Consider the following 121,370-nt stretch of genomic DNA (forward strand, 5'->3'; position numbering starts at 1 on the left):
AGCATCCCCAAAGAATGATGTTTCCACTTCCATGCTTCACGGTTGGGATGGTGTTCTTGGGGTTGTACTCATCCGTCTTCTTCCTCCAAACACGGCGAGTGGAGTTTAGACCAAAAAGCTCTATTTTTGTCTCATCAGACCACATGACCTTCTCTCATTCCTCCTCTGGATCATCCAGATGGTCATTGGCAAACTTCAGACGGGCCTGGACATGCGCTGGCTTGACCAGTGGGACCTCGCGTGCGCTGCAGGATTTTAATCCATGACGGCGTAGTGTGTTACAATGGTGTTCTTTGAGCCTGTGGTCCCAGCTCTCTTTAGGTCATTGACCAGGTTCTGCCATGTATTTCTGGGCTGATCCCTCACCTTCCTCATGATCATTGATGCCCCACGAGGTGAGATCTTGCATGGAGCCCCAGACCGAGGGTGATTGACCGTCATCTTGAACTTCTTCCATTTTCGAATAATTGCGCCAAAAGTTGTTGCCTTCTCACCAAGCTGCTTGCCTATTGTCCTGTAGCCCATCCCAGCCTTGTGCAGGTCTACAATTTTATCCCTGATGTCCTTACACAGCTCTCTGGTGTTGGCCATTGTGGAGAGGTTGGAGTCTGTTTGATTGAGTGTGTGGACAGGTGTCTTTTATACAGGTAACGAGTTCAAACAGGTGCAGTTAATACAGGTAATGAGTGGAGAACAGGAGGGCTTCTTAAAGAAAAACTAACAGGTCTGTGAGAGCTGGAATTCTTACTGGTTGGTAGGTGATCAAATACTTATGTCATGCAATAAAATGCAAATTAATTACTTAAAAATCATACAATGTGATTTTCTGGATTTTTGTTTTAGATTCCGTCTCTCACAGTTGAAGTGTACCTATGATAAAAATGACAGACCTCTACACGCTTTGTAAGTAGGAAAACCTGCAGAATCGGCATGGAATCAAATACTTGTTCTCCCCACTGTATGTGTGAGAGACATATTCCAGTGGAGTGTGTGAGAGAGGTTGTCCAGTGGAGTGTGTGAGAGAGAATGTCCAGTGGAGTGTGTGTGTATATATGTGTGAGAGAGGTTGTCCAGTGGAGTGTGTGTGTATATATATATGTGTGAGAGAGGTTGTCCAGTGGAGTGTGTGTGTATATATGTGAGAGAGAGATGGCCAGTGGAGTGAGTGTATATATGTGTGAGAGAGAGATGGCCAGTGGAGTGTGTGTATATACAGTGCCTTGCGAAAGTATTCGGCCCCCTTGAACTTTGCGACCTTTTGCCACATTTCAGGCTTCAAACATAAAGATATAAAACTGTATTTTTTTGTGAAGAATCAACAACAAGTGGGACACAATCATGATGTGGAACGACATTTATTGGATATTTCAAACTTTTTTAACAAATCAAAAACTGAAAAATTGGGCATGCAAAATTATTCAGCCCCTTTACTTTCAGTGCAGCAAACTCTCTCCAGAAGTTCAGTGAGGATCTCTGAATGATCCAATGTTGACCTAAATGACTAATGATGATAAATACAATCCACCTGTGTGTAATCAAGTCTCCGTATAAATGCACCTGCACTGTGATAGTCCCAGAGGTCCGTTAAAAGCGCAGAGAGCATCATGAAGAACAAGGAACACACCAGGCAGGTCCGAGATACTGTTGTGAAGAAGTTTAAAGCCGGATTTGGAAACAAAAAGATTTCCCAAGCTTTAAACATCCCAAGGAGCACTGTGCAAGCGATAATATTGAAATGGAAGGAGTATCAGACCACTGCAAATCTACCAAGACCTGGCCGTCCCTCTAAACTTTCAGCTCATACAAGGAGAAGACTGATCAGAGATGCAGCCAAGAGGCCCATGATCACTCTGGATGAACTGCAGAGATCTACAGCTGAGGTGGGAGACTCTGTCCATAGGACAACAATCAGTCGTATATTGCACAAATCTGGCCTTTATGGAAGAGTGGCAAGAAGAAAGCCATTTCTTAAAGATATCCATAAAAAGTGTCGTTTAAAGTTTGCCACAAGCCACCTGGGAGACACACCAAACATGTGGAAGAAGGTGCTCTGGTCAGATGAAACCAAAATTGAACTTTTTGGCAACAATGCAAAACGTTATGTTGGGCGTAAAAGCAACACAGCTGAACACACCATCCCCACTGTCAAACATGGTGGTGGCAGCATCATGGTTTGGGCCTGCTTTTCTTCAGCAGGGACAGGGAAGATGGTTAAAATTGATGGGAAGATGGATGGAGCCAAATACAGGACCATTCTGGAAGAAAACCTGATGGAGTCTGCAAAAGACCTGAGACTGGGACGGAGATTTGTCTTCCAACAAGACAATGATCCAAAACATAAAGCAAAATCTACAATGGAATGGTTCAAAAATAAACATATCCAGGTGTTAGAATGGGCAAGTCAAAGTCCAGACCTGAATCCAATCGAGAATCTGTGGAAAGAACTGAAAACTGCTGTTCACAAATGCTATCCATCCAACCTCACTGAGCTCGAGCTGTTTTGCAAGGAGGAATGGGAAACAATGTCAGTCTCTCGATGTGCAAAACTGATAGAGACATACCCCAAGCGACTTACAGCTGTAATCGCAGCAAAAGGTGGCGCTACAAAGTATTAACTTAAGGGGGCTGAATAATTTTGCACGCCCAATTTTTCAGTTTTTGATTCGTTAAAAAAGTTTTAAATATCCAATAAATGTTGTTCCACTTCATGATTGTGTCCCACTTGTTGTCGATTCTTCACAAAAAAATACAGTTTTATATCTTTATGTTTGAAGCCTGAAATCGCAAAGTTCAAGGGGGCCGAATACTTTCGCAAGGCACTGTATGTGTGAGAGAGATGGCCAGTGGAGTGTGTGTATATACAGTGCCTTGCAAAAGTATTCGGCCCCCTTGAACTTTGCGACCTTTTGCCACATTTCAGGCTTCAAACATAAAGATATAAAACTGTATTTTTTTGTGAAGAATCAACAACAAGTGGGACACAATCATGAAGTGGAACGACATTTATTGGATATTTAAAACTTTTTTAACATCAAAAACTGAAAAATTGGGCGTGCAAAATTATTAAGCCCCCTTAAGTTAATACTTTGTAGCGCCACCTTTTGCTGCGATTACAGCTGTAAGTCGCTTGGGGTATGTCTATCAGTTCTGCACATCGAGAGACTGACATTTTTTCCCATTCCTCCTTGCAAAACAGCTCGAGCTCAGTGAAGTTGGATGGAGAGCATTTGTGAACAGCAGTTTTCAGTTCTTTCCACAGATTCTCGATTGGATTCAGGTCTGGACTTTGACTTGGCCATTCTAACACCTGGATATGTTTATTTTTGAACCATTCCATTGTAGATTTTGCTTTATGTTTCGGATCATTGTCTTGTTGGAAGACAAATCTCCGTCCCAGTCTTAGGTCTTTTGCAGACTCCATCAGGTTTTCTTCCAGAATGGTCCTGTATATGGCTCCATCCATCTTCCCATCAATTTGAACCATCTTCCCTGTCCATGCTGAAGAAAAGCAGGCCCAAACCATGATTATTATCAGTATTAACTTAAGGGGGCTGAATAATTTTGCACGCCCAATTTGTCAGTTTTTGATTTGTTAAAAAAGTTTGAAATATCCAATAAATGTCGTTCCACTTCATGATTGTGTCCCACTTGTTGATTCTTCACAAAAAAATAGTTTTATATCTTTGTTTGAAGCCTGAAATGTGGCAAAAGGTCGCAAAGTTCAAGGGGGCCGAATACTTTCGCAAGGCACTGTATATATGTGTGAGAGAGATGGTCAGTGGAGTGTGTGAGAGTTTGTCCAGTGGAGTGTGTGTGTGAGAGAGAGAGGTGAGGGGAGGTGGTCCAGGCTGCTGACACTGACTGCCCTCTTTCTCAGGAGACTGACTCACTATCTGACAGCCTGGATTAACATTCTGCTATGGTCATCATCATTTCAGCACAGAGTTAACACTAAACAGTACCGTGTGAGAACTGGAGTGTAATGATTAGTCTAAAATGTTTTGCAAATATAACTAGAGTTTCTATTGGACAAATTCAGGTAGGTCCCTCTCTGTTTCGTGTGCTTCCTAGTGAATACACCCCTGAGAACTAATGTGTCAACATGAGTAATTAGCTTAATATGTCATTAACATTGTTGTACACAGGACAGTTATAACTAGTGGTGTAAGGGACTGTAGTTGATCCGTGATCCGTACGGGTCACCCTCCACGGTTCGGCACACATGTGAACCGCAGATCAATTGCAAAGTTTAACCATCACAATGTGAAACACTTTTACTGCCGCTTATACTTTTTAAAGTAATACTTCCCTAAATCTTGATGCAGAGTTGCAGTGAAAAGATAAAGACAAGACAGATGCTGTATTTTACTCTAAAGCCTGAAGGTTTATTATTATTTTTTATTTTTTTAAAGCAGTTGTGTGTTCTGTTCACGTGAACGGGGCATGTTGAATCAATCCTGGATGCTCGCGTTGCAAAAACCTAAGAAGAAAAAAGAGCAGTGAGAGCCATGGTTGGTGGAGGAGCTGAAGAACTGGAAAAGCCTCCCGCTTCATTAAGTCTCATGCATGGGAATATTTTGGCTTCGCTGTCAAATATGATGACAGAAGAAGGGTGGTGGACAATACCATTACGGTGTGTAGGCATTGTGCCACAAGAAAGCCGTATGATCATGGAAATACATGGAGCATGGCCATACATTTAAAGCGTCATCACCCTGGTGTGTCTGTGACGGAAGCCAACTCAGCCAAGAGACAACAACCACTCACCGCGGTATTTAAGCAGCCCTTTGCTGACTAAAGCCATCACCAAATCTATTGGGACATGTATTACCACAGACATGAGGCCATACTCTGTTGTGGAAAACAAAGGTTTCAAAAATATGGTGAAAGTGCTTGAGCCACGCTACGAAATCCCCTCGCGCACCCACTTCAGTATGAAGATCGTGCAAGATCTTTATGAACAGGAAAATATCAAAATTGTCGACGAATTATCCAAGGCATCCTCTGTTAGCCTCACCACAGACGGGAGGACCTCCAGGGTAACGGAAAGCTACGTGACTGCTCACTACACCACAGAGGAGTGGACCTCCAGGGCAACGGAAAGCTACGTGACCGTGACTGCTCACTACACCACAGAGGAGTGGACCTCCAGGGTAACGGAAAGCTACGTGACTGCTCACTACACCACAGAGGAGTGGACCTCCAGGGTAACGGAAAGCTACGTGACTGCTCACTACACCACAGAGGAGTGGACCTCCAGGGTAACGGAAAGCTACGTGACTGCTCACTACACCACAGAGGAGTGGACCTCCAGGGTAACGGAAAGCTACGTGACTGCTCACTACACCACAGAGGAGTGGACCTCCAGGGCAACGGAAAGCTACGTGACTGTTCACTACACCACAGATGAGTGGACCTACAGGGTAACGGAAAGCTACGTGACTGTTCACTACACCACAGAGGAGTGAACCTCCAGGGTAACGGAAAGCTACGTGACTGACTGCTCACTACACCACAAAGGAGTGGACCTCCAGGGCAACGGAAAGCTACGTGACTGCTCACTACACCACAGAGGAGTGGACCTCCAGGGTAACAGAAAGCTATGTGACTGCTCACTACACCACAGAGGAGTGGACCTCCAGGGTAACGGAAAGCTACGTGACTGACTGCTCACTACACCACAGGGGAGTGGACCTCCAGGGCAACGGAAAGCTACGTGACTGCTCACTACACCACAGAGGAGTGGACCTCCAGGGTAACGGAAAGCTACGTGACTGACTGCTCACTACACCACAGGGGAGTGGACCTCCAGGGCAACGGAAAGCTACGTGACTGCTCACTACACCACAGAGGAGTGGACCTCCAGGGCAACGGAAAGCTACGTGACCGTGACTGCTCACTACACCACAGAGGAGTGGACCTCTAGGGTAACAGAAAGCTATGTGACTGACTGCTCACTACACCACAGAGGAGTGGACCTCCAGGGTAACGGAAAGCTACGTGACTGACTGCTCACTACACCACAGAGGAGTGGACCTCCAGGGTAACGGAAAGCTACGTGACCGTGACTGCTCACTACACCACAGAGGAGTGGACCTCCAGGGTAACGGAAAGCTACGTGACTGACGGCTCACTACACCACAGAGGAGTGGACCTCCAGGGCAACGGAAAGCTACGTGACCGTGACTGCTCACTACACCACAGAGGAGTGGACCTCCAGGGCAACGCAAAGCTACGTGACTGACTGCTCACTACACCACAGGGGAGTGGACCTCCAGGGCAACGGAAAGCTACGTGACTGCTCACTACACCACAGAGGAGTGGACCTCCAGGGCAACGGAAAGCTACGTGACCGTGACTGCTCACTACACCACAGAGGAGTGGACCTCTAGGGTAACAGAAAGCTATGTGACTGACTGCTCACTACACCACAGAGGAGTGGACCTCCAGGGTAACGGAAAGCTACGTGACTGACTGCTCACTACACCACAGAGGAGTGGACCTCCAGGGTAACGGAAAGCTACGTGACCGTGACTGCTCACTACACCACAGAGGAGTGGACCTCCAGGGTAACGGAAAGCTACGTGACTGACGGCTCACTACACCACAGAGGAGTGGACCTCCAGGGCAACGGAAAGCTACGTGACCGTGACTGCTCACTACACCACAGAGGAGTGGACCTCCAGGGCAACGCAAAGCTACGTGACCGTGACTGCTCACTACACCACAGAGGAGTGGACCTCCAGGGTAACGGAAAGCTACGTGACTGACGGCTCACTACACCACAGAGGAGTGGACCTCCAGGGTAACGGAAAGCTACGTGACCGTGACTGCTCACTACACCACAGAGGAGTGGACCTCCAGGGTAACGGAAAGCTACGTGACTGACTGCTCACTACACCACAGAGGAGTGGACCTCCAGGGTAACGGAAAGCTACGTGACCGTGACTGTTCACTACACCACAGAGGAGTGGACCTCCAGTGTAACGGAAAGCTACGTGACCGTGACTGCTCACTACACCACAGAGGAGTGGACCTCCAGGGTAACGGAAAGCTACGTGACTGACGGCTCACTACACCACAGAGGAGTGGACCTCCAGGGTAACGGAAAGCTACGTGACCGTGACTGCTCACTACACCACAGAGGAGTGGACCTCCAGGCTAACGGAAAGCTACGTGACCGTGACTGCTCACTACACCACAGAGGAGTGGACCTCCAGGGTAACGGAAAGCTACGTGACCGTGACTGCTCACTACACCACAGAGGAGTGGACCTCCAGGGTAACGGAAAGCTACGTGACCGTGACTGCTCACTACACCACAGAGGAGTGGACCTCCAGGGTAACGGAAAGCTACGTGACCGTGACTGCTCACTACACCACAGAGGAGTGGACCTCCAGGGTAACGGAAAGCTACGTGACTGCTCACTACACCAGAGGAGTGGGAGATGCAAAGTCCGGTGCTACAGACACCCCCCCTCTACGAGTCACACAGGCACAAATCTGGCGCAGGTACTTCTAGGAGCAGTAGCAGAGTGGAAGCTAGAGAGGCTCAATAGCAATATCCCAACCACCACAGATAGTGCCAGAACCAAGTAAATGCAGTGATAGAAGCTGGACTGGGGCCACAGATAGCTTGCTTTGCACATGTGATCAATTTAGCATCCCAAAGGGGAATCTCAGTGAACCAGATGGACCGCCTCCTTGGGAGGATCAGGGAGGTGGTTTCCTTTTTCCACCGAAGAACAACAGCCGCTCATGTGCTTAAGACCAAGCAGGAAATGCTACAGCTACTGACCCACGAGCTCGTACACCATGTCACAACAAGATAGCTCTCCAACATGTCATAAGTGGAATTCCATTTTGAGCAGCAGCCATTACTAGAGATGTCAAGGCTGCCATTAGAGAATTTGAAGTTATAAGCTCAGGTCTGCTTTCTTTCTTTCTTTATTTTGATGATGTGGACACAGGCTATTTTTTTTTCATTCACTATTGTTCAAAGGAAGGAGGTATCATGTCTCATATTGCACTTTAATTTAACAATTGAGTATTGAATATTTTATTTTAAGATTTTATTTTATTTGTGTTATTTAAGTAATAAATGGAAAGCAAAGTTATTTGTCTGTTATTTTTTTGCTGATCTGAAAAATCATCCGCTCTGCAACCCAAAACCGTGAGTTTTGTGATCTGTTGCACCACTAGTTATAACATTGCAAAAAAACTCTCAATTAACATTGTTGCCAGCAATTACAATCCATGAATGTGTGATAAGGACATTGAATGTGGAAAGAAAGAAAAAACACAATAAGTACATGTTTTTCCTTATTATATCCTCTTTAATATATCTTAAAAAATGGATATACAATCTGAGAAAAAAAAAGGAGGATTTAAACTGAGGAACAGACAGACCCTCCCGAGCCCCACAGAGAATTAGGCTAGCTGGACCAGTAAAATAAGGAGTGTGGGGCTAGGAACCAGAGCATGCTAAAAACAAGTCACATGAACCCCTGTCCATTTGAACACACACACACACTTCTAACATACCTACTGTAAAATACACCACCTCCTGGCCACATACATTTTGCCTCATGCAAACATGTGAATACAATTTTTTAATACAGTGATGACACTGAATCTAACGTTCCAATATGCACACATACAGGCACAAAGCCAGCCCAGGCAAAGCGAAGCAACAAACCCACACACTCAAAGATCTACATATCTCTCAGACACACACACACACACACACACACACACACACACACACACACACACACACACACACACACAGGGGGACATTCAGACACATGAGGACATGCATACAGAGGAGACCCCACTCACTTGCCTCAAAACAGAGGACTCTCATACACAACCTAGCAGAGAAGAGAGCCCTCGTATTCCCTCTACCTCCATGGGGGCAGAGGAGAATGCATGAGGGTGGTGGGGCCTAAGAGAGTGGAAGGAGAAACGTCAGGATGGAGGGATGGAGCAAGACAGACAGACTATCAGAGGCACAGTGCCCTCTACGCTTGGCTTCCCCAGAGGTCAGGGGAGCTGAGATAAGGTCAAGGTTCAGGTGTGGTGGTAGAACTTGTACTGTGGTACAGCTGGAGTCTTTTCCTAGGAGCTTGATCTGGACAGTGTTACAGTGTGTCTGGGGCACCGGTAAATTGTGTTCCCCCTGTGGATGAGTGAACAGAACAGACAGAAAGTGGGAGTGTCTGAAGTGGTACCCTATTCCCTATGTAGTGCACTACTTCTGACCAGGGCCTATAGGGCTCTTGTTAAAAGTAGGGCAATATAAAGGGGTGCCATTTCAGACGTACGCTGAGTAAAGTGGACAACAGAATGGGGACTGACTGGGTCGGTGGCACTTGTCATTCACATGCTGTCTGATGAGGTGGGTGTGGGCGGGGGAGTGCAGGCCTTGAATGAGTGACATAACAGAGATGTTGTTTTTCCAGCTGTGTGTGTTTCTGTGTGGCTGGGTGGGTGTGCATGCACAACCAAGTGCTGTGTGTTGTGAGTAACTAGTTGAGTGCGTTTGCTTTTCAATGTGTGTGAAGGGATTGTGTGTGTGTGCATTTTCTTTGCAACCAGACATGGCAGGCACTAGAACTGAGAAACACTAACAGAATCTTTCTCTTTGATTCGTCAATTCCTAAATAACAGCTAAGTGGATTGGTTAAATCCCGGGTCCTCACTGCCACATGCGCTCACTATTATTGGCTCAGACACACAGAGAGGCCCCGTCATTGGACAATCCCTGCGGTGACGCAGCATGATTACTCTAGGCCACTCAGGGCAATTAAAGCATAATCCCTCAAACTTTTAAAAAACAATTTTTCTTGTAAATCTTTTTTTTTCTTTCAGCGTCATTGTATTGCAGTCAGGGCGTGTCAGCAATGTGCAGCGGTTGGTTGGTTGACGAGACGTTAGGGGGCGGGGTTCAGCTGCGCAGTCGAAGAAAGGGGGGGTTGCAGGCAGCCGGCGCAGCTGACGCAGTCATCATCTGGCATAGTGCTTGATGTAATCTTGAACCTTATTACGGAAATCCTCCTAGAACAAGACACACAAACAACATCAGTGAGCTTTTCTGGATCTACTGTATATCCTTGTTTAATTTTTACAAACATCTTACCTCCAACTGCTCTGAAAATCTTTAGGCCAATATACAGTGTGTTCATCAGTTTAAATGACTGAGCGAGACATTCAATAACAATGCAGTAAGCTGCATCAGGGGTTGATGGCAGTGATACAGTGGGATGAAAACATTACCAACAAACCCTGCGCACTTCCTGTCAAGCAAAACATGATACGACCACTGAGGGCACGGCTACAACAAGAGCTATGAAAACATTACCCGCAGAGCGTCTGTCCAGCCAGGGAATACGGTCCCCATTGCCAGACTGTGGAGATGGAGGTAGATATGGAGGGCCATGCTGCACTGCTAAAGCTCTGGCTCCGGGTAAACAGCCTCCAACAACAAGATGCCTGAGAGGAACCCAGGAGGGCTCAGGATTCCTCAATTAGCTCTGCTGGCCTGTTGTTCTGTACCCAGTACCAGGCTGTAAATAACCCCAGTCTACAGGGAGTCTGGAGGAACACAGTGAACAACCCATCTTTGCCTGTCTGTGACAACCTCGGTTTCCCCAGCCGGTGTATACACAGTATCTGGGCCTAATTGATCCTGCTGAATGGAATGGAACACTATAGTGCAGTACCTCCACTACAGAACTGGGGAGTTAAAGCCTGGGCCAGAGAGAGTGTGTGTGTGTGTGTGTGTGTGTGTGTCAGAGAGAGAGAGTGTGTGTACTCTGTGCGTAGAGTTTAAATTAAATAAAGTCAAATTAATTCCCAAAAGCCTGTCTGGGGACAGTTAGATGATTGAGAGGAGAAATGGGGCCAGGTTGGCATGGCAGCGTACGTAGCGGCACAGGTGGTAGGAGCAGCTCAAGGCGATTGATATCCTTGGCTCTGTTTGTCTCTCCTGGGTCAGCTTGCCCCCTGCCCTTTTCCTTTTCCAGGGCCAGCTTTATTAAACCACACCAGCTCAGGTCATGCACAGCACAGCACAATTCTGAGAGCAACAACAAACGCATCCAACAAAAGCCTATTTTCTTCTCTTCTCATTAGTGGTCCAGGATTTGGGTTCGATTGGGAATTGATGAGGGTAGAAGGGGGCGGAGTCCACTAAAAGACTACACAGCCCTGGTATCAGGAGCCAAGGCAAGTGAAAGAAGCAACTGTAAACTCTCCTCCAATCTGCACAGGGACATCAACGCATTATTTACCCATCAAGCTCCAGTTTCACAGATGCACGTTTCCCAAGATAGGATTAATTCCTTTGAGAATAAGCTCAGAATGAGGCTTGGTCAGGGCTGGAAAAGGCCAGAAGAGTCTCAGACAACAACAACAATGTCAACCATGCCAACAACAACTTATGGAGATAAGCGCGAGACATAATGCTTTTAAATGGTGACGACTTAAGGACAATGTGTGTGGCCGACTTACAATTGACATTTTAGTCATTTAGCAGACGATTTTATCCAGAGAGACTTACAATTAGTACAATACTTAGTTCCTAGCATGCCATCTAAAAGAGCCTGTGCCTGCTACTCAATAGCTTACTTTACCCTCAGGGAAAAACAATTAGCTCTACAGATCTCGCTCTCTGTCTGACATTGCATGAAAGCTTGTATGTAAATGGGGATGAATATCACAATCAGACGGCTGGTTAGTAACCTGCTTTTTGAGTCATAATCCATCCTACTGGGTCTCTACAGTCCAGAGGGCAGATGAAAGCCAGAGGGCAGATGACCTGGGGGGTAGATTATGACGTTGATCTTCTGTGAAACTCCAAGGACGTGGGGAGGACAGAGACAGACACTGATATGAAGGAGGAAAGCAGTGCGGAAACCAACCAAACAAAGCCTGTAGTTGAAGCAGACACTGACTGACGGACTAGCGTTAGCGGCCATCCATTAGTGAACTGAACCATGTAACCTTTCCTACTGAATTAGCTCACATCCTCCCAGCAGGCAGGTACACCAGTGTTCAAAACACCTCTTCTGTTCAAAACACCTCTTCAAGAGGTAAATGAATTAATGCAAATGGCTGTACTTCGCCTTGGGTGGAATGTGCTCCAGCTTTACAGTCAGGCTATAGCAACAGAGCAAAGAAAACATCACTACGTTAAAGAGCCCTCAGCACAGCTAGGCAGACAGAACAGACTTAGAACGAACAGTTAGAACAGGGAGCCCGGAACACTCCAAGCTGAGACCTTGGGGATTCAACTGCTGCACCCCCCCCCCCACACACACTTTACATAACTCTGCAGCCTTGCTAAATATTTTGGCAGCGAGCTGAGCGCAGCACAGAGCTTGAAATAGCCCCCCCTACGTAGGTCTGCGTATTAATCTGCCCCATTATAACAATCTGAAGGCTTTGTGGTCGTGTGGGCCTTGCCTTTCTTCCCTGGCTAAAAGCGTTTTGAAATACCTCTGTATGCAGAATGTTACAAAGAAACAGATATTTGGGGGGAGACTTATATTAGGTTATACTACGACATAACACGACATAACACAACATAACAATGGAGATGAATGATGACATTCAGAACAGTTCTTTGACAAACAAGACAATGTCCTCAAACTAATTCAAAAGTAAAAATGCAGATATACTCAACCTAGTCTTGCATATTTATAAACCATTTCCCTCAGGGAATAGGTCAAAACTACATACTGTCCCTCCCCTGCTACAGCGAATACAGGAAAAGAGACAAGTTGAATTTCCTGTCAGATTGCATCAATGTCACTGTTTTGACTCCCAGGGACATGTCTATTACACACGACTGGCAGAGATGACATGCACTCTGAAACCCTCAGTCACTCTTTGGTTTGGCCATTCAGACGTTTTCAGAAACCAAACTGACCAATCAATGGCCTTCAGTAACCCTGTGACATGATTTGTAACACCCAACAAGGTTACTTCAGAACACAGGGCTGCATGGCTCCTCTCCTCCATGACCTTTACATTTACATAGTCATTTAGCAGACACTCTTATCCAGAGTGACTTACAGTTAGTGCATTCATCTAAAGATTGCTAGGTGGGGCAACCACAATGCTCAGTCATAGTAAGCAAATGTTTTCCTTTAAAGTAGCGATCGGCAAAGTCAAGTGCGGGTGTTCGTTCACAAAAGGCTGTTGGATTATTTCAGATACTTGACCTTTTTGTACATGTCATCCAGAGATGTTCGCCACTGCACTGTTGTGGGACAGTTTGGAGCATCTGTAGTCACCTCAAACACTCACCCCTCCAGCTCAAAAAGTCTGATTGCCCAAATTGGATGTGATCTGGCCAGATGGGAACAGACCGCTCAACACAGCATTAATGTGAGTCTACTGTGTGCTAGACCAGCTGCACACACCACCACTGCTACAGGTAGGGTAGGAGCAGCAGTCAAGCTATGTAAAAGGCAATCACATCACCTGAACACCAACTCAGCAGATGCCGTCAGGGTAGACCGCAGGGGTGGGAGGGCGGAAGGGGTGGAGTGGTAGAAAACGAGACCTCCTGATGGCACTCATCTCGCACTCTATCACTTCGAATCCCCCTCTTCCTCTTTCCTCCCCATCAGGACTAGGGGTAGAACATTTCAGAGCCCTCGAGCTCACCTGGTAACGTGATCAGTTTGTACCGATTCAGGTCAGATCACGTCAGGTAGAACTAGCTCTGAAGGTGGCCCACAGCCAGCAAGGTGTTACAAATACTAGATAGTCTAACAGAAGATCACACAGAGGCCAAATGAGCTAATGATTTCAAAGAATTATTGACAGAAAGTTGACAAAACTACAACATTTCCATACCGTCAAAGTTTTCACTTCACAAAACTGACACGGTCTATACTAAGCGCTAAAGATCACCGTGGTTCAACCATCCAGAACCAGACCCAGTCACGTGTATGCTGGGTTGTTTTCACTTGCAAACAAACAGCCAGTTGATTGGCTATTGATCCAGTGTGAGACAGATTGTTAGCACAGTAAAGATACTGGTCCTGGGGTGGTTGGAGAGCCATAGATCTGCATTAGGATGCAGTCAGAAGACCACAGGGTCCCTCAAGAGAGAATTATGCAAGGCCTTCGTTAAGCCATCGGACTGGGGATCATCAATGGTGCAGTATGGCTGACCATGCTAGAATACCTGAGTGACTAATCATATCAGTCAAAACGTGGCTGTTAGTTTGCTGTGGCCAACCTTAAATCTACCATTTTCTGTGGCATTGCAATAGTTAATGTGACATCCAAAAGTATTTGGACAGTGACACATTTGTTGTTGTTTTGGCTCTGTACTCCAGCAATTTGGATTTAAAATGATACAATGACTAGGTTGTAGTAGAGATGATCAGCTTTAATTTGAGGGTATTGTCATCTACATCAGGATCAAAATACAGTACTTTTGTACGTAGTCCCCCCCATGTTATGGAAATAAAAGTATTCGGACAAATTCAGGTATACAGGGTATTCGGGAAGTATTTAGACCCCTTGACTTTTTCCACGTTGTTACAATACAGCCTTATTCTAAAATGGATTAAATCTTTTTTTTTTCATCAGCAATCTACACACAATACCCCACATTGTTGCAAATGTATAAAAAAATAAAATAATCACATTTAGATAAGTATTCAGACCCTTTACTCAGTACTTTGTTAAAGCGATTACAGCATTGAGTATTCTTGGGTATGACGCTACAAGCTTGGCACACCTGTATTGGGGACTTTCTCCCATTCTTCTCTGCAGATCCTCTTAAGCTCTGTCAAGTTGGATGGGGAGCGTCGCTGCAAAGCTATTTTCAGATCTCTCCAGAGATGTTCAATCGGGTTCAAGTTCAGGCTGGGCCACTTGAGGACATTCAAAGACTTAGGGTCTGTGTGTTTAGGGTCGTTGTCCTGTTGGAAGTTTAACCTTCGCCCCAGTCTGAGGTACTGAGCGCTCTGGAGCAGGTTTCCATCAAGGATCTCTCTGTACTTTGCTCTGTTCATCTTTCCTTCGATCATCACTCGATCTCCCAGTCCCTGCCACTGAAAAACATCCCCTCAGCATGATGCTGCCACCACCATGCTTCACCGTGTGGATGGTGCCAGGTTTTCTCCAGACGTGACACTTGGCATTCAGGTAAACGAGTTCAATCTTGGATTCATCAGACCAGAGAATCTTGTTTCTCATGGTCAGAGTTCTTTAGGTGCCTTTTGGAAAACTCCAAGCGGGCTGTCATGTGCCTTTTACTAAGGAGTGGCTTCCATCTGGCCACTCTACCATAAAGACCTGATTGGTTGTCCTTCTGGAAGGTTCTCCCATCTCCACAGAGGAACTCTGGAGCTCTGTCAATGTGACCATCGGGTTCTTGGTCACCTCCCTGACCAAGGCCCTTCTCCACCGATTGCTCAGTTAGGCCAGGTGGCCAGCTCTAGGAAGAGTCTTGGTGGTTCCAAACTTCTTCCATTTAAGAATGATGGAGGCCAATGTGCTCTGGGGACCTTCAATGCTGCAGAAATGTTTTGGTACCCTTCCCCTGATCTGTGCCTCGACACAATCGGAGCTCGGAGCTCTATGGACAATTCCTTCGACCTCATGGCTTGGTTTTTGCTCTGACATGCACTGTCAACCGTGGGACCACTAGGCAGGGTATCCTAGTGGTTCGAGCGTTGGACTAGTAACCGGATGGTTGCAAGTTCAAATCCGAGCTGACAAGGTACAAATCTGTTGTTCTGCCCCTGAACAGGCAGTTAATAACCCACTATTCCTAGGCCATCATTGAAAATAAGAATTTGTTCTTAACTGACTTGCCTAGTTAAATAAAGGTAAAATAAAATAAAAATATAGAAAAGGTGTGTGCCTTTCCAAATCATGTCCAATCAATTGAATTTACCACAGGTGGACTCTAATCAAGTTGTAGAAACATCAAGGATGATCAATGGAAACAGGATGCACTTGAGCTCAATTTTGAATCTCATAGCAAAGGGTCTGAATACTTATTTTTAATATATTTGCAAAAATATCAAAAAAATTGTTTTTGCTTTGTCATTAAGGGGCATTGTGTGTAGATTGATGAAAATCAATTTTAGAATAAGGTTGTAACGTAACAAAATGTGGAAAAAGTCAAGGGGTTCGAATAGTTTCCGAATGCACTGTATGTGTATTAAAGTCATCAAAAGTTTAGTATTTGGTCCGATATACCTAACACACAATGACTACATCAAGCTTGTGACTCTACAAGACTTGGAATCATTTGCAGTTTGTTTTGGTTGCATTTCAGATTATGTTGTGCCCAATTGAAATTAATGGAAAGTATTTACTGTTCCATTTTGGAGACACTTATTGAAAAAAGAAAACGTGTTTTAATCTGAACACTTCTACATTCATGTGGATGGTACCATTATTATGGATAATCCTGAATGAATCGTGAATAATGAGTGAGAAAGCTAGAGGCAGAAAGATCATACCCCCAAGACATGGTAACCTTTTACAATAACAGGGGAGGTCAGCATTTTTGTGGGGGTATGATATTTATGCCTTTCCCACTCATCATGCATTCATGATTATCCGTAATGTTCAGAAACATGTTATTTCCTTATTTACAATAAAAGTGACTAAAATAACACACTACATTATTTACCATTGGGCACAACATAATCTGAAACACCTAAAATGGGGGGACTATGTACAAAAAGTGCTGTAATTTCTAAACCGTTATGGATGAAAATACCCTCAAATTAAAGCTGACAGACTGCACTTTAACCTCATTTGGTATCATTTCAAATCAAAGGGGCTGGAGTACAGAGCCAAAACAACAAAATGTGCCATTGTCCAAATACATTTGGACCTCGCAATGACATGTACCACAATGACATGACAAAGTATAAGTCCAATATGCTTTTGTGTTGCTGACAAAGACATAAGATAAGGTCAAGAAAGTCATCATGCCTGGCTAATCATCGGCCTCTTTAGTTTTAAGGTCAACAGTCAAATGGCAGCCCCGTGTGGGTTCAGTCTGTTTCGTTCTGGTATGTTCCATCTTCCACAGCACTACTGTATGCCCCCCCCCCCCCAATGCTCTCTGACAACGCAGTCAGAGAGCATTGAGCACTGGGGGAGTTCCACTTTAAGCCTACTCTCTCTACGGTTGTTGCTGAACCAACAATAAAGCTGGAAAAAGGGCTGTTTCTCAGTAGGAGGTCAGATCCATTTGACTGGGTGCCTGTTGTTTTTCCTACTGTGGGATGGGGATTCTGCAACACCACTGCTGCAACATGACTCCGTTACTATTAAAAGCCCTAGTTTCCTCTCAGAGAGAGGGAGAGAGAGAGTTTGAGGCCAAGCTTCCTGTGACGGGACAGTCAGCTGGGAGACCGCTGCATCAGTATGGTGATTACATGGTCATTTAGCATCAGTATGCTATGTGGCGGACGTGTGAGCCGTGGTTTCCCAGTACCCTATGACACACATCTCACAGTTCCCTCCGCACAAAGACTTGATGTTCAGTCGGCATGCCACAAAGCTACAGAGTCAGGGGAGACCAAGAAATTGGACACTCCTCACGAATGCCACGGCCCTCACGTCGAGAACCACAAACTGTGAACGTCACACTCGGCAGGGGCTTGCGAGAGGCAGCTGGGACAACTACTGTGCATATCTGTGTTAGTGTGAGGGAGTATGTAGAGTACATGAACCCCTGCTCCTTTGCTTTAAGTTCCTTGGCGTCCACATCACTAAGAATTTAACATGGTCCACACACCCGCATAATCGTGAGGAGGGCATGACAGCGCCTCTTCCCCCTCAGGAGGCTGAACATATTTGTCATGGTCCCTTGGCTCTTCAAAAAGTTCTGCAGCTGCACCATCTCGACTGGCTGCATCACCGCTTGGTATGGCAAATGTACCGTCCTTGACCTCCGTGCTAGAGGGTGGTGCATACAGCCCATTACACCATTGGGGCCAAACTCACTGCCATTATGCTGCAATAGTTTGTGTCGGGGGTCTAGGGTCAGTCTTATGTCTGGAGTATTTCTCCGGTCTTATCTGGTGTCCTGTGTGAATTTAAGTATGCTCCCTCTAATTCTCTCTCTCTCTCTCTCTCTCTCTCTCTCTCTCTCCTCCCGGAGAACCTGAGCCCTGGGACCATGCCTCAGGACTACCTGGCCTGATGACTCTGCTGTCCCCAGACCACCTGCTCACGCTGCTGCTCCAGTTTCAACTGTTCTGCCTGCGGCTATGGGACCCTGACCTGGTCACCGGACGTGCTACCTTTCGACCTGCTGTTTTCGACTCTCTCTCTCTACCGCACCTGCTGTCTCTAACGCTGAATGCTCGGCTAAGAAAAGCCAACTGACATTTACTTTTATTTGTAATAATGACAATTACAACAATACTGAATGAACACTTATTTTAACTTAATATAATACATCAATAAAATCAGCCTCAATTTAGCCTCAAGTAAATAATGAAACATTTTCAATTTGGTTTAAATAATGCAAAAACAAAGTGTTGGAGAAGAAAGTAAAAGTGCAATCTGTGCTATGTAAGAAAGCTAACGTTTCAGTTCCTTGCTCAGAACATATGAAAGCTGGTGGTTTTCAATATTCCCAGGTAAGAAGTTTTAGGTTGTAGTTATTATAGAAATTATAGGACTATTTCCCTCTATACCATTTGTATTTCATTAACATTTGACTATTGGATGTTCTTATAGGCACTTTAGTATTGCCAGTGTAACAGTATAGCTTCCGTCCCTCTCCTCACTCCTCCCTGGGCTCGAAACAGCAACACAACGACAACAGCCACCATCGAAGCAGCGTTACCCATGCAGAGCAAGGGGAACAACTACTAGAAGGCTCAGAGTGAGTGACGTTTGAAACGCTATTAGCACGCTAACTAGCTAGCCATTTCACTTCGGTTACACAAGCCTCATCTCGAGAGTTGATAGGCTTGAAGTCATAAACAGTGCAATGCTTGACGCACAACGAAGAGCTGCTGGCAAAACGCGCCTGTTTCTGCCTACCACCGCTCAGTCAGATATATATGCTGCTGCTACTCTGTTCTTTATTTTTAATGTTATTATTATCCATCCTTGATGCATAGTCACTTTACACTTTATTAAATTAATATATATATATATATATATATATATATATATATATATATATATATATATATATATATATATATATATATATATATATATATATATATATATATATATATATATATATTAATTATATATATATCTCGAAATGGCCAGAAAAAAAGAACTTTCATCTGAAACTCATCAGTCAGTTCTTGTTCTGGGAAATGAAGGCTATTCCATGCGAGAAATTGCCAAGAAACTGAAGATCTCGTACAACGATGTGTACTACTACCTTCACAGAACAGTGTAAACTGGCTCTAACCAGAATAGAAAGAGGACTAGGAGGCCCCGGTGCACAACCGGTGCACAAGTACACTAGAGTGTCTAGTTTGTGATACAGACGCCTCACAAGTCCGCAGCTGACAGCTCCATTAAATAGTACCCGTAAAACACCATTCTCAACGTCAACAGTGAAGAGGCGACTCCGGGATGCTGGCCTTCTAGGCAGAGTTCCTCTGTCCAGTGTCTGTGTTCTTTAGCCCATCTTAATCTGTTCCTTTTATTGGCCAGTCTGAGATATGGCTTTTTCTTTGCAACTCTGCCTAGAAGGCCAGCATCCCGGAGTCGCCTCTTCACTGTTGACATTGACTGGTGTTTTGCTGGTACTATTTAATGTCAAAGTGGAAATATGTTTTTAGAGATTTTTACAAATTAAAAATGAAACTCAAATATCTTGAATCAATAAGTATTTCAACCCCTTTGTTATGGGAAGTAAAAAGTTCAGGAGTAGACATTTGCTTAACAAGTAGCATAATAAGTTGCATGGACTATGTGCAATAATAGCGTTCATCATGATTTTTGAATGACTACCTTTTCTGTACCCCACACATACAATTATCTGTAAGGTCGAGAAGTGAATTTCAAACAGATTCAACCACAAAGAGCAAGGATGTTTTCCAATGCCTCGCAAAGGGCAACATTTAAAAAAATAAAAAGGTAGATATTGAATATCCCTTTGGACATGGTGAAGTTATTAATTACACTTTGGATGGTGTATCAATCACCCAGTCACTACAAATATAGACATCCTTCCTAACTCAGTGGCTGGAGGGGAAGGAAACCTCTCAGGAATTTAAAAAATTTCCAGAGTTTAATGGCTGTGATAGGAGAAAACTGAGGATGAATCCACAAAAGAAGGAAGCTTGTACAGAGTAAAAATATTCCACAACATGCATCCTGTTTGCAATAAGGAACTAAAGTAATACTGCAAAAAATGTGTCGAAGCAAGTACATTTTTGGGGCAAATCCAATACAACACATTACTGAGTAGCACTCTCTATATTTTCAAGCATAGTGGTGGCTGAATCATGTTATGGTTTATGCTTGTAATCATTAAGGACTGGGGAGTTACAGGAGAAAACATAAACCTTTCAGCAGGACAATAACCTAAAACACATGGCCAAATATACACTGGAATTGTTTACCAATAGTGGCCTAGTTACTGTTTTGAGTTAAATCGGCTTGAAAATCTATGGCAAGATAGATATCTAACAATGCTCAACAACCAACTTGACAAGAATAATGCTAAAATATTTCACAATTCAGGAGTGCAAAGCTCTTAGGGACTTACCCAGAAAGACTGTCATCACTGCCAAAGGTGATTCTAACATGTATTAACTCAGGGGTGTGAATATTTATGTAAATGACCTATTTCTGTCATTATGGCGTATTGTGTGTAGATGGGTGAGATTTTTTATTTATTTTGAATACATTTTTAAATCAGGCTGTAATACTGAAAGCACTGTAGGTACAGTGACACTATCAAGGAGAACCTGTTACAGTAGTGTATTAATGGCAACTTAACTAAAGGTGGTCTGACACAGTGCTTCCTAAACTGTGGGTTATACAATCAGGCCCCTATTGATTTTATTAAAATGTTGAGCATAAGAACACAGCATTTGCCATGTCAAAATGCGTACAATTCCCGGAAATTAACGTAAAGACATCAACATTTTCTCTCAGCTCCACAGCAAAGTGTATAGAATTATATTTTTTACTTATTATTTGGTCTGTTGTTTTTTCACCGCTCAACCATCATGGTTGGTCTCGACTCAAAAAGCAGCTCAATTGTTGGGTCACGAAGCAAAAACGTTTGGGAACCATTGTTCTAACACAAGAGGACTTCTTTCTCCCTTCCTTTTATTTTAACTCACCTTTGCAACAAAAAAAAACAGCCCAGAGTGTAGTTAAAAGGCAGTGACATGTTTCCCTGAGTGTTTGGAAGCCCACTGTGTCCACTACTCTCTCTGTAATTGGTCGGAAAGGCTCCTATGAACAACAACCTTAAGGCGTCTGCATACTAGGTTTGGTTTGCTCTTAGCAGAACTTGGCAAGGCAAAGTGAACGTCTGTGCCTCTCATAGTAACAAAAATACCCTTTGTTTGGAAAAAGAAATAAAGGTCCCTCGAAACGCCATAGCCAGTACACACTTCGTCAAAATTATAAATCTGTAATTATTATAAGGAAGAGGGAAAGGAGAAAAAGAAGGGAAAGGAGAAGAAGAAGGGAAAGGAGAAGAAGAAGGGAAAGGAGGAGAAGGAAAAGAAGAAAGGAGGAAAAGGAGGAGAAAGAGGAGGAGAAAGAAGGAGAAGGAGAAAAGAAAAAGAAAGAAAAGGAAAAAAAGAAAAAGGAAGACAAAAAAGCAGAATGAAAAGGAGGACGGAAGGAAGAAGACTGAAGGAGGAGAGATTACTAGAAGTTTTCCCTTTTACCTGTGGATTAATTGTCGGAGTAAAGTTCTACAAAGATAAAGGAAAAAAAGACCTTGTGCATTTCAGGTAAAATAACAACCCAATGTTTATATCCCAGTACAAATTAGCTAGGAACAGCAAGCTAGCTAAATGTCCATGAATGTTTAATGTGTTTCGACTTGTCCCCAAATGAATATAGTTGGTTCACAGTTCGCTTTGATATTTCAACCTACGTGTCCTGATCGCGTCTGTTGTAGACGGACAAAATCAACAATGCGTGCGTGACCGGTGAAATCAGCATGTTAGAAGGAACACGGCTCAGGACTGAAGAGACCAGAGGAATCCATCCATTGAAATCAATAGTTCCTGTAGGTCTTGTCTCGTCTCCGCTCCAACATTAGTTTGGCATATTCCTTCCTTCACTTACTTTCTCTGGCCTCTTTTCCTCTGTTTTATGTTCCGCTAGCCCAGTCTGGGTTTTTGGACGAGGCTTGGGGTGTTGGTGTGTGAAACCAACTAGAGTGACCTTATTAGACTCCACTCGACACAGGCAGAGAGTGTGTGCTGAAGACTGTGCAGATATCGACCCGCTGCGAGTGGCAAACAGTAATGAGGCATCAGGCATGATCTTAAATGTAAACCATAGCCCTGCTGTTGACATACTAAGCTGCTCATGCTCTCTGAAGTTTAGCATACACTGTCTGTCTGGGGACTGGGGAGTACTGCAAGCCCCAGCCGAGCACCACTTGGGAGGGAGTGTGAGAGGTCCCAGAGAGGTCTGTCTCCTGCCGGGCATGGATAGCCCAGGCAGAATGAGACATGGCGTGAATCACAAATGGCACCCAATTCTCTATATAGGGCACTACTTAGACACACAGTGAGACAGACTACACAGTACCCAATGGTTGTGAACGAAGTGGTCATTAGTGAGTTCTACAGAATAGCCCCGCATTCCACTTCTAGAGCTTTCAGACCTTCTAAACACGTCCTACTTACTGCTGCCCATGTAAGGTCATGGACAGGACATAGGGAAGATGACCTCCCTCCAGGTGGGCTGGTTGGTGTCATTACCTTATCGCGCAGATGATGCTCGGCCGCGTCGATGTTCAATGGGTCATCGAAGTTCAGTAGATCCTGAATGAAATGAAAGAGAAAATGAGCTTGAGTCAGCAAAAGTTTACTAAAAACAGTTTCAGATCAACTAAAACCCGCTAACCCAGATGAAAACAACAAACGTAACAGTATCAAACAACATTTGCCTGACTAACAGCCACTGGCAGTATGCAATGTCACCCTGGATTTAAGTTAAAAGACAAAGTAGTGTAATTAGCCGGTTGCCGTAGAGACGGCGTGCGTGGCGGGCGAGGCGCGGTGTGTTATTAAGGAGATAAAATGGCGGCTAGGCCTGTGTGTAGAGCGCCTCACTTCCTGATTAAGAGCTAAGCCTCAGGGCATGACTGAGCATCAGGCTGCATCATCATTGTGGGAAGCAGCCAGGAGAGGAGCGAAAGATATGCTATCAACCCAATCAACCAAGCAACAACAGTCGCTTACAGGAACACTTAACACGCTCATTCTCCTTACCTACCTGCTTTCTCCTCAATGTTCACAGAAAATGCTTGGGGAATTGCTCATAAAAACGGGTTTGTATGGTTTTATAAATAAAATAGATAGGCTTTACAGTAACAACTCAGTCTATACCTGTTGTCATAAGCATAGAAACACATTTTAACATACAATGCATTTGGAAAGTATTCAGACCCCTAGACTTTTTTTACATTGTTACGTTACAGCCTTATTCTAAAATGGATGAAATTGTTTCCCCCCCCCCCCTCAATCTACACACAATAGCACATAATAACAAAAACAGTTTAGAATTTTGTGCAAAAAAATAAAATAAAACTGAAATATCACATTTACATAAGTATTCAGACCCTTTACTTAGTACTTTGTTGAACCACCTTTGGCAGTGATTACAGCCTCGACTCTTCTTGGGTATGACGCTACAAGCTTGGCACAGCTGTATTTGGGGGGGTTTCTCGCATTCTTCTCTGTAGATCCTCTCAAGCTCTGTCAGGTTGGATGGGGAGCAATGCTGTACAACTATTTTCAGGTCTCTCCAGTGATGTGCGATCAGGCTCTAACTGGGCCACTCAAGGACATTGAGACTTGTCCCGAAGCCACTCCTGCGTTGTCTTGGCAGTGTGCTTAGGGTCGTTGTCCTGCTGGAAGGTGAACCTTCGCTCCAGTCTGAGGTCCTAAGCACTCTGGAGCAGGTTTTCATCATCTCTCTGTACTTTGCTCCTTTCATATTTCCCCTCAAAGTTTTTCTGCCGCTGAAAAACATCCCCGCAGTATGATGCTGCCACCACCATGCTTCACCGTAGGGATTTCAACCAGACGTGACGCTTGGCATTCAGAATAAAGAGTTCAATCTTGGTTTCATCAGACCAGAGAATCTTGGGGCAGCAAATAGCCTAGTGGTTAGAGCGTTGGGCCAGTAACCGAAAGATAGCTAGATCGAATCCCGCGCTGAAAAGGTAAAAATATGTATTTCTGCCCCTGAAAAAGGCAGTTATTAACCCACTCTTCCTAGGCCATCATTGTAAATAATAATTTGTTCTTAAATGACTTGTCTAGTTAAAGAAACGTTAAATAAATAGGTGCCTTTTGGCAAACTCCAAGCAGGCTGTCATGTACTGAAGAGTGGCTTCCGTCTGTCCACCATAGCATAAAGTGCTGCAGAGATGGTTATCATTCTGGAAGGTTCTCCCATCTTCACAAAGGAACTCTAGAGCTCTGTCAGAGTGACCTCCCTGACCAAGGCCCTTCTCCTCCGATTGCTCAGTTTGGCTGGGCGGCCAGCTCTAGGAAGAGTTTTGGTGGTTCCATACTTCTTCCATTTAAGAATTATGGAGGCCACTGTGTTCTTGGGGACCTTCAATGCTGCAGAAATATTTTGGTACCCTTTCCCAGATCTGTGCCTCGACACAATCCTGTTTCAGAGCTCTGCGGACAATTCCTTTGACCTCATTGCTTGGTTTTTGCTCTGATAACTGTGGGACAATATATTATAGACAGGTGTGTGCCTTTCCAAGTCATGTCCAATATATTGAATATACTACAGGTGGACTCCAAGTTGTAGAAACACCTCAAGGATGATCAATGGAAACAGGAGGAACTTGAGCTCAATTTCGAGTCTCATGAGCTCAATTTCAAGTCCCATAGCAAAGGGTCTGAATACTTATGTAAATAAGGTATTTGTTTTTTTATTTTAATAAATGTGCAAAAATGTCCCCCAATAAATTCCGTATTGTCATTATGGGGTATTGTGTGTATTTTTTTTATATATTTTTTTACTTAGAATAAGGCTGTAACGTAACAAAATTGGGGAAAAGTCAAGGGGTCTGAATACTTCCCGAAGGTACTGTAGATGTCAAATGGTTTTGATTTTTAAAAAAAAGGTACTTACGGTAAACAAGGAGTTCAATCCCCAGACTACATCCTGAAAGACACAGAAGCAACAGACAAAACATCAGCAGACATCCATAGATCATCATAGTTGTATGTCCCATTAAAAGTCAAACTAAAACTTGTCAGTAATAACCAGGCCAATCGGTGAACATTTTTGAGCCAACAAATTAACACAAACAAAATCGTTGAATGCCCTAATTGGATATCATCTGATTAGTTCTATTGTATCTAATGAAGATGGAACATTTTCTAATTATGCAAGTGGTTTGCCTCTGGGAACGTATTAGGCAAATATCATTGATGATTAAAACACTGAAGAACGGTATGATAGGTATTCATTAACATATATATTTTGAGGACATAAAAAAAAAAAGAGGACACTGGCTCTTTTAATTGAGCGTCTCCGTCTTTGCAAAGGGTGTGTTAATTCATGAATCATTAAACATAATGAGATGTCGACAGGCGACGTGTAAACAATGACCCTTACAAAATAGCTCTTAATGTATTAATGTATGCTAGCATCACTTAGAGGACGTCACTGTGGACATTCAACTCTATTCCCCTGCCAACTGATAATGCCATAGACTTGTGCCACATGGAGGTTTAATACGTATTGACACATTCTGGAGAATAAACAAACTGATGGGGGGGGGAAAACAACATGTTTTTGTTTTCTATTTAGTTGTCAGTTGGCTATGAGCTGAGATTTGTGAGGAAAGTAATGATCCAAAGCCCTGTCCAGTTCCAAACGTATTTGTTTGAGTAACAGGGTTAAAATGAGGACACTCCTCAGGGAATGAAAGGGTCAAATATAGTGTACTCCATAGGGAGTCATAAGGTTAAATCAAGAACACTCAGTTAAATCAAGTAGACCCCACAGGGAGTGATGTATGGGATCAATATCAAGCCAAATGTATTGTGAACACACAGCATGCATTTTGTATGTGTGTATCATGATCTGTACAAATTATTACCAATGCACAAATGTAAATCACTATCCACAAACAAACACCTTTTGATTTGTATTTGTAAATTGATATATTGCATTCCAAAAAAAGGTATACCTGCAGATATGCAGGTCATTTCCAAGGGTCTTAAGTAAAATTAATTAAAATTAAAATTAAGTAAATTAAGTAAAATGACTGCCATAAAGATTTGCTCATAGGAGAGATATTGCGGTGTACAGTTGTATTAGCTGGCCCAAATAGTTTAATTAGCTGGCGTGATTTTTACCGGATTTTTTCATTTGTGGATTGGTGCTTATTTGTACAGATCATGATACACGAATACAAAATGCATGCTGTGTGTTCAATACATTTGGCATGATATTGATGGGGTTAAACCAAAGACAGTCAATGCATTGAAGGGGAGGATGAGAATGAAAGGCTCATTAGAACAAGGAAACACTACTGTTAGTGGATACCAATCCTAACGTGGAATTTCTAATGGTAGTAACTACACATTGTTTTCTGCGAGGCATACATCTGCTTTTCAAAGGCGATGGGCCCAATTTGCTCTTATCACTTTGCCATTTCATTATAAAACAAAGGATGGTGCCATCCAAAAGCAGAAGACAATTGATTGCAAGTGAAGAAATAAAACGTACTTGGAATAAAAACAAATATTTTCCTGGGCTGTGATGCAAACTGCAGTGCTGGCAGAGGCCATGTTTGACAGTTGGTGAATTTGCATTTAAATGAAATATAGGGAATACCTTTCTCTACAGGACCTGCCCTCTATTTTAATGATCTTATACCTCCATACGGTTGATCCCCCATCTGGGATATTTTTTTCAACAAGATCCAGCTCTTGACCTTGAAACAACTACTGTGCATAATTAGCCTGATGTTTAAATGCCTTACAAATATCTGACTTGATTCTAATGCAGGACCCACAGCTTGATGTAGATCATGATAAATAACAATACACAGAAGTAGTGGCCTATGACTTGTTACCAATGCACCGTCCATCAGATAGCCTACCGTATCCGTTTAGAATGATGAATAAGAGAACCAACAACACACATTAACAAATAGGAAGACAGTCACCAGTCATTGCTCTTCCTCTGTTCCTGTTATTTCTAAGGTGAAATCCTACAGGGAAACTAACCCGCACTAACAAAGTGATAAGGATAACATAACCACTTGCATAAGCCAAAGGAGTCTATTTTCAGTGAATAGTGAGACCGTGGGAGAAATTGTGGAGGAGGAAGAACTGAGGTTATGAAAGAGAAATGAGAGCACTTTATATTGGCAGAAGTGTTGGGCATGTGAGTGGTGAATAGGATGGATAGACAAATTAGGAAAAACTATTTTTGCCAGGCAGGCTGTCACTCCAAAATGAGTCAAGTATGCTGTGTTTGTGTGTGAGATAAACAAAGCTAAATGTGTGTGTATGCCTATCTATTTGCACAGATGTGCGTCTGAGTGACTATGTTCGTGTGGACAGTCAGTGGTGTAAAGTACTTAAGTTAAACTACTTTTAAATACTACTTAAGTCGTTTTTTGAGGGTATCTATAATTAACCATTTATATTTTTGACAACTTTTACTCCACTACATTCCTAAAGAAAATAATGTACTTTTTACTCCTTACATTTTCCCTGGCACCCAAAAGTACTTGTTTAAGAACAGGAAAATGGTCTAATTCACACAATAATCAAGAGAACATCCCTGGTCATCCCTACTGCCTCTGATTTGGCAGACTCACTAAACACAAACTCTGTTTGTAAATTATGTCTTAGTGTTGAACTGTGCCCCTGGCTATCCGTAAATAAAAAAAAACAAGAAAATCGTGTTGTCTGGTTTGCTTAATATTAGACATTTAAAATTATTTATACTTTTACTTTTGATACTTAAGTACATTTAAAACCAAATACTTTTAGACTTTTACTCAAATAGTAATTTACTGGGTGACCTTCACTTGAGTCATAATCTTTTAAGGTATATTTACTTTTCCTCAAGTGTGACAATTTGATACTTTTTTTCCCCACTGTGTACAATGCCGTCAGAAAGTAATCATACCCCTTGACTTAAACATTTTGATCTGTTACAACTTGAATTGAAAATGGATTAAATAGAATGTTCTCACCCATCTACACACAATACCCCATAATGAGAAGGTGACCACATGTATTTAGAGATTTCTGAAAAACATATTGAAAATAAAATACAGAAATCTAATTTACAGTGCATTTGGAAAGTATTCAGACCCCTTGACTTTTTCCTCATTTTGTAACGTTACAGCCTTATCCTAAAATTGATTAAATAAAAAATGTTCCTCAATCTACACACGATAACCCATAATGACAAAGCAAAAAAGTTGTTTTTGACATTTTTACAAATGTACAGTTGAAGTCGGAAGTTTACATACACGTACATACAAGTACATTTAAACTCAGTTTTCACAATTCCTGACATTTAATCCAAGTAAAAATTCCCTGTCTTAGGTCAGTTAGGATCACCACTTTATTTTAAGAAATAATAGAATAATAGTAGGGAGAATGATTTATTTCAGCTTTATTTCTTTCATCACATTCCCAGTGGGTCAGAAGTTTACATACACTCAATTAATATTTGGTAGCATTGCCTTTAAATTGTTTAACTTGGGTCAAACATTTTGGGTAGCCTTCCACGAGCTTCCCACAATAAGTTGGGTGAATTTTGGCCCATTCCTCCTGACAGAGCTGGTGTAACTGAGTCAGGTTTGTAGGCCTCCTTGCTCGCACACGCCTTTTCAGTTCTGCCCACACATTTTCTATGGCTTTGTGATGGCCACTCGAATACCTTGACTTTGTTGTCCTTAAGCCATTTTGCCACAACTTTGGAAGTATGCTTGGGGTCATTGTCCATTTGGAAGACCCATTTGCAACCAATCATTAACTTCCTGACTGATGTCTTGAGATGTTGCTTCAATATATCCACAATTTTCCTACCTCACGATGTCATCTATTTTGTGAAGTACACCAGTCTCTCCTGCAGCAAATCATCCCCACAACATGATGCTGCTTCACGGTTGGGATGGTGTTCTTCGGCTTGCAAGCCTCCCCCTTTTTCTTCTAAGCATAAAGATGGTCATTATGGCCAAACAGTTCTAATTTTGTTTAATCAGACCAGAGGACATTTCTCCAAAAAGTACTATCTTTGTACCCATGTGCAGTTGCAAACCGTAATCTGGCTTTTTTAGCAGTGGCTTCTTCCTTGCTGAGCGGCGGCCTTTCAGGTTATGTTGATATAGACACGTTTGTACCGGTTTCCTCCAGTATCTTCACAAGGTCCTTTGCTGTTGTTCTGGGATTGATTTGCACTTTTCGCACCAAAGTACGTTAATCTCTAGGAGACAGACGGAGTCCTCTTCCTGAGCAGTATGATCGCTGCGTGGTCCCATGGTGTTTATACTTGTGAACTATTATTTGTACTGATGAACGTTGTACCTTCAGGCGTTTGGAAATTGCTCTCAAGGATGAACCAGATTTGTGGAGGTCTTCTGGAGGTCTACAATTGAAAGCTAGGCCTTCAAATACATCCACAGGTACACCTCCAATTGACTCAAATGATGTCAATTAGCCTATCAGAAGCTTCTAAAGCCATGACATAATTTTCTGGAATGTGATTTTCTGGATTTTTGTTTTAGATTCCGTCTCTCACAGTTGAAGTGTACCTATGATAAAAATGACAGACCTCTACATACTTTTTAAAGTAAGAAAACATGCACAATTGTCAGTGTATCAAATACTTGTTCTCCCCCCTGTAACCATTCAGACCCTTTGCTATGAGACTTGAAATTGAGCTCAGGTGTATCCTGTTTCTATTGATCATCCTTGAGAGTTTCTACAACTTGATCGGAGTCCACCTGTGCTAAATCCAATTTATTGGACATGATTTGGAAAGGCACACACAAGGTCCCACGGTTGACAGTGCATGTCAGAGCAAAAACTAAGCCACGAGGTCGAAGGAATTGTCCGTGGAGCTCCGAGACAGGATTGTGTCGTGGCACAGCTCTGGGGAAGGGTACCAAAAAAAAGTATTGAAAGTCCAAGAACACAGTGGTATCCATCATTCTTAAATGGAGGAATTTTGGAACCACCAAGACTCTTCCTAGAGCTGGCAGCCCGGCCAAAATGAGCAATTGGGGGAGAAGGGAGGTGACCAAGAACCCAATGGTCACTCTGACAGAGCTCCAAAGTTCCTATGTGGAGATGGGAGAACCTTCTAGAATGACAACCATCTCTGCAGCACTCCACCAATCAGGCCTTTATGGTAGAGTGGCGAAACAGAAGCCGCTCCTCAGTAAAACGCACATGACAGTCCACTTGGAATTTGCCAAAAGGCACCTAAAGGACTCTGACCATGAGAAACATGATTCTCTGGTCAGATGAAACCAAGATTGAATTCTTTGGCCTGAATTCCAAGCATCATGTCTGGAGGAAACCTGGCACCATCCCTACGGTGAAGCATGGTGGTGGCAGCATCATGCTGTGGGGATGTTTTTCAGCGGCAGGGACTGGGAGACTAGTCACAATCGAGGGAAAGATTAACAGAGCAAAGTACAGAGAGATCCTTGATGAAACCCTGCTCCAGAGCACTCAGGACCTCAGACTGGGGCCAAGGTTCACCAACGACCCTAAGCACACAACCAAGACAACGCAGTGGCTTCGGGACAAGACTCAATGTCCTTGATTGGCCCAGCTAGAGCCCGGACTTGAAAATTGCTGTTCAGCGATGCTCCCCATCCAAAAGCGATTCAACAAAGTACTGAGTAAAGGTTCTGCATACTTATGTAAACGTGATATCAGCTTGTTAAATACATTTTTTTTTTAAATGTTTTTGCTTTGTCATGATTGGGTATTTTGTGTAGATCGAGGGGGAAAAAATAATTGAATTCATTTTAGAATAAGGCTGTAACGTAACACAATGTGTAAAAAGGTCAAGGGTCGAATGCACTGTACTTAAGTATTCACACCCCTGTGCTATGATACTCCAAATTGAGCACAGGTGCCTCCAATTTCCTTTTATCATCATTGAGATGTCACTACAACTTGATTTGAGTCCACTGGTGGCCAATTCAATTGTTTGGACATGAGAAAACACAATACAAGCTCCCACAGCTGACAGTGCATGTCAGAGCAGAAACTACACCATGATGTCCAAGGAACTGTCCATAGATCTCTGAGGGAAGGGTATAAAACTATTTATAGTGTTGAAGGTTTCCCAAGAGCACAGTGGTCTCCATCATTGGGAAATGTAAAAACAAATATGGAACTACGCAGACCTGCCTAGACCTGGCTGTAAGGCCAAACTGAGCAACCAGGCAAGAAGGACCTTGCACAGTGAAGTGATCAAGAACCCAATGACCACTCTGACAGAACTACAGAGTTTCTTGGCTGAGATGGGAGAAACTGCCAGAAGGTCAACAATCTCCACAGCTCTTTACCAATCTGGGGCCGGATTCACAAAACCTTGTTAAGAAGACATTTCTTCTTAGTTGAGCAAAGTTGCTATTTCTCAATAAAGTTATTGGAAATGTTCTTAAGGTTTATCCTAAGTTTCTTCCTAAGAAAAAAGTTAAGAAATGGGATTCTTAAAAATAATGCTTTAGGATTTCTTCTTGGAAATGTACTTAACTTTAGGACAACTAAACCCTTGTCATGAGACAAATGGATACTTTTGTAACCATGAACGTTTTCTTGTGCCACAGACACAGTTGGTTACCGGATATTTAAATACAGCAAGAACACAAATTATCTCGATAGCTAGTAATTAACAACATATTACAATATTCTAGAAGTGTTAAATAGCTAGTGCTATCTCGTCAATTTGCAAAGAAAACTTGGCTAACGTTGAAGTCGTTAGCTATTTTGGCTATAATGTCTTTACACGTCAGCTAGCTAACGCAGCTAACTAACTTACCAGTCGCACAGTCCCTCTACCACCATTGTCATGATGGACGTCACCTTCTCGTCCAGCTGGTCCACATGAATGGTCTGTCAGCTCCCTTCTTCTTAGCAGCCGACTTGATGTCGGACCACTTCTTTACGGCGTCACTGTCCCTTGTCATACCCCTGACGGCAGAGACAGACTCGGCCACTACACCCATCCTTTCTTTTTGGTCTCTGCAGTGACCCCGCAGTTATCAAGTCTCCCCAACAGCAACCTTTTCCTGGCTGCTATTTCCTCCACCATCACTTCAAAAATATTTTCTTGGTTATCCATTTTGGATTTTGACATAGCTAGTCTGACGGCTATAATGTGTGAAAAATAACCAAATAACCAAATCCAAATCATTCCTGTCACATAGGGTTATTTATTGGTTTCAAGCACATCACTAACGTCAATGCCACATAAGAAGATATTGACGAAGTTCCTAAAAAAAACTATGAATTCCTAAGAACATTTTGAGGAATTGCATTTACGAACTCTTATGAACTTCTTATGTTTTTTCATAAGTAATGTTTTGTGAATCCGGCCCCTGGGCTTCATTGGAGAGTGCCAGACGGAAGCCACTCCTGAGAAAAAAGGCACGACAGTACACCAGGAGTTTGCAAAAAGGCACGTGAAAGACTTTGACTATAAGGCAAAAGATTATGTGGTCTGATGAGAGAGAAATGTAACTCTTTGGCCTGAATGCAAAGCGCTATATATCTAGAGAAAAAAAAAACAGACACAGCTCATCACATGTCAAACACCATCCCTACCGTGAAGCATGGTGGTGGCAGCATCATGCTATGGGGATGCTTTCCAGAGGCAGGGACTCTGAGACTGGTCAGGAAAGAGTTGGCAATGAATGGAGCCAAATGCAGGCAAATCCTTGAGGAGAAGCTGCTTTAGAGTGCAAATGACAATAGACTGGGCCCAAGATTTACGTTCCAAGAGGATAATGACCCCAAACATACAGCCAAAGCAACGCTAGAATGGCTTGAAGATTGCTGTTCCCCGGAGCTCACGATCTAATTTAACAGAGAAAATCTGCAAGGAAGAATGAGAAAAAAAATCCCAAAATACAGATGCGTAAAGCTGATAAAAACATACTAAAAGCCGCCTAAGGTGCTTCTGCCAAGAAATTACTCAGGGGTGTAATTAGTTATGTAAATGAGATGCAGACCTATTTCCTTTTCAATATATTTACAAACATTTCTAAAAACATGTTTTTACTTTGTCATTGTGGGGTATTGTGTATAGATGGGTGAGAAACATTTAATCCATTTTGAATTCAGGCTGTAACATAATGTGGAATAAGTCAAGGGGTATGAATACTTTCGGAAGGCACTGTGTGTGTGTGTGTGTGTGTGTGTGTGTGTGTGTGTGTGTGTGTGTGTGTGTGTGTGTGAGCTGCCTGGTCGAGGAGGGGAAAGGTGACAGTAGCTGCGTGGGTTGGAGCTGTGCTGCACAGGAGAGGTGACAGCAAAGAGGGACAGTGTCACCCTCTCCACAACACAACACACTTATCATAGAGAATGCCCCAGGCCAACTTCTACAATACAAAAAAAGCTTCCATTTTTTTTTACCTGATCTTTTTTAGAATTAGTTTGATCTTCATTTAAAGCAACCTGGTAGGACTGCAAAGTAACAATATACACTTCTGTCTACCGCAACTACCTGATAAAAGGTGTGTCGCTCTAGTGAAATCAATTTCTCATCATTCTTTAGCACACATGAGGGGGAGTACAAGGCAGTGGTCAAGGGTTAAAACTCTCACCAAACACAATCAAGACCCTCTCTCACACACACACACACATCCTACTCTCTTTACAGTGTGTAGGCTGGATTAATCAGAGGAAAACATTTTACCCTAGTCTGTTATTAGACGTTTGAGTTCCGGGTCACAGAACAAAGTCAAATCTCACAGTAGACAACAGGTTCAGAGAGAGGGCCAGTGATCCATACTATATTGATTGGTGGGGGACAGTAGGAGAGGCTGGGAGAGTGGTGCAGAGAGTAGCAGAAAAAAAGTGCTGGACAGAGGGAGATAGCAGGGTGCTCAACAGAGGTATAAACTCCCAAACAGTGCACCCGAAGCAAGGGTTACGATGTACTGTATGGATGAACAGTCTGAGGTCTTTATTATACAAAATCTGGTAACCTGGATGTTCCAAAACAGCACTTGCTTGGATTAATCTACCCAACAAGACAGTGTTAGTGAGTGTGTGTGTGTCATCCAGCACCCCCTCTCTCCCCCACAGTGGTTAAAACAGTCAGGTGCAGTTCTCTCATACACTCTGTGCTCATCGACAAGGGACATAGGATATTGGCCTGTCAATAACTAGGGATGTGACAAATGTACAATTTGTCTTAACATTTAAACTGCCATTTTTTTCCTGTTTAACTCATAAGACTCGTAAGCCTTGTCTAAGCAGGGGGATGTGGGGTTATACTAAGCTATATGGAATTGTTTTAAGAAGGTCATACCAAAGATAATTTTACTATTTGATTTGGAATTTTAAGACCCCTTGAAGATAAAAACAGTTTGGACACACCTACTCATTCAAGGGTTTTTCTTTATTTGTACAATTTTCTACATTGTAGAATAATGGTGAAGACATCAAAACTATGAAATAACACATTTGGAGTCATGTAGTAACCATAAAAAGTGTTAAACAAATCCAAATATATTTTAGATTCTTCAAAGTAGCCACCCTTGGTCTTGATGACAGCTTTGCACACTCTTTTGACCGAGGCCTGGGGCCGTTCTAGAGCAAAACAACCGACATGTACGTGTTTGTGAGAGTCTCTCACCTTTCCACAAAGGGGTCATATTAGTGTGTTGACCAAACTGTTCGGATGCTATAGATAAAAGTTGGTAGATCATCTGTACCGAGTCCCAAGACATTTGTGGGGGTCGTAGAGCAAAAACTGCAAAAAACATTGTGTTTGTGAGAGTCTCGCCCATAGAGGGGTCAATAGAGGGATCGTAATATTTTGTAGGGCAAACCATTCAGATGCTACAGACGATTTTGACAAACACCATTCTAGCTCGGTCACCTTTCACTGCCGACGCGGAAGCACGTTACATCCAATGCCAAAAAACACATCATAGTGATTGATTTATTATGGCGATTAGATTTCCGCGGGGGCGTGAACATTGATGTTAGGGGGTTAAAACGATAAATCACAAAATGACATGTGAATTCACAATGCAGATATGGTCCTGAGTATGACAGCTAGGGCGTGATGCAGTTCAATCTACTGCAGTCCTGGCTACCAAACAGCTGCTGCCCCCCATCCACTTAGCAATGATGGTGATTAATGATGCTTTTGGGTTCTCTGCTGCCTCTCCTCCATGTTCTCAATGGTCAGTACATGGGACTTCATGCCCCACTTCTCATCAATGTGATGGCTCATTGCAGTGTTTGAGAGCTCGCACTTTGTACTTGCAGACCAATCATAGTACAATTTCTCCACCCGGGACATCACGTAGCATCTTGTAGTCTGGTTCTAGATATGCCATCAGCGCCCAGTGAAGCCGACATGCTCTACCATTGACAATGGCTGCAAATCAACTGCAATAATTTCAGTAATCAGCGCTGTGATTTTCTCTCGCCATCCCTTATCGCACTTGTTTGTGTGAAAAGCTTGTCTAACGTCTGTTGTTGGGGGGGCCTGCGCTGCTGCCAGCAATGGCTTGGGTCCCATGGTGCCTCCCTTTCAGATGGTTAAGCTACCACTGTAGCTCAATTCCACCTCGCAAAGTTTGCATTTCACCACCTTTTCATTTCAGTTCTCTAAGTATTGCCATACAGGACATCGCTGCCGTCACTTCCCTGTCTCACTCTCTGCAATTATTATTGTTAAAGATATGTAACATGTAGAGCGCTTTATATCCATTTATATACAGCGTTGTTGCGTTAGGGCGGCAGGTAGCCTAGTGGTTAGAGCGTTGGACAAGTAATTGAAAGGTTGTAAGATCGAATCCCCGAGCTAACAAGGTGAAAAGCTGTCGTTCTGCCCCTGAACAAGGCAGTTAACCCACTGTTCCTAGGCCGTCATTGAAAATATAAGAATTTGTTCTTAACTGACTTGCCTAGTTAAATAAAAGGTCAAATAAAATAAAAATGGTTAAAAAAATGTTTTTCCCTTTATGATGATCTGGACCTGCTAGTTGTATATTTGTGTTTACCAAACTGATTTTAATTGTGTAAAAAATAAAATACACAAATAAAGTTATTTTCGGTAAGAGATTTTCCTCTGAAAGTTAAAGATCCCAATTCAGTTTAAATGTTCACACCCCTAGTCAATACACCGATTAAGCAGGAGGCTAAGTGGCCACCAGATCATGGGGCCATCGAAGGACAGGAACCATGGAATTAATTACACCTGCAGATAGAGCCACGGGCTATTTGTCTGTCTGTAATCGTGCAAGGTTAGGAACTGTGGTCTGCAGAGCACAGCCAATAGTCTGGGAACAGGTTTAATAAATCTTTGAGCTCTGCCTTAAAGTAACTATCCTGTGTAAATCTCACTTTTAAAACTCATACCCAAATAATTTTGACTCATCCGATACCGATTTGTGTCCAAGGCATAAATTGGAGGGAAACGCCTCCCCACCTCAAACGTGCATTTCAAATTTCACATACCTCTGATGAGACATTTAATGGAAAAATAATGAAAATGGCATAGTGCCAAAATGACTCATGTTTTGGCCTGTACTGTTTGTCACAGATGGAAGACAGGACAGAGAAACGGAGGGAAGAGGACAGGAGAGGAAATCCAGACTTCCTCATCGCTCAAGGATACAAAAACTGATAACTGTTGATAGCCTTGTGTTTGAGAGAAGACTTTCAGAGGCTGGAGTTATTCTCTCCACTGATTGAATCAATTGATTGGCCATGGGTCACCGCATAAGGGTTGAATGATAGTCTCTTTTGTTTCGCTCATTCCAAGCTCAATTGACCCATCGGTGCACAGACCGATGGGTCAATTGGATGAAAAGCCTTTAGGAAACGTGGAATTAAAGATTTAATGGAGCAGGGGATGCAGTGCACTCAAAGTATTCAGACCTCTTGACTTTTTCCACATTTTATTACATTACATCCTTATTCTAAAATGGATGAAATCGTATTTTTCCCTCATTAAGCTATGAGCTTGGGGAGTTTCTCCCATTCTTCTCTGCAGATCCCCTCAAGCTCTGTCAGGTTGGATGGGGAGCGTCGCTGCACAGCCATTTTCAGATCTCTCCAGAGATGTTAGATCGGGTACAAGTCAGGGCTCTACCTGGGCCACTCAAGGACATTGAGTCTTGTCCCGAAGATCTCAGAGGATCTCTCTGTACTTTGCTCGGTTCATCTTTCCCTTGATACTGACTCGTTTCCCAGTCCCTGCCGGTGACAAAACATCCCCACAGCATGATGCTGCCATCACCATGCTTCACAGTAGGGATGGTGCCCGTTTTCTTCCAGACGTGACACTTGGCATTCAGGCCATAGAGTTCAATATGGGTTTAATCCGACCAGAGAATCTTGTCCTTTAGGTTCCCTTTGGCAAACTCCAAGCGGGCTGTCATGTGCTGAGGAGAGGCTTCTGTCTGGCCACTCTACCATAAAGGCCTGATTGGTGGAGTGATGCAGAGATGGGAGAACCTTCCAGAAGGACAACCATCTCCACAGAGGAACTCTGGAGCCCTATCAGAGTGACCATTGGGTATCTTGATCACCTCCCAGACTAAAGCTCTTTTTCTCTATGATTGCTCAGTTTGGCTGGGCAGCCAGCTCTTGGAAGAGTCTTGGTGGTTCCAAACTTCTTCCATTTAAGAATTAAGGAGGCCACTGTGTTCTTGGGGACCTTCAATGCTGCAGAAATGTTTTGGTACCCTTCCCCAGATCTGTGCCTCGACACAATCTTGTCGTCTCGGAGCTCTACGGACAATTCCTTCGACCTCATGACTTGGTTTTTGCTCTGACATGCACTGTCAACCGTGGGACCTTAAATAGACAGGTGGAATCCAATTAGGTTGTAGAAACATCTCAAAGATGATGCACCTGAGCTCAAAAGCAAAAGGGTCTGAATACTTATGTAAATATAACATTTCTAAAAACCTGTTTTCGCTTTGTCATTATGGGGTATTGTCTGTAGATTGATGAGGAAAAAACAGTTATTTAATAAATTTTAGAAGGCTGTAACGTAAAGAAATGTGGAAAAAAGTCAAGGGGTCTGAATACTTTCCGACTGCACTGTCTTTGGCGTGTTGTGTGACATCATCTGAACTATTTGTCACATTGAAGATATATGATTGGAAAGCAGCTTGCATTGCGTTTCTTGTATTTTCATTTGGCTAATCTCAGAGGGTGATTACACTCATCCAGTCTCGCTGTGACATTTTGTGCTGGGATATTTTGAGCCAAAAAATATCTTGAGGGGGGCTGAAGTTGAAAAATTTAAGATTTGAAAGGAGCAAGCATTGCGTCCCTGTTATTTTCATCTAGCTAATCTCGTAGGCTGATCACACTCACCCAGTCTCAATGTGACATTTTGTTCTGTAATATTTTGAGGGGACTGAATCTAATAAACACAACATTGTCAGAGACTCGCAACAACATATGCACAGGCAAGGTTGAAACTCTATGCTGGCTAACAAAAGGCTTTCCCAGCATTTAAATAGACTTGCGTGATTTACTAGAGTAGGAGCTTTGGAACATAAAGGACTGGGATAGTTCCTTCTCATCTTGGTCTGTGTACCCTGTGAGAAAGACAGAGCGAGAGCGAGCGAGAATGAGATGTACCAAAATCTATTATAGCTGCCAACACCTTAGGTGCTGAGGGAGTGTCTAGCTCATTTATCCAGAACCCTCCTGAATCCTCTTACTGACAGCTAATAGACAGTTTGTTCCTATGGGCCAGCTACTGGCAGCTAATAGAGAGCGTGTTCCTATGGGCCAGCTACTGGTAGCTAATAGAGAGCTTGTTCCTATGGACCAGCTACTGGTAGCTAATAGAGAGCTTGTTCCTATGGACCAGCTACTGGTAGCTAATAGAGAGCTTGTTCCTATGGACCAGCTACTGGTAGTTAATAGAGAGCTTGTTCCGATGTGCCGGCTACTGGCAGCTAATAGACAGCTTGTTCCTATGGACCAGCTACTGGTAGCTAATAGAGAGCTTGTTCCTATGGACCAGCTACTGGTAGCTAATAGAGAGCTTGTTCCTATGGACCAGCTACTGGTAGCTAGTAGAGAGCTTGTTCCTATGGACCAGCTACTGGTAGCTAATAGAGAGCTTGTTCCTATGGACCAGCTACTGGTAGCTAATAGAGAGCTTGTTCCGATGTGCCGGCTACTGGCAGCTAATAGACAGCTTGTTCCTATGGACCAGCTACTGGTAGCTAATAGAGAGCTTGTTCCGATGGGCCGGCTACTGGCAGCTGATGGCTCAGACACACAAATAGCATTTGCTGGCTGAGAGTACATAGCACCGCAATGTAATGTAATTTGCACACCAATTTTTTATGTAGAGTCACATTATTGTCCTGTTGAAAGGTAAATTCATCTCCCAGTCTGGTGGAAAGCAGACAACTGGGTTTTCCTCTGCCTGTGCTTAGCTCCATTAAGTTTTTTTTTTATCCTGAAAGACTCCCCAGTCCTTAATGGTTACAATCACACACAACATGAGGTAGCCACCACTATGCTTGAATATCTCTGAGCGGTTTCCTTCCTCTCCGTCAACTAAGTTAGGAAGGACGCCTGCATCTTTGTTCAAATCAAGTTTTATTAGTCACATGCGCCAAATACAAAAGGTGTAGACCTTACAGTTAAATGCTTACTTACGAGCCCCTAACCAACAATGCAGTTAAAAAATATATATGGATAAGAATAAGAAATAAAAAGTAGCAAGTAATTAAAGAGCAGCAGCAAAATAACAATAGCGAGACTATATACAGGGGGGTATCGGTACAGAGTCAATGTGCGAGAGGCATCGGTTAGTTGAAGTAATATGTACATGTAGGTTGAGTTATTAAAAGTGACTATGCAAAGACGATAACAACAGAGTAGCAGCAGTGTAATGGGGGGGGATATGGGGGGAAAATAGTCCATATTTGTTGTGACTTGGTGTATTGATTCACCAACCAAAGTGTAATTAATAACTTCACCATGCTCAAAGGGATATTTAATGGCAATACATTAATTAATAAAAACAATTGTGAATAAATAAAAGCTGAAATATTTTCTACACAACAAACATAAGATTAACAAACTGAACAACTAAAAAGCACTCTGAGGAAAAGCAAAGCTAAAGGTGTGTTTTAAGATATCTTAAATATGCCCACAGTTTCCTCAGTTTCTCTGGCAGGCTGATCCAGAGACTGGGGGCATAATAACTTAAGCCTGCATCATGGTCCTGGGCTTTGGGATAGTTAAAAGGCCAGTGCCAGAGGACCTGAAGGACCTACTGGGTACAGAACGTAAAAGCATATCTAACATGTATTGGGGTGCACAATTGTGGATTGATTTAAAAACCAATAGAACAATCTTAAAATGTACTCTAAAACTCACAGGCAGTCAGTGCAGAGACCTTAAAACCTGTGTAATGTGTGCTCTCCGTCTGGTCTTGGTCAGTACATGCACTGCAGCATTCTGTATGTTTTGCAGTTGCCCAATGGCTTTCTTAGACCAGACAGGAGAGCATTACAGTAGTCAATTTTGCTTGTAATAAAAGCATGGATGAGTCTCTCTGTATTTACTGCTCAACTAAGGGACCTTACAGATAATTGTATGTGTGGGGTAGAGAGATGAGGTTGTCATAAAAAAACACATGTTAAACACTATTATTGCACAAAGAGTCTATGCAACTTATTTTGTGACTGGTTAGGCACATTTTTACTCCTGAATGTATTTAGGCTTGCCATAACAAAGGGGTGGAATACTTATTGATTCAAGACATTCCAGCTATTAATTTGTGAAAATTTGTAAAAATCACAATTCCACTTTGACATTATGGGGTATTGCCAGTGACCTGAATTGAATCTATTTAAAATTCAACCTGTAACAAAACCAAATGTGGAAGAAGTAAAGGGGTCTGAATACTTTCTAAAAGGCAGTGGATGTCTGAACCGCTGCTGGGAAGTCGCTCTCGCAGTCTGTGTTCTGCGGTAGGATGGATAGAGTGGATTGACCACAGCTGTGTATCTTGTGTTAGTGGGCAAGTGAGCGGCGTTGTCGAAATCAAAACCCAAACCTCAAGTCATGACAAACTCACTTACAAAACTCTGTTTTGGACAAGACTGACCTTGTGACAAAAATGATCCCCATTTACACTTTGTAGTACATTTTTTGACAGTAGAATAAATGTTTCTGACTAATATCGATGCCACATAGGCCGTTTTCTATCAGAGTAGTTGTTCATTGCCTAAAGAAAGCTCTATTTTCTTCATACCCAAAAAGCCTACTATTTAGAACACAAGAATGAGTATTCAGACACGGCAACAGTTTCTTCCTGTTGCGGTCCCGCTACTGCCAATAGTAAGTAGGCTACGTTCCAAATGGCACCCTATTCCCTATATATTGTAGTACTTTTTGAGAGCTAAAGGACATACAGTGGGGCAAGAAAGTATTTAGTCAGCCACGAATTGTGCAAGTTCTCTGCAAAGGGACCAGGACGACTGATCCGTGTAAAGGAAAGAATGAATGGGGCCATGTATCGTGAGATTTTGAGTGAAAACCTCCTTCCATCAGCAAGGGCATTGAAGATGAAACGTGGCTGGGTCTTTCAGCATGACAATGATCCCAAACACACCGCCCGGGCAACGAAGGAATGGCTTCGTAAGAAGCATTTCAAGGTCCTGGAGTGGCCTAGCCAGTCTCCAGATCTCAACCCCATAGAAAATCTTTGGAGGGAGTTGAAAGTCCGTGTTGCCCAGCAACAGCCCCAAAACATCACTGCTCTAGAGGAGATCTGCATGGAGGAATGGGCCAAAATACCAGCAACAGTGTGTGAAAACCTTGTGAAGACTTACAGAAAACGTTTGACCTCTGTCATTGCCAACAAAGGGTATATAACAAAGTATTGAGAAACTTTTGTTATTGACCAAATACTTATTTTCCACCATAATTTGCAAATAAATTTAAAATCCTCAAATGTGATTTTCTGGATTTTTTTTCTCATTTTGTCTGTCATAGTTGAAGTGTACCTATGATGAAAATTACAGGCCTCTCATCTTTTTAAGTGGGAGAACTTGCACAATTGGTGGCTGACAAAATACTTTTTTGCCCCACTGTATAGGCGCTGGTCAAAAGTAGCGCACTATTTAAGGAATAGGGTGCCATTTGGAAAGCAGACCTTGTACAGCAGCAGATTACTTCAATTACTAGGCTGGCTAACTGACACGCAAAATCACAGGTGTCCAGTAGAAAGAGCCTGAACAGGCAAGGAAACAGACCATGGCCATCACTTTAGGGACTGACTTTTAAATCACCTCCTCCTAAAGACTAATGATTCCAATTCCTCAGAACTGACAGTTAGTATTCCTCCAGTGCATCCTATTCTCTTTAATAGTTACTGTACATCACTGCCTCAAGTCAGGTCCAATCCTTCTTACACACCTTAGCTAGGCTTCTGGATGTTATCACAGCATAAAAACGAGTCAGGCTAATGAGAATAACTTCATATCATAAGAATTTGAAACATGCCACGGTAACGGCTTGTGAAACAGTCATCATGCAGTAAATGACCCTGGCTGGCTGTGGGTGTCATCGGTAGCTAAGTAAGACGTTAGCTAGCCAGGGAACCACCTGAGGACATCGTCATGGGGATATCAGAGCTGTTAATTACACCTGAATTGCAGAAACAGAAGACGATGAGCGAGCCAGGGAGAATGTGCGTGTGTGTGTGCTTGTATCTGTGTTTCCGTGTGCCTGTGTGTGTGTCTTTCCGTGTGCCTGTGTGTGTGTGTGTGGTATAAGGTATTGCAACTGTGACGTCTAGGAGACGAGCAACCGCACAACAATAACATTGTCGCCTTTCAGTGTCACCTCATCTCTCTCGCCATCAATGTAATCAATAGTTTTGAGCTCAGGGCCTAAATAGAGTGGCTGTGACACTACAAACTGAATCCATTCGAGCGGTACTGTATCTCAGTGTGTCAAAGGGGAAGAGAGGAGACGGAAGATGTGACGTAGGCGTTACGCAGAGATGGGTTGGGTTGTGACTCACAGTGGCTTCTGATAAGAGAAACACCAGTGAGACACAATCAAGGCCTCAGGGTTGACTTCAAAGTCACTTCATGTCTCCTGTCTGGAAATATATTAGAATATTACCATTAAGATGCAAAAGGCACTCTCATAAAAAAAAAAAGTGGTATGTGCTAGTCATAAGTCATATGAAAAGATTTGACACATCTTTAATAGGCCTACAGGGAGGGAAAAAAGTATTTGATCCCCTGCTGATTTTGTACGTTTGCCCACTGACAAAAAAATGATCAGTCTATAATTTTAATGGTAGGTTTATTTGAACAGTGAGAGACAGAATAACAACAAAAAAATCCAGGAAAATGCATGTCAAAAATGTTATAAATTAAGTTGCATTTTAATGAGGGAAATAAGTATTTGACCCCTCTGCAAAACATTACTCATTACTTGGTGGCAAAACCCTTGTTGGCAATCAGAAGTCAGACGTTTCTTGTAGTTGGCCACCAGGTTTGCACACATCTCAGGAGGGATTTTGTCCCACTCCTCTTTGCAGATCTTCTCCAAGTCATTAAGGTTTCGAGGCTGACGTTTGGCAACTCGAACCTTCAGCTCCCTCCACAGATCTTCTATGGGATTAAGGTCTGGAGACAGGCTTGGCCACTCCAGGACCTTAATGTGCTTCTTCTTGAGCCACTCCTTTGTTGCCTTGGCTGTGTGTTTTGGGTCATTGTCATGCTGGAATACCCATCCACGATCCATTTCCAATGCCCTGGCTGAGGGAAGGAGGTTCTCACCCAAGATTTGACGGTACATGGCCACATCCATCGTCCCTTTGATGCGGTGAAGTTGTCCTGTCCCCTTAGCAGAAAAACAGCCCCAAAGCATAATGTTTCCACCTCCATGTTTGACAGTGGGAATGGTGTTCTTGGGATCATAGGCAGCATTCCTCCCCCTCCAAACACAGCGAGTTGAGTTGATGCCAAAGAGCTCCATTTTGGTCTCATCTGACCACAACACTTTCCCCCAGGTGTCCTCTGAATCATTCAGATGTTCATTGAATAATTTCAGACGGGCATATATATGTGCATTCTTGAGCAGGGGGACCTTGCGGGCGCTGCAGGATTTCAGTCCTTTACGGCGTAATGTGTTACCAATTGTTTTCTTGGTGACTATGGTCCCAGCTGCCTTGAGATCATTGACAAGATCCTCCCGTGTAGTTCTGGGCTGATTCCTCACAATTTTCATGATCATTGCAACTCCACGAGGTGAGATCTTGTATGGAGCCCCAGGCCGGGGGAGATTGACAGGTCTTTTGTGTTTCTTCCATTTGCAAATAATCGCACCAACTGTTGTCACCTTCTCACCTAGCTGCTTGGCGATGGTCTTGTAGCCCATTCCAGCCTTGTGTTGGTCTACAATCTTGTTCCTGACATCATTGGAGAGCTCTTTGGTCTTGTCCATGGTGCAGAGTTTGGAATCTGATTGATTGATTGCTTCTGTGGACAGGTGTCTTTAATACAGGTAACAAACTGAGTTTAGGAGCACTCCCTTTAAGAGTGTGCTCCTAATCTCAGCTCATTACCTGTATAAAAGACACCTGGGAGCCAGAAATCTTTCTGATTGAGAGGGGGTCAAATACTGATTTCCCACATTAAAATGCAAATCAATTTATAACATTTCTGACGTGTTTTTCTGGATCATTTCTTTGTCAGTGGGCAAACGTACAAAATCAGCAGGGGATCAAATACTTTTTCTCCCTCACTTTAGGTTTAGAATTTGAAACACCCAATGATTTTTTGACAAGGGATCTTAAATCTATCTGGAAATGCAAAGCAAGTTCAATGCATAGCACATGTTCAACATCGTGGCTCTCGGGTCAAGCACGTGCCATTTATCAAAGGAAAACCATTGGGGTTTTCAAGCAAGGAGCCCTGCTTCATAGTGAGCCAACTCCCTCAGGAGCAATACCTGTTAGCAGCAGACCACCACCACAGAGTAGAATGGGGCCTCGTTCAGAGAAATCACAGTATCTTTGGATCAATAACACACACCCCACAACAGAGAAAAGTTTAGCAAAGTTCACCAGGTCAAACCGAGAGATTTATCCTACATTCTCAGTTTTGCAGTCTACCAACCGGAAATTAGGGCTAATGGCATTAAACTCTCACACAATTCAAAGTGCCCTCCTTTCAAGAGAAGACTGTGTTCTTTCAGTAGTAGAGATGAGAAAGTCAGGTGGGAAATAGACTGTCATGGTTACTGCTTAGTTTACAGAACACACTGTGCTTGTTGAGATCTTAGAAAGAACCTTAAGAAGCAGGTAAGGGATTTTGAAAGCGCTTTGCAATCGCTACTTCCACAATGAATGGCAATTTCCACTCCTTGCATACTTTTATGACGTACAAAGCTCCTTTTAGACTAGGGCTCCCATGTTCTCCCCCTGCAGCAGTATCCATCTCCCTCTCAGAGTAGGAGGGTGAACGGTGCTTTAAAGATCCACTACTAGTTTAAGAGCGGGGGCGTTGGGACCACAGAGGTTCATTAAGATGGTCACTGATATCAGTCTGAGCTATAGGTGCTGGTGATACAGTGATTAGAGACTCACCTTTAATGTTCTCGTAGGGGCCCAGCCAGTGCCGTCGATAGAGTGCTCCCGCAACAAACTGGGAAAATAGAAACCAGAAGAAATCAAAATCTCCATCATCAAGTCGGAAATCACAATATAGAAATAGCCTACTACTACAGTCAGACCTGTTCCCCCATGACATTCTCACCTGTGATATTTATTGCTCTGTAAATGATTGGACATCCCAAAAGAAAGTCAGCCAGCCAGGCATCTTAAAATATCTGCTTTTCTCGACCTTTCATGTGCTGATGACTAGATGTCAGTTTGTTATCATAAAGATATGTATTTTTACAGCAGCACTCTTGTATGGTCATTAGCTGCTCTCCAAGGTTCTGAGAATAACTAGAGACTAGTCAGACATCAAATCTGCCTGTAAATGTTTTCCTCTCTCCAGCCCCAGCATATATATCTCACACACACAAAACTGCTTGACCACTGCTGGGGCTCCTGTGTCCACTGACCACACTGTCCATGTAGTCCATTTCTGAATCGCCATCCTTTAAAAATACACACAAAGAGGATGAAAGCCAATCAGTGTTTGGCAATGTGAGAAAGAGTTCATTACCTCAAACAGATCTCCCCTGTCTCAGCGATGTTGGGGTGCCATATTCTGGTCTGACATTTCACTTTGGGAGGCTGGGGAGAAAAAAACATGGAACAGATTAGGATTAATCTTGTCCACCAGCCAGCTCTCTCTTGAGCCTGAGGAAGAGGTTAAGACCCATTTTATCACAAGGTTTGATTGGGACAGTATGGAATACTGCCTGAGGAAAACCAACCTCCACAAACCAACATACAAAGCACAGCATAGCTCAGGAGGAGACATACTTTCATATGGTGCTGAGAATCTTCAAAAGAAACCCTTGTATATTTTCTCCCCCAGACTGAACCAAACATGAAAACAAAAACAAACAAGACAAACGCCACAAAAAAAAAGCAGTGCCTTCTTCTTTAACATTGTTTATTTGATCATACGTCAGCCTTAGACCTCATTAGTGCTCCTCAAAACTGTGAGAAGAGGGTGGCACCGTGAGAGATAAATACATCGTTATACACACAGTAGAGAGAGAGAAACAGAAGCGTCAGTCTGCAATAGTTCTTCAAAGAGGCTTCTAGAAGACAGAGTCCTAGGCAATTTGATAAGAGGACAACACCACTTTGGAAGTGTTTGGGCTCACAGCGGACTTTACTTTTCTTAAAATACCACTCTCTGCTCCAGTCAATTTCCCAAATCTTGCCTTTTTTTTACAGTGCACAATGATATATTCCATGAGAGACATTGAATGAAATAACTTGCTAAATCACAACTTTTGCGCCATCTTGTTTTTGTTTATCTTATGTTAGGTTGTCAAGCCTGTGAGAAAGGCAAGGGCCTCGGGAACATTAAGCCACTACCTAAAGCAGCCGTTGCCCATTTTCTAACGAATGTGAACTAGATAGGGAAAGATTCATGAAAAAGTGACCAGTTGGCTATGCCAATACTCTGAGATGACAATAGCTAAGTCCTGTGATGTGCAGTGCAAACGTTTCGTCTGAAGTCCCAAAATAGAATTGAGATAACCAGAATTGAATGCTAATGAGGCCAGTCCTGGCTAAGAGCCAGTCCTTAAAATGCCGACCCTACTGTCATCTTACACCATTATCAAACTCCTCAGTTGACCACCTTACAACAACCTGAGAAGGCTTAGAATAACCAGTCAAATTCATTATTAAAAGGCTGGGATCAAGTCATTTCAAAATTCATAAATAATATATCGATTGAAAAGATTTGTTTAAAACTGTGGCCCAGTTTGCTAGAATGGTCAGATGTGTTGAGTATCTAGGGGCTAGGCCTAAAAAATGCAAATAAAACTCATGCTCTTTATGAGTCTCTTTCAGGCCGTTTATGAGCTCTCATAAAAGGCAGGTAAATCCATACAAAGCCTTTACTGCCTGTCTAATTAGCCCCCATTAAGATAAAGCACAGAGCACAGCGTCTTTGTATAAACAGGCTGCAAATTCACCATTAAGATAAAGCACAAAGCGTAAGGTCTTCAATAGAAACAGGCTGTAAAGCACAGAGCGTAAGGTTTTGGAATAAACAGGCTGTAAATTCAAAGCCTGGACTGTTCCTGATGACACACAGGCGTGTGTGCGTGCGTGCACGCGTGGTTGTGTATTAAGACGAGCAGTGTGGAGGTGAGATAAAACGGCATCCAGGATGGATGGGTGGCATAAAAACAAGGAAGAGAATGGAGGGATGGAGGGAAAACTAAAGGCTGAGACTGTTCTGTGTTGGGCTGTAACTCACCCTGCATCCCTGCCACCTACAACTCCATGCCAGGCCGTTTACCGAGAGGACCTGTACTCACTTTCTCCTGATGGAGCTGTGGACGGGAGGCAAACTGGGAGAGTGTAAATTACCCACAGTGCTGCACAGCACCAGGGTTTAATCTCCACAGAACTTTTGCGTTAAATCCAAAAGAGAACCCTATTGACAAGGGCTCTGCTCAAAGGTGGTGCACTGTTGGGAATAGGGTGCCATTTCAGACACAGCCCTGGTATGTATTGGCCATGGGGACATTCAAATGGGAGGGAGGATCGGAATGATTTCATGACCCTGAGCTGTCCTAACTTAGGTGGACGGTATGATTGTAAGGCCTCTGGTGTGTGTGTGTGCGGGTGTTATTAAACTAAGAATTAGCCATGGAAATGGAAACCACTAAACGGCGAGTCCTCCTCTGCATCCCTCATCACCTGTTCTCAGTGCTCAGTAGCACCTCAAATCGGACCCCACACCACGCACGCACAAACACATAAACACACCATTTCTAATGAGACATGACCACTTACCACCATGTTGTAAGCTTCAGGGACGTTTATTTCAAACTGGAATTTTCCACTCTGATAGTAGCCTTCATCTGCAGATGAAGAGAGCGAGAGAAATAGGGAGCGAGAGAGAGACAGAGAGAGAACGAGAAAGAGAGAGAATGAGAGAGAAAGAAGAGGAGAGAGTGTGAGATATACAATGAGCAGCAGCAGTTTAGCTGGTGGAATTCCCAGCAGTCTCCTGGGGGACCCGTGTTGCCTATCAGCAGGAAGGTTTGATGGCGGGGCCAGGCTCAAGTTACTCTAGTCTAACGCACTGGTTGAGCAACCATGTCCCAGTAATGAGCTGTTCTCTAGGCACCGTCTCCAGCATACAGGGTTGTCTTAAGAGGTCAATAATTGGGATGACGTCCAATAAAATCCTGTGTGATCCTGAGCCATGATGGGCCTGTGATTGAGAGATGGCTATAAAACCAGAGCTGTTCCCTCCCTCCCTAACCCTGATCCGACCTGAGCGGAAGGAAACGGACTGCTAGGTCTAATTAGCAGCAGCTTGACACCAGACACACTCATTACGAATCAGCATTGGAACCCTTCTGAGAAAACACTGGTTCTGCTCTGTTAAACACATCTTAAGCCCTTAAAAAATATTAGCCACTTGCTTTAAACGACTTTTAATATGTTGTGCAGCCTATTATTAGTGCACGCATGCGCAGGCACACACACTGGCTAGGCTATATGGCTTTCAGAATGTGTACAACCTTACGGAGGAATAAGGAGGAAAATAAATCATTTTGAAATAACAGAGCAATCTATCTGGATAATAAAGCATCGACCAATGGAACATCTTCAAACCTGGAAGTGTCTCAACCTAAACAGTTTTCTAAAAAGCTATAATTGACCCATAATTTCAGGTTAAGGCAGATATCCCTGAAATTTCTGTGGGATATGGAGGTTGCCTGGTTCACAAACAACTTCAGGCACTGTGAAATCATCAGGTCTGACCTCATCACCCTTATCACCAAAGTATGGCTGATGAGTCAGAGCCAGTAGGCGTAGAGAGCAGAGACACTGACTGGGGAGTCCGAGCCAAAAAGAAGCAGCTGCATCGCCAGGCCATCTCCTGGCAGAAGTAGCCAGTGTGCTGCAGGCAGAGAGCCCTCCTCCAGCTGCACTGGCACATGGGTACAAGGGGTAATAAAGTGCAGGAGTGCACAAATGGCACAGCAAAGTTGCCAGAAGTGAACGGGGTCAAGGGCCATGTTCCTTTCCAGATGACACACCCACACACCAGTAGAAGCCTACCAGATGCCTCCACTGAAGAGTCCATGCAGTCAAAGATTGTAGATAACAAGAGCTTTTTTAATGACACTTAGCACTTGGATGTTGTGAAATGCTCTTACATGTTTGGCAACAATGTATTTGTTCGATTCCTTATATTAGCATCTACAGAGAGAGGGACTTGCTTGATATAAAATAAAACCAACCTAAACTGTTGCATTTCACAGAGTGCCGAATCATCTTTGTGAACACTGAATGCCATAACTTTTCCATGTCCAGGTATTCCACAGCCTTGATACCGTTGGCCCTGCTCCTTCAAACCTATTTCACTGAGATGTAGGGTGGGTGCAGCAGAACCAGAGATCGGATGCCCTGAAAGAGCGATCAGCCCCCAAAGCCTATTACATTTCTACAGCCTGGCCCACTATCAGGAGAATAGACTGTCTACTGAGCCTGTGGAGCATAAAGGACCCTGCTCTAAAGTCTATCTGAAAGCCGATCTAGTCTCTCGCAGCACGCATGCACGCACAGGCAAGGTATTTGTTCGATTCCTTATATTAGCATCTACAGAGAGAGGGACTTGCTTGATATAAAATAAAACCAACCTAAACTGTTGCATTTCACAGAGTGCCGAATCATCTTTGTGAACACTGAATGCCATAACTTTTCCATGTCCAGGTATTCCACAGCCTTGATACCGTTGGCCCTGCTCCTTCAAACCTATTTCACTGAGATGTAGGGTGGGTGCAGCAGAACCAGAGATCGGATGCCCTGAAAGAGCGATCAGCCCCCAAAGCCTATTACATTTCTACAGCCTGGCCCACTATCAGGAGAATAGACTGTCTACTGAGCCTGTGGAGCATAAAGGACCCTGCTCTAAAGTCTATCTGAAAGCCGATCTAGTCTCTCGCAGCACGCATGCACGCACAGGCAAACACACACCGGTCCAACGTTTTCCCTCCTGCTCACCTCACAGGGGTAGGCTATTAAGGGGTGGTCTTCTATCTGGCGTAATCCCACTTTCTCTCTCCAGTCCCCACACCGATCAGACATCTTCACACAGCTCAGGATTGATGGAGAGATTGATTTCCACACACTATTTTAACACGACGAGAACATGGATGTGTACAGATACGACTGGGTAAAGAACCCCTCCTTACCTTTACACCTTTAGGTTGACACCAAGCTACACCTTCCAGCACATTTTCTCAGTCATCTCACAGAGGTTAAAAAGTCAATCCAATTCCTGGCCCTTAAGGTGTGATGTCTGCATTTCCCTTGCAAATTTAGGACAATATTCTCATCTGCCTATTTGGCATAGGGTTGAATAATGACAGACAAAATGCTGTGAGAATGAGGATGGCACAGATGCAGGCCAGGGGATATTAATACAGTGGTCTTTTCTCTGCTCTCTCTATGACTACTGTGTCCTAATAACTGCAGAGGGTTCTCACAGAAGGAATATTTAGGGCTCCTATCTCACACACCATATTTCTTTGGGTAGTCAGAGCAGGACGCTTAGCCTCACCTACCAGATGGGGATCTCTCTGCGCGTTAAGTAGAACAGGTAAATTATTACACAGTTTTTGAGCACCGTGAGTTAGCATTTAGAAGAGTAAAAAAAGGTGTCACCCAAAGTACTTCTGAATACATTTTTTACGAGGCAGAAATCTAGCCTAGGTTTGAAGTAGGCTAAAGTGTGGATTTGGACCATGAATGGTGTAGCAATGCAGGATCATACCATGGCCCAGGTATATCATTTTAGGATTATGTCCATGTTTGACTAGCAGCTGAGATTAGTGCCAGCCAGTATGACTAACATAATGGAAAAACAACAACCAAGACGTTCCAGATTTGACCCACAATGCTCTCTGTCCACCAGGACGTCGAGGACAAACCAGTCACCTACTGTCACAAGCTAGAAATATAGTGTATTCGGAAAGTATTCAGACCCCTTCAAGTTTTCCAAATTCTGTTACGTTAGAGCCTTATTCTAAAATGGATTCAATTGTGTCTTTTTTTTTTTTCAATCTACACAACACCCCATAATTCAAAAGCAAAAACAGGTTTTTAGAAAATGTTGCAAATTTATACAAAAAACCCTGAAATATCACATTTACATAAGTATTCAGAACCTTTACTCAGTACTTTGTTGAAGCATCTTTGTCAGCGATTATAGCCTCAAGTCTTCTTAGGTATGACGCTACAAGCTGTATTTGGGGAGTTTCTCCCATTCTTCTCTGCAGATCCTCTCAAGCTCTGTCAGGTTGGATTGTGAGCGTTGCTGCACAGCTATTTTCAGAGATTATCAAATGGGTTCAAGTCCGGGCTCTGGTTGGCCCACTCAAGGACATTGAGACTTGTCCCGAAGCCACTCCTGCGTCATCTTGGCTGTGTGTTTATTGTCGTTGTCCTGTTGGAAGGTGAACCTTCACCCCAGTTTGAGGTCCTGAGCACTCTGGAGCAGGTTTTTAAATCAAGGATATTTCTGTACTTTGCTGCTTCCATCTTTCCCCTCGATCCTGACTAGTCTCCCAATCCCTGCCGCTGAAAAACATCCCCACAGCATGCTTCACCGTAGGGATGGTGCCAGGTTTCCTCCAGACGTGACTCTTAACATTCAGGCCAAAGAGTTCAATGTTGGTTTCATCAGACCAGAGTATCTTGTTTCTCATGGTCTAAGAGGTGCCTTTTGGCAAACTCCAAGAAGCTGTCCTGTGCCTTTTACTGAGGAGTGGCTTCTGTCTATACACTACTGATTGGTGGAGTGCTGCAGAGATGGTTTTCCTTCTGGAAGGTGCACTCATCGCCAAAGAAGAACTCTGGAGCTCCTTCAGAGTGACCATCGGGTTCTTGGTTACCTCCCTGACCAAGGCCCTTCTCCCCCGATTGCTCAGTATGGCCGGGCAGCCAGCTCTAGGAAGAGTCTTGGTGATTCCAAACTTCTTCCATTTAAGAATGATGGAGGTCACTGTGTTCTTGGGGACCTTCAATGCTACAGAAATGTTTTGATACCCTTCCCCAGATCTGTGCCACGACACCATCCGGTCTCGGAGCTCTACGGACAATTCCTTCGACATCGTGGCTTGGTTTTTGCTTTGACATGCACTGTCAACTGGGGGACCTTATATAGACAGGTGTGCCTTTCCAGATCATGTCAACTTAATAGAATTTACATCAGGTGGACTCCAATCAAGTTGTAGAAACCTCTCAAGGATGATCAATGGAAACAGGATGCACCGGAGCTCAATTAAGAGTCTCATAGCAAAGGGTCTTGATACTTATGTAAATAAGGTATCTGTTTTTGCACAACTTGCATACAATTCTGAAACCCTGTTTTCACTATGTCATTATGGGGTATTGCATGTAGATCAATGAGGATTTTTTTTATGTAATACATTTTAGAATAAAGCTGTAACGTAAACAAAATGTGGAAAAAGTCAAGGGGTCTGAATAATTCCTGAATGCACTGTAACTTTAGTGGCAGTGCGGTACCTAATCAGGCAACACAAAGGGCCTTCATTCATTATGGACGTGTGTAAACGGAGAGAAACTGTCTTGTGGCTAATAGTAAAATAGGATGAATTAGTAATGGTGGGCACAAGGATTATCAGTCTTTCCATCAGGGGTTAGGCCAGGGACAAGACTAACTATCCAGAGCAATCATATTCTTCCGGTTTAAAAATAGCTAGATATTGCAACAGGCTGCATAGAGCAACAGCTGTTGAGAGGAAAAGACTGATACTGAGGTCGTTGAAGAACTCATTTATCTTGTGGACTACTGAAAGATCATTCCAGAGGAGCTATCCACACAGCAACAGTTGGTGATAGGCGAAATCTCCTAAACATATAATATTACAATAAAGAGTAGCCTAATATTACCATTAATATTATCTTTACAAAGGAGATATAGGCCTAGTCTAATATTCATGTTAGGCAGGCATTCCTCTGTTTGTCAACAGAGACAAAAGCCTGTCGATAAATTATTTTTAACACCCCAAACTCAAAATGCCAGCCTTTTGTTGCAATTTATTTTAGAATTTTGGGGGATATTCAAAATAACTGCTAACTGCTGTTTTTCGGATGGGACGTTAAACGGGTGTCCTGACTCTCTGAGGTCATTAAAGATCCCATGGCACTTATCATAAGAGTAGGGGTGTTAACCCCGGTGTCCTGGCTAAATTCCCAATCTGGCCCTCAAACCATCACGGTCACCTAATAATCCCCAGTTTACAATTGGCTCATTCATCCCCCTCCTCTCCCCTGTAACTATTCCCCAGGTGGTTGCTGCAAATGAGAATGTGTTCTCAGTCAACTTACCTGGTAAAATAACGGATTTAATTTTTTTTTTTTTTTTTACTTAAATGAGTAGGTGTGTCCAAACTTCTGACTGGTACTGCACATTTGACTGGTCGTTCTTATCGGTCTATAGGATAATTTGCATAATTGTGTGGACTTAAATTGGGGCATGTACAGTATATTCATTATGCATCTTATTTATAAAACGCGTACAGCACACAGTCTTTGAAAGGAAAATCTGTCAGACAGCGCGAGAGCTGCTGTTACAAACATAGAAAACATAGGCAATGGAAGGCAGACTTCATCAGTGCATCACACACGACTTTACAATGAGCTGGAGGCAGTACGCATTTTGAAAACATGTAAATCAAATCAAAAATGTATTTGTCACTTATGCCGAATACAGGTGTAGACTTTTCCGTGAAATGCATACTTACAAGCCCTTAACGTACATTGCAGTTAAAGAGTTAAGAAAATATTTACCAAATAAACCAAAGTAAAAAACAATAAAAAAGCAACACAATAAAATAACAATAACGAGGCTATATACAGGGGGTACTGGTACCAATGTAAATAGTTCGGGTGGCCATTTGATTAATTGTTCAGCAGTCTGAAGGCTTGGGGGTAGAAGCTGTTAAGGAGACTTTCGGTCCTAGACTTGGCGCTCTGGGACCGCTTGCTGTACGGTAGCAGAGAAAACAGTCTATGACTAGGGTGACTGAAGTCTTTGACCATTTTTTGGGCTTTCCTCTAACATCGCCTAGTGTATAGGTCCTGGGTGGCAGGAAGCTTGGCCCCAGGCACTACCCTCTGTAGCGCCTTAGCAGTTGCCATTCCAGGCAGTGATGCAACCGGTCAGGATGCTCTCGATGGTGCAGTTGTAGAATATTTTCAGTCTCCTCTGAGGGGGAAAAGGTATTGTCGTGCCCTTTTCACGACTGTCTTGGTGCGTTTGGACCATGATATTCCCTGATCCCTGATCCACCTCTACGCTGACGACACCATTCTATATACTTCCGGCCCGTCCTTGGACACTGTGCTATCTAACCTCCAAACGAGCTTCAATGCCATACAGCACTCCTTCCGCGGCCTCCAACTGCTCTTAAACGCTAGTAAAACCAAATGCATGCTTTTCAACCGTTCGCTGCCTGCACCTGCACGCCTGACCAGCATCACCACCCTGGATGGTTCCTACCTTGAATATGTGGACATCTATAAGTACCTAGGTGTCTGGCTAGACTCTAAACTCTCCTTCCAGACCCATATCAAACATCTCCAATCGAAAATCAAATCAAGAGTCGGCTTTCTATTCCGCAACAAAGCCTCCTTCACTCACGCCGCCAAACTTACCCTAGTAAAACTGACTATCCTACCGATCCTCGACTTCGGCGACGTCATCTACAAAATTGCTTCCAACACTCTACTCAGCAAACTGGATGCAGTTTATCACAGTGCCATCCGTTTTGTCACTAAAGCACCTTATACCACCCACCACTGCGACTTGTATGCTCTAGTCGGCTGGCCCTCGCTACATATTCGTCGCCAGACCCACTGGCTCCAGGTCATCTACAAGTCCATGCTAGGTAAAGCTCCGCCTTATCTCAGTTCACTGGTTACGATGGCAACACCCATCCGTAGCACGCGCTCCAGCAGGTGTATCTCACTGATCATCCCTAAAGCCAACACCTCATTTGGCCGCCTTTCGTTCCAGTTCTCTGCTGCCTGTGACTGGAACGAATTGCAAAAATCGCTGAAGTTGGAGACTTTTATCTCCCTCACCAACTTCAAACATCTGCTATCTGAGCAGCTAACCGATCGCTGCAGCTGTACATAGTCTATTGGTAAATAGCCCACCCATTTTCACCTACCTCATCCCCATACTGTTTTTATTTATTTATTTTTATTTTTCTGCTCTTTTGCACACCAATATCTCTACCTGTACATAACCATCTGATCATTTATCACTCCAGTGTTAATCTGCATAATTGTAATTATTTGCCTACCTCATGCCTTTTGCACACAATGTATATATAGACTCCCCTTTTTTTCTACTGTGTTATTGACTTGTTAATTGTTTACTCCATGTGTAACTCTGTGTTGTCTGTTCACACTGCTATGCCTTATCTTGGCCAGGTCGCAGTTGCAAATGAGAACTTGTTCTCAACTAGCCTACCTGGTTAAATAAAGGTGAAATAAAAAATAAAATAAAATAAATAGTTCGTTGGTGATGTGGACACCAAGGAACTTGAAACTCTCGACCCATTCCACTACAGCCCCACCGATGTTAATGGGGGACTGTTCAGCCCGCCTTTTCCTGTAAACGACAACCAGCTCCTTTGTATAGGTCACATTGAGGGAGAGGTTGAGGGAGAGGTCAGAGACTGCCAGGTCTGTCTCAATGTTGTCGGTAAATCAGGCCTACCACTGTTGTGTCGTCAGGAAACTTAATTATGGTGTTCGAGTCGTGTTTGGCCACGCAATCGTAGGTGAATAGGGAGTACAGGAGGGGACTAAGCACGCGCCCCTGAGGGGCCCCAGTGTTGAGGATCAGAGTGGCAGACGTGTTATTGCCTACCCTTACCACCTGGGGGGCGGCCCGTCAGAAAGTCCAGGATCCAGTTGCAGAGGGAGGTGTTTAGTCCCAAGGTCCTTAGCTTAGTGATGAGTGTTGTGGGCACTATAGTGTTGAATGATGAGCTAAAGTCAATGAACAGCACTCTCACATAGGTGTTCCTTTTGTCCAGGTGGGAAAGGGCAATGTGGAGTGCGATTGAGTCATCTGTGGATGTGTTGGGGAGGTATGCGAATTGGAGTGGGTCTAGGGTATCTGGGATTATGCCATTGATGTGAGCCATGACCAGCCTTATGGTAATCATTTAGGGAGGTTACCTTCACTTTCTTGGGCACAGGTACTATTGTGGTCTGCTTGTAACATGTAGGTATTACAGACTTGGTCAGGGAGAGGTTGAAAAAGTCAGCGAAGACACTTGCCAGTTGGTCTGCGCATGCTTTGAGTACACGTCCTGGTAATCCGTCTGAGTTGCTTCCGTCCACTGCTTTGTCACTATTCCAGATATTTGTGTTGTTAGCTAGCTAGCTTTGAACGCTAGCAACTAAGCTAGCAACGGCTGATACCTACAGTGCCTTCAGAAAGTACTCACACGCCTACACTTTCTCCACATTTTGTTGTGTTACCGCCTGAATTTAAAATTGATTAAATTGAGATTTTGTCACTGGCCTATGCACAATACCCGATTATGTGGAATTATTTTTTTCAAAAGTCAACAAGTATTCAACCACTTTGTTAGGGCAAGACTAAATAAGTTCAGGAGTAAACATTTGCTTAACAAGTCACATACGTGGCACTCTTTGTGCAATAATAGAGTTTAATATTATTTTTGTATTACTTCATCTCTGTACCCCACACATGCAATTATCTGTAAGGTCCCTCAGTCAAGCAGTGAATTTCAAACAGACTCAACCAAAGACCAGGGAGGCTTTCCAATGCTTTGAAAACAATAATTGCAAATCAATTATCCTTCTATATCCCAGCTTACTTGAAAGATAACCTTTGTTGTTTTGGATCAAGCAGATAATAGCCTAAGCAAATCTCCCAAAATATCTGTTGTCTAGCACCTCTTCGTCTTCGATGCTGATCGATACTGACGTAACCATGTGGAGAGCTCATACAGAAGGACCGTACCAGTAGAGGAAAGCTGGCATGTGCTCCATGTATAGCACTTTGTGACATCTGTTGATGTAGAAAGGGCTTAAAAAATAAATTTGATTGATGTTTGAAACTAATTTGTGAAACGTTTTCCCCTCTTCCCCTCTCTCCTGTGGACTTTGCTTCAAGGCGAAATGCCTCAGTCAATAGCCTTCATCAAAAACTTCTCGTTTCCCCAGCCTCCCTCCTCAGAGACTGACTGAAGTCCAGTAAACATTCAATCAGCAAGCCAGCCTTGTATTCACCATTCCTAAGGTTGCAAAGCTACCGGTAATTTACCAAAGATAATGTTAATTTTTTGTAATTAACAGAAAATCTTTAGCAATCGATTGTAACTTTGGTAATTTATACTTGATAACTTTTAAAAATGTAAAATGCACTGAGTGTACCAAACATTAAGAACACCATCCTACTATTGACTTGCACCCCCCCTCTCCCTTTCAAGGTGAACCTCAGACCCACTAAATTAAAAACAGAGAGCCAATGAATATCATTCTGACAGAAAATAGTAATGGTTGAATAACAGCAACAAAGAGGTGACCCACTGATGGAAACATGGGGAAATCGTGAAATCTTGAACGAAATGTGAACAAGAACCTTATGGCGTGGAGAGGTTTAATGATGCATCACATCTGGTACTAGCCTATAGATCAGATGTACTCAACTCCTATTTTAGTAGGTCAGGTTACACACATTTTCTAGGTGGTAAAGGTCCAGATGGATATGGTCATTTATCAGCATAGTAATAAATCCCCCACCTCGCAAACCACGTAACCCCAAAGAGTTCCACACGCCCCTCTTACTGGCAGAAATAAATATTTTCAGTTAAGTTCAATTGTACACATTTTGCATTGGGCGGAGAGAAAATGTTGCAGATTTAAAGTGAATTTCCTACAATTCTACACATTTGACCATGTTTTGTGTGTGTTCATATGATACCTGAGCGACTCAACACAATTAGAAAATTGTGGATTTAGATCCACTACATGATCAAAAGTATCTCATTCCAAAATCATGGGCATTAATATGGAGTTGGTCCCCCCTTTGTTGCTACAACAGCCTCCACTCTTCTGGGAAGGTCTTCCACTAGATGTCGGAACACTGCTGCAGGGACTTTCTTCCATTCAGCCACAGTAGCGAGGTCGGCACTTATGTTGAGCGATTAGGCCTGGCTAGCACTCAACGTTCCAATTCATCCCAAAGGTGTTCGATGGGGTTGAGGTCATGGCTCTGTGCAGGCTAGTCAAGATCTTCCACACCAGTCTCGACAAAGCATTTCTGTATGGACCTCACTTTGTGCAAGGGGGCATTTTCATGCTGAAACAGGATGATGTAAGATGGTGCCGATACACATGGAAGCTCTGCTCCTAGCTCCTAAGCAACTTTGCAGTATTTTGTTTTTTTTTGCAGTGTTATTTCTTACATTTTTAAACCACAATGCGCTTTGTGTTACTGCATACAGCCGGAAATAACTTTTGGATATCAGGGCAGTGGTAACTCACCAGCATTACGACTTTCCCAAATTGGATCCTTTATTTCTTTCCCCAAAGGCAATCAAACTTAACCCAGTGGCTGCTCCAAGACCCTCAGAGGTTCCTCCTTTAAAAGTTGTGAGCTTACACCGCGGGACTTAGAGGTACCCAGCGTCACGGCTTCATTGCTCCAGACCACCACAAGGGGGAGTTACAGCACTCATTATCCATTTGGGTCCCAAGGTTTATATATGACCAATCATATCGAGTGGTTCCAATGACAAATTTGACGTGGGCCACCCATCCCTGGTGACTTCAGCAAAGATGGCTGACAAAACATTACGGGGAAACAAATTTAAGTAATTATACCGTCATAACGAGACAAGCAAAACGTGTATATTTGAGAGGAATATGTTAGTTAATGTAGAGACAAACGATTGTGCATATTTTGTCATAAAGTTTGTTTATGAAAATGGCTATTTAGCCAGTTTTTTTTCAGCCATATCCAATACCAGGTGTATCAAACTCATCCATTATAGCAAGCAGGGAGCAGATTTTGAACCCTTAACATTCTAGCCCGAAGTCCAGCATGCTATCGACTGTGCCCAAATCTATTAACTTGGGTTGGGGCCGATTGTGGCTAAAAACACTTTATCTATTGGAATCTTTAACGTGTGGAAAGGGGAAAAAAATATTATTAGTTTTTCACAAGCAAAGCAGGATGAGCTATTAGCTGAACAAGACTATTCAACCTTTACTAAATAATTGTCTAATAGCCGAGCTAGGTGTGAACCCACCCTCCCCAACTTGAGCTAGGTGTGAACCCCCCCCTTTAACCCTCCAGACATTTCATAAAAGGTCTTAATGATGAAATGTCTATATATGTTATAAATTTGAACATTAATTATGCCCCCATTTCAGATTACTCTGACTTTTTTCTTACACTGTACCCAATGATTTATGAAAACTTGCTTGGTAGGTCGATGTCTTCATTGTGGTTTTACAGACGTGTTTAATACGTTTTATGTACACACTTTATTTGAATATTTATGAAATGCATATAATTATATATTCGGTAGCACTTATTTGTTTCTCCTTTGCTTTTAACCCCTTTTGATGCATGGAATGGATGTGGGTGTGGCTAGGTCTACATAAGGGTGCACATTTTTTTTTTTACTCACAAAAGCTCTGACAAAGACCATGAGGCCGATACGTAAAGCTTATTAAAGATCAGTGACACGATCAAGAGCAGTGTGCTTCCTTCTTTTTCCTCATCTTATCCGGCTGTTGCCATGCACCTGCAAAAATGATAGATGTGCGAGTGCCTTTTGAATTTACAAACAACAAGAGGGCTTAATTGGAGTCTATTTCTTCGGAGCCAAGACCTATATAAAATAACTTAACTGGCTGACGCTTAACAGCCTAATAGAAGTAGGGTTTATTACATTTTTTATTAGGCCTACTTACAATTGCAACTGGTCAAAAATGTAGCATCCTACATACCACAATAATTAAAAGATTGTAACTCAAATGTAAAAAATGTAACTAAAAAGCGCACATTTGTAATTCCCAAACTCTAAAAGTAATCGGAAAGGTAGATACAATGATTTCTAGTAGCAGGACAGACTTTTTATAGCCTGGCTACTGTTGTGAGAATCCCTCAACTTGCAATGTATTCGATGCTTAAGCATTCTAAAGTGTTACATATCCTCTTGGTGCTAGGGGGCAGTATTTTCATTTTTGGGAAAAAAAACTTTCCCGTTTTAAACGGGATATTTTGTCAGGAAAAGATGCTAGAATGTGCATATAATTGACAGCTTTGGATAGAAAACACCAACGTTTCCAAAACTGTAAAGATATTATCTGTGAGTATAACAGAACTGATGTTGCAGGCCTGAGAAAAATCCAATCCGGAAGTGCCCCAGGTTTTGAAAGCGCTGCGTTCCAATGACTCCCTATTCAGCTGTGAATGTATCATCAACGAGCTTACGCTTTCTACGTATTCCCCAAGGTGTCTACAGCATTGTGACGTAGTTTTACGCATTTCTGTTGAAGAATAGCCGTAGGCGGCCACATTGCGTAAGTGGTCACATGGTGGCGCCGAGAGAGATTCTCGCGTAAAATACAGAGGTAGCCATTCCAATCGGTCCTAGTGAAAAACGAATTGTCACGACGGATATATTATCGAATAGATATTAGAAAAACACCTTGAGGATGGATTCTAAACAACGTTTGCCATGTTTCTGTCGATATTATGGAGCTAATTTGGAATATTTTTTGGCATTGTGGTGACCGCAATTTCCGGGCGATTTCTCAGCCAAACGTGAAGAACAAACGGAACTGTTTGCCCTACAAAAATAATATTTTGGGAAAAAATGAACTTTGGCTATCTACCTGGGAGTCTCGTGAGTGAAAACATCCGAAGTTCATCAAAGGTAAACGATTTAATTTGATTGCTTTTCTGATTTCCGTGACAAGGTTGCCTGCTGCTAGCAAGGCATAATGCTATGCTAGGCTATTGATAAACTTACACAAATGCTTGTCTAGCGTTGGCTGTTTGGGAGTCACTAGAGGAAATCTAACTCAAAACAGCATTTCTTCATCAACATCTTTATGCTTTCGTTAATATTTCTGTAGCAATTTTGAGCAAATTGCTCAAGGGCCATGGTTGACTCGTTACAGCAAGTACCAGTCAAAGTTTTGGACACACCTACTCATTCCAAGATTTTTCTATATTTTTACTATTTTCTACATTGTAGAAAAATAGTGAAGACATCACAACTACAAAATAACACATATGGAATCAGTTAAGAACAAATTCCTATTTACAAGGACAGCCTACTCCTTCCTCCCCGACGGGGATTTGAACCCCGGTCTCCTGCACTGCTCTCCCTTATGTAAGGAATTAGGCACTTTCCCATGTTTACTACAGTTTACTACAGTTTACTATTGTAGACTGCACAGTAGCCTAACACTTTCCCATGTTTATTACAGTTTACTATTGTAGACTGCACAGTAGCCTAATAAACAAATGAACACATTTCGTTAATAAAATAATGATGAAAAAATACTGCATTTCAAAATGCAGATGTTGATTTAGTTATGGATGCATAACAAATTACTATGGGAATAAATATCACTGACCTACAGAAATATTCGAACAAACCGCCATATTTTCCATTCCATCCTAACGGAAACCCTGAGGGTTTCGTTTTTCATGTAGTAGAAACACCATAATATTATTCTAATTAATTAAGCAAGTACCAGTCAAAACTTGGGACACCTACTCATTCCAGGATTTTTCACTATTTTCTACATTGTAGAATAATAGTGAAGACATCACAACTATGAAATAGCATAAATGTTAAGAACAAAGTTAAAAACAAAGACAGCCTACTCCTTCCTCCCCGTCACCTGGTCTCCAGTGCACAGGACACAGGAATTCTTTAGCTAAATAGCCCAGTACTGTACTGCCTACCGTCACATTGTACAGCGCAATATTTTCTGTTCCATTCTAACAGAAACCCAGAGGATTTTTCATTTTTCATGGAATAGAAACACCATAATATTAATCTAATTAATTAAGCAAGTACCAGTCAGTTTGGACACATCTACTCATTCGAGGATTTTTCTTTATTTTCACTATTTTCTACATTGTAGAATAATAGTGAAGATATCACACCGGACATAACACCGGTCTCCCGCGTGCCCCGCATTCTGTAGTACAGACATGACCTGCTCTCCCTTATGAATGTAATTAGGCACTTTCCCATGTTTACCACAGTATCTACTGTAGACTGCACAGTAGGCAAATAAACACATTTTGTTAATAAAATAATGATTAAAAAAAACTTTCAAAATGCATAAGTTGTTTTAGTTATGGACCCATAACGAAGTACTATGGGAATAAATATCACCGACTTACAGAAATATTGGAACAAAGTTGTCTAGTGAAGGCAAATAACTTAGAATCCTTTGATCCTAGAGCCTACTCCCGATATCACGGTGTACAGCGCCATAGAAACTCTGAGGATTTCCTTGTTCTCTGAATAGAAGCACCTTAATATTAATCAAATTAATTAAGCCAAATTTCTTAAAATCAATCCCATATACTGTTATTACAAAAAAGGTTTTAAAATCTCTGGTTTGCCAATACGTAATACTATCAAATGCTTCTCAAAGATGCCTTCTGGTGGTCAAACTAGCAACAACTTACAGTAACAGAAAAAATGGCTGAGAATTAAATGACGTGCCACAGAATGCTCAGGCAGCACGCAAGGTTTGCCGCAGTATGACGCAACTTAACCTTTAACGACTAGGGGGCGATATTTTAATTTTTGGATGAAAAACGTTCCCGTTTTAAACAAGATATTTTGTCACGAAAAGATGCTCGACTATGCATATAATTTTCAGCTTTGGATAGAAAACACTGACGTTTCCAAAACTGCAAAGATATTGTCTGTGAGTGCAACAGAACTGATGTTACAGGTGAAACCCAGATAAAAAAATTCCAATCAGGAAGTGCCGCATTTTTTTTAACCGCCTCATGCCTATGACTCCTTATATGGCTGTGAATGAGCTACGAATGAGCTTTCGTTTTCTACGTATTCCCCAAGGTGTCTACAGCATTGTGACGTCTTTTTGCGCATTTATGTTGAAGAATAAGTAAGGTACCACATTTAGCAAGAGGTCACATGATGGCTCCCGCAGAAAATCTTGCGTAAAGTACACAAGTAGCCATTTTTCCAATCGCTTCTTATGAGAAACCAATTGTCCCAACGTATATATAATCGAATAGATCTGTGAAAAACACCATGAGGATTGATTCTAAACAACGTTTGCCATGTTTCTGTCAATATTATGGAGCTAATTTGGAAAAAAGTTTGGCGTTGTAGTGGTAGCATTTTCCGGTCGATTTCTCAGCCAAGCATGAACAAACGGGAGCTATTTCGCCTACAAAAATAATATTTTTGGAAAAAAGGAACATTTGCTATCTAACTGGGAGTCTCCTGAGTGAAAACATCCGAAGTTCTTCAAAGGTAAATGATTTAATTTGATTGCTTTTCTTATTTTCGTGAAAATGTTGCCTGCTGCCAGCAGAGCCTAGCCATAGCATTATGCCATGATAAACTTACACAAATGCTTGTCTAGCGTTGGCTGTAACGCATATTTTTTAAATCTGAGATGACAGTGTGATTAACAAAAGGCTAAGCTGTGTCTCAATATATTTCATTTGTGATTTTCATGAATAGGAACATTTTCTAGGGGTATTCATGTCCGCTGCGTTATGCTAATTCGTTTGAGGCTATGATTAAGCTCTCTTCGCAAGAAGTTAAAGGAGTAACCACTGTACAGCACCCGATGTCACAGGGAGGCCAAAAAGATCATCAACCACCCGAGCCACAGCCTGTTCACCAGCTTTCATCTAGAAGGCAAGGTCAGTACAGGTGCATCAAAGCTGGGACGAGAGACTTCTATCTCAAGGCCATCAGACTTTAAAATAGCCATCAATAGCTGGCTACCACCTGGTTACTCAACCCTGCACCTTAGAGGCTGCTGCCCTATATACATAGACATGGAATCACTGGCCACTTTAATAATGAAACACTAGTCACTTTAACTTCTTACGGCGTGGGGGCGCTATTTTCACGTCCGGATGAAAAGTGTGCCCAAAGTAAACTGCCTGCTACTCAGGCCCAGAAACCAAGACATGCATATTATTAGTATATTTGGATAGAAAACACTCGGAAGTTTCTAAAACTGTTTGAATGATGTCTGAGTATAACAGAACTCATATGGCATATGAGAAAAATCCAACCAGGAAGTGGGAAATCTGAGATGTGTAAATTTGGTCCGATCGCACTTCCTAAGGCTTCCACTAGATGTCAACAGTCTTTAGAACGTTGTTTCAGGCTTCTACTGTGAAGGGGGAGCGAATATGAGCTGTTTGAATCTGGGGTCTGGCAGAAAGCCTCGAGTTTAGTCATGCGCGCAAGCTCTGTTCCTTTTCCCTTTTTTTTTTTCTAAAGACAAAGGAATTGTCCGGTTGGAATATCATTGAATATTTATGATAAAAACATCCTAAAGATTGATTATTTTCATCGTTTGACATGTTTCTACAAACTGTAATAGAACTAACTTTTCGTCTGGACTTAGAAATGCACAAGGCGTGGGCACTATTACTGGACTAAACGCGGGAACAAAAAGGAGGTATTTGGACAATAAATTATGGACTTTATCGAACAAAACAAACATTTATTGTGGAACTGGGATTCCTGGGTGTGCATTCTGATGAAGATCATCAAAGGTAAGCGAATATTTATAATACTATTTCTGACTTCTGTTGACTCCACAACATGGCGGGTATCTGTATGGTGGCTGAGCGCTGTACTCAGATTATCGCATGGTGTGCTTTTGCCGTAAAGCTTTTTTGAAATTTGACACAGCGGTTGCATTAAGGAGAAGTATATCTTTAATACCATGAATAACACTTGTATCTTTCATCAACGTTTATGATGATTATTCCTGTAAATTGATGTGGCTCTCTGCAAAATCACAGGATGTTTTGGAGGCAAAACATTACTGAACATAACGTGCCAATGTAAACTGAGATTTTTTTATATAAATATGAACTTTATCGAACAAAACATACATGTATTGTGTAACATGAAGTCCTATGAGTGCCATCTGATGAAGATCAAAGGTTAGTGATTCATTTTATCTATTTCTGCTTTTTGTGACTCCTCTCTTTGGCTGGAAAATGGCTGTGTTTTTTGTGACTAGGCACTGACCTAACATAATCGCATGGTATGCTTTCGTCGTAAAGCCTTTTTGAAATCGGACACTGTGGTGGTATTAACAAGTTTATCTTTAAAATGGTGTATAATACTTGTATGGTTTGAGGAATTTTAATTATGAGTTTTCTGTTTGAATTTGGCGCCCTGCACTTTCACTGGCTGTTGTCAAATCGATCCCGTTAACGGTATTTCAGCCGTAAAAGGTTAATAATGTTGTTTACATACTGCTTTACTCATCTCATTTCTATATAATGTATTCTATTATACTGTATTTTAGTTAATGCCAGTCCGATATTGCTTGTCCTAATTTTGATATTTCGTAATTCCATTATTTTACTTTTTAGATTTGTGTATGTTGTGAATTGTTAGATACTACTGCACTGTTGGAGCTAGGAACACAAGCATTTCGCTACACCTGCTAAATACATGTATGTGACCAATACAATTAGATTTTTAAAGGACCTTCCCCAAACTGTTGCCACAAAGTTGGAAGCACAGAATTGTCTAGAATGTCATTGTATGCTGTAGGAGTTAAGATTTCCCTTCACTGGAACTAACGGGCCTAGCCCGAACCATGAAAAACAGCCCCAGACCATTATTCCTCCTCCACCAAACTTTACAGTTGGCACTATGCATTGGGGCAGGTAGAGCTCTCCTGGCATCCGCCAAACCCAGATTCGTCCATCGGACTGTGTTCGTCCATCGGACTGAACACAAATGGCACATCACATTGGTGCGAATAACCCCTCCACTTTGTGGGGAATATGACCACAAAACACAACACTAAGTCGCTACATGGAAACCCATGACCCATGATGAAGGGCTCTACAGCGCGAGTATTTCACTCGCATATGGCCCTAAAAATAGATGTGCGCGAACCAGAAAAATAATTTACGAGCAGTGTGTGAGTAAAGATTACAACCAACCGTAATCGATTTCCCCCCCGCTGCGAATTGTTTAAAAACTACAAGTCCCACATTTTACAAGCGGTATACGCCAACCACACTAGAGTTTTCTGTGATGACGCAGTCTAGTCAGTCAGAGTGAGAGAAAGGTGAACACTGGAAAAAAAAAATCGGTATAGGCTATAAGTTAACGTGCAGTCATCGATAAAAATGAAGCCATTCAATTTTATTTTAAGTGAAAAAGCGATGAGGAGAAAGAGGAATCCAGCGAGGGGGATTTGCAAGTTTCAACTAACGAAGCCTCTTCACAAGATTTACCTGAGCCGGCTAATGTTGACATGGCAGCTAACGTAAGGGATGCTGAGAAAAACGTTAGCTAAGCTGCTGAGAACAATGTTAGCGAAGCTACCGTGACCCTTGCTGTCACTTCAACGTCCACTGTAGCCTGGCGGAAGGAGAACATATAGATGTTAATGCGAATTTGCTCAAAATGATCCCATTGCTAGATTTCGAAAACAACGTCATGTTCTGCAAATATTGTAGAGGGCAGAAACAGGCGGGCAGCTTGTCCTTCGTGTCAGGAAACCCACATCTGAAAAGAGATAATGTAACAAAACATAACATCTCGCAGCGGAATATCCAGTATAGATATCTGTACCTGTTGAGACAGGAGAAACCATCAGGCACTGTGTCAGCAGCCTTGAGGAGGCAAGTGCTGCTGTCTGAGGAGAAGAGGAGGCATCTGAAAATAAAGATAAACATTGCATACTTCATTGCGAAAGAAGAACCTTTCATCAAATTTGGGCCGCTTATCAGACCACAAAAACGGAGTTGACATTAATCCGACATACGACAATGATGTAAGATGTGCGGAGATGATTGGTAAAATTGCTGACATAATGAGAGGGCCTGTCAGCGAAGCTGAACGCCGCGAAGCATTTTGCCATTCTAATAGACGGAGACACTGATATATCCAACACCGAATGCGAGATTGTCTTCATGCGCTTGTTGGACGATGGGAAGTCAGTCAATCTCCTGGTCAGACAGACTCTTGAGCACTCCCATGCCATTGGTAAGTTGTTTCTCTTTACAGGCTTTATAGTTGTGTAAAGTCGAATCATTATTCGTAATGGAGATAGAATTTAGTTTGTCAGAAATACTTTTGTAAAATAGTTTTTTTGTGTCGTCATTCGAGGTGTTTTGGATGCCACCAAGGCCGCATTTCGTGCTGTTTGCTCATTGGATGGTCATGGATGAAGAATTGCATCTCCTTCGGGGCAGATGGTGCCTCCGTGAACATGGGCCACCATGGGGGAGTGATTGCCCATCTGCAGAGAGAGGCAGGGGGGCATATAATTCCAATCCACTGTATGCCAAAGATAATGTATTAGTTACAAACCTATGATTTAGTTTTATTTGCAAGCAGAGAATGTTAAACAGTGCGTGTGTGTGCGCTCTAAGTGCTGGAATGGTAAATACCACAGAATTATTGTTTTCTGCTGGCACAAGAGACGGGGGACGGGGGGGGGGGTGAATTGTTTGGAAGATTCTGTTCTTACTTTCACAGGCTAGACCTGAATGTATTGCCAGGCTAGGGCTGGCAATACTGTCAGAAGAAAGAGCCAAAAGGTGTCTTCTGTATCTGAAATGGAAGATGTATCACTTCAGCGGAAAATCCAAACAAGAGCTCTATGTTTTCGGGCGAAAGCGCTGTGTGGATATTTGCACACCATCTAGCGTCAAGGGCACTCTCTGGATCCCCCATGTCTACAGAGCCCTCAAAAAGTGTTCCTGCAGCATGGAAAAGACAAGGACCTTGCCACTGACAAAGGCCAGTACTCCGTTGTTCTGCAGCCCATGGAGCACCTGGCCGTAGCATCAACAACAGCGGAAGTTCAAGGGCGGGCAAAGGAGGTAAGTTTTACACAGAAAATGTAATACCACAAGACTCAAATAAACTGTCAGAATCAAGTAATTGGCAGGTGACAGTTTATTTACTCACTACTTAACAGATAATACGGGAAATGGAGTAAGTGTATTCTGCCATTTTCTTTCAGACATGTTTGAGGAGCTATCCTCACTTAGCATCCCCCTGCAAAGGAATGACCTGACCCTCCCCCAAGCCACAGAGTTGAGGAAGACAGTAACCAGACTGGAAGCACTAAAGCTTAGGGCAAAAGCAGGAGGCATGCTGGAGAAGATCCAGACCATGCTTGTTCAGCAGCAGGGTGATGAGAGGAGATTCCATGTGTGTTAGGATGAGAGCTTGTTAGGATGCAAGAGAAATAGATGATTAAAATCGATGATTAAGACAGATTCTCTGTGTGAGAATCAATGTATTCGTTGCCTAAAAGAACAATGAGGATAAGGAGGGAAATGCAGTGGAGAAGTCTTTAAAAAATATATATATGGGAGACAGACAAATGCCCAGACATTTCATTGTGTGTTGGTGTGCGAATCTCTATGTGTGTGTGTGTGTGTGTCATTTCTGTTAAAGGGAATAACACTGAAGGGGAATCTGAAAGTCTTCACGGACCTCACCAATCCAACTGAAGCAGCACATGGAGGCGCCAATCAACATCAGCGTGGATGATCTCAAAGCCAGGTTTGGTGGTTTGCTGAAGGATGAGGGTGTCCAGACCGCAGTGGAGACTTTCAGAGTGCTAAACCCTGACACATGGCCAGAAGACCAGGCCAGCCTTCTCCCCTTTGAGTGGCAGGGGCTGTAGGACAAGTCCTACAGTGGCCTGTGGGAGACCATGTTGTCAAAGGACCCCTACAGGCACGATTACAAGGCAGGCTAACAGTCCTGAGTGGTTATGTATGGTATCCTTCTATGTTTGGTTTTGATAAGTTAATGGTAAGAGTTTAAATTAAATTGAAAGATATCATATTTTCCCTAGAACATACTGGAGTTGGTACAGCTTATGCTGCTGCTGCCCATTTCAGCCACTCAGTGTGAGCGAGGCTTCTCTGCGCAGAACCGGATTAAGAATTCGACAAGAAGCTGCCTTGGGGTCTCCCCCAGGGAAGACCTGATGAGGATCAGCCTGGAGGGGCCTTCAGTCGAGGAGTTGATCCCACTCCTGCCGTGGACCGCTGGCTGACCTCTTAGCGTGCCAGACGGCCAACCTACAAAAGCAGCTGGACAACTGATATCCTTTGCGTCTAGTAGGCATGGGTCAATGTGTGGTTTTGGTGGTATGTGCGGTTTGCATAGATGTGTGCCCCTTGGTACATGTGCACACACACAAGCAGTATAAATATGTATGTAATAAATGCTTTGTTACTTTAACATTTTACACTGTGCACCTCAATTTCTGGATGCGCCTACATTTTTTCATTTAGGAGCACATGTACTCCTTGGGGGGAAAAATTGTCTAGAGCCCTGTGATGCACTAATTCATTCGGCTCGACAATAACGCTCATCTCTCAAACATGGATAAAATGATCTCAAAAGGGCTGTGAACCTAACTAAACTTTGGTTGAAAACAACACTAAACTTTGAGGTTTCACTCAAACTACTTCACCACTCACAAAGCGATTCATGCTGAAACTACACTTCCAAAACGTATCGCTTGTTCGTATGTTACCAGCCACAAAACTGAACACCTGCTACTCTGAGCAGGCTTGATGGATCGTTTGGTCCCACTGATTGATTGGAAAAACAACCAATTGTGGTCACAAGTAACCGTGCTGCCTCCACTGACAACACTGTGTTCTCCTAATGTTTGCTGCAACACAGTCATCCACAAGGAGTATCTGTCGACAGGACCCCTTGGGAAAAATACTTTTCGATACCTCTTGGTACAGAATCTGACTCAAGCGGATATTACAATATCTCAGCACATACAAATCAGCAAAACTCAGACTATTTCCATGATTTCGAGGAAGCAGTCTGAGTGAGCAACTTCCATCCTCATTGGTCATGCAATACTTTAGCTAAGATGAACTTCTCTTGTCCTTCAGACACTTCTGCAAGCAGTGCAGCAGTCTCAGGAAACTAAGTATCAATGTTCAGAGTGGACTCTGCTTCCGATGATACATTTTCCGCTTTGAGGGCGACAGACCCCTTAACACTGAAACTAACAGCTTCAGTCCCGCCACTAACCCGGTAACTCCAACTAGTATAACACTGTGATATCGCCAAAAGATATCCTCGTCTCAGTTCACAGTTACTTAAACGGTTCCCACACGTGGACGCTGTGGAAAATGCGGGCCATGACAGTTACTAAGCATTTTGAAGCAAAACACCAGGAGATTTGGTTGAAAGGTTACAGCCAATCTACGAACAACGCAGCTGCTGACAACTTGTACAAAGTGCACAATATTTTTGTTTGTGCCTCGGGGTTTCCGGAGACAAAAGGGGGTGGGGGGGGAAATACTAGCCCAGCTCCATGATGAGCCTCGTCAAGGCCAGTGGGTGGGTCGAGGCTACGTGCAACACTGTGCGAGGCCGCCCACGAGAACAGAAAGGGGCGGACAAGCCCCTCGACGAGGATAACCTTGGAATACATATTGAGATATCACAGAGGTGTCCCACACTGGTCGTAAAAGAGATCACTGAGGTGTCCCACACTTTCCATCTCCCCCCAAAAAATGGTAACAATAATCATTCGTAGCCATGCGTAGTCTCAACTACAATGCAAATAGTAAAATACTCTAAACATGCGTTCCGGTAGGACAACAATACGGAATAAAATCGGTAAAATAGTTGGTCCCCTTTGGTATGCCAAAGGGGATATGCCAGAATGCCAGAAACAGTCAGCAGGTTAGAAACCTAACAAGTCAAATTGCCCTTGATAACAGCAACAGATGAGGTAGTAGTCACTCAGATTGCACCAAGTGGAAGGGAATCGCCAAAACACTCTTCTGATGTTAACACACATGCCGTTAACAAATAGAACTGTAAAAATATCTGAACACTATGAAGTGGATATCAACACACACGTACTCAATTACATGCTCGCTTACACATACGGACTTACACACACACCCCTGATCTTGTGCTCATCTCGCCATCTCTCTATTGTCGAGAACTGTTTTATAATTTAATGTTTGTTTCTTTTTTATGTATTCGTCTACAAGTTTATATATGTTTACAACAAGCAAGGGGAAGATATCAGAATAGGAGTATTGGGGAATAATAACATATTGTACAGAATACATTTGTACTGTAGTGAAGCCGTCTCTAGAGTAACGCAAGGTCTCTTTCATGATCATGTGAAACATGAATTGCTATGGAAATGCTGGGATGTTTTTCAATGATGTTAAAGGTAATTATGATGCAACTATGACAGTGATACGATATGAATTACAATTATCCTCATGAATATTAAGGCTATACCCACTACATGTTACACAAAGACACTCAACCATGCAAATTGTCGGAGTTACTATTTATTTGGACATCACATATTATAGTCTTACTCTTACACAGACATTGTACACACTCTCACTAAATCACATCCAATATCATACACATCAACCTACTCAGATTTACTACACATAAAATATATTGTCTTAATTTTCTAACATCTGTGGCATTGGCTCACAGGCAAACAGGCAAGGGAATAAAACAAATATTTCTAGAACCTATTTCTTGAATTTTAAATATCAAAGCTCTAATTTTGACCGTCATAATACCTCTGATGGCAGTAACTTTACAAGCACTAATTATGGTCAATTTAGAGTGAGGATAGTATCTAGTTATGGTAAGGGGGGAAATAAGTATAGCTAGTTCTAATTATAACGGTTTAGCAGATTATAAAAAAAAGAAGATCAGTCTTTACGTGGCTAAAAGAAAAGGAATATAACTATCTGTTTACAGGAAACTCACTCTACATCCTTAGATAAAGTTGTGTGGAAAAAGGAATGGGGTGGTGAAATAATTCTCTGTCATGGACAAAGGAACTCAAAAGGTGTGACATGAATTAACAAACATTTCAATCGGAATGTGCAAATAGTCAGGAATGATGATTCGCGAGAAAGGTGGATCTTTTTGATAATGAAAGTGGATGAAAAAGAGATTTGGCTCATTAATCTATATGGTCTAAATCAGGATGATCCATACTTGTTTGAAAACATTTATAGCAATTTGTTGAACTTACAGGCAACAAATGATCAAATCATTATGGTAGGAGACAGGTGTTAAGTTGGGCGTAAAAGTTATCATTCTACAAACTATTATCACCATGCCCTTTGGGAAATCACAAATATTATGGACACATTAGAAATAGTGGATATTTGGACACTAAAAAACCCTGACCTAGTGAGATATACATGGAGACTTAATCAAGCTAGTCGTCTTGCCTACTTTGTCTCTTGCATAAAGGTTCAAAAAGTTTTAATAGGAGACAGAATGTGATCGGATCATCATCTAATTGGCCTTCACATAATTCAGATTGTCCACGTGGACGGGGATATTGGAAATTTAATCAAAGTTTACTGGAGGACAACATTTTTAACTAGGACAAAATAATTTAGAGCTTAATTTTTCCAGTATAATATAGGTTCAGAAAATCCCCTTATTGTTTGGGATACCTTTAAAACGTACCTTCAGGGGTCAATCAATTCAATATTCATCAATAATAACAAAGCAGTTTCTGGCTAAAAGAGACAAACAAGGGAAATCCATGAACTAATAGTACATGTAGATAGCAATAAAAATGATACCACAGAGATGCAAAATAAGCTAGAGGAAAAACAAAAAGAACTTGAGGAATTTATTCAAGCAAACTGAATAGAATATGGAGAAAAATTAAATTCTTCCCGAATCTCCAATACGGGAATGCTAACAAAAATACATTTGCAGAAACTCATTGCTGAAGACCGTCATCTATGACTCTTCGAATTATATTTTAAAAGTGGAAGCTAAATATTTTAGGGAGATGTTCTCTTTTCCGTCTCATCCTCTCCCACTGAATGAAGATTACGGTAAGGAATTCTTTCCAAATAATTAAAAAAAAATGGAAAATTAACAAATCTACAGAAAGATCAGTGAGAAGGCCAAATTAGAGGCTATTAAATTCTTTCAGCCTGGAAAAACCCCAGGGCTTGATGGCATACCGGTAGAGGTATATCAAGCCTTTTTTGGTATACTAAAAGCTCCATTGTTAGATGGTTTTAACTACTCCTATAGAAATGGTAGTCTGTCAGGTACTCAGCAGGAAGGTCTGATTTCTCAGGGTATTGCCCTCAGGTAGCCTGTTTCTGGTCTCAGGTTCAAGAATGGCTGAAAATGCATAGCATTGATCTAAAATTGACCCCGGAAATAGTACTGTTAGGAGATCTGGAAAGACTGGGTCAGTCAATTACTAATATTCTTAGTAAAAATAATGATGATCTTCAACTCGCAATCTGTGGATTCTACTTGATTAGATAGAAATTGTACGTTAAACATCACAGCATAGTTGAAAGATATGTTGCATAGAAATCCGAAGAGGGTGGCCAGCAGAGATAGGTGGGAAGGGCTGAGGGAAGCTGAGGGTTGGGATGTGGTATTGGAGACAAGTGGGAGTAGAGTTGATGTGCGGGAGATAATGATGGTCAAAGATTAAAACTAGTTAAGTCAAAGTCAAAAATAAAGTCAAAATAAAACATAATAAAAAGTCTGTTTGAATGACACTGAGGGGCAGTGTTTTTGCAGCTAATGCCGGTTTGCCTGAGGCTGATGCCGTGCAGGTGTTTGTACACATGTACAAACACCCACTCATTCAAATAAACGCATACAAGAACACACACATACAGTGGGGCAAAAAAGTATTTGGTCAGCCACCAATTGTGCAAGTTCTCCCACTTAAAAAGATGAGGCCTGTAATTTTCAAAGGTACACTTCAACTATGACAAAAAAAAATCAGAAAATCACATTGTAGGATTTTTAATGAATTTATTTGCAAATTATGGTGGAAAATAAGTATTTGGTCACCTACAAACAAGCAAGATTCTTGGCTCTCACAGACCTGTAACTTCTTCTTTAATCTGTAGTGACACCCCATCCCGTGAATGGGACCGTTGTCATCATCTGATACTAATTAGCATAACGCAACGGACATAAATCTTCCTAGAAAATATTCCTATTCATGAAAATCGCAAGTGAAATATATTGGAACACAGCTTAGCCGTTTGTTAATCACCCTGTCATCTCAGATTTTCAAAATATGCTTTACAGCCAATGCTAGACAAGCATTTGTGTAAGTTTATCATAGCCTAGCATAGCATCATGCCTTGCTAGCAGCAGGCAACCCTGTCACGGAAATCAAAAAAGCAATCAAATTAAATCGTTTACCTTTGATGAACTTCGGATGTTTTCACTCACGAGACTCCCAGGTAGACAGCCAAAGTTCATTTTTTCCCAAAATATTATTTTTGTAGGCGAAATAGCTCCGTTTGTTCACGTTTGGCTAAGAAATCGCCCGGAAATTGCGGTCACCACAACGCCGAAAAATATTCCAAATTAGCTCCATAATATCGACAGAAACATGGCAAACGTTGTTTAGAATCCATCCTCAAGGTGTCTTTCTAATATCTATTGGATAATATATCCGTCGGGACAATTCGTTTTTCACTAGGACCGATTGTAATGGCTACCTCTGTATTTTACGCGAGAATCTCTCTCGGAGCCACCATGTGACCACTTACGCAATGTGGCCACCTACGGCTATTCTTCAACAGAGTAAGCGTAAGCTCGTTGATACATTCACAGCTGAATAGGGAGTCATTGGAACGCAGCGCTTTCAAAACCTGGGGCACTTCCGGATTGGATTTTTCTCAGGCTTTCGCCTGCAACATAATTTCTGTTATATTCACAGACAATATCTTTACAGTTTTGGAAACGTTAGTGTTGTCTATCCAAAGCTGTCAATTATATGCATATTCTAGCATCTTTTCCTGGCAAAATATCCCGTTTAAAACGAGAATGTTTTTTTTCCCAAAAATGAAAATACTGCCCCCTAACACCAGGAGGTTGAGGCTCCTCTGTCCTCCACTCGTTACCTGTATTAATGGCACCTGTTTGAACTTGTTATCAGTATAAAAGACACCTGTCCACAACCTCAAACAGTCACACTCCAAACTCCACTATGGCCAAGACCAAAGAGCTGTCAACGGATACCAGAAACAAAATTGTAGACCTGCAACAGGCTGGGAAGACTGAACCTGCAATAGGTAAGCAGCTTGGTTGGAAGAAATCAACTGTGGGAGCAATTATTAGGAAATGGAAGACATACAAGACCACTGATAATCTCCCTCGATCTGGGGCTCCACGCAAGATCTCACCCTAGTTAATGACCTGCAGAGAGCTGAGACCAAAATAACAAAGCCTACCATCAGTGTAACACTACGCCGCCAGGGACTCAAATCCTGCAGTGCCAGACGTGTCCCCCTGCTTAAGCCAGTACATGTCCAGGCTCATCTGAAGTTTGCTAGAGAGCATTTGGACGATCCAGAAGAAGATTGGGAGAATGTCATATGGTCAGATGAAACCAAAATATAACTTTTTGGTAAAAACTCAACTCGTCGTGTTTGGAGGACAAAGAATGCTGAGTTGCATCCAAAGGACACCATACCTACTGTGAAGCATGGGGGTGGAAACATCATGCTTTGGGGCTGTTTTTCTGCAAAGGGACCAGGACGACTGATCCGTGTAAAGGAAAGAATGAATGGGGCCATGTATCGTGAGATTTTAAGTGAAAACCTCCTTCCATCAGCAAGGGTATTGAAGATGAAACATGGCTGGGTCTTACAGCATGACAATGATCCCAAACACACCGCCCGGGCAACGAAGGAGTGGCTTCGTAAGAAGCATTTCAAGGTCCTGGAGTGGCCTAGCCAGTCTCCAGATCTCAACACTATAGAACATCTTTGGAGGGAGTTGAAAGTCCGTGTTGCCCAGCAACAGCCACAAAACATCACTGCTCTAGAGGAGATCTGCATGGAGGAATGGGCCAAAATACCAGCAATAGTGTGTGAAACCCTTGTGAAGACTTACAGAAAACGTTTGACCTCTGTCATTGCCACAAAGGGTATATAACAAAGTATTGAGAACTTTTGTTATTGACCAAATACTTATTTTCCACCATAATTTGCAAATAAATTCATTAAAAATCCTACAATGTGATTTTCTGGATTTTTTTTTCTCATTTTGTCTGTCACAGTTGAAGTGTACCTATGATGAAAATTACAGGCCTCTCATCTTTTTAAGTTGGAGAACTTGCACAATTGGTGGCTGACTAAATACTTTTTTTGCCCCACTGTACATGTAAGTGCCAGACATGCACACAAACATATACAGTTGGCATTGCTGTTATGATTTTAGTTGTCCTTGATGTCCTTCGTTTTTTTTGTTGTTTTTGGCATTGTTGTTTGCGGTTTTCTGTTTTTCTCTTTAGTTCATTCTCTTGGTTGTTGGTGTAAAAGTAAAGATAAATTCATAGAAAAAGACTCAAGTTAAATACCCCAGTAAAATACTACTTGAGGTATCAAAAGTAAAAGTATGAATAATTTCAAAATCCTTATATTAGGAAAACCTGATATAATTTATGAACGAAGCATGTGCTTTAGTGAGTCCGCAAGATCAAAGGCAGATGACCAGGGATGTTCTCTTTTTTCTTTTTTTTTTTTTACCCCTTTTTCTCCCCAATTTCGTGGTATCCAATTGTTGTAGTAGCTACCATCTTGTCTCATTGCTACAACTCCCGTACGGGCTCGGGAGAGACGAAGGCTGAATGTCATGCGTCCTCCGATACACAACCCAACCAGCCGTACTGCTTCTTAACACAGCGTGCATCCAACCCTGAAGCCAGCCGCACCAATGTGTCGGAGGCTACACCGTGCACCTGGCAACCTTGGCTAGTGCGCACTGCGCCCGGCCCGCCACAGGAGTCGCTGGTGCGCGATGAGACAAGGAGATCCCTACCGACCAATCACTCCCTAACCCGGACGACGCTAGGCCAATTGTGCGTCGCCCCACGGACCTCCCGGTCGCGGCCGGGGGACTCTGATGGCACAGCTGGCGCTGCAGTATAGCGCCCTTAACCACTGCGCCACCCGGGAGGCCAGGGATGTTCTCTTGATAAGTACGTGAATTGGACCCTTTTCCTGTCAAAATGTAACAAGAACTTTTGGGTGTCAGGGAAAATGTATGGAGTAAAAGGTATATCATTTTCTTTAGGAATGCAGTGAAGTAAAAGTTGGCAAAAATATAAATAGTAAAGTACAGATACCACAAAAAAAACTACTTAAGTAAAAATACTAACACTAGTTTAAATAAGTAGTTTACACCACTGTCCATAGGTCATCCCTCTAGACTGTCCGGAGCTGGTGCCTTACAGCTGTAGTTATCAACTTAGGATAGTGCCCTAAGCAACACACCACTAAGTATGACCGCCCTAGATATGACAGACAACATTTTATGATAGAGTAATTTAACCACAAGAATGGACATATAGAGGAAAGTCCAATTAGATGATGGTGTGGTAAGTACATTACCGTTCAAAAGTTTGGGGTCACTTAGAAATGTCCTTGTTTGTGAAATAAAATAAAATATTTTGTCCATTAAAATAACACCAAATTGATCAGAAATACAGTGTAGACATTGTTAATGTTGTAAATGACTATTGTATCTGGAAACAGATGATTTTTAATGGAATATCTACATAGGCCTACAGAGGCCCATTATCAGCAACCATCACTCCTGTGTTCCAATGTCACGTTGTGTTAGCTAATCCAAGTTTATAATTTTAAAAGGCTAATTGATCATTAGAAAAACCTTTTGCAATTATGCTAGCACAGCTGAAACTGTTGTCCTGATTAAAGAAGCAATAAAACTGTCCTTTAGACTACTTGAGTATCTGGAGCATCAGCATTTGTGGGTTCAATTACAGGGTAGGGGGCAGTATTTTCACATCCTGATGAAAAGCATGCTTAAAGTAAACTGCCTGTTACTCAGGCCCAGAAGCTAGGATATGCATATAATTGGTAGATTTGGAAAGAAAACACTCTAAAGTTTCTAAAACTGTTAAAATAATGTCTGAGTATAACAGAACTGATATGGCAGGCGAAAACAGCAATCTACACACAAGACCCCTTTAATGAAAAGCAAAAACAGATTTAAAAAAAATATATTTAAAAATGTAGGGTTAGTGTATTAATAATAAAAAATAAAAAAAGTATTCAGACCCTTTGCTATGAGACTCAAATTGAGCTCCGATGCATCCTGTTTCCATTGATCATCCTTGAGAGGTTTCTACTACTTGATTGGAGGTCTGTAGTAAATTCAACTGATTGGAAATTATTTGGAAAGGCACATACACCTGTCTATATAATGTCCCACAGCTGACAGTGCATGTCAGAGGAAAACCCAAGCCATGAAGTCGAAGGAATTGTTCGTAGAACTCCGAAACAAGATTGTGTTGAAGCACAGATCTGGGGAAGGGTACCAAACATTTCTGCAGCATTGAAGGTCCGCAAGACCACAGTGATCTCCATCATTCTTAAAATGGAAGACCTTTTGAACCACCAAGACTCTTCCTAGAAAGTGTGCAATCAGGGGAGAAGGGCCTTGGTCAGGGAGGTGGCCAAGAACCGGATGGTCACTGACAGATTTATAGAGTTCCTATGTGGAGATGGGAGAACCTTCCAGAAGGACAACCATCTCTGCAGCACTCCACCAATCAGGCCATTATGGTAGAGTGGCCAGACAAAAGCCACTCCTCATGACAGCCCGCTTGGAGTTTGCCAAAGGGCACCTAAAGACTCTCAGACCATGAGAAACAAGATTCTCTGGTCTGAAGAAAGCAAGATTGAACTCTTTGGCCTGAATGCCAAGTGTCACGTCTTCTGCGGCAGGGACTGGGCGGCAAAGACGAATGGAGCAAAGTACAGAGAGATACTTAATGAAAACCTACTCCAGAGTGCTCAGGACCTCAGACAGAGGCAAAGTTTCACCTTCCAACAGAACAATGGCCCTAAGCATGCAGCAAGTCTCTGATTATCCTTGAGTGGCCCAGCCAGAGCCATGGACTTGAACCTGATTGAACATCTCTGAAGAGACCTGAAAATAGCTGTGCAGCAACACTCCCCATCCAACCTGACAGAGCTTGAGAGGATCTGCAGAGAAGAATGGGAGAAACTCCCCAAATACAGGTGTGCCAAGCTTGTAGTGTCATACCCCAAAATACTCGAGGATGTAGTCACTGTCAAAGGTGCTTCAACAAAGTACTGCATAAAGGGTCAGAATACTTATGTAAATGTGATATTTCAGTTTATTTTAATTCACAAAAATGTCTAAAACCCTGTTTTTGCTTTGTCATTATGGGGTATTGTATGTAGATTGAGGGAATGTATTAAATTGCAGAATAAGGCTGTAACCTAACAAAATATGGAAAAAGTCAAAAGGGTCTAAATTACAATCCTTAGGCACTGTGATTCTGAGGCTGAGACTCCCACAGTCACTCGCCTCTCTACCGGTCATTAGAGGTCAACTCCAGAGCAGGGGAGCCATGCCTTTAGTAAGTTAATACAATAGCAGGCTCAAGAGGAGAGAATACACTTGACTCAGCGTTAAGAGGGCTCAGAGAGCACCCGTGCACAAACAGACGCGCGCACACACACTAAAATGACTGCTCAGCATATAAAATATGCCTCCTTTCGAGAGTGACTGGCTGACAGCACTGCAGAAATAGAGAGGTGATATAGAGGTGGCTCCTAAACACACCACATCCAAATTCATGACATTACCTCTTCTCTTGGTATTTTAATTAGAGCCGGGAGAACCTGTGGGTTTTGCCAACATCACCTGTGTAGTAGAAACTCGAAGGATAATTTATCTACGGGTCATTCCGCAATTAATCACCATTATCATTCCCACAGGCTGTGAATTTAAAAAGAGTCAACTGCTGGGGCTGGGCGGTCCTCTCAATCGTGCTCTGAGGCACTGACACAGACTGTGAATGAGGAGCTAGTATTAGAGGGCTTTTCACACTGCATGATCTTAGCCCTGGGCTTTGTGCAGAGCAGATTATTTAGGTCCCCCCAATCGGAATCTTTTCAACCAAAAACTTCATAGACCTCGAGGAGTGCGGGCCTGACAGCAGAGGGACATTTTGGAGCTTGTCGTACCAAAGTACAGCATGAGGGTAATTGTTAAATCAGCCCTCGAACAGGGACTATGGAGGCACCTCAATGTTCCAACCCATGCAAGGTATTGAGGAGCTTGGTTCTAAAACAGTTCAGTTGGTGAAATGAGATGCTATCCACTATCTCCATGCTAGATTAAGCTCTCAAACAGAGTTGAGCATTACAGATGCCCTGCTGACACAGAGATATTACAAAATGGTAAAGGCTCTCTTTAAAAACAAAAAAGGTCTGAGAAAAAAAATGCAGCAGATGTGAGGAAAGTGGCAAAACATTACAAATGCACTGCATTAAACATGCATGTTGCTGTGCCCATCCTCCTGAGCCTGGACAGGGCAGGCTAAACACATGGGGCAGCTAGCCAAGTCTCCTGGCTACACAGAGGGAGAACAACAGCTATTCTGTCCCCAGTTCCTACTACTCACTCCCCAGCTAAACCACACTGCCCTCTGTGACCTCCAAACAGGCTGTCTTTGAATAATCCAGAATAACACTGCTCTAATGGTGACAACCAACAGCGCAGTATCAGAGAATCTGCTGATACTGCACTTTATGAAGGCTAAAGGAAGGAACTGAGCTCATTTAGCAAGAGAAGAAATGAGGTACACATACCTGGAGAAGGGTGGATGTGTGCGTGATGAAATACACACACACACACACACACACACACAGAGAGTTAGGAGAACAAAGTCTCCTAAGGCATGAATAATTCCAGGCTGCTCCAGTAACAGTACGTCTTCAGACTACAGTATACAGGACAGGTATGCACTAGGCAGCGCTCTAAGACAGGACCTGCCTGGGGAATAATGATGGCTGCCTGCCTGCCATCCTGCTAGAGACAGCCTGCATTTAAATACAGGGAACAACCACTTAGGCTAGAACAGGACGTGCTGTCACAGACATGATCCAGGACTCTCAATTACCTTCCTGAGAAGCAGAACTTTTGCCTGGGGAGCAGTTCTCAACAGGGGACTATAGAATACTCAATAATAAGTTTGTACTGGTACAGCTTGTCATTGGTGTGAGCTACAACTTTGGATAATGGTGACAATAGTCTAAAAGAACAGCACATGATTTTATTTTTATCAGTGTGATACTCAGCTGGCATGGAGTTTATGCCCTTTAAAAGCACTGCAGTCTGCAGCAATTAGAGAAATCGCTGATGTAGTCCATCTTAGACTTGACCTCCTGACCTCACTGATCCAGTTTAACTCTCAGAGGAGGTCAACGGTTTGGAGAATACAATTACTTAAGCGCTGCCACTGATTAAGAGCCTACTTCTAAAGGTTGACTGAAGGGATTAGAAACAGCTTCCAGACTGTCATCATACCTTACTATCCTAGTAACTAGCTCACTGCACACTTGTGTTATACAATTGTTATTTATGTAGGTCTACATACACACAGGTTGGCTATTAGTGAGATGGGGGCTGGTGGGGTCTTACCTGGAGAGACAGCCAGCTGAAAGTGATGTAGCTTGTTCTCATCAGGGAAGCTGGCTTTACACGTACCTAAGGTGGGGAGGTGGTGAGAGAGAGGATAAGGGCATATCTCTCAGTTGTTATTAGCCAACATTTACAGTTGAATTGATATTTTCTTGGAAATGTACATAGTTATCTTAAATTCAAATATATTATGTGTACATTATAAATCTAGGTCTACACTATCTTTGTTATCTCTATGTTATGCTAATACAGTACCGGTCAAACGTTTTAGAACACCTACTCATTCAAGGGTTTTTCTTCATTTTTACTATTTTCTACATTGTAGAATACTAGTGAAGACATCAACACTATCAAATAACATATGGAATAATGTAGTAACCAAAAGTATTGAACAAATCAAAATATATTTTACAATTGAGATTCTTCAAATAGCCACCCTTTGTGCACTGCTGTCATCAAGGCATTATTGGCATTCCCTCAACCAGCTTCACCTGGAATGCTTTTCCAACAGTCTTGAAGGAGTTCCCACATATGCTGAGCACTTGTTAGCTGCTTTTCCTTCACTCTGAGGTCCGACTCATCCCAAACCATCTCAATTTGGTTGAGGTCGGGGGATTGTGGAGGCCAGGTCATCTGACGCAGCACTCCATCACTCTCCTTATTGGTCACATAGCCCTTACACAGCCCGGAGGTGTGTTGGGTCATTGTCCTGTTGAAAAACAAATGATAATGGAACTAAGCCCAAACCAGATGGGATGGCGTATCACTGCAGAATGCTGTGGTAAACCTGCTGGTTAAGTGTACCTTGAATTCTAAATAAAATCACTGACATTGTCACCAGCAAAGCACACCCACACCTTCTCCTCCATGCTTCACAGTGGGAACCACATATGCAGAGAGCATCCGTTCACCCACACCGTGTCTCACAAAGACACCGCAGTTGGAACCAAAAATCTCAAATTTCGACTCCAGACCAAAGGATACATTTCCCCGGGCTAATGTCCATTGTGTTTCTTGGACCAAACAAGTCTCTTCAGTAGTGGTTTCTTTGCAACAATTCGACCATGAAGGCCTGAGTCACGCAGTCTCCTCTGAACAGTTAATGTTGAGATGTGTCTGTTACTTGAACTCTGAAGAATTTATTTGGGCTGCAATTTCTGAGGCTGGTGACTCTAATGAATGTGTCCTCTGCAGCAGAGGTAACTCTGGGTCTTCCATTCCTGTGGCGGTCCTCATGAGAGCCAGTTTCATCATAGCGCTTGATGGTTTTTGCAGATGCACTTGAAGAAACTTTCAAAGTTCTTGAAATTTTCCGTAATTACTGACCTTCTCTTTGCTTATTTGAGCTGTTCTTGCCATTATATAGACTTAGTCTTTTACCAAATAGGGCTACCTACTTTGTCACAACAAAACTGATTGGCTCAAAAGCATTAAGGAAAGAAATTCCACAAATTAACTTTTAATAGGACGCAACATTAATTGAAATGCATTCCAGGTGATACTGGTTGAGAGAGAATGCCATGAAGCTGGTTGAGAGAGAATGCCAAGAGTGTGCAAAGCTGTCATCAAGGCAAAGGATGGCTATTTGAAGAATCTCAAATATATTTTAATTTGTTTAACACTTTTTTGGTTACTACATGATTCCATGTGTTATTTCATAGTTTTGACGTCTTTACTATTATTCTACAATGTAGAAAATAGTCTAAATAAAGAAAAACCCTTGAATGAGTAGATGTTCTAAAACATTTGACCGGTGGTGTATATATATCAATGGAGCACTGTATTTGGCTATAAAAGTAAGAAGTAGAAGTCTATGATCATCATCCATTTTCCAGTGGCTCTTATTCTCCCCCTGGTGTTCAGACAGGAGCACTACAGCCGAGCCATCCACCGCTGCCTGCAACTGACTCTTCAGTTACTAATGAGCCATGGGAACATCAAACACATCATTCACATGAATCCGCAACTTTTTTTATGTTGCACTGCATACACTTACTAGGAAGGTTGGCTTCAAGTTCTGCAACTTCTGCAATATGAGAGAGAGAGACAGAGAGAGAGAGAGAGAGAGAGAGAGTCGTCAAACTAAAACTAAGAATCCTGATTGTGTGGGTAGCTAGGAGAGCGCAGTCAGTGGTGTGCACCAAATCCTAAGGGAACAACATCATATCCCACGCTCCCTTCCCTTCTCTCTCAGCCCCGTGTTGTTGGAATGCTACAAACTTACTAGAAAACACCCCTGCAAAAAAAAGTTACCTTATCATTCATAGGCTGAATGTGTGACTGAAACAAATATTATGAAATGGTAGCTACAGTAATTATTTACCTCATAAATCAGGTTGTAAATTAATCAAAACAAAGACAATATGATTGATAAACCTGCAGACAGTTCAGCAAATAATTTGTACCACAGTCAGGTTGTCTACAGTTTCAAGTTAATGTCACAGGCATTTCACTGTACTTGTGCACTTCTTGCAAACTCTAAATCCAAAAATACAGTAATCAATATAGCACTAAACATGAGAAAAAACAAAACAAGCAATAAAAATAAGACGACAAGTAAGTATATACAGGGTCAGTTCCAGAACCATAAATACAATGGGCAGGGACACTGGAGTGGAGGGAGGGAGATGTACAGTACAGTGGTGAGGTGACTAGGCATCAGTATATACTGTATGATAAACAGAGTAGCAGCAGTGTATATGATGATTGTATGAAAAGTTGAGTATAAATGTAAACTCATCAAAAAAAGAAACGTCCTCTCACTGTCAACTGCGTTTATTTTCGGAAAACCTAACATCTGTAGATATTTCTATGAACATAACAACTGAGACAAACTGAACAAGTTCCAGAGACATGTGACTAACAGAAATGGAATACTGTGTCCCTGAACAAAGGGGGGTCCAAATCAAAAGTAAGTCAGTATCTGGTGTGGCCACCAGCTGCATTAAGTACTGCAGTGCATCTCCTCCTCATGGACTGCCCCAGATTTGCCCGTTCTTGCTGTGAGATGTTACCCCATTCTTCTACCAAGGCACCTGCAAGGTCCCAGACATTTCTGTGGGGGGGGGGGGGGGGGGGGGGGGGCTAGCCCTCCCTCACCCTCCGATCCAACAGGTTCCAGACGTTCTCAATGGGATTGAGTGCCGGGCTCTCCGCTGGCCATAGCAGATCACTGACAGAATGAGCAGTATGGCTGGTGGCATTGTCATGCTGGAGGGTCATGTCAGGATGAGCCTGCAGGAAGGGTACCACGAGGGAGGAGGATGTCTTCCCTGTAACGCACAGCATTGAGATGGCCTGCAATGACAACAAGCTCAGTCCGATGATGCTGCGACACACCGCCCCAGAACATGACGGAGCCTCCACCTCCAAATCGATCCTGCTCCAGAGTACCCTAACCCTAACCCGAAACCAACCATCACCCCTAGTGAGACAAAACCGCGACTCATTAGTGAAGAGCACTTTTTGTCAGTCCTGTCTGGTCCAGCGACGGTGGGTTTGTGCCCATTGGCGACATTGTTGCCGGTGATGTCTGGTGAGGACCTGCCTTACAACAGGCCTACCAGCCCTCTGTCCAGCCTCTCTCTGCCTATTGTTGACAGTCTGAGCACTGAGGGACGGATTGTGCGTTCCTGGTGTAACTCGGGCAGTCGTTGTTGCCATCCTGTACCTGACCCGCAGGTGTGATGTTCGGATGTACCGATCCTGTGCAGGTGTTGTTACACGTGGTCTGCCACTGCAATGACGATCAGCTGTCTGTCCCGTCTCCCTGTAGTGCTGTCTTAAACAGAACCCAAACCGGCTGTGCGAGTGTGCCATCCTGCACCATTGTGCATACATTTATTTTGTCTCCCGACACCAAACGCGATCACGACACGCAGGTTCAAATATCAAAACAAACTCTATACCAATTACATTAATTTGTGGACAGGTGGAAAAGCATTAAACACTTATGGTACTTCAGTTAGTTAGCTTGCTAGCTAATTTGTCCTATTTAGCTAGCTTGCTGTTGCTAGCTAGCTATTTTGTCCTGGTTGTTATTTTCCATGAAATGCACAAGGTCCTCTACTCTACAATTAATCCACACATTAAACGGTCAAACTAATCGTTTCTAGTCATCTCTCCTCCTTCCAGGCTTTTTCTTCGCTTGGCAACTTTTATAAATTAGGTGCATTACCGCCACTGACCTCTTTCGTCTTTCAGTCACCCATGTGGGTATAACCAATGAGGAGATGGCACGTGGGTACCCGCTTCCTTCTGCAGGACTTGCAGCGTGATCTGCATCAGAAATAGAACTGATTTCTATTTTAGCCCTTGGCAACGCAGATGCTCGTTGGGGCGTGCGAGCAGTGTGGGTGCAATAATTGAATAACATAGATTTCTAAATGTATTTTGCAACGCAGATCTCAGCGATCACTGCTTCATTGCCTGTATCCGTAATGGGTCAGCGGTTAAACGACCTCCACTCATCACTGTCAAACGCTCCCTGAAACACTACAGCGAGCAGGTCTTTCTAATCGACCTGGCCGGGGTATCCTGGAAGGATATTGATCTCATCCCGTCAGTAGAGGATGCCTGGTTATTTTTTGTAATTTTATTATTATTTTTTTTTAATGCTAACCATCTTAAATAAGCATGCCCCATTCAAGAAATGTAGAACCAGGAGCAGATATAGCCCTTGGTTCTCCCCAGACCTGACTGCCCTTAACCAACACAAAAATATCCTATGGCGTTCTGCATTAGCATCGAACAGCCCCCGTGATATGCAGCTGTTCAGGGAAGCTAGAAACCATTATACACAGGCAGTTAGGAAAGCTAAGGCTAGCTGTTTCAAGCAGAAATTTGCTTCCTGCAACACTAACTCAAAAAAGTTCTGGGACACTGTAAAGTCCATGGAGAATAAGAACACCTCCTCCCAGCTGCCCACTGCACTGAAGATAGGAAACACTGTCACCACTGATAAATGCACTATAATTGAGAATTTCAATAAGCATTTTTCTACGGCTGGCCATGCTTTCCACCTGGCTACCCCTTCCCCGGTCAACAGCACTGCACCCCCCACAGCAACTCGCCTAAGCCTTCCCCATTTCTCCTTCTCCCAAATCCAATCAGCTGATGTTCTGAAAGAGCTGCAAAATCTGGACCCCTACAAATCAGCCGGGCTAGACAATCTGGACCCTTTCTTTCTAAAATGATCTGCCGAAATTGTTGCCACCCCTATTACTAGCCTGTTCAACCTCTTTCGTGTAGTCTGAGATTCCCAAAGATTGGAAAGCAGCTGCGGTCATCCCCCTCTTCAAAGGGGGGGACACTCTTGACCCAAACTGCTACAGACCTATATCTATCCTACCCTGCCTTTCTAAAGTCTTCGAAAGCCAAGTCAACAAACAGATTACAGACCATTTCGAATTTCACCATACCTTCTCTGATATGCAATCTGGTTTCAGAGCTGGTCATGGGTGCACCTCAGCCACGCTCAAGGTCCTAAACGATATCATAACCGCCATCGATAAGAAACATTACTGTGCAGCCGTATTCATTGATCTGGCCAAGGCTTTCGACTGTCAATCACCACATCGGCAGACTTGACAGCCTTGGTTTCTCAAATGATTGCCTCGCCTGGTTCACCAACTACTTCTCTGATAGAGTTCAGTGTGTCAAATCGGAGGGTCTGCTGTCCGGACCTCTGGCAGTCTCTATGGGGGTGCCACAGGGTTAAATTCTTGGACCGACTCTCTTCTCTGTATACATCAATGATGTCGCTCTTGCCGCTGGTGAGTCTCTGATCCACCTCTACGCAGACGACACCATTCTGTATACTTCTGGCCCTTCTTTGGACACTGTTAACAAGCCTCCAGGCAAGCTTCAATGCCATACAACTATCCTTCCGTGGCCTCCAATTGCTCTTAAATACAAGTAAAACTAAATGCATGCTCTTCAACCGATCGCTGCCTGCACCTGCCCGCCTGTCCAACATCACTACTCTGGACGGCTCTGACTTAGAATACGTGGACAACTACAAATACCTATGTGTCTGGTTAGACTGTAAACTCTCCTTCCAGACCCACATCAAACATCTCCAATCCAAAGTTAAATCTAGAATTGGCTTCCTATTTCACAACAAAGCATCCTTCACTCATGCTGCCAAACATACCCTTGTAAAACTGACCATCCTACCAATCCTCAACTTTGGCGATGTCATTTACAAAATAGCCTCCAATACCCTACTCAACAAATTGGATGCAGTCTATCACAGTGCCATCCGTTTTGTCACCAAAGCCCCATATACTACCCACCATTGTGACCTGTACGCTCTCGTTGGCTGGCCCTCGCTTCATACTCGTCGCCAAACCCACTGGCTCCATGTCATCTACAAGACCCTGCTAGGTAAAGTCCCCCCTTATCTCAGCTCGCTGGTCACCATAGCATCACCCACCTGTAGCACACGCTCCAGCAGGTATATCTCTCTGGTCACCCCCAAAACCAATTATTTCTTTGGCCGCCTCTCCTTCCAGTTCTCTGCTGCCAATGACTGGAACGAACTACAAAAATCTCTGAAACTGGAAACACTTATCTCCCTCACTAGCTTTAAGCACCAACTGTCAGAGCAGCTCACAGATTACTGCACCTGTACATAGCCCACCTATAATTTAGCCCAAACAACTACCTCTTGCCCTACACTATTTATTGTATTTATTTTGCTCCTTTGCACCCCATTATTTATTTCTACTTTGCACATTCTTCCACTGCAAATCTACCATTCCAGTGTTTTACTTGCTATTTTGTATTTACTTTGCCACCATGGCCTTTTTTTGCCTTTACCTCCCTTATCTCACCTCATTTGCTCACATCGTATATAGACTTGTTTATACTGTATTATTGACTGTATGTTTGTTTTACTCCATGTGTAACTCTGGGTCGTTGTATGTGTCGAACTGCTTTGCTTTATCTTGGCCAGGTCGCAATTGTAAATGAGAACTTGTTCTCAACTTACCTACTCGGTTAAATAAAAAAAATAAAAAAACCCTTGCGCACGTGACACGAGCGGTGTGGTCAGCCTATTAGGCGTGTCACAGTTCGGACATGGCAATTTATTGCCCTGGCCACATCTGCAGTCCTCATGCCTCCTTGCAGCATGCAGATGAGCAGGGACCCTGGGCATCTTTCTTTTGGTGTTTTTCTGAGTCGGTAGAAAGGCCACTTTAGTGTCCTACGTTTTCATAACTGTGACCTTAATTGCCTACCGTCTGTAGGCTGTTAGTGTCTTAACGACCGTTCCGCAGGTGCATGTTCATTAATTGTTTATGGCTCATTGAACAAGCATAGGAAACAGTGTTTAAACCCTTTACAATGAGCATGTGTGAAGTTATTTGGAGTTTTACAAATTATCTTTGAAAGACCGGGTCCTAAAAAGGGGGCTGTTTCTTTTTTTGCTGAGTTTATGTGTATATTATGTGTGTGTGAGCAAATGATGGAATGAGTGCTTGTATGTGTGTTGGAGTGTCAGTGTGTGTGTGTAGGGCCCTGAGAATGTGCATAGAGACAGTGCAAAAAAAGTAAATAAAAACAAGGGTCAACTCAGATGACTGTACAGTAACTGTAACCTCAACCTCACTAGGGAGTCCTGTGGGGAGAGAAGGGGTTACTCTTTTGTGTTCCCCTTTCCTTACTATCTCTGCCGGTGCCGAGGTGAGAAGTAACTTATCTTCCTCTAGGTACAGCTTAGGAGCTTCGATACAGTGCTGTGCAAGCAATATTAAAATAATAAATCATGACACAATTGTGAATGGACTGTCTGTACTGCATATGTATTATGAATGGGTACTGGGCTATTTCCATCAATACAATTCATTGGACTGATGCAGTTTCAGCTCCACACCTTTACAGAAAGAAAAGCATGTTCCCTCCCTCAGATCTCAGAGGGAGTATTGGACTGTGTACTTTGTGGCAAACTGCCTTCAGTGGATGTTAGGGTGAATGATTAAAAGAGGATAAACTTTGGACATTATGCCCCAGTGGTAAGACACAAAACAGTAATAGCTACGGACAAGGAGGTAGAGAAGGAGGGAGGTGGAGAAAGAGGAGGGAGGACACATGTGAATCTGTCAGGGAGTCTAGAGGAGCGGATGACGACGAAGCTACATCCGGACAGTGTTCCTGTTCTGCTAACGTTCAAAGCCCACCTCCTCAATCACTAGACAGATAGGCACAACCAGAGATGTTTGACTCTAGCTAGCTATTCAGGAAACTCTAGAGGAAGTGGTAAAATGTGACCTTGCGACGGTATCGGCTCTGCACTGTGTAGGCTAAGAGCATCCAAACATAACAGACAACTCAAATGACAGACATAATTTGACAACTTTTTCTGCCCTTGATGGGGAATTTGTCTTGACCTGACCAACACAGGAAATTAACAAAAATAATAAAAGCCATTAATGTAACTCAAAGAAGAAAAAAAAATACTTGGAGGAATCACAGAGAAGAAACTGATGAAAGAACATCCACAGTGACTGAACAGAAAGACATCCATTCTCCTTTGCATAAGATGGGCTTCTGACCTGGAATTTGAATGGATTTTTAAAGAAAGCAGAACTACAGAGTTTGAAACAGAACATGGAGTGTGGAGGAATAAAATTAGAGGAGATTGGTCAAGGACAGACGATTAAGGGACTGGGATGGTGAGACTATAGAGAAGAAGAGTGAGCAACAGGAATACAGGGATCAAAATGTAAAGAACTAAAGACAGTGTGAAAAGATTAAAAAAGAAAGACGGACAGATTTGAATTTCTTTGAAATTCATGAGAAGAGCATTAGGTTCACCCAGATGCTAGAAGTCTGAAAATACTAACTGGAGGAGATGGATAGATACATTTACAGAAGGTCATGTGTGTTGTACCTTTGATGAGCAGCCGGTCCCTGATAGAGACTCTGTGAGAGGAGTCGGAGGGGCCCCCAGGGGCCCTGCCAGTCTTCACCCCCTCGTCCCTCTTCAGTTTACTGGCCAACGTCAGCATGGCTACCCTACGCTCTCTCTTGAAAACACACAATAACAGCAGTGGATCAGTGTGGGACATGATGCATAAGAGACAGGGATGTAGTGATATTACAATACAATATGACCAATTCATAATAGTAGTAGGCTATAGACAACATGAAAGGAGAAATAAAAGAACGAAATAAGCCTGAATACACTTCCCTTTGCTTGATGTTCACATTACATGAAGTGAGGTCTTGCCAGAGCGTGTACAGGTGCTAACTGCTACCCACAAAGCCCTTTGTCCCACCAGCGTGTGGCTGGGTATGTTAGTTGTGTCTTCTTGTCCCCTGCAGGCCCAGTGGAATTGGGACACTTAGCACCCCTGGGACTCAAAAAGTCACTGCATCCCCCATATGCCACTGCAGCAACAAAGTTGCTGAGAACAGCAGTGGCTGCTCAATCACATAACCTGATGACTTATTCATGCACCTGCAACATTCACTGTCGATAGGAACTACATGTGATGTGAAACATGTCTGATAGACTGGCACACCTAACGGAATTAATCCAAAAATCACTTAGCTTGGCCACCGGCAGCCAGAACCCAAGTCAGCTACTTGATGTTAACACTGTCATGCGAGACCACAAAATCAGTGGTATTCAGTTATAACAAGACTTCTTTGTGGAGCTACCTTCCATTGTACTTTCGCCAGTGCTGTTACTTAGCCTACATAGAGTTTGACAGTTTAATAGTGATTAGTCATTTAAGTCAGAGTTAATTCAAGCATTACTCTAAAACACAAAGCCCATGTCTGATAGCTCCTCTGTGTGTTTTAATGGGCTGAACTTCTCCTCAATCACTTCCCTATGCTACATTCTACCACCACAGAGAAGAGACCAACCAACCAGCACTTGACCTTCAGCAAACAGAAACACTGTTGTCACAAAGAACAACTCTAGCTAACAACTTACACCTTGCATTCCCTTTAGGTGTGCAGTTGGATATGGGCTAGGTGTAAAGCAATGTCCCAGTGGCTTGGGCAGGAGGCAGGCTAGGGTAAAGGCATAGAGGTTAGGTGTTGTTTTCAAACCAAGTCCCAACAGTAACCATTTCCCAAGTCAGTCCTTATGGACCCAGATTCGTCCTAGTCGAATTCATGTTTGTCCCAGACATAACAGAAAACGACATAACTGCTTAAAAACATTAAGGGGAGAGGTAGTATTAACTTCCCAGCTGTTCCCGCCTTTGATCACAATGTGTAGACTAATCCCAGCCAGGCTAATTAAGAGGAAATAATAAAGAGTTTACACTGATTAGGTGTTCTATATCCAATTAGACTGACACTGAGAGATGGTACACAGGGCTGCAGGCACTCTTTAAGGGGTACGGAGACGGTTGATTTGGAGCGTATCGCAGTGTTGCAATGTAATTTTTCGTCACAAAAATGGAGGCTTCGTGTACTAGTCTCCGAAATCCAACGTACAGTACTCCTGCGCATATGAAAAGTGCCATGCTTCATTTTAGACGTGATTCATACGTGATTCTAGGCTACTTTGAAATTTGAAAACAGCTGTAGCCCTTTACTTTTTTTTCTTCTTCTATGTGACAAAAAATGACAACATTCTATTTTTAGCTGATATGGGAGCGAATACATTGAAGCAGCATATCAAATTTGATAATGTTGTAGGTCACACTGGAGTCTTTCCACCTCCAAAAGCACAAGAAAGAGCAGACACCATCTAAGATTGTTTCTGTAGTTAGAAAAGTAACATTTGCATTCTTGAAACATTATTTTGTTGGAATATAATTAAAGAAATTAAACTAATTGATTGCACCGAAATTGGCCATTTTAATTTATAGGACTCACATAATCTATATATATATCTATATATATATAGATCCTAACATCCGATTTGGACCATTGGTCTAATTCTTCCCAACAATGATCAAAAGCCGCCAACGGACCCCACACCAATCCCACCCCAACAACCAGTATACAGTATCAGTTATGTCTCCGTGTCATCCTTCGTAATGTAATCTATGTGAAGCTGGTGATGTTGTATTTCCCGTTTGGAGAAATTAGCCATTGAAGTCGATTGCATTATTTAACGTAAATGTGTTAAATAAAACAGTGTGTTCGGCCCGCCTTTTCCTGTAGTCTACGATCAGCTACGTAGTCTTGCTCACATTGAGGGAGAGGTTGTTGTCCTGGCACCACACTGACAGTTAGTTCTCTGACATCCTCCCTATAGGTTGTCTCATCGTTGTCGGTGATCAGGCCTACCACTGTTGTGTCATCAGCAAACTTAATGATGGTGTTGGAGTCGTGTTTCGCCATGCAGTCGTGGGTGAACAGGGAATACAGGCGGGGACTAAGTACACACCCCTGAGGGGCCCCAGTGTTAAGGATCAGCATGGCAGATGTGTTGTTGCCTACTCTTACCACCTGGGAGTGGCCTGTCAGGAAGTCCACGATCCAGTTGCAGAGGGAGGTGTTTAGTCCCAGGGTCCTTAGCTTAGTGGGCACTATGGTGTTGAACGCTGAGCTGTAGTCAATGAACAGCATTCTCACATAGGTGTTCCTTTTGTCCAGGTGAGAAAGGGCAGTGTGGAGTGCGATTGAGATTGCGTCATCTGTGGATCTGTTGGGGCGGTATGCAAATTGGAGTGGGTCTAAGGTGTCCCGAGAGGATGCTGTTGATGTGAGCCATGACCAGCCTTTCAAAGCAATTCATGGCTACTGACGTGAGTGCCACTGGCGGTAGTCATTTAGGCAGGTTAGCTTCGCTTCCTTGGGCACAGGGATTATGGTGGTCTGCTTGAAACATGTAGGTATTACAGACTCGGTAAGGGAGAGGTCGAAAAGGTCAGTGAAGACACCTGACAGTTGGTCCTCGCATGCTTTGAGTACACGTCCTGGTAATCCGTCTGGCCCAGCGGCTTTGTGAATGTTGACCTGTTTAAAGGTTGTTTTTTTTACACAAAGTTGCAAAGAAAGTATTGTGATCCATTTAATAAACACAGGAAACCACTTTCACACTGATTTATGGTAAATGATGCAAGCAACTTCAATGGCTCATTTCTCTAAACGGGGGGGGGGGGGGGTAAAAATAAATAAATAAACATTTAAATCACCAGGAATACACTTCAAAGGATGAAAAAGCTATACTTCAAGCTGGAGCTCCAAACTACTTGTCAGATACAGAGAAATGATACTGTCGTGGTTGTTGGGGTGGGATTGGCATGGCGTGTGAGGGGGACCATGGGTGGCTTTGGACCATTTTATTGGCTACCACACATTTTACTCAATGGCAGGAAGAAGTTTGGTCCATATTGGATGTTGAGTACTATATTTGTCAAATATTATGCGAATCCTATAATTTAAAAGGGCTAAAAGGTGTCCAATGCTCCAAAAATCCAACTCCACCCACAAGCGTAGATCAATTGAGTGAAGCTTGTATGGGCCTTTGGACTCTTGACTTTAATCAGCTTGTTTACTGTGTTCTCAGTAGTCAGCTCAGAATCATAAAACACGGGACGAGATGTTAAAAACTGTCCATTGTGCCAATAGATGGAATGCACTCGCATGAGATTTGCCGTGATGTTGACAGAGTGGCATGGGAGGTTTATTTCTTAGACTGGGTTAAGATGTCAATTTTGGGACACATCCTCAGTAGTGTCTTACAATGAGAAGATGGTTGGCATGATGCAGGGTTAAACTCTATCAACACACCTGGATGCACTGTTATCTAGGGCCATTGAGGAGCTGTGTTGCTGAAATCCCCCCCAAATGCTTGGCAGCAGACGACAAACTGTCGGGGGTGATGCAGCACAGAAGCACAACAACACAGCGGCTCAGTGTGACCAACTTGTAATTTCTGTACGAGTCATTCGCCCGCTATGAGACTGGCCATCCCGATAGGGTTATTCTCTTAGTTCAGCTCTGAGTGGATGTCATATTTGGCTAGTGGCTAGGACTGCTACCCAGAATAATTTAAATAGTTCAGCTTGAGTTGAAGAATCACTGACTGACTAGCCTACTCAGTTTCAAACAAAGGAATGTGTCTGAATCGGCATGCATTCATGCTGCACTAAGAACTGCAGTCAATCCTGTTCTTGAACAAGTTCAAGGCAAAGTTTATGATGAAGTTGTTTCAATCCATCAAATCATCCTTGTTCTGAATGTAAAAGGAACAAAAACCACCAGGCCTGGGATGTCTGCACCTGAACCAGAATATCAACCCCAAAATCTTAAAATGAATAGGCCCTGGCGCACTAGGCTGCCTGTGCCTATGTAGAGTGAGTGCTTGTGTTTATAGGAGTGACAGAGGCCTAGGTATCAGATATCAGTGTGCCCATGAAATGTGCCCAGTATGACCCCCACCTGCTTCAGCTGTCACTGCCTGCCTGCCAGCACTACAGGGCAGGCTCACGTACTGTAGCTTTGTCCCCCGACAAGGGATTCTGTTGTTGGGACATTGGGCATGTAAAAATGGCTTGGTGGAGCCATCTGAGCGGTTGGCTATAGATTCCCTTACCTGCTAGTGACTTAATGCTGATTGACTACATTTCTGACTCACTACAGGTTGTCCGGCAAGAACAAGGCAGATGTTCCATATCCAGAGTTTTATTCTCACCACCACACAGTTGTACACACATACAAAGAAGTAATCTTGTGGTTCTATAAAAGGAAAGAAAAAAAACACATTAATGGAAGCTAATACAACTGATCTACACATAGCCAACGATCTGTATCGGCCCAATGTCCCAACAAAATCTCTCGTTGCGGCACGAAGCTAGCTCAAAGTGCAGTCTGCACAGGGCCTACATTTAGGCCTAACTTAAAAGCCATTTGTCCTAGCTATGTTAACAGACAGACAATGTAAGTAATTCCACAGCATGTTCACAATAGATTGGTTGTTAATTTCCCATAGCACAGCTACCAGTGTCTTTCTTTCTCAATTTCATTGCATTGTACTTACTTTCCGGTTGGTCCTTTTGCAGGTAGGAATGTGAGACAATATAATTGACAGGAAAGTAGAATGAAATACAATGTTCAAAGTACTGGCAGTGCTTTCAGATTTCTATCACGTGAAGCATGGGCAAAATAAGAAAATACATGCACGCCGCACAAGGATACTTGCCAAGCTTGTGCACAAGTTTAAATGGTTCTGCACAAGCTTCAGGTGATAGAAATCTGAAAGCACTACCAGCACCTTGAAAAGTTGATTGAATTATACTTTCCTGTGGAAACCACACAGACAACAGGTAAAGTAAGATAAAATATCATTGTATTCAACATTCTGGCTTGTAGAGATAGTGCAAGGAAACTTTTGCCTGTTCCTAGCACTCATTTATGTCAGAAGTTGAATCCAATAAAATTCACCGTTGGGTCTCCAGGCTACTTAGGCTTCAGCTAAATGAAAGCAGGGCAGAGCTGCACTGCACCAAGGCAGGCAGTCAACAAGCTAAGACTCCCCATATAGTTATGTAATGCCAGGATTATGATGCTTTTGACAAATAAACAAGAAGTGAAACTCAGGACTTAGTTAGGGTGCGGCAAGGAAGGCGATACTTGCACAGATAGCTAAAGCATAGCTAGTTACACAGCAAGAAAACACTGATAAATAACGTTAGCTAAGATTAGTTGTGACATCCGTGTAGTAAACATATTTAGCTAACGTTAACTAGCTAACTTTACACAATGTTTCCTGTGTAGTAGCTAAAGTTAGCTACTGTCGTGCTAAAAATGCAATGACATCACATATGAAGCTTACTAGGTAGCTAGACAAGTAATATTTAGGAAGCTACTTATTTAATCACTCCCGCAATCTAGTTAGCTATGGGTTTAGTTTAGCTAGCTAACTTTAGTAAGCTACATACCAACATAGTAGAGTAGTTAAGATGTTAACGTTAGCCGCTAGAAACCTAGGTAGGTAGCAGGAAACGTAGCTACCAACTGGCTAGCCAACGTTAGCTATCGAAATATGCACTAACTTTCAGTGTTACAATGTTAGACTGGGATGACAACTGGATCGATTCATAAAAACACACCTAAGGGTGATAGCTATGTTTCTACCAGAGATATCTAGTTATATAGCTATTGTTTTTATCGAATGAAATGTCACTTGGCTTGCTAGCAAGCTAGGCGAACATGCTAGCTAATGTCTGCCCCGTTGTTTACCTGCTGTCTCAGAGAAACGCTCCCTCTACACCATAATCAACGACACTCGGAATCAAGCCTCTTGCTGCACCTGCAGCGACAGATTAAAACTGAATTTCCGTCGCCAAACAACCTCTCAAATATATAATGAGAAATGTTAATACTGAAATGTAAAAAAGCTGACAATCAGTTGTAACAACTCCGCTGCCGGTGTCATTAACGGAAGTGCAGGGATTGTTCCGTTAGTTATTGTTGTCCGGCCAAATATCAAATAAAACATGTGTTCCGCTAGACAAATAAAATGAAATAGGCAACACAGTTGGGCAAAATATGTAACACATCATTATTATGTTATGTAGACAACACAATATTTTATTGTTTTTTAAACGGTAAGGTGATTATTTGTTGGAAAAATATGCCAGCATGTTCATCATGGCTTTATCTGACAATATGTTGTGTCATTTTCAGCACAGGATACATTTCAGTAGTTGTCTGTTTTACAGTTCCAGCTTGCAGTCACAATCGACAACTGAATGCATAAAACAGAACCGGAAAAGTCATTCACACAAAAATACATGAAATCGCCCAAATAATTGTTTTGTAAATTATGTTTTTTAGTTACATACCATGTTAAGATTCAGATTCAGATCAACTTTATTATCCCACCAGGGGGAAATTCATTTGGTCATATGCTTAAAGAGACAGTGCATAAAACATGAAAACACAGAAACAACACAATATAATTCATTCAAAGTGCTGTAGCTAAACATTTAAAGTGAAAGTGCAATATACGGCATACTCGAGGGACCAAAATACCATCTATTACACAGCCTAATGGCAGTTGGAATAAAATAGTCTATATAGCTATCCGTTTTAATTTACTTTGAAGAAGTCTCTTTCCCCTTGTCCGGCTGCTGTTGTGACTGAATTTTGAATGAAGATGATGAGTACTGTCCTGTAAAATGCTTTCAAGTTTTAGGAGGATGAGTTTTGTGTACAGATTGGTAGCTGATTCTTGATCTATACCAATTATCCTTACCACTGTCCTTATCAAGCGCTGAAGCTTGACTTGGTCTTGCACTCTCATGTTTAAAAACATGCATATCAGACCAAAGGACAGCACACTCTGTTTTATTTCACCTTTATTTAACTAGGCAAGTCAGTTAAGAACAAAATCTTATTTACAATGACGGTCTACCAAAAGGCAAAAGGCCTCCTGCAGGGATGGGGGTTGGGATTAAAAATAAAAAATGTAATAAAAATATAGGACAAAACACACTTCACGACAACAGAGACACCACAACACTACATAAAGAGAAGACTAAGACAACAACATAGGATGGCAGCAACACATGAAAACACAGCATGGTAGCAACACAACATGACAACAACATGGTAGCAACACAACATGGCAGCAACATGGTAGCAGCACAAAACATGGTACAAACATTATTGGTTACAGACAATACAAAACATCATGCGAAGCAGCCACAACTGTCAGTAAGAGTGTCCATGATTGAGTCTTGTCTTTGAATGAAGAGATGGAGATAAAACAGTCCAGTTTGAGTGTTTTTTGCAGCTCGTTCGAGTCGCTAGCTGCAGCGAACTGAAAAGAGAAGTGACCCAGGGATGTGTGTGCTTTGGGGACCTTTAACAGAATGTGACTGGCAGAACGGGTGTTGTATGTGGAGGATGAGGGCTGCAGAAGGTATCTCAGATAGAGGGTTGTGAGGCCTAAGACGGTTTCATAACCCTGCAGGACAGATTTATAGAACATTTGTAAGACATGGCAGTCGACTTTACAATGGTTCAGTTTGCATTAAAAAAAAAACATTGTTGCAATTTCTTCATCTTTGCAAAGGCACAGTCATTTAATTTCAGTTTGTCTATTTCAATTCCCAGGTACTTACTTATATGTGGTCACTCTATCGACTGAATCCCCATTGATCTTCGTAGAGGGTAGTGGAGTTTTGTTTAATCTGAAATCAATTTCCTTCTCTTTTGTTTTCTTAATGTTTATTTCAAGAAAGTTATCTGCGCATCACTAGACACATTTTGCAGTTTCTCTGTCAAAACATTGAACAGAGGCTTGGTCTGGGTGGAGGAAACCCACAACAGCGGTGTCATCTGTATATTAAAATAAATGTGTGGGCTGTGTCGTTTGAGTACAGTCTGTACTGTATCGGTGAAAGTACACAACCTTGAGGGGCTCCCGTGTTCACCGTTCTAGATGTAGAGAAGGCAGAGTTAAACTTTACTTGATGAGTATGGTTCACAAGGAAACCCCACCAGTAAGTGGGGTTGGATGGTGTTAAACGAGCTATTGAAGTCAATTAATAACATTTTCACTAGACTATTTGCCTTTTCTAACTAAGCAATAAGGCCAGAGGAGGTTTGGTATATGGCCAATATACCACGGCTAAGGGCTGTTCTTATGCACGATGCAACGCTGAGTGCTAGAACACAGCCCTAAGCAGTGGTATATTGGCCATATATCACAAACCCTTTGGTGCCTTATTGCTATTATAAACTGGTTATCAACGTAATTAGAACAGTAAAAATAAATGTTTTCTCATACCCATGGTATACGGTCTGATTTACAATGGCTTTCAGACAATCTGCAGTCAGGGCTCGAACCACCCAGTTTATAAATGTTCTTGTAAACTGGGTGGTTCAAGCCCTGAATGCTGATTGGCTGACAGCTGTTGTATATCAGACCGTATACCACAGGGATGACAAAACATGTATTTGTACTGCTCTAATTACGTTGGCAACCAGTTCATAATAGCAATAAGGCACCTCGGGGGTTTGTGGTATATGGTAAATATACCAAGGCTAAGTGTAAGGACCGATGCTGGAGATGAGAAGTAAGTACAGGGAGTGATGGAAAACGGACATCAAACAAAACAAGAACGGCGTCTGGATGGGGGGAACAAAACGACATTATGACAATAATGCTGACACGGGGAACAAAACTGAGGAAGAGACAGCTATAGAGGGGGCAATCAACAACGTGAAGCAGTCCAGGTGAGTCCAATGAGCGCCCATGCGAGTAATGATGGTGACAGGTGTGCGTAGTGATCGGCAGCCTGGCTCCCTCGAGCACCAAGGAGGGGGAGCGGGTGCAGGCGTGACACTAAGGGCTGGTTCCAGGCACTCCGCATTGAGTCATGAATAAGAACAACCCTTAGCTGTGGTAAATTGGCCATATGTTCAGTGACAGCTGGAACATCTTCTGGAACAGTTAAGCGAGATGGTCTGCGCATGCCTGAAGTGCCTTGCTGCTGACGCCGTAGGTACCATATGATTATCGTGGGTTGACACGTTGAAAGTATTGCTTGACGTCATTCACAGAGATCTGTATATCAACAGCTGGTATGCTGTCTATACTGTCCAAGGCCACTTTCTGCTGCGATGTAAAATCACACGTCAAACCTACAGTCGTGGCTAAAGGTTTGAGAATGACACAATTAAGAGAATGACACAAAGTCTGCTGCCTCAGTTTGTATGATGGCAATTTGCCATGCAAATAAATTGAATCCCCAAAAAACATTTCCACTGCATTGCAGCCCTGCCACAAAAGGACCAGCTGACATCATATGTCAGTGATTCTTTTGTTAAGGTGGTGCTTGGAATCATTGTTCTTTCTCTGTCAACCATGTTTACCTGCAAGGAAACACATGCCGTCATCCAAATCAACCATTTATCGGATCATCAAGAACTTCAAGGAGAGCAATTAAATTGTTGTGAAGAAGGCTTCAGGGCACCTAAGAAAGTCCAGCAAGCGCCAGGACCATCTCCTAAAGTTGATTCAGCTGCGGGATCGGTGAACCACTAGTACAGAGCTTGCTCAGGAATGGCAGCAGGCAGGTGTGAGGCGAAGACTTTTGGAGGATGGCTTGGTGTCAAGAAGGGCAGCAAAGAAGCCACTTCTCTCCAGGAGAAACATCAGTGACAGACTGATATTCTGCAAAAGGTACAGGGATTGGACTGCTGAGGACTGGGATAAAGTCATTTTCTCTGATGAATCCCCTTTCCGATTGTTTGGGGCATCCAGAAAAAAGCTTGTCCGGAGAAGACATGGTGAGCGCTACCATCAGTCCTGTGTCATGCCAACAGTAAAGCATCCTGAGACCATTCATGTGTGGGGTTGCTTCTCAGCCAAGCGAGTGGGCTCACTCACAATTTTGCCTAAGAACACAGCCATGAATAAAGAATGGTACCAACACATCCTCCGAGAGCAACTTCTCCCAACCATCCAGGAACAGTTTGGTGACGAACAATGCATTTTCCAGCATGATCGAGCACCTTGCCATAAGGCAAAAGTGATAACTAAGTGGCTCGGGGAACAAAACATCAATATTTTGGGTCCATGGCCAGGAAACTCCCCAGACCTTAATCCCGTTGAGAACTTGTGGTCAATCCTCAAGAAGCTGTTGGACAAACAAAACCCACAAATTCTGACAAACTCCAAGCATTGATTATGCAAGAATGGGCTGCAATCAGTCAGGATGTGGCCCAGAAGTTAATTGACAGCATGCCAGGGCGGATTGCAGAGGTCTTGAAAAAGAAGGTTCAACACTGGAAATATTGACTCTTTGCATCAACTTCATGTAATTGTCAATTAAAGCCTTTGACACTTATGAAATGCTTGCAATTATACTTCAGTATTCCATAGTAACATCTGACAAAAATATCTAAAGACACTGAAGCAGCAAACTTTGTGAAAATTTATATTTGTGTTATTCTCAAAACTTTTGGCCACGACTGTACAATAGAAACTGTTCAAAGGATTTGCAAAAGCAAGGTTATTTTCGACGGTCACACAATGTCTCTTTGGTTTGTGGCCTGTGATGGTATGTAGCACTTACCAGGCTTTCCAAATGTCCTTGTCCTTGAAAAGGTTTTCTAATTTGTCTTTGTATGCTGCCTTACACTACTTGATTTTGCCTTTGATTTGCCTTAATATTTTTAATTTCCTCTTTCCTGCCACCTGGTTTAAACACATTTGTTTTCTGGTTGAGGAGCTCTTTTAATTCCTAAGTTACCCACAGTTTATTATTGGGGAAGATGTTGACTTTCTTTTGAATAACGAGATCCTCACAGAAACGGATGTCCTCAGAGACGGTATCCGCTGCCTCTTCCAGGTTATCGGCGCTGTCCGCCAGGACCGCCCAGTGAGTGGCCTCAAAACAGTCAAAAGAGATAACATTTTACTTTTTTTATTAGAAAATGTAAATACTTTTGTGGGAATAAACCTTGCTTCTCCTCACCCATTCACAAAAGCTAACAGCCTCAGCTAACTTCTACACACTAGAAATGACCCAAACCTCACAATGCTACATAAGCCTACTATATTCACACACACTGACACAAGACTTGGAGTGTTTGGGTTTCTGTAACAATTAGCCTTCTGATTCCCAAGCAACAGTGCCCTCTTGCTCTGACTGTCAAGGCCAGCATTTGGTGTCTCATGAATGGGGCTTTACTGTCTGTTAGTGCCAAGTCATAACTTTTCTGTTTTACCCAATGTTACAGGCAGCAGAGCTAAATAGAAACTCAGAGATTATGAGCATGAGAGAATAGGAGCAATCCACGATCCAAATAAACCTAAAATAAAAAGTTCTGCGAGCCAGCATTGCTTTTCTATGTTGTTTTTGCTTGTTGGAATCAGATGAAGATGTTGGAGAGAAGTGCTGTTATAATTTGAAAGATGTTATCAGGAGGCTGGCCAGCCAGTTCCTCTTTGCATTTCATATCATAGTGCATCTGCAGCAGAGAATCCCTCAATCCTGAACCGCTCATTCTAACAATGACACAATGGTCTTCGGCTACCCACCCTTTCCAAAGGGATTATTTCTTCAGCAAGGCTGCCACCCTTAGTTTACATTTTGGGAATGCTGATAAGAAGGGCCTCGGGGCAGTAGCTGAAACAATGTATTTCTTATCTCTAAAATCCCTATTTAGCATCTATGGGGTTTTCAGCAGTATTCAGGCATTTCAGTCATTGCTGAAGTGAGGAACTCATAATTTTTGTTTGTTGAAATCTGCTGCTGTGAACAACACATAAGAATGCAATTCAATCTATTTTCTAAAAAGCGTAATCTTTTCACCAACATTGAATGAGATGTCAATGCTTTCCCCTCTATGTCATCATCAGTTCCATGATGGAGCTACTAGCCAATTGGCCCTCTCACAAAGCAAATACGACTTGGTGCAATGAGGGTCTGCTCTCTCTCTCAAACAACATGTGTTCACGACAAGTCAGTGTCTGATTAATGGCCATCCACTTCCACGATATACAGCCACAGAGCAGGCTAGGGGTCAGATTCATTATACTTTTGTTCTTATGAGTCAGCATTATTCTGTAGACTCTGAGGCCCCAATGACAATAAATGTCCCAGAACTGAGGGTGTATCTATACATTTATTACTCCTGTGGTCTGGTCCTGGTCTGGACTCACTCTTATCCCCTGGTGTGACTGTGGCTCCAGAAGTGATGTGGGACTGAAGGATAGGAGTTCATCCCTCTTTTGCCCCCTTATTCAGAGAAAGTATGGATGCGATACAACCCGCTGTTCCCTGCCCAATATCACACACAAACACACAAGCATGCGCACACACACTTTCCATGATTTGTGGGGGTGGAAATCTGGCACAGCAAGCTGCTTATTTTGTTCCAGGAGTGGAACCCACTTTCTATTGAATGTTCTGGTTGGCTATATTTTACCAAACATTGTGATGGACTCAAGGGGTATGGAGAGGCATATTTTCCTAAGGCAATGTTATTTACTGTTTCTTCTGTGATTGTTTCTACAGATGGAGGTAATTATGTCCCCCGCTATGCCCATAGAGGTAGGACAAGCTCCCATGACATCCTCTCGCTCCCTCTCTCTACATTTTATCACACAGATACACACATGCAGGCTTATACACACAGAGAGATCTTCATTCATCCCTATTTATATTGGTGATAATACAGAGCTGTGAGAGACTTTCCATGATTTTGTATCATAAAAAAATATCTCAAAGGGAAAGAAAAATCCAACAGATGATATGAGCATATAACAACAGACAACTCAATGTTTGAATTAAAGAAAAAAAGGAAGCAAGGCTGAGCCATTGAAAAGAGAAGGTGACTGACATTTAAATCAAATATATCCAATGATGGATTATTTTTTATTGCCTTTCGGGTCTGAGGAAATTGTATTCACTGAATTAATAAAAAGCATAAGCTAAACAAATAAAACCTCTGCAAAAATACAAACTGTTTTCATCCTAAGAATGAATTATAGAACAGGACAGAGGGCAAAGCTTGTTTTCAGATGGTGAAAGGAAAAAAACTCATCGCATTTCTGCTATTGAGTATTTGCAGTTCATTTTGAAATGATGATAACAGGCATGGAAACTTATTTTTTTATACAGTCAGTGTCATCAGTCATGAACCAAAAACTCAAACTTAATAGGCAATCAAAAACAGTATTTTGTCAAACTGTTTGCCTATGGTATTTCTGCTGGTCAGACCACCATTGTGACATTTCAACACGCTGTGATACTGGCAGGCAGGGGAAAACAATTTTCAATATTTACACCCCAATGTGGATTTGACCCAAGTTAGATTAGAAACAAGCCAACCAGTCAGTCAGTCAACACTGCAGCCAACATCATTTCCTGCTACAAATGAAAGTCACCAGCACTCTCTCTTGGCTCTTCCTCCCTGCCAGGCTTCAGTTTACAGAATATTAAGATAGGAGCTATATAGGCCAATGTTGCTTAGGAAAAGGGTATGAAGATAAGGTCAGATCTGGGTGTAGACAGACCCCTACTGCAAATGTGGCTGATGTGTGTCACATGTGTGTTTTCCTTGTGTTCGCTAGACAGTGTTTCCACTAACAGGGGACAGGACAGCCCTTTAGAAGAGTGACAGCTGTCTGTCATACAATATTATGTTGTGACAACCTGATGAGGACCATGGTCTACTGGTCTAGGACCAGAGTAAAACCTGTGTGTCATATAAGATCATGGTCATAACTTCAGGATGTGGACTGTATCTAATGGCTTTACCAGAGGCCTGACAGACTCATATGACCCAGTTGAAGAAGACCAGAGGTGGAAGGGTCTGTCACTTTGGGTCATCTGTGGATAGTGTCATACAGGATCAGAGTCAGAACACATGGCTAACACAGACAGATTCACTAATTGGCTAGTTACAACAATAGGAAGTAACATAGTTAGCCTAAGAAGTACAGCGGGGAGAACAAGTATTTGATACACTGCCGATTTTGCAGGTTTTTCTACTTACAAAGCATGTCTGGTCTGTAATTTTTTATCATAGGTACACTTCAACTGTGAGAGACGGAATCTAAAACAAAAATCCAGAAAATCACATTGTATGATTTTTAAGTAATTAATTTGCATTTTATTGCATGACATAAGTATTTGACACATCAGAAAAGCAGAACTTAATATTTGGTACAGAAACCTTTGTTTGCAATTACAGAGATCATACGTTTCCTGTAGTTCTTGACCAGGTTTGCACACACTGCAGCAAGGATTTTGGCCCACTCCTCCATACAGACCTTCTCCAGATCCTTCAGGATTCGGGGCTGTCGCTGGGCAATACGGACTTTCAGCTCCCTCCAAAGATTTTCTATTGGGTTCAGGTCTGGAGACTGGCTAGGCCACTCCAGGACCTTGAGATGCTTCTTATGGAACCACTCCTTAGTTGCCCTGGCTATGTGTTACGGGTTGTTGTCATGCTGGAAGACCCAGCCACGACCCATCTTCAATGCTCTTACTGAGGAAAGGAGGTTCTTGGCCAAGATCTCGCGATACATGGCCCCATCCATCCTCCCCTCAATACGGTGCAGTCGTCCTGTCCCCTTTGCAGAAAAGCACCCTCAAGAATGATGTTTCCACCTCCATGCTTCATGGTTGGAATGGTGTTCTTGGGGTTGTACTCATCCTTCTTCTTCCTCCAAACACAGCGAGTGGAGTTTAGACCAAAAAGCTCTAGTTTTGTCTCATTAGACCACATTACCTTCTCCCATTCCTCCTCTGAATCATCCTGATGGTCATTGGCAAACTTCAGACGGGCCTGGACATGCGCTGGCTTGAGCAGGGGGACCTTGCTTGCGCTGCAGGATTTTAATCCATGACGGCGTAGTGTGTTACTAATGGTTTTCTTTGAGACTGTGGTCCCAGCTCTCTTCAGGTCATTGACCAGGTCCTGCTGTGTAGTTCTGGGCTGATCCCTCACATTCCCCATGATCATTGATGCCCCACGAGGTGAGATCTTGCATGGAGCCCCAGACCGAGGGTGATTGACCGTCATCTTGAACTTCTTCCATTTTCTAATAATTGCGCCAAGTTGTTGGCTTTCCACCAAGCTGCTTGCCTATTGTCCTGTAGCCCATCCCAGCCTTGTGCAGGTCTACAATTTTAGCCCTGATGTCCTTACACAGCTCTCTGGTCTTGGCCATTGTGGAGAGGTTGGAGTCTGTTTGATTGAGTGTGTGGACAGGTGTCTTTTATACAGGTAACAAGTTCAAACAGGTGCAGTTAATACAGGTAATGAGTGGAGAACAGGAGGGATTCTTAAAGAAAAACTAACAGGTCTGTGAGAGACAGAATTATTACTGGTTGGTAGGTGATCAAATACTTATGTCATGCAATAAAATGCTAATTAATTACTTAAAAATCATACAATGTGATTTTCTGGATTTTTGTTTTAGATTCCGTCTCTCACAGTTGAAGTGTACCTATGATAAAAAAAAATTAAAAATGACATACCTCTACATGATTTGTAAGTAGGAAAACCTGCAAAATCGGCAGTGTATCAAATTCTTGTTCTCCCCACTGTAATAGTGCTGTACAGGGTCTGTGTTATCACACTGAATAGTAAAACGTGTTTTACTGCACTACCATTTGCCACTGATATCTCTCTACTACTGAGAATGATAGTAATTAGTATACAGCCTTGAAGTGGGCTTGCAACATAGCACCTTTTGTGAAGCCATTGAGCGAGCATCTTTCCGAAATGGAAATCAATCACAACGCGTCTGTCTGCTGTAGATGCATACTGTAGTTATTAATCTGATATTCACAGTGGATTATCATATATATCCTGCAGAAAACATTGAGGGTGTATGATATTTCATTTAACCTTGTTATATAATTGTTTTCAATTAAACAAATGTTATATGTCAGGAAAAATGTAGACTTTATGCATATCACACAATATGGAAAATACATATGTATTGTTATCGCAGGTAATGGATAGAGCACCAAGAGAACCTTGAAATGACCAGCTCCTCTGCCATGGGGAAAGTTGACACTAGTGTCATGAGAGATCAATGTAATGTATACTTGGGTAAAGAAACCTTTATATTGCCATTAAATATTACTACGATTATATCATCTGGTGCCACATTATTTCAGATTCCAATACCTCTCTAGCGGAATTCACATATTTTGTGATATAAAAAAAAAAGAGAATGAATCACTAGGATATTTGATATGTAGAGCTAATACAAACCAGACTATTCTGTTCCTCTAGGTCAACGCATCTTCACTTGGCCCCACAGAAACTCCATTAATGCTTATCAAATGCAACGACGTGGAAAGTAATGGTATGATCTGGCTCATAATCTGGATATGTGGACATATACTTCTCCAAGGCAGTCTGTGTGTGTGGGGGGAAAACATGCCACTTTCAGAGGTTGTGTAGCTACTGTAGATCACTGTAATTAAACACTGACCTCTAGTGACCATAGTTGGAACGGCACCATAGTCAGTAGAGTGCTAATTTGAAACACCCAGAACTAAAATCTCACATAATTGCATATGATTATGTAAAGGTTACTGTTCAGGAGAGATTATTAGAGCGCAGGTAGCAGCTATACAAATGGCATGGAAGCAGATGCAAAAAGACACATTCAATAATGGCAACAATAAAATGTCATGACAATATTTTGTAGTTGAAGACACTGCATCATTAGAATTTAGCAATTGGAAATAGAGAATTGTGTGATTGACTTCACCCTCCTATACAGAGGCATAAACACGCACACACTCACACACACACAAAATGAAAACCCATGCTGGAAAGTCATCTAAACAAGCTTGTATCCATGAAGCAAAACCTCTAGAGACTGAAAGTGCTATGCTAGGTACTTTCCCTGTACATACTATTCCCTCTGCTTTGAGGCTCAAAGTCCTCTTGTTTCTGTGATATCATGTTAACTGACACCTTGACATTTTTTACACAATTACTAAGTATAAAAGTTAATATAACAGCACAACCAGCATCAACAAGGCCTTGGGAGGTTATGTTGTGAGGGACCAACCTGTGGGTGACGTCTGTGGACAGTCTCCTGGTCTCCTCTGGGACTTTCTTTAGTAGTTCACGATAGGACTTGGCAAAAGAGCACAAACCGATCGGGAACCAGGCCAGCATTTGCAGACAACTTTGTGATTTGGTTTGGTTCCTGAGATGTATTTCAGATGGCACTGTTCCAAAATAGTATTGGAAGTTGTAGCTTTATGTGGTCACCAGAGGGAAACGTGCACGAGTCTGAGGAGACAAGAGTCCCATTGTCCAGCTTGGCCGTTTGCCTAATTTCACTGTGTCCCCATCAAGAAAGGACTTTAACCCTACAGTCCCCATCACACTGTGGTTTTGACCACCCGTCAGACGGTATTGGTAAATCCATGTCAATTTCACACTGAATAAAATTATTTTGTACCTACAAGTCTAGTAGGCCTACTTATAAAAAACAAATTCTTTGACTGTAATGTAAAGGGTTAGAGTCCACGTTAGTGTTACTCAAAACAAAACATGATCCTCAGGTCCAGTCCACCTTTCTCCTCTCCCCTCTGGGGTTGGCTCTGACCTGTAAGAGATGTTAGGGGCGGAGACTCTGACCTGTAAGAGATGTTAGGGGCGGTGACTCTGACCTGTAGGAGATGTTAGGGGCGGTGACTCTGACCTGTAGGAGATGTTAGGGGCGGTGACTCTGACCTGTAGGAGATGTTAGCGGCGGTGACTCTGACCTGTAAGATATGTTAGGGGCGGTGACTCTGACCTGTAAGAGATGTTAGGGGCGGTGACTCTGACCTGTAGGAGATGTTAGGGGTGTTGGCTCTGACCTGTAAGATATGTTATGGGCGGTTACATGCTCCAGGGCAGTTGGGCAGGGATCACGTCGGTCCCCAACACCGAGGAGAAGTGAGGAGGCCATGAGCACAGTTCCCTGACCCGACCCACAGCCTACATCTACTGCCAGGTCAAAGGCCTGCATGCCCCTCTGTCAAACAGGACACATCAACGTCACACACATGTATGTGACATTGTTAGTACATGCAAACATTTTTAAAGGCATGAGAATGTCAATAGACCATCTTTTTCTGCAGCAAAAAAATGTAAACGCAGGAATGAAACATGCATTGATATACAGTATCAGTCCACAGTTTGGACACCTACTCATTCAAGGGTTTGTCTTTATGTTTACTATTGTCTACATTGTAGAATAATAGTGAAGACATCAAAACAGCAATGCTGGTTAAGTGTGCCTTGAATTCTAAGTAAATCACTGATAAAAACCACTGGTTTAATGTCCATTGTTATGCATCCTTTAGTAGTGGTTTCTTTGCAGCAATTCAACCATAAAGGCCTGATTCACAGTCTCCTCTGAACAGTTAATGTTGAGATGTGTCTGTTACCTGAACTCTATGAAGCATTTATTTGGTATGCAATTTCTGAGGCTGGTAACTCTAATGAATTCATCCTCTGCGGCAGAGGTAACACTGGGTCTTCCTTTCCTGTGGCGGCCCTCATGAGATCCAGTTTTATCATAGCACTTGATGGTTTTTGAAACTGCACTTCATGAAATTTTCTGGATTGACTGACCATGTCTTAAAGTAATGATGGACTGTAGTTTCTATTTGCATAATTGAGCTGTTCTTGCCACAATATGGACTTGGCCTTTTACCAAATAGGGCTATCTTCTGTATACCACTCCTACCTCGTCACAACACCAGTGATTGGCTCAAATGCATTAAGAAGGAAAGACGTTCCACAAATTAACAAGGCACACCTGTTAATTGAAATGCATTTCAGGTGACTACCTCACGCAGCTGGATGAGAGAATGCCAAGACTGTGCAAAGCTGTCAAGGCAATGGGTGGCTACTTTGAACAATCTAAAATATATCGTGATTTGTTTAACACTTTTTTGGTTACTACATGATTCCATATGCGTTATTTCATAGTTGTGATGTCTTCACTATTATTCTACAATGTAGAAAATAGTAAAAAATAAAGAAAAACCCTGGAATTATTAGGTGCATCCAAACTTTTGTCTGGTACTGTAATGTATTTCAATAATTTTTGCCATTGTAACTTTACTGAACAAAAATACAAACGCAACATTTTCAAATTTTTTACTGAGTTACAGGAAAGAAATCCAGAAATCAGTCAATCTAAATAAATTCATTAGGCCGTAATCTATGGATTTCACATGACTGGGCAGGGGTGCAGCCATGGGTGGTCTTGGAAGGGCAGAGACCCACCCACTTGGGAGCTAGGCCCAGCCAATCAGAATGAGTTTTTTCTCACAAAAGGGCTTTATTACAGACGGACCTCCTCAGTTTCATCAGGCAGGGTTACACTTGGTCTGCGGTAACAGCTCTGATGGAGATTCCTGCAGTCAGCATGCCAATTGCACGCTCCCTCAAAACTTGGAACATCTGTGGCATTGTGACAAAACTGCACATTTTAGTTTGGCATTTTTATTGTCCCCAGCACAAGGTGCACCTCTGTAATGATCATGCTGTTTAATCAGCTTCAGGTGGGTCATGACTGTCTTGATCAGGTCAGGTTATAGGAGACCACTACCCTACAGATTATCTCTCAACCCCAGCAGAGGAGAGATCTAGGGGTCTGAAGATGTGGGGGGTTTTATGGCCCCCCACGCCCCTGGGAAATCTCAGGCCACAGACAAATTCCTTTGTCCTGTCACTATGGAGAACCAGCCTCAGAACATTAAACATGAACTAAAGGGACTTTGGAACAATGGTTTTCTTCAGCCACAATGGTGGTCATGATGATAGATGGAATATGAAAATGTATGTCATTTTTGTTCTGTTATTAAAGGTTAATAGATGACGTTATTACGAAAACATTATAATGTTGTTACAGGAATTTAATTCCTCTGTTCTAATACCCAATTAAAATTAAACACTGTCAATTCATAAGAATTTGTAAGACCCTTATTTTATAGAAATGGACAGAGACCGGTCTTAAAGTCAAATAGCAGCCTTTATTCACGAGAGTACTGAATACGATACAGTTTACCACAGGTTATAAACTGAAAATGACGTCATTAGTTTCAACACCAACCCGTGCCATCTCCGTTCCAGTACATAGGCTGTATCTCAAGCCTTCCCACATCCGGCTTCCTACCAATTTAATATAATTTACGAGTCAAGGTTCTCGTGTAGATAAGCATTCTAGCCAGTCTGAAGATATCGTTAATTCATTTGTACCAAGGAACAGACCGTCATTGTTCTAACTCTTGACAACATTCACACACATTATATTCAGTACTGGGATCAAGAAAGAAAATTCATACATGTACAGTAACATAATAATATTCTGATTAGTACATATACAGTAACATAATAGTATTCTGATTAGTACATATACAGTAACATAATAGTATTCTGATTAGTACATCGTGATTGAAATGTATACATCATTAGTCATTATAGATAAAAATTCCCTTAACAAATGTGAAGGGATTTCCTAGTATATGTTTGATGTTTATACATTGTAAGTTGTATGGAAAATATCCAAATCAAAAGATAATGTTTTGGGGAAGATGAAATGTTAAGTTAGTTGTCTAAAATGGGATTTGAGAAAAACCTAGCCCTTGCCTCATTAACTTGGTACGCCCAGAGAATTGCCCTAAAGGCGGCTACGCCCACTTCTGACCCAAGGGTATAAAACCTGTGAGTATAGAATTTACGACAGGACTACGTGACCCCAGCTTCAGCAGGATCTGAAAAGGTCAACCAACCAACCCAGAACACAAAGCAAGTTTGAGGACAAAGACATCCTTCTCTACCCAAGCTACGGTCTAAGCGGGTGAATTCAAGTTGAACCACCTAGCCTCCATCTCCCATCGAATCGTGGTATCTAAAGGGTTTCATTCCTATGCTGTGAGCTCTGAGCTACAGAGCTGTCTGTCCTCAGAAGACCCCATCCAGAGAAAGGGGTGAGGGAACAGACTCCTCAACCAAAAAGGACACTGACACCGGGAGGAGGAGCAGGGAGGTGCGCAGGAGAAGTGCGTCATTGAACAACGGAACGGTCCATGCAGAGAATCCCCCGAGATCTTCCCCACGTAATTACATCATTATATTCTGACCCATAAGAGCGGCAGTTTGGGCAAGGCTAGGGTTAGAATAGCATAGCTGACAAATTCACTCAAATGTATATTTCTCTTGTGTACTTCTTTTTCTCTCTCTTTTGAAATTCCCATTGTGGGTAACATGTGCCACAGTGTGTGTGCCTGTTATACTAAGTTCTAATCAATAGCCTATTATGTGTTTTGTCTATGTGTATATTTTATCATCATTTTAGCTTTTTAGTAAATAAATATTCAACTAAGATTGGTGTGGTACGAATTCATTAGTGAGACCCAGGTCCGTGCAGATTCACGGGCTATACGACGTTCAGAACTAGATTGTTAAAGGCAACTGGTTAATTAGCGGCTGCTGTAAAATCGATATCCTGATATTCTTTGAGTTAATTCGGAAAATAGAAACTCAATAAAAACTAGTTTTCCCATGGTGCCCCAGGTTAATGAGTTATTAATTGCTTGATTCAGTTAATCACGTATTTAGAAACTTGTAATCATTCGATGAGCAACAGTCATCACATTAACTAATACAAAGTCACGACAGGTGGCTGGAGTATCTTGGCGAAGGAGACATGCTCACTAACAGTGAACTAAATTTGTGCACGAGAGAGAAATGCGTATGGAACATTAATTGGATCTTTTATTGCTGTTCATAAAACATGGGATCAACACTTTACATGTTACGTTTATATTTTACATCCACAGAAGACCATAACCAAATAATCTGAGCAAGCATATTTCATGGTATTTGATTTAAAAAAATAAAAAACAGTCTGCTTCCCTGTAGCGGTGCGTTGGTAAAATCACTGGGGAAGCCAAGGCCCCCCTGTATTAAAATATGTGTTGTGATAACAGGTTATAGAGCAAGCAGTGTAATTAATTAACAAGCCTTGCGACCGTGATATATAGGCCTAAAGACCGAGGTCAAGACAGTTTCAAGTTCGATATGACGGATATTCGCGCTTTCAAACCTCAATAGCTTTCAAACCACTTGAGCCACAGACTCCAAATAAGTGTCATGATGTTGGAAAAATTGCGCACAACATTGCACAGGTCTCATTTTCACGATTTAGACATGCATTTGCTTTCCAAAGCTAATAAACTTGTGGAAATGTGAGCAGCGTCTTGTATTCCTAGTTGAATTAGTTAGGGAGCGTGAACAAAGTACAAACTTTTTTTACATTCAAATTTCAATAGCTCCTTGGTCATGTGACATACTTACTCCAAACAAGGTTCAGAATGTCCACTGACTACTCTTCTATATTGCACACCCTTTAGTTTGTCCAGTTTCATCTCACACGTTTTTACATGAATTTTTCAAAATGTAGAATTTCAATAGCTCCTTGGTCATGTGACCTAGTGACCTCAAACAAGGTTCAGAATGACCACTGATTATACCTTCATATTGCACACTCTGATGTTTGTCTACTTTCATCTCATGCTATTAAACTTAAATCTGTAAGCTTTGCAGGCCTTAATTTTACATGGGTGATGATGAAAAAATGATGAAAAAAACTTTTAAGACAACAAATGTTCCATTACGTCCTGTGCTGGCCCCATTGTCATATCCATTCTGGATTCTGAGTGGTAAAATCATAGCTGAAAAATGCCTTTATGTATGTGTATACAGGTCTGCCAAAGGGGGTGGAGTTGCAATCTACTGCAGAGACAGCCTGCAGAGTTCTGTCATGCTATCCAGGTCTGTGCCCAAACAGTTCGAGCTTCTAGTTTTAAAAATCCACCTTTCCAGAAATAAGTCTCTCACTGTTGCCGCTTGTTACAGACCCCCCTCAGCCCTGGACACCATATGTGAATTAATTACCCCCCATTTATCTTCAGAGTTTGTAATGTTAGGTGACCTAAACTGGGACATGCTTAACACCTCGGCCGTTCTACAATCTAAGCTAGATGCCCTCAATCTCACCCAAATTATCATGGAACCTACCAGGTACAACCCCAAATCCGTAAACTTGGGCACCCTCATAGATATCATCCTGACCAACCTGTCCTCTAAATACACCTCTGCTGTCTTCAACCAGGATCTCAGCGATCACTGCCTCATTGCCTGCGTCAGTAATGGGTCCGCGGTCAAACGACCACCCCTCAACACAGTCAAACGCTCCATAAAACACTTCAGTGAGCAGGCCTTTCTAATCGACCTGGCCCGGGTATCCTGGAAAGATATTGACCTCATTCCGTCAGTAGAGGATGCCTGGTTGCTCTTTAAAAGTGCTTTCCTTACCATCTTAAATAAGCATGCCCCATTAAAAAAAATTAGAACCAGGAACAGATATAGCTCTTGGTTCACTCCAGACCTGACTGGCCTTGACCAGCACAAAAACATCCTGTGGTGTACTGCATTAGCATCGAATAGCCCCCGTGATATGCAACTTTTCAGGAAAGTTAGGAACCAATATACACAGGCAGTTAGGAAAGCTAAGGCTAGCTTTTTCAAACAGAAATTGACATCCTGTAGCACAAACTACAAAAAGTTCTGGGACACTAAAGTTCATGGAGAATAAGAGCACCTCCTCCCAGCTGCCCACTGCACTGAGGCTAGGAAACACAGTCACCATCGATAAATCTACGATTATCGACAATTTAAAGAAGCATTTTTCTAAGGCTGGGCTTGGTTTCCACCTGGCTACCCCTACCCCAGTCAACAGCTCTGCACCCCCTCACAGCAACTTGCCCAAACCTCCCCCATTTCTCCTTCACCCAAATCCAGATAGCTGATGTTCTGAAAGAGCTGCAAAATCTGGACCCCTACAAATCAGCTGGGCTAGACAATCTGGACCCTCTCTTTCTAAAATTATCCGCCGCAATTGTTGCAACCCCTATTACTAGCCTGTTCAATCTCTCTTTCATATCGTCTGAGATCCCCAAAGATTGGAAAGCTGCCGCGGTCATCCCCCTCTTCAAAGGGGGAGACACTCTAGACCCAAACTATTACAGACCTACAGTGGGGCAAAAAAGTATTTAGTCAGCCACCAATTGTACAAGTTCTCCCACTTAAAAAGATGAAAGAGGCCTGTAATTTTCATCTTAGGTACACTTCAACTACGACAGACAAAATGAGAAAAAAAAATCCAGAAAATCGCATTGTAGGATTTTTTTATTAATTAATTTGCAAATTATGGTGGAAAATAAGTATTTGGTCAATAACAAAAGTGTTTACTGAGAAGCAACCCCACACATGAATGGTCTCAGGATGCTTTACTGTTGGCATGACACAGGACTGATGGTAGCGCTCACCTTATCTTCTCTAGACAAGCTTTTTTCCAGATGCCCCAAACAATCGGAAAGGGGATTCATCAGAGAAAATGATTTTACCCCGGTCCTCAGCAGTCCAATCCCTGTACCTTTTGCAGAATATCAGTCTGTCGCTGATGTTTTTCCTGGAGAGAAGTGGCTTCTTTGCTGCCCTTCTTGACACAAGGCCATCCTCCAAAAGTCTTTGCCTCACTGTGCGTGCAGATGCACTCACACCTGCCTGCTGCCATTCCTGAGCAAGCTCTGTACTGGTGGTGCCCCGATCCCACAGCTGAATCAACTTTAGGAGACGATCCTGGCGCTTGCTGGACTTTCTTGGGCGCCCTGCAGCCTTCTTCACAACAATTGAACCGCTCTCCTTGAAGTTCTTGATTATCCGATAAATGGTTGATTTAGGTGCAATCTTACTGGCAGCAATATCCTTGCCTGTGAAGCCCTTTTTGTGCAAAGCAATGATGATGGCACGTGTTTCCTTGCAGGTAACCATGATTGACAGAGGAAGAACAATGATTCCAAGCACCACCCTCCTTTTGAAGCTTCCAGTCTGTTATTCGAACTCAATCAGCATGACAGAGGGATCTCCAGCCTTGTCCTAGTCAACACTCACACCTGTGTTAACGAGAGAATCACTGACGTGATGTCAGATGGTCCTTTTGTGGCAGGGCTGAAATGCAGTGGAAATGTTTTTGGGGGATTCAGTTCATTTGCATGGCAAAGAGGATTAATTGCAATTCATCTGATCACTCTTCATAACATTCTGGAGTATATGCAAATTGCCATCATACAAACTGAGGCAGCAGACTTTGTGAAAATTAATATTTGTCTCATTCTCAGAACTTTTGGCCACGACTGTACATTTATTCACTCTGTGATAGGGTTTTATCCTATATGCTACTTTTATTGTCCTGTAAATGGTTAAGTGCCTATAATTTAGACTGTGTGTAGAATGGGGCATAAAGGAAATTACCTCTACTAATAAATTACTACTAGATTATAGTGTTAAGGAAAACAGCATACAAATGTGGCTTGTGTATTCATTTGCCTAGAACTAATCATAATTCCATTATGTTTACATAAAAAAGAGAATACTTCAAAATGAGAAGATCCTGCCATGGAAAAGACGACTGGGTGGACATAAAGTGTAAAGGAGGGGAAATAACTTCCACCATGCAGCAGGACAGCTTCAGCTGTGGGGTCTTTATAATGCAGGTTTGATAGTTATATTTTCAATAATGAATGGTTAGCTGTTATGTGACAATTAGGTCAAAAAAACTATTTTATTTTTTGGTGTAGATGGCCAAGGAAGTTGCACAGAACTTCCCCAACATCCCCTCCCAAATTGATATGGAACCTTCAAAAACACACGGAGCAACTGCGAAAAGAAATTGCTGAGGATATACTAAAAATGTCTGGTAATGACATTTAATTCAAAGTGAATGTAAATTCATTATTTTGATGTAGATGTGTGGGACAGCCATATATTCAGTTCATGCCTATGATTTCAGAGTTCAACAAAGCCAACAACTGCTTCATGTGTGCCACTGATAAAGAACCTGGATGTGGCCCAAAGACTGACTGGGTTAGTAACTTTATTTAGCATGTTTAAAATCTTTTGACAACAGTGACAGCATGTAAGGCAATTTATAATATAACACAATGGATAGCTAATTCGTCATACTGCATTGATATTATTTATAACGTGTTACACTTTGTTTTGCATGCCAACTGAGGTTCCATGTGCTGTAACTAGGAATGAAGACAAAAGAGTTCAACAGAGTAAAGAACACAAACTGGAAGTACAGTCTTTGTTGTTGAAAATGTATGCTATACCCCATCCACACTGAAGAGGCTCTGAAATGTACATCAACCAGGGATAAAGAGAAAGTTAACACGGTGAAATGTTTCATACTTAATTGAAGTTGTGTCTGTTGACATGTTGGATAAAATTAAAGGTCTACAATGTTTAATTTGTCAATATTATATTTTTATTAATTGTTTTACTGGCCACCATTACTGTGGTTACATGTTCAGTATATGTATTAACCAGCCTACCTCACTAGCTCACTCTCCATCCCTGCTTTGGACAATTAATAGCATGACTCTCATACTTTGTCCTTTTCCTTTATGGTTGATATTAACGACGAAAGGAGATATCTGTCGCTCTCCTATTGTTAAAAATAAGTACTTAGAACTACCAATTATTGTAGATAAATATTAAAGAAAAGGGTAAACAACACTGGACTGAACCCCCTAACTGTCAAACTAATATTAATGTACAACAATATAGAAGATACAGGACTAGAGGTTATGCAATATGGGTGTATGTCCATTGCACGCTTCTTAGGTGTGTAATTGACATGACCAAGGAGCTATTGCAAATTTGAAACAATGAAAAATGTACGTTACACCGCGTGATTTTACAGTACAAACAAGTGTGCAATATAGAAGAGTAGTCAGCGGACATTAGGTCACATGACCAAGGAGCTATTGAAATTGTAAAATGTTGAAAAATTCAAGTAAAACTACGTGAGATCAAAATGGACAAACTAAAGGGTGAACAATGTGTAGGCCCACTGAGTGGACATTCTGAACCTTGTTGGAAGTCACTAGGTCAGATGACCAAGGAGCTATTGAAATTCTACATTTTGAAAAATGTATGTAAAACCGTGATTAATTTTTGTTTTGTTTTAAAGGACAAACTAAAGGGTGTACAATGTGTGTCTATGCCATCGGGTTAGCTACAACCAGTTTTGAAAGTGTTTGGAGTAATGGTTAAAGAGCTATTGAAATTTGGAAAATGTGATTTGTCACTCTGTTGACGGTCCTTAACTGCTGTTGGTGGACATAAGGAAAACTACAGGCGAATATCCGTCGCATATCCAACCTGAAACTGTCATTTACCTTGGTGGCCTAAAGGCGGAGACAAAACAGTGGCAGAATAAATTCAACCACACCTTTTTGTTTTATCACAAAACCGGATACCAACCTCTGTCCGGTGAAGTCCACAAAGAATATTGCATGTAAACAGACAGTTACATGACCTACAGCATGGTCAAACAAGTTAATGTTTCCGCCGTTTTCAGACCACTAAACAACTATTGATTTAGAACCACAGTTACCGAAAGTCGCAAAGAAAACAGGAGCTGCCTCTTGTATGCCAGCACCATTTCAACATCAAATGATCTCTGCCAAATCTAATACAGTGACAACTAAAAGATACCATAAACTATTTGGTCCAATCAACGTAAGCCAAATATGGTTACATGGTTCTGATTTCTATGTGTGTGCGAGTGCAAATAGAACATGTTCTCACGCTACTTGTAGAGAAACGCCAATGCAACCCACCTCTCATGTTGACGAAACGGTCTATCACTATGTCATACAGCACAATATTTAGGTTTTTTGTTGTCCTAGGCTACCTGGCTAAATGCTTGCTCGCTAGCCTATCTTCCATCAATGGGCAACATTAGCTAGTTAACGTTAGCCTTCTACGCAGAGCTACATTTTGAACTTCCATCCTCTCAGGTCAGTAGTACAACAATGTATGAATTCATGTTTAGTTCAGGATCGCCTGTTATAAAATCATTGGCCAGTACGGAGAATTAAGTAAAACCACAAGTCCAAATCCCTATCTACATCCATAACTAATTTTGGAAAGGCCCAAATTTAGCTAGCTAGCGAGACACTGAAGAACAGTAACACAACGAGATGCAACAATTCAAATTGTTCCTGTCATTGACGTATGCCCTCAATGCGATTTGAAAAATACGACAAATCCAAACTCGCTTCCCTTTCCTTCAGCCAGGACAATTCACACGTAGAGACAGGGGACGCTGTTTCGCCCGCTCGGATTCTTTCTTCTGTGAGATTCATTCAACCTCTAGCGAATTGAAGGACAATTATGAAACCGAGGCGAAAGATACATTATTCTATATTTAGATTTTTTTTCTAGGTACATTTTTGGGGGAAGCTTGGCTTCCATGAATACACACAACTGATCCTACCTTTTCTCCAGGAAGGACACAAACTCTTTATTGAGCTGAGGGAGACTCTTTCCAGTAGGAGGCAGCATGCTCCTTACCTTCATGCTCCTTACAGACGATTGGCCATGCCATTGAGCTGTACTACAGGAAAAAACAACCGGAATACAAAAGGTATTCTCCAACCCAGAAATAGACGTGCTATTCATAAGTTGTTTTTTTTAATTCAGGAAAACTCTTTCTCACTGGGGTGTGGAGGCCACATTAAGGAATGTGATCAGGAGATTCCCTTACCTCACAGGGCCAGTTCAGGGAAACCACTAGGTGCTTGGCCAGGCTAATATGAGATAGTGAAAGGGGCGGTGCAGGAATGTGGGTTGTTTGCTAATGAGGATGTTTATGAAGGGAGCCAGGGTTACATGGATTCAAAGAGAGCTGTGTGGTGTGTTAGAACCAATAAGAAGTCCCCTGGAGATGGGAGAGGGAGGGATCAGAACCTTGTTTTCGCTTAGGGTGTTTTCTCTGTTGTGATTGATGTGGGAAAATACAAAAGCCTGATGAGTTCAGTTTCCTTACTCAGATAAAAACCCTATTCCAACTGATCACTAAGCCATA

The 121,370-nt window shown here is 42.4% G+C and overlaps 1 protein-coding gene across 1 annotated transcript; it reads right to left on the reverse strand.

The window, feature by feature from the left end:
* Nucleotides 1–8,308: 8,308 nt before the first annotated feature.
* LOC110520213 (NEDD8-conjugating enzyme UBE2F) lies at nucleotides 8,309–98,325 on the reverse strand. The gene is made up of 10 exons (XM_036974604.1): nucleotides 98,102–98,325; nucleotides 91,836–91,971; nucleotides 84,936–84,965; nucleotides 82,940–83,005; nucleotides 48,906–48,973; nucleotides 46,639–46,709; nucleotides 46,053–46,110; nucleotides 25,341–25,373; nucleotides 22,940–23,002; nucleotides 8,309–10,058 (listed from the first exon to the last, which is right to left on the reverse strand). Exons 2-10 carry the CDS (start codon nucleotides 91,951–91,953, stop codon nucleotides 10,008–10,010), a joined length of 558 nt encoding a protein of 185 aa, XP_036830499.1. The 5' UTR covers nucleotides 91,954–91,971; nucleotides 98,102–98,325; the 3' UTR covers nucleotides 8,309–10,007.
* Between the last annotated feature and the right edge of the window lie 23,045 nt (nucleotides 98,326–121,370).

Source organism: Oncorhynchus mykiss, chromosome 3 (genome assembly GCF_013265735.2).
Source record: "Oncorhynchus mykiss isolate Arlee chromosome 3, USDA_OmykA_1.1, whole genome shotgun sequence".
Lineage (NCBI taxonomy): Eukaryota > Metazoa > Chordata > Actinopteri > Salmoniformes > Salmonidae > Oncorhynchus > Oncorhynchus mykiss.

Bases quoted from the DNA above. Each gene is read 5' to 3' on its own strand.
- LOC110520213 (XM_036974604.1), bottom strand. From the start codon at position 91,953: ATGCTGACGTTGGCCAGTAAACTGAAGAGGGACGAGGGGGTGAAGACT. The intron at 46,710-48,905 runs GTAAGTGGTCAT...TTTTCTCCCCAG, and splicing joins CTGAAGCTTACAACATGGTG to CCTCCCAAAGTGAAATGTCA. The intron at 23,003-25,340 runs GTAAGTACCTTT...CATTTCATTCAG, and splicing joins GATTGAACTCCTTGTTTACC to GATCTACTGAACTTCGATGA.